This window comes from Eublepharis macularius, chromosome 15 (genome assembly GCF_028583425.1).
Source record: "Eublepharis macularius isolate TG4126 chromosome 15, MPM_Emac_v1.0, whole genome shotgun sequence".
Taxonomy (NCBI): Eukaryota; Metazoa; Chordata; class Lepidosauria; order Squamata; family Eublepharidae; genus Eublepharis; species Eublepharis macularius.
This window is the reverse complement of record NC_072804.1, coordinates 28013126-28155961: the sequence shown is the minus strand read 5'-3', so window position 1 is coordinate 28155961 and position 142836 is coordinate 28013126. Positions and strand designations below refer to the sequence as shown.

The following is a 142836-nucleotide window of genomic DNA, read 5'->3' as shown; positions in this document are numbered from 1 at the left end:
CATCTTTACCTTTCCTCCCTCACAGGCAGCCTTATCCCTATAGCCCAGTTGTGTTGTGCTGGCTGAGCTGCATCCATTTGAATGGTAGGGAACCTGCCCTGTATCCACTTCCCTGCACTATTTCCTCTTTCCCTCTTCCTGGCAGCCTCCATAAGCTCACCTTTCCCTGCATTCTTCTCTCCTTCAAACCTATGCAACAGCTTACCTGTTATCTGCCCCCCCCATCTTCATCTATATTTCTTAATTTACTTCATTTATATACTGCCTGTCTCCACAACGGGGACCCATAAAAGCTTACATCATTCTCCTTGCCCTTTATATTATCCTCACAACAACCCTGAGAGGTAGGTTAGGCTGAGAGTGTGTGACTGGATCAAAGTCACCCAGTGAACTTCCACAGCAGAGTGGTGATTCGAAGCTGGGTCTCCCACAACCTACTCTGAAACACTACACTCGTTTAGGGGGGGTTGCTGTTGAACAGCAGCATACAGCTAGACGTGGGTGAGTCATGTAAGTTATGTGGTATTAAGTTGCCCAGTGGTTGCTTCTGGGCCTGGCCACAGTGAGTCCTCCCTCAAAGGCCCAGACAGCACTGGAAAGGGCCCTCCTCCTTCCCCCGACTTTTCCTGACAGAACCGAAGCCTGGAATACTGGCTAATGGTTGCCTAGCAACGGCCACATCTGGTTAAAGCTATAGGCACTCCTTTTATCATTTTGGGTGGGTTTTTTTACCACCAATAATTTTTTTTTAGATTTCAGATTTTTCTGCAAACGTGGGTTGTTTTTCAGGTGTCTAGGAAGATCTGTCTTGTCCGTTCATGGCTCTAGTCTCTGGATTTAAGTATCCTCAAATCTGGGCCACTTGGCTATCAGAATATAAGATGGGAACAGCAAACCATTTAAGGCAAGGTATCGTATAAATAATACAGAAAGTGGATTGCAAGATACAGGCAATGCAATAAAAACAGGTGACACTGGCAATAATCAGTGCAGTAGAAACCGGATTACAGCCCGGTTCCAAAGAATGTAATTGATAAATAGGGTGAGTGTTATAGCAGTACTTTAGAACATGTTCACTGATACAATGGTTAGAATGTCAGACTGCAATCTGAAAGACCCAGGTTAAAATCTCCCTTCTGCCATGGAAGTTCAACAGGTGTCTTTGAGCCAGTCATTCGACCTAGTCTACCTCATAGGGTTGTTATTGCAAAAAAGTGGAGGGAAAAACAGTGCTATAAAACAACATTGTGGGAAAGATGGGACAGATGTTAGGTGCTTATCAGGGAGGAAAACAGGGTATAAATAAATGAAAATTAAATAGGATTAGTGAATTCAGACTTCAAGGAGGTACTTCAATTCAGTTCCTGTTTATCATGAGCAAAGACCAGCACTGACTACACACAAATACAAAATCTGTACAGGAGGTAGTTATCCATCAATTTGTCCAACCATGTGCAGTGGGCCAGGCTGTCTTTTCAGGCATGATTAGCTGTCTTCCCCACCCCACTCCCCCACTTTTCCAGCTTGCCAAGGAAAATATGAACTCTTCTTTCCACATCTCAGCAGAGATGCACAGCTTGGGCTCTTGCTTCGTTAGACTCTCTGTCCTCCTGCTGCCATTGTTCAGAAGAGAACAAGGCCCAAAAGTTGTGTGTTGCCTTATCAAGGGCTCTGACATTCCCTCTGGCCAGACAGGGAGGAGGTCACCGTGCCCTTCAAATCCCTTCAAAAAGGCATTTTGGCTACCGACTTGGCAGCTGTCTCACTTCCAGCAGAGATGACCCTTTGGGCAGTGATTTATAATCCGGTTAGAAAGTGCTCTTTTCAAAATGGCTCTTTAAAAACCAAATAAATACTTTTAAATTAGAAAATCCCATCCATCTTGAGGGCAACCCCCTTCCCCACTTTTCCAGGGACAGCAGGTCCCAAAGCCTCAGATGGGCAGCTGGGCCTGCTGCCCCTCCCCTTGTGTGCATCACATCACTTGATGGGCAAGGGATGATCAAAGCAAAAGGCAGAGCCCTCCATTGACATCTTGGTGAGTCTTACAGTGCAATCCTATGCAGAGTTACTCCAGTCTAAGCCCATTGAAGTCAGTGGCCTTAGACTGGAGTAACTCTCCATAGGATTGCACTGTTAAGAGTTTTCTCAGAAACACATTCATAACTAAGGAGACTCGATTGCTCACAGGAATGTAGGGTTACCAACTTCCAGGTGCAGCCTAGAGTTGTCCTGGAATTATAACTGATCTCTACTCCAGAATACAAAGATCAATTCCCCTGAAGGAAATGGCAGCTTTGGAGGGTGAACTCTATAGCTTCACATTAACGCTGACGGCCCTTCTGTCTCCTTGATCCTCCTTTCCTAGGCACTGACAGGGGGCCAGAAAAGAGGTTTATTGGATCTACACGTTAGAGAGTCTAAAACTGCAGGGTCTCAACAATGAGTTAAACTTGGCATGCTTTCTGTGAGAATGATTGGAGTGTTACCACTTATTTGTGAATACACAGGCTCTGTACCTTTAATTCAGATAGTGTAAGGGTCTGTGTATTGCTTAAATTGTTTATTTCCAGTTGGAGTTCTGCGCACAGCCAGAGTCTGAGGTGCGCTGAGGTTGGCACTTGAGAGATATTTCCCTTTGTATTTGGTGAATTATACAAGAATTTAATTGGAAACTGTATTGATTGATACTTTTATTGAGAACAACCTTTCCATTGCAGATAGAGTTATGGTGGACCGGGGACATGGCACCTGAAGAAGTTGACACATGAAACAAATGTGAAAATAGCAGATCTGCAGATGACCCACTAACTTGTCTTGTGAGTGGGAGCAGCAGCCTGGCTCAATGAAATCTGGTTTATTTTGGATCAGTGATGGCTTTAGGAAAATCACTGGCATCTCTCAACCATGGCTTATGTGAAACCTATAGGTTGTGGAATAACAGTAGCTTTCTTGAAAAGTCTCAGCAGGTGGCAGGGGTCCTCTTTAGATGTTGGATATTGTGCCTTTTTAATATACTTCCCCTCTTCTGGCCTAGGGCTTTGGTCCCCTGGCAATGATCTGTTTCTTCCTGAGTCCATGGGGGAGTGGGTGTCTTGTGTCCCATCTGTCCGGCTGTGTGTTTGTGTGGTTGCTTCTTTGCTCTGTATCCTTCACGTCATCTCTCCAATTGCTGCCTCTGCTCCACCCTGGGCAGAAACCCAGAGTGATGCTGCGGAAAGCAGGGGAGCAGTTTTTGTGTTTTTCTCCAGACCTCAATGAAGGAATTAAACCTTTTATTTAACCCCCCCCCCAAAAAAAATAGCTGGCCCCTTGTTGGGCGAGGGGCTTGTCCACTCCTTCTCCCTTTTTGTTTGTGGCTCCACGTGGAAAAGAGGATTAGACATTGTTCTCTTGCATTTAAGACTTACCAGAAGCAATGGAGTTCCCATTAGAGCATCCACCTTCTGCGCACCTACAAGAAAAGGACAGAGAAAGAGAAAGCATTATTCTCAATATATTTTGGACTAGGGTTGCCAGACTCCAGGTGGTGGCTGGAGATCTCCTGGAATTACAACTGACCACAGAGATCAGTTCACCTGCAGAAAATGGCTACTTTGGAGGGGTGGACTGTATGGAATTATGCCATGCCAAGGTCCTTTCCCTTCCCAAACCCCACTTTCTCCTGGTTTCTCCTGGTTTCATACCCCAGATCTCCAGGAATTTCCCAACCTGGAGCTGGCAACCCTATTTTGGACTGAGACTGAACGTACAATTACGGCCAACAATTAGGAGATGTGATTTTTGTATTCATAAATTGTGTATTTTTACTGTGATGTGATTGATTACTATTGGAATGTGGATTGACTTTTGTAAGAGTTTTAAAATATTTATTAGTATTTATACAAGCAAGTAGTCACTTTGCATACTAAAAAATTGTTATTGATAAATATATACTGATTCATAGATACCAGTGATTTTTCTATCCCTGTGGTTGTGGGTTTACCACCGTTTGTATTAGGGGGCCAAAAGCGGCTGACATCATTCCCCATTTTATCCTTGCAGCAACCCTGTGAGGTAGGCTAAGTTGAGAGTGTAGCCCTGTTCATAAACTACAGCGAATGTACATTCCATATGGATGCAGTGTAAGCTTCATTTATCTTTATGCATGCATCGAGCAGTTCTTAAAAACATTTTTTTACTTGATTTATACCCCACCTTTATCCCCAGTTGGAACCCAAAGTGGCTTACATCATTCTCCACTCCTCCATTATTTCCTCACAACAAACCCTGTGAAGTAGGCTAAGGCTGAGAGAGTGTGCCTGGCCCCAGGTCACCCGTCGAGCTTCCATGGCTGAGCAGGGACTGGGGTCACCCAGATCCTAATCCAGCATTCTAGCCACTACACTGCACTGGCAGTCATATTAAAATCAATGCACGTATACCTGAACATGTGACACAAAACCCCCACATTTATCTAGGTCCTGGTGAGGGACTCTGGTTTCATTTGTAAAGTGAATGCATGTCATCTCTTTCTTAGTAACTAATGAATGTACCTACATGCAGGATAAATGTGTGTTTACTGTAATGTGAACCCAGCATGTGTGACAGGCACAAGGTCACCCAGTGAGCTTTCATGGCAGAGCAGGGATTCAAACCTGGGTCTCCCTGATCATGCTCTGACACTCTAACCACTACACCACACTGGTGATTAAAGGGCTAGATTCAATCTGCAGAGACATGGATTCAAATTCTCACTTGCATACCACTACAGGACATACGGCATCTCCCCAAGGCCATCTCAGATCAACAAAAGGGCTATGAATCAGGCCTTTTTGCATCTGATTTTCAAGGGGAAATGCTACGAGTATTCATATAAAAGGGAATTGTTGAAGAGAGTGTTTTCATTAAAGGAATAATGCTGTATTGGGGACAGTGGCATAGTATAGTCTGATCGCATCAGATCTCAGAAGCTAAGTAGAGTTTGTACCTGGATGGGTGACTCTGCAGAGGAAGGCACTGGCAAATCACTTCTGCTTCTCACTTACCTTGAAGCCCCTTCCTGGAATCACCTTAAGTCGATTATTTATGACACTGTGTTGTATTTAACTGCACTGGTTATTGTATGTATTTTATTTGTCCCGAGTTGTCCTCTAGTTTTTGTAATCCGGTTGTTATATTATTTATGGTGTGTCTTATACTATTTTTCTTTATAGCATTTCCTTCCTAATTTGGTAATCTGCCTTGAATCTTAAGAGAGAAAGGTGGGCTGTAAGTGAGTATGGACCTTGATCTCATCAGATCTCTGAGCTAAGCAGGGTTGGCCTTGGTTAGTAACTGGATGGGAGACCTCCAGTGAAGACCAGAGTTGCAGAAGCAGGCATTGGCAAACCACTTCTGTTAGTCTCTAGCCATGAAAACCTGCCAGGGGTCACCGTAAGTTAGCTATGACTTTAGGGGTTTCCACCAAGTAAATAAATAAATACAAGGTTATTTATTATTGGAAACATTTTGACATTGCCTTTCTATCCAGCTTAGGGACCTGTAGGTAGTGAACAATCAAAAACATTAAAACAAGTTTTAAAAATATGTAATATAAAACCAATTAAAAACAACAATTAAAGAAAACACATACACTGTTAAAATACATAAACAAGGAGGGTCAGTGGGGTAACCCCCCCCCCAATAAATCATTACCAGCAGGCTTAAGACCATGATACAGTGGAACATATGGATCTCCCTGGGGAGGGAATTCTATAATTTGGCGCCATGACCAAGAAGCCCCTTCCAGTGTCACTTGTCTAGCTAGCATCAGATGACAGGCAGTCCCCTGAAGATAACTGCCGCGGTAAGCTAGGTTCATATGGCAATAGGCCTTGTGGTAGCTGTAATTTTGCGAACACAGAATGATTTTTTAAAAATGGCTCCTCCACAATAGTCAGTTGGGACTGGTTGGGACTGCAGCCAAGCAGGTATTAAAGGGTGGTGGCCCTGAAATCAGAAATGCCCTCTACCAGACTCTGAATTCTCCCTGCCTAGGATTGCACTACCTTTTTTAAAAAGTTTGAGAACCATGGAGCTGGGCAACCTTAGCATGCTAGACTGCCTGAAAGGGTAGGTCCATTGACTAAGATCATGATTCTGAACGGGGGGGGGGGGTGCTATTGTGACTTGCTTTTGTTGCAGTGATCTGGGGGAGCATAAGGGGCGGACCTGTCTGGTACTTGTTGCATTTAATGACCCTTCTTCTTCTACCCGGGAGAATCTGGGGAGGGGACTGGGTTCTGTCTTCCGGCTGTGTATGTGTCTTTAAGAAATCGGTGGGCTGGGAAAATTAGGCGACCCCCACCCCCCGGCAAATCCCGCCCCTCCAAGTTTTGCAGACTGTAGAAACGGAGCTAGTGCGGTTTGATCGGAAAAGTAGTTTGTGGAAGGGCAAAACGGTGAGTATCCTCTTCCTTCAGTGGAGGCGGAGGAAAAAATGGATCCGAGCGGAGAGAAGTGTGCGTTTGCTTGCAAATCCCCACCCCCACCCACCGGTTGGGAAAGAGGGCAGAGCCCTGCAGAAGCCTGCGTTTTGCCGCGCGGGGAAGGGGGGCTCTGGAAGGCTCGCAGATCCTGTCCTGATAAGGGGGGCGGGCGCGTGAAAAAAGAAGAGGCTCGCCCAAACTGGAATAGCGCATCTCGGGGTGGGGGGTCTTGCTTCGCCTTTTTGTGATCGCATTTTTCAGTATGGTTCTCCTCGGGACTTGTGCCGGGGGGCGGGGTGAGCTTGCAAAAATTTGGAAAGAATGCAGAACTGCATTTCCACGCTGCCTTTCAGCATTCGGGGCGCAGGGTGGGTGGGGGCTTCCCATCCAGGCAATTCGCCGGGCTCTGTCCGCCGAGAAAATGAATGGGGAGGCAGGCAGCGGTGCAGGAGAGGCCGGCTGGAGAGTGGGTGGGCAAGGCGGGCGATGGGAATCCCGGGGCTGCTCCTGGCATGCCGGCAGGTTCCTTCCAATGGGAGCAACTGCCTCTGCCATCCTAAGCAGCCTTGCAGCCTCCTGCGCCAGTTGATCTCACGTAGGCTTAGAAGGTGGCTTTGTCTTTGATGAAAAGGCGACACACGCCTTTGTATTAGCTTGTCTCGCAAGGGAGGGAAACCGGCCTTCCGGAATTCACCTGCCTCTGTGTCACAGGGACTCGGAAGAAGAAGAGTGCTCGGGTTTATATTTCATCTTTTTTAAAAACTCCAGTAAATCAAATTGGTTTCCGTGACTGGGGAGATGAAGCCATGCGTGGAGTAGCCAAAAGAGTTGAGGGGTGGGGGAGAGATTTATATGCTTGGTTGGTAATAGGGGTTTGGCCTCCAGCCAGCGATTAATTGTGAGGAAGCAGAGATGCTGCAGGGAGGGGCGGCAGTATAGTATGGCCGGATTTTGTTAGCTCTCCGAAGCTAAGCAGGGTCTAAGATGGGGGACCACTGAAGACTCTGCAGAGGAAGGCGCTGGCAAACCAAACCACCTCTGCTCCTCAATTGCCTTGAAGCCCCTTGCTGGCCTTACCATACGTCGGTTGCAACTTGAGGGCACATAAGCAACTCTGCTTCACATGGCACTGTTGGTTGAAGCTTCCGAGCTGCAATCTTGTGATAATCCAGCCAGTCTGCTTTAGTGATTAGAGGCTCCGATAGGGAGACTGGCCTGCTTTGTAACGCGCTGGGGGACTCTAAGGCAGGCATTCCTTGTTAGCATAACATACACCACAGGGTTGTCGGGAGGTTAAAATGGTGGAGGGGGGAGCCACGTCAGCTGCTGCTTTGTTCTCTTGGAGGAAGGACAGGGTGAAATGGAGAGGAATAGGCCCTGCTGCCCAATACTTGAACCCAAGTGCCATGCTGGTAATAGCACTGTACTATTTAGTAGTAAAGTAGGAGGCAGGCCCAGTAGAAAAACAGCGAAGGCAGGCGACTTCCTGAGAAGAGAGGGAGCCTTCTGCGTATGGGTGGTGGGCCCCCCAGGGATGCAAAACAACACTGCTTTGTAAATTAACCCAAAGACAAAAGAAGCTTTCAAAATGGCCTGAGGGGGTCCCAGAGGCTGCAGGAGGCATGATGCATTGAGTGAATGGAGGGCCATCTCAAAAAGGAAGGGGAAGGGCGGGAGGGAGGAAAGGCCTGCTCAAGACCTAGAGAGGATGTCGAACCCTGGAAGGAAGATTTGGGATTGGAGAGTCTGATGAATCGTCTTTCTTTCAGCCCAGATCCTTTGCAATTGGAGGTGACTTGGAAATGACCACCCGAGACCCTCCTGGTGCCGTTTTGGGCTCCTGGGGGCTCCTCTTCCTCCTCCTTGCCCCTCTGCCTTGCCGTCTGTGCCCCATCCCCTGCGAGTGCTCAGAACCGGCCCGCACTGTGAAGTGTGTCCAGAAGGAGCTGACCGCTGTCCCCTCTGGTATTCCAGGATATACCCGCAACCTCTTTATAACGGGCAACCGGATCACTCTCATTGGTAGCCAGGACTTCCAAGGGCTGCCCAACCTGGTTATTCTCTCGCTGGCAAACAACAGGTAAAACTTGCTGGGGAATGGGATGTGTATATGTACATGATGTTTCCATCTCAAAGGCAGAGGGATCCAAGTGAAATAGAATATTGATTGCATCCTATTAAGTCTTTGCTGCCTCCTAGCAAACCGATGTTTCTGCCTGCTTTTGAGAGCTCAAGCTAGTGTAGTGGTTATAGCACTGGACCAGGTTTTGGGAGAACCAAATTCAAATCCCCATTTTTCAATGGAAACTTGCTGGGCGATTTTGAGACAGTCATAATAATTTACCTCACAGGGTTGTGAAGATTAAAATGGCGAAGGGGAGAATGTTGTTGTAAGCTGCCAGGGAGCAAAGTATCTAGACAAATATAAAATAAAATTGGACACTGGCTCTTCCAGAAACAGGAAAAGCTGGCAGAGAGAGAGAGAGAGAGAGTGTTTATGCAGAGTTATGACAGAATGGCTGAACATGAAATTTGGTATAGTAAACTGGTTGTGAGTGTGGCACAACCTGTGCTTTGCCATGCCCTGCGACGTTCATCCATGCAAGTGTTGCATAGTCTGTGCTCTCTCACCTATCATGGGGAGATGTAGGCATTGCCATGGTAACAAGCTAGCCCGCAGTGGCAACGAAGGCTCAGGACTGAGGCCCTCTCAAATTCCTGCCAACGGAAGAGTTGCGAAGAGGTCTACAGCATATCCTATTTCTTGTGGCTAGCAGCATTGACCTCCAATGATCTTTTGAGTGTCCACCTCATTGCGTGGGGTAGCTGCAGTACTTGTGTTGGTTCAGGTCTGTCCGGATGACTTCCTGTGGTGCACGCAGAGGTATCTTTGAGAAAAAACAGCTGTTCTGGTACATGGCCTGTGTTTATTTCTATATTGTATTGATACTCTGATTTTAAAGAGTTTTCTCCAGAGTAGCTCACAGTAATCACCGAACACTGGCCCTGCTGACATGCTTATAAACTGAAAAAGGCAAGATAGGACACACATGAGAAGTGGAGTTTATTTTTTTAGATACTTTTACTCCACTTTTCTCCTGAGGGGTAGGGTGAGCAAAGTGGCTGATGGCATCATTCTCTGATCTTCCATTATCCTCACAGCCAGCACGCTGTGAGGTAAGTCAGGCAGAGAGACTGAGTGACTGGCCGAAGGTAATCCTGTGAACTTCCATGGTAGAGTGAGGATTCGAACATGGGTCTCCCAGATTCTCGTTGGCCACGCTACGCTCTACCTCATGCTAGAAACAAGGGAGGAAATTAGAATTTATTTCCAGTCAGGATGAGGCTGGTCTTGCCTGGGATGTCTGTACCCCTTTGGGAACTGTGTTCTCTAGACCAGTTGCTGCTCTCAGTCTCTCTCCTTACTGTAGCCATGGCTTGTATGTAAACTTTCTCAGTGGCAGCCTCTACATTACTTTTGAGGAGAAGCAAGGAAAAACTCCTCGCTTGCTGGTTTTCCAGAGAGGAAGCAAAGCTAAGCAAGACCTTTCGTAAGCACCCCAAGAGGTTTCTGGGAAGTGGGCACATTCCATGGATGCAATGCTGTTTAGGTGCACTGAGTTCCCCAAGATAATCCTGCGTTGTGTGAAGTGCATCTTTTCATCTGTTCTGAATCTACTTCTTGTTGGGTGCCCTTTAAAAGATCCACAATGAGGGGAGCAGGGCTGTGAGTGATACTTCTGCATTCCTTCAGTAGTGCTGTGGATTGCTTTCCAATACCACAAAGGGTAAAAGAATGTCCACAGGATTGATTTTGCCATGGGGATTATTCTAAGTTACTGAATCCTGCTCTGTTTTTTCTCCCCAGGATCAGCAGAGTGGAGTCACAGGCATTCTCTGCCCTCCAGAGGCTACGTTACCTTGATCTGAGTAACAACCTCCTGTTTACCATTCACCCCGAAGCTTTCGGTGCCACGAACAACTCCATTCAGGAGCTAAATCTTAGCCACTCGTTGTATAACGCTTCTGCTGTCCGCTCCTTGGCAACTGCACTTGCCCTCGGGGGCTTCCAGGACCTCTCCAGGCTACAGTTGACCAGCAATGAGATTGTCTACTTGCCCCCCGGCATGCTTTCTAGCCTCCCCAAGCTCAAGCACTTGGACCTGCGGAACAACTCGCTGGTGGACATTAAGAATTCCACTTTTTCTGGCCTTAACCTCCAGTTCCTGGATCTGACTTTAAATGCCTTCAAGACTCTGAGGAGAGAAACTTTGTCTGAGCTTGGGAGGCAGTCGCGCCTCCGTGTCTTCCTGAAGGACAATCCTTTTGTGTGCAATTGTGACATTGAAGATCTGGTGAACTGGTTGAACCGAAGCCAGCAGGTGGCAGATGCGGACAAACTAGCCTGTGCTTTCCCTCAAGAACTACAGAACATCTCCTTGGTGGAACGAGCTGGGACACAATTTGCATGTCACTCCAGTCAGCCTGGAGAAAAGTCTGCTCTTCAGACTTCATATGCCGCCTTGGGCACGGCCCTTGGAGTAATTGGTATCGTTTTCCTTGTTGTGCTTTATCTAAACCGTAAAGGCATCAAGACATGGGCAAACAGCATGCGGGATACTTGCCAGAACTTGATGGAAGAGTACCGCTATCGTTACGAGAGGGATTCTGATCACCATATCACACAAGTATCAGCACTGGACATATAATACTTCTCTTGGTCACCATTTTGCATTTTTTGGGGACTTGTTTGTGTCAGGGAATCTGGCACTGTCTGTCTCTCCTTACAATGAAGATTGCCTTTTCCACAGCAAAATGCCAATGCTTACAGGGTTCTGCAGATAAGGTCCTTGATGCAGAACCTCAAATAAATGTATGAAGCCACCCTACACCGAGTCAGACTGAGCATATCTAGCTCCATGTTTTTTTGCTATGACTGGCAGTAGTTCTCCAAGGCCTCTTTAGGAAAGATCTTTCTTTACCCATCTGGTTCTGAGATCTTTTAACAAGAGATGCTGAGAATTGAACCTGGAATCTTCTGCACACAGAGTCGATACTTTACTCCTGAGCCACAGACCTTCTTCAGTCTTAAGATGTATTTCTCATGCATAAATGTTCTGCAAACTTTGACATTTTAGGTTCCTCCAGTTCACAGTGCCATCACTAGATTTTTAGGCTTGTTGAAAACCAAGTGTCGTGGATTTTTTCTGATTGACTTTTGAGAACATGGAGAGTTTATTTTGTTATTGTTTCAGTGGACCAATGTTCTACCTTGCTGTCTGGAGATGGAGAGCCAGTTTGGTGTAGTGGTTAAGATCATGGGACTCTAATCTGGAGAGCTGGGTTTGATTCCCCACTCTTCCACTTGAAGCCAGCTGGGTGACCTTGGGCGAGTCACAGTTCTCTGGAGCTCTCTCAGCCCCCCCAGCTCCCCACACAGGGTGTTTTGTTGTGGGAATAATAATGGCATACTTTGTAAACTGCTCTGGGTGGGCATTACGTTGTCCTGAAGGGCGGTATATAAATCAAATATTATTATTATTATTCTTGGGGAAATCTGTTGCTTATGCTGGGAGTTGGTGATGATCATGAAAGTTTGTCATAGCCAAAGCAACCAAGTGTTTTATGTGACAGAGTGCTTTGTTTTTCTTAAGTTTATACCGTAGAAACCCTTTTGGTCTTTAAGGTGCCACTGAACTTGAATCTTGATCTCCAAGCATTTAATGGTATATTCAAGGCTAACAGATTGTGTGATAGTTGGTGTGCATTTCTTCTTCAGGTGAACGGGTCAGACATGACAAAATAAGTGGGGTTACTTTTGTAGAAGAGGATGAAACAAAACATAAACCAGCGTGGTTAGAGTGTTGAGCTAGGATGTGGGAGACTCAGGTTTGAGTCCCCGTTCTGCCATGGAAGTTTGCTGGGTGACCTTGGGCCAATCACTCTCAGTCTAACCTACCTCATGGGGCTGATATGAGGATAAAATGGCGGAAAGGAGAGCGTTGTAAGCTGTTTTACATCGCCATTGGGAAGGAAGTTAGAGTACAAACATAGTAAATAAAACAAACATAACAGCAAGCATGCTGGCTCAGACTAGTGGTGCTTGTAGTCCAGCATCCTGTTTTACACGTTGGCCCACAAGGAGCTCCAGAAAGTGGCTCAAGGGCCAAAGAATTCCCTTATTGTTGTCCCCCACCCCAGAAAAAAAGATCAGATAAAGGGCAGCACTAATTGTGAAGCTTCTGAATGACAGATCTAGTCATTCCATCAGGATCTCTTTGTTCTACAGCTGTCTCACTTCAGGATTCAAGTGTGGGAATCCCTTCAAGAAATGCTGCACTGTGTCAAAACCTCCCTGAATGCAGAAAACTAGCATGTTGGACAGAAGCTGTTCCCCCCACTTTGCTGGGATTCATCCTTTGCTTCTTTTTGCTTCTCCCCTTCTTTCATGCTTTAGTGTTTTAAGAGAAAAACAGGTGTCAGCACCATGTAACACTTTCGCACAGTGCTTTCTTTTTAAAAGCGGATCTCTTTGATTTGCCTTTAACACTGCGCTGGGCAGGGAAGGAGGGGAGCAGCTTCATGACTCTGTGAAGCCAGCCAATCATACTCTGAACACATGGCTTCAGAAATCAGTTGTTCTGGGGCTCAGTTCTCTGAGGAAGATGATACATTTTGGCAGAAGAGGATGCGTAATTAGTGCATGATCGTACAGTATGCCAAATTAAAGTGCCCAAATTTGTGTACTACAACAATCTTGTAGAGATCAGTGGCTGAAATATCCTTCCTTTAGATGTGGGGTCTAGGACAGATCTGAGACCTAAAAAGGTTGGCATCCTGTCTCTCTTTATTGAGTCAGAACCTTGATTTGACAGCATCCCTTACAAAGGAGGGAAGATTTCCCAGAAGCCTTTGAGGGGCTTGCTGTCATTACCTTTGTGCCTATAGCACCTGACACATTGCAACAGTACAGTAGGAACCCAACAGGCACCTTGCATGAAGGTGGAGTTACAATCAATCAATTCTTTATTGGCATGAAGAAGGAGGAGTGGCCCCAAAGGTGGCCTCTTATTGGTGATGACCGGACACTTAACAGTGAAATCCTAAGAGTTATTTCAGTCTAAGACCAGTTTTCATTGGGCTTAGACTGGAGTAACTCTGCTTAGGATTTCACTGTTAGTAAGTGGAACTCTCAGAATATTTGGGGTTGGGTGGGGCTCCAAAACTATGAGACAGCCATGTCATTTTTTAATATGCTTTCCTTACAAGTAGAACAGCCTCTTTGTTACTGACTTACCGCAGCACTGATGCCCTAATGTGGAACCTTAATCCAGCCTGCTTCCTGCCTGTTATAAATAATGGGGGGGTCCATTAATTCCAGGCTTTGTTTGATGGAAGATTGACACAAGGACAGCCTTCTCAAAAGACAGAAGGGGTGTGGGAAACATTTGCAATACTGTAATCCAGATCACCCCCTGTTGGGTTTCGGCAGTTTGTCTTGATGAGAGCCTGTGAAATTTTGCAGATCAAAGGCTGCCATATGGATGGCCAAGACTTTCTCATACCGAAAAGACTTGAGTGAGTTCATGTATATAGTTAAGATGCTTGAAGGATATGTACGGAGTTAAAAGGGGGATTTTAAACCCTTTTCCCAAAATGCTCAGTTGTGTACTATTGAGTAAAAAGAGGGAATGAAGCTGGAAGACATCCTTGCAGAACGAATGTGATGTCTGTCGATCAAGATGACAACTGTTTGTGGAAGACATGTTTGTGGAAAGAGATCTGTCACTGCCTCTGTCTCAATAATTGTGGAGACCACTTTTTCATGCCCATCTGTATTATGGATCACTAACATCTTGAAAGCTATTTCTGAATCTTATGGGGGTGGGGGGATCTTCATCACATATAGCAACTTCTTGTTGCATACAATATCAGTCTATAGCAAGGACTGGTTTTCCTACCCCATTAGTGGTGATATCCTTATTAGGAGAACTGATATATCTGTAGAGACAAAGATACGTGCATTACACATAAATATAACATCATAGATATGCAACAGCAGAAATAAGACTCAAATTAATTCAGCTTACTCTAAGATACATAATAAAACTCTTTACAAGCCACTTTGCAAACTCCTAAAAGAAAAAAACAGAATATATACCCCCCCTTCACAATTAAAAAAAAATCCTTACGTAATTTCTTCAAGAGCTTGTTCAACATTGCTACATTCTGCATTAATCTCAGACCAATATAGCTGCGGGCTCTTACTGTAGTTGATGTATGATGTTACGAGATTTGTACCCAATCTGAATTTTTTTATTCTTTTCACAGATGTGTTATTTTGCTTGATAAAGATATCAAATTGGCTGGGAACACCAGTCCTCACAGTGGAATCGTTTTGTATGCATTTCTTTGGAGGGTTTTTGCAACTGCTTTTGATCCTGTTTCCTTTGAAGATGCTGGATTCAGATCTCTTATGAATTGACTAGTTTGTATGTGCTTGATCCCCTCAAAAGAGCTTGGATAACGGCGGAGCAGGGCCAGTTCAGGGCACCACCCTGAGTGTTACACAAATGGGGGTGGGGGGGTTTTCCTTGTGAACTGAGGGAATTAGCATTCAAGGAGATGCAATGAGGGGGTAACTGGGATCTCCACCAATATTTACAAGGATCTTTCTCGTAGAGAAGTCTCGGGCAGATCAGGAAAGGGCTCTTTATTAACAGAGGAATAAGAGGCAAGCATACAGAAAAAAACAGCATACGCACACAGCTAACTAAGAAAACGGGAAAGCAGTTTGAGGAAGGGCCATAGTTAACCAATCTTGAAGGAGAAGAGGTCTGTGAAGGAGCAGCGTGAGTGACCAGCAATTTTCAGCAAGAAGGAGAAGGCTCAAACATGCATCTGAGGGTGTGCGTATGGATCCAAGGAACACATGCACAGCACATGTCTGGGGGCAGACCAGTTATAGTGCAAGTCATAACCTGGGGCAGAATTGTGTCTTCTCCCCCTCAAACAATAGCGTGATGGCCTGTGTGGAGGTAGAACAATAAAGTGGGAAAGGTGTGATTGTACATATCTGGGAAAAACTAGGTGAAAAGGGTGCTTGATGTCCTGCAGTTGCCGTATGGGAAGGGCTTATCAGGTCCCTGGATAGCCCTGATTAGAAGGTAGGTGAGAGAAGGTATGAAAAGGTGTTGATGAGATAAAGCAGGAACTCTTGGAAGAACTTAAGTGCTTCTCTGGTGCATGGAGGGGCAGTTAGTTAATCTGATGCACCTTCTGGTAATTTTCCAACTCCATCCAAGGTTGGCATCTGTTCTGCCTGGCCAGGCAGTGCTTTGTGCTTAAGGAACAGTTTGGTGTAGTGGTTATGAGTACGGGACTCTAATCTGGAGAGCCGGGTTTGATTCCCCACTCCACTTGAAGCCCGCTGGGTGACCTTGGCCTAGTCACAGTTCTCTGGAGCTCTCTCAGCCCCACTCCTCTCACAGGGTGTTTTGTTGTGGGGAAATGATAACATACATTGTAAACCGCTTTGAGTGGGCATTAAGTTGTCCTGAAGGGCGGTATACAAATCATCATTATTATTAACATGAGGAAAGGGGGTTTATGATATTCCATATTCATAAACTGCTCTTTCAGTAAGGATAAGGGGTATGATTGCTAACATGAGAGCGTGGCCATCCTATTGGGGTCAGCTTCCTGCTGGTGGAGGTGCAGGAAGCAGCAACAGACCTAGCTTCCTGCATATCCACCTAGCTGCTAATGCAAGGGTTTGAGGTGCTACTTGAGGCAACAAAATACCGTTAACCGGTCCTGTGGAAGAGCTTGCTGTGTCTCTCACACCCTATCCTTGTCACTGCAAAGTGAGCCTATTGAACATTACTGTCATTTAAAATCGGTAGCACTTGTAGGATTGCCAACTTTCAGGTAGGGCCCGTGGTTCTACTGGAATTATAACTCCTCTCCAGGCTACATAGAACACTCCTGGAGGAAATTGCCATTCTGAGGTTGGACTTTATGCTGTATCATAGAGTTTAGTAGAAATGGAAGTGTCCTAGAGCAACGTCACATCTCCCCAGTGCTCATTCTCCCACAAATTTTACCTTCCCTTACCTGGCAGCTCCCAAATCTTCAGGAATTTCCATGTGTTGAAGAGGTATTGAAGTGAGCGAGGAAGTTTTGGGATTTGGATCCTATCTAATCTACATGCTGATGCTAAACCATCAGAAACTATTGAAAGAGAGCAAGAAGGATATTCGTTTTTGACATATTCTATGACTACAGTCCGTCAGGCATGGTTGTAAATGGTTGTCACACTTGCAAATTCTCTCCCCTCTTCCTTGGTGCAAGGAGTGAGACTGACTTCCTGGTTTAGGAAACTTTGAATCAAACTCCAAATTTGCCACGAGATCTAAATGGGTAAACTGAAGTTTATTCTCCCATCCCTGGATTTTAATTCCAGATTCGTATAGGGATGTACTTTTTGTTTAATTAAGCTACAAAGCATTTAAACGATCAGAATGTTTGTTGTTTAAACATGCACAAGCTTACAATTGATCAAACCCACATGCATATTGTCAGTTCCACTATTTTATTTTTGGTTAAGTAAAATTAAGAGGGAAATGTGCTCTGGTGTCAGCCTTCTGTGCAGACCATGAACAACAAGGCCAGCATTGGAATATGCACATTCTGCAGACAGAGGTGGTGACCCTGAAATGCACTGATATCTCTTTGACAGTTTTCTAAGCCTTAGAAAACATTTAAGTGTTTACAGAAATACAGAAATGGTAAATGAATCCTTGTAACTGTTTAAATGTTTAATGTTTTACATCATCACGAAACCACAAACTGTAATGTGAACAAGCATCAAATTGCATGTTATTTTTCTCCTCCCCTTGCACGTGGAGCCAAGACTGAAGATTTTCAGCTTTGTGATTAGATTGAACCAGGGCTTTTTTTCCTGGGAAAAGAGGTGGTAGAACTCAGTGATGGAACTCAGGACCATACAATGATGTCACTTTGGGTCAGCTGGAACAAGAGGGGAGTTTTTTAAAGTTTAAATCGCCCTTGGCGAAAATGGATTGGCTGGTGGCCCCGCCCCCTGATCTCCAAACAGAAGGGAGTATGCGGCACAGAGGGCAATCTAAACTCCCCTCTTTCTGGAGATCAGGGGGTGGGACCACCGGCCATGTGACCATTTTCAAGAGGTGCCGGAACTCCGTTCTACTGTGTTCCTGCTGAAAAAAAGCCCTGGATTGAACATTTTGTAATTTCATCTGACGTCTGACTACAGATGTCGTAACAAACTGGGTTTTGTGTTTTTTGTCTACAAACCAAGGATTCTATACTGTGCTTAAGCCTAGTTTAATGTCTGAGTTTGCAGGCAAGAAACATTGAGATCTTTCACGCTTGTTCTCATATGGATCTGAACTTTCTGGATTCATGTGTCTGCTAATGCTATGACTCCTGTCAATCTGTCCATGGCTACTGCCCGGGCTGTTCAGAATCCTCTAAAAGCAGGAGTACAGAGGAAACATTTCGCCTCTTTTTGTTACTTTATTAGCATCTTTCCCAAGATATTAGTCACTGAGGATGTGGGGTCTGTAGTTGCAAAATAGTAAAAGAGTCCACTAGCACCTTTAAGATTAACCAACTTAATTGTAGCATAAGCTTTTGAGAACCACAGCTCTCTTCGTCAGATATTAGGCAACTATGAAAGAAACTGGCGTTGTTCTGAATCTGTCACTCTTGAAATTGGAAGTTCAGTTTTGGGAGACCCCCATGCCCCTGTTTCAGGAACTAAAGATATAACTGAGGAAGGAAAATGTGCAAGATTAAAAACTGGCAACAGCTGCAGAATGAAGTCCAAAATGCATGATTTATAATGCAATCTTATGCTGAGCTACTCCAGTCTAAGCCCCTTTGAGTCTGTTCCTGAGTTCAATTCAAGGTGCTGGTTATGACCTTTAAAGCCCTTCACAACCCAGGACTCAAAATATTTGAAAGACCATCTCCTTCCTGTGTGCCAGCTAGGGTTTCAAGCAGCCATCTGCTGGCAATCCCATCTCTCGGGGTGGCCCACCTGGCATGGCCCAGACCTTGGGCCTTTTCTATTGTGGCCCCTGCTGTACGGAAGGGGCTTCCTGAACAGGTGAGAGGAGCTTCCACTTTGGAGATCTTTAAAAGGTGCTGCAAGGCCTGTCTTTTCCAGGGTTTTTATTCATTTATATCATTTATAGTCCGCCTTTCTCACTGAAACTCAAGGCAGAGTACATAGTGTGAGATTAGTACAATCAATATCAAGGTCATTTCCATAAAAATGCCATAGGGTAAATAAATGCAAGTTTACAAAGACACAGCATTAGCAAGAATCCAATACAGAGGTGAAGAAACAGAGCATAACAATTCTAGGACTGACATTAGACAACATAGAACTACACAGTAGGATCATACTTGAAGCACAGGTAGCACATAGGAGCACATACTTAAAGCAACAGATAGGATGTGAGCCAATATAATGATGAAGGTCCCTAACTTGTTAGTGAAGCATCTGAGACCCCTTTGAATTAGAGGTATCTTTAACAACAACAACAACAACAACAACAACAACACATTTGATTTATATATCGCTCTTCAGGACAACTTAATGCCCACTCAGAGCGGTTTACAAAATATGTTATAATTATCCCCACAAAATCACCCTGTGAGGTGAGTGGAACTGAAAGAGCTCTGAGAGAGCTGTGACTGACCCAAGGTCACCCAGCTGGCTTCAAGTGGAGGAGTGGGGAATCAAACCCGGCTCTCCAGATTAAGAGTCCCACGCTCTTAACCACTACACTGAACTGGCTCTCCCCTTTTAAGGGGAGGAGGGAAGGATTTGGGGGTTGTTATTTTATTTTGGTTTTAACTGGAATTGTTTTTTTAAATTATTACTGAGAGCTGCCTTGAATCATATGAAAAAATGGGGCATAAATGTTCCAATAAAATAAGTGAAAATTAATCAATGAATTTAGGCCAGAGTAACTCTGCAGAGAATTGCACTGCAGGCGTGTTGGAAATTATGCAGTAAACATGATTAGTTTTATCTCTAGACACAAGTAGGTTTAGAGTCACCCACTGGTTTTTCCTCTTGGCAAGTTTTTGTATTACAGATCGATAACTAGTGGGTAACCGTTCTTCAAAGTTTTTCCTAGCAGAGAGAGACACTGATGAGAAAGAGGCCGGAAATCACAGTTGTGATGGCCGAGCAGGGCTATAGCCACTGTTCCACACTAGATGGGGCTGTTGTATTTCTAGTGGAGTGGGAAACAAGGAGATTCCCTCATAAATCATAAAAACTTCTATATGCTTGTCACCAAACTCAAGTGGCTCCCTGTGGGTGTTTTCTTTTTTAAATTTTGTGTCCATTGAGAATAAATAAAATATGTTGTTCTAAAATTCAGAGGCGTTTACTTCGAAAGAAAAAGCCAGTATCATGCAGTGCTCAGACATGCTGACCAGAATTGACAAGAAGTGAATCTAGATTCCCATGCAGGGCCTACCTGTATGCTACATCAAGAGTTTGGTGCAGAGAGCACCCAAGGTTTTTTAAACTGATTGGTTGCATGCGGGCCTGATTTGGATTGGGACCACCGTGTAAGGGGGGGCGGTCCTTTAAAATCTGTGATGTTCTTTCAATAAAAAATTGCTTAGGTGCCCCTGTGTGCCAGTGAGTTAAAAACAATAACCATACACTGAACCCCCAACATCTACGGGACCGTCTCTCCCCATATATTCCCCAGAGGACACTCTGATCAGGGGACAAAATGCTGTTGGTGGTCCCTGGCCCCAGGGAGGCCCGCCTAGCCTCAACTAGAGCCAGGGCCTTTCCAGTCCTGGCTTCCACCTGGTGGAACGCTCTGTCTGTTGAAATCAGAGCCCGGCAGGACCTACTATCTTTTCGCCGGGCCTGCAAGACAGAGTTGTTCCGCTAGGCATATGGCTGACGCTGGGCCTCTGCTGGCCTGGAAAAAGGGGTGTATAAATCTTAATCCTCCCTGTGAAGGCTGTCCACCATCCTGTTTTAAATGTGTTGTTTTTAATATATGTGAATTTTTAAATTGTATTTTTAATATGTTGTTATCCGCCCTGAGCTCACTTGCAGGGAGGGCAGAATACAAATCTTAAATAAATAAATAAATAAATAAAATAAAACATACTACATAGTTAGACCCAGAGACATGAAACTTTATGGGGGACCTTGAGCCTCTTGCTCTCTTTCAGCCTGATCTACCTAACAAGGGAGTTGTAAGGATAAAATGGAGGAAAGAACCATGCGTAAATGACTCCTTGTTGATTTCGATAACTTGCCTTTACCAAATCCCAGAATCGTAGTGAAAAGGTGTTTCCTCCCTTGAGGATAACGATGCTCATGAACAGATCACCCCAGGTCCCAGGGAATCTGGGCGGCTCAGAAAGGTGGGATTTGGAACACTATTGCTTTTGAAGCCACTGATGTTTTAAAATGTTATATTTTAAAATACAAGCCCTCATTTAAATGAAAGCTGCTAAATCATGGCAAACCTGGCTTTTGAAAACCTCTTAGGCAAGGCAAATCAGCTAGGATGAATATGCAGGAATCTTTTGGCACTTGAAAGACTAACAAGATTTCATTTCAATTTAAGCTTGCATGGCCTAGATTCAGATGCTATGAGTGGCTCCTCACCAGGCTGCACATTTTGTATAGCAGATCTGGAAAAAAATGGAACCAAACATTAGGGTCAAGGGACGATGAAATGGGGGCAGTACTGGACAGAATTCAAAGGTAATTGAGAGCAATACAAAGATGGTGCATTTACTGGTTCCCAGGGTTTTTTTTCTGGGAAAAGAGGTGGTGGAACTCAGTGGGTTGCCCTTGGAGAAAACGGTCACATGGCTGGTGGCCCCGCCCCCTGATCGCCAGACAGAGGGGAGTTTAGATTGCAGTGGCACAGAGGGCAATCTCAACTCCCCTCTGTCTGGAGATCAGGGGGCGGGGCCACCAGCCATATGACCATTTTCAAGAGGTTCTGGAACGCCATTCCCCTGCGTTCCAGCTGAAAAAAAGCCCTGCTGGTTCCAACCCTGGTGGGAAGTGGGATCTGAGGCAGTAAACCAGGTTTTGTGGGGGTGACTGGAACTCTTGCATTTTTTCTGGTCAGGAGAGGCTGAATGCAGGAATGGAATGCTCATCTAGGCACTGTGAAAACAGCCACCAGGATGCATAGCCAGCCTAGGCACAGCAGTGATTCACTGCTGGATTTTCCTGTGTGGACAAGACAACCCATTTGTGCAGCTTTGCTATTGGGCAACCATTCCACAATTTCAGACAATGCGTGGATGCAGTACTAGAGTTGCTGATTTCTCCAGCTTGGAGGTGGAGGGGTGGAGCTTGGGAGCTAAGGGGGAGGAGCCAAGGGCTGGTACTTACCTCAGAACAAAGAATGGTACCTGGCTGGTCAGGAGGAAAGCCTGCTTGTGCCAGAAATGAAGTGTGATATGTGGTGGTGGGGGGAGCAGAATAAATAGCAAAACCTTGTTAAACAGGGTAGATAATAACCTTTCCTTTCATTCTGACCCAAAGATTTGACTCCTCAGAAGGAGAAGGGGCGGGGGCAGCGTTGGAGGTTCAAACTCTGGAATTTCAGGTCATGAGATCTAGCAACATTCTTTCCTCTTTAATTCTTTGGGTGGAGGGCATAGAACAGTTCTGTTGACGAGAGCTACCAATCTCTAGAGCAGGGACCTGCAATCTATGGCTCTAGGACCAATGTGGCTCAACAGGGAAAGAAATATGGTGAGGCAAAAAAAATGAAATCTTTATTTTAAGGTGTATTCAAGAGGTAGGTGGGGATACTACAATAACCAAGATGCCAAGTGAATGGTTTTGATGGTCCTAAAGGGCTTCTGCTTTAAAGAAAAGGAAAAGGGAGAGGCAAATAGTTGCCAGGAACCCAAGTGTGAACCATGCACAGATTTAAGAGTTTCAGCTGCAGAAAGTTGAAGCAACAAGGCAATTCTCAGTAATGTTAAGTAGAATATTTTGAATTATGCCAATGGGCTTTCTGAGCCAGGCACTTTGTTGATCTTTTGCTCTGCACCTTGACATTTTTTGGCTCTTGAATTGTCAAAGGCTGCTGCCCACTGCTCCAGCGGCTACTAGTGCCTTCCACTCCAGCCAGCAGCTGTCACTCCAGGCCCTGGTTTGCCACCAGCTGTGTGGTTTTGGTGTTTCCTCCTCTCTGCGTTGACTCAGCCTTAGGTCTTCTTGCTCAGGCTGCGTGCAAGTCTGAGAACACAAAAGAGTCAGGAGGAGGGGAGACAAAAAAGAGAACCGCCTCTGCATCTCAAAGGCAAACACTCAGGCCCTGAGACCTGTACACAGCTCCCCCCCCCCCGCCCCAGTAAGGACCCCTCACCTGAGCAGGTAAGATACAGTTTCTTTTACTTAAAGTCGGAGGGCAGAGGCAGTGGAGAGAGGTTGCCTTTGCTGGCAGCATATGGGAAAGTTGGGGTCCTACCGAAAATACGGAACTGGCTTACTTTGCCAGGTCCTGTGAATCCCTAGCGGAGAGGTGCCCCGATGAAGGGTGTGTCTCCGTTGGCAGTTTATACAATTTACAGCACAATCCTAAGTAGAGCTACTCTAGGCTAAATTGTCCCCAACTATTAAACGTACAGGAGCCCTGATTTCTCCCTAACGTTATCTGGCATTTCTAAGAACCACACAAACAAAACCTAAATTTAAACCTGTTGTAACCTGGCACTGACTGATGGCCTCACCCGACACAGAAGCTACTAAAACCCTTCCCAGTTGAGGTCTCAAGCAGTTTGTCCAGGTGGACTCATGGGCCGGTGTTGTGTATTGGTTAGTGTGTCGGACTGGGATCTGGGAGACCTGGGTTCGAATGCTCACTCTGCCATGGAAGCTGGCTGGGTGACCTTGGCCAGTCACACACACTTGGCTTCACCTACCTCACAAGGTTGCTGTGAGGATAAAACAGAGAATGCCGTAAGTTGCTTTGAGGAGAAAGGTGGAGCAAGTAAATAAATAAATAAAGTTTGCAAACTCAACCCCTGAATTTTCTGTGGTGGTCCAGAGGCAGAGCTGCAGAGGAAGATCCAGTGAATTTCATCAGGCCTGTCAGCCAATAACAAACATTTCTGATCCAGAGGAGTTAGCCGTGTTAGTCTGTAGTAGCAAAATCAAAAAGAGTCCAGTAGCACCTTTAAGACTAACCAATTTTATTGTAGCATAAGCTTTCGAGAATCACAGTTCTCTTCATCAGATGCATGGAGGGCAAGAAGAAACTGGTCAGATATAGAGGAGGAGAGGGGAGGGCAGAGTAGATGCAAACAGCTCCTTCTGATATGGAGATGCAAACAGCTCCTTCTGATATGATCAGTTTGCTTCTGTAAAGGTTCAGAGGAGTTAGCCGTGTTAGTCTGTAGTAGCAAAATCAAAAAGAGTCCAGTAGCACCTCCATTTCTGAGTCCCTTGAATTTTCCTCCCCACCTGGCTGCTGTGGAGATCCTGAAATGTGTTTTGTTGACATAATAGGGCACTTCTCTGAAGAAATAGGCCAGTCTGAGCCCGCAGAAACCAGGGAGCTCAGGCGGGAGTAATTGGGCATAGGATTGCAATGTAAAGCGCTTTGCCGTGGAATGGCGTATTTGAAGTGTGAAGGATGTGAGTTCACATACCACTCAAAACAGTTGCCACACATCCTGACAATGACATTTTTTTCATTCTGTTGTAAAACACACTTGAACTTTGCCTTTTCTTGAATATTCGTATCAGCTTTTAGCTTATGAATCTGCTGATCAAATCAATTTGGCCAGTCTCTCAGCCTATCCTACCTCGCTGGGTTGTTGTTAGGACAGAGAGGACAGGGGGAGAACTATGTAAGCCACCTGAGCTCCTGGAGGTACAACAAGACCATGTGATAGACCACTGACACCTACTTGATGGCTGGAAGCAGTGCGGTGTACAGGTTAGTGTGTTGGGGAAGAAACCTCTGGGCAAGCCCCCCTCCGCTGTTAAGTTTAGTGGGGCATCTTGGGCCCATCTGTTGCTTCCTCTCTTCTACCTCACAGGGCTGTTGTTCTGAGCATCAAATGGAACAGGTAAGAATCGGGTACCCTGCTGTGAGTTCCTTGAAGGAAGAGCAGGACAAAAGTGCAACAGATGTTTGATTTAGTTTCTTTTTTAAAGACGTGTTGTATTGCTCTTTGACGCCAGTTTTTAAAGTGGTATACTCTAGGAAAAAACAGTGAATTTTAAAAACCCTCAGCAGAAGAAGAGTGAAAATAAAAAGGCAATCCTAGATGGCTGTGAGCTGAGTTCCAAGGGATGAGGCAGAGGGTGTTCTCTGTTTGTTCAAGGTGTGCCCAACAGCAGGCATTTGGAGGTGTTTAGAGTGTGTCTGAGAGCCAAGCTACAAGTGACGAATGACACTTGCCAGGCAAGTGTCATTCATCACTTGCAGCTTGGCTCAGAGAGCCACGGATGTCTCATCTCCCTTTCCACCCAGTTGTCTTCTTTCTGTTGTGCTCTAACGTGACCCACCCACCCACTCACCACCTTCCATCCCACCCACTACTGTGACTGAGCCACCTTTCAGTGTTTTCCAGAGGGGAAAGAGGCAGGACCGCAACTTCATCATCTCTAGGGTTGTGGTGAGACCTCAGTCCTACTTTGGTTCTGTTTGGGGGCTGAGGTGGGGAGGAGGGAAAGAGGTAAGGGCTGCTGGTAAACAGGATGTGGGCTTACAGAATCCTCGCCCATGAATCCACTTTACTCACTTTCCTCAAGGCTGTAGCGCTAGCTTTCCTGGACTCTCTCAGGGTGGACTCAAAGAGACCCTGATGTTTGTAACTAAAGATGCATTAATTGAACTGCAGCACCTGGTTGGAATTCTTAGGAGAGGGACTGTGGCTAAGTGGCAGAGCATCTGTTTTGCAACCAGATGGTTCCAGGTTCAATCCTCGGCATCTCCCACTAAAAGGACTGGGTAGTAGGGTGATGTGAAAGACCTCCACCCACAACCCTGGAGACCTGCTGCCAGTCAGAGAGGACAAGACTGACCTTGATGGACCCATGGGCTGACCCTATATAAGGCTCCTTCAAGTTTTAAAAAGTTGTGTACAATTATACGTAACCAGCAGTGTCTCTTTTTTCTGGTCTTACTACAGATTATATCAGTGAGAGGTTTGGATACCCTTTTACTTTCTACCCTTTTACAATTCTAGACAGTGGTCAGAATAGGCCTGGACCTGCCATTGACCAGAAACGCTGCTAAGCGCCTCCAACTTTATTTGGCCTTATATACAGGCTACAAGAGCCCCGTGGCGCAGAGTGGTAAGCTGCAGTGCTGCAGCCCAAGTTCTGCTCATGACCTGAGTTCGATCCTGGCGGAAGCCGGGTTCAGGTAGCCGGCTCAAGGTTGACTCAGCCTTCCATCCTTCCGAGGTCAGTAAAATGAGTACCCAGTTTCCTGGGGGTAAAGTGTAGATGACTGGGGAAGGCAATGGCAAACCACTTCGTAAAAAGTCTGCCAAGAAAATGTCCCCCCCCCCATGGGTCAGTAATGACTTGGTGCTTGCACAGGGGACTACCTTACCTACAGGCTTTAAGGGGTAGCCAGCTCCCAAAGCCGATCCCCTGCCTTTACATTCTGATGGGTGTGCTGAAAGGGGGTGGGGAGGAGTGAGCATATACTTCACCTGTCCAAGGCACCATCCTTATTTCTGTCCTTTGTTCCTTGAAAACAAGTATCTCTATTTTGTCCTGATTTTTGCCTTTGGAGGAGAGCTTGGGGGTGTTATGGGGGGGGGGAGGAAACAAAAGGCACCGTGCCAGATATGCACAAGAGTTGCTACGACTAAGAATTTAGTCCCCCCCCCCCCTTAGTCTTTGGAAGTTAAATCTCTGCACAGAGGACAGATACAACATAGCTCTGAGCATTCATTTACATGTAAGCACATGAGCACCAAGGCACTGCCTTATAGTTCATTTCTGGAATGTTAAGCATATCATAGGACAATGCCTTTTTTTAGTATAACACCTTTTTTTACTTAAGAAGAATATAAAGTAGTGTTGATGCTCCATCGAGCTTAGCATCCTGCTTCCCACAGTGGCCAACTTGACGCCTGCATGCGGGGTACAGAGGCCCAAACCTTTCTCTGTTGTTTCCCTGCCCCCAGAAACTGCTTGGCATTCAGATAAACTGCCCCTGCACATGGAGTTTCCATTCATCCACGGTGACCAGTAGCCATTGATAGCTTTATCCACCGTGATCACTTTTTGTGTTGTACAATGATATCCAGGCTGTGGCCAAACCAATTCTTTTGGGGGCTGTCCAAACACCAGATGCCTTTGTGCGGCTTCCCTCTTTATCTCGGGTATAACCACTTATCAAGATATTAAATGTTGCTTAATGTGTTTGAATTGCAGCCGTTCTATAATAAATGCGGCCATATCTCTCGTGTGATTAAATATTGTATTGAACATTCTTGACTAAAGAGGAAACAGCAGGGGGGGGTGTCAGTTTAATAGCTTGCCACTTTAGAAGCACAACAAGTGCTCTTGCAGAGGAAACAGTAAAGAGAAGCAATTGCCTGTGTGTTTGTGCCCGTGTGTGTCTGCCGGTGTAAGAATAGGGGTGTCATTTGTATAGAAAGATGGCCCTGAGCTGGTATGGTGTAGTGGTTAGTGTCAGACTAGGATCTAGGAGACCCAGGTTTGAATCCTCACTCTGTCACAGAAGCTTGCTGGGTAACCTTAGGCCAGTCAAACACACTCAGCCTAACCTACCTTACAGGGTTGTTGTTGTGAGAGAATGGAGATGGGGAGAATGAGGTTTTAAGCCATTTTTGGATCCCCCAATAGGGGAAAAAGTGGGCTATAAAGATAGAAATACAATGCCTGCCTGTTTTGAACTGTGAAATTGTTGGGGGGGGGGAATGAGCCCCTCAGCCCAGCTATGTAGTAACTCCTGCCAGCACCAAGTCCCACAAACCACCTGCCACAACTGTGGCTCCCTCCAGTTGCTGAATCTCAAGGTTCAAGGTTCTGATTCTGACCTTTAAAGCCCTTTGTGGACTGGGACCAGCATATTTATGGGACCACCTTTCACCCTATATTCCTCAGAGGGCACGTTGCTCAGCAGGGCAACATCTACTGGTGGTCCCCAGCCCCAAGGAGGTCCATCTTGCCTTGACCAAGGCCCAGGCCTTTTTGGCCCTGGCCCCAACCTGGTGGAACCCTCTGTCTGAGACAACTCGGGCCCAGTGGGATTTATCATCATTCCCCCGGGGCCTGCAAGACAGAGATGTTCCGCCAGACTTTCAGTGGTTGAGGCAGACAGGCCGCCATCTCTCCTCTATTGAGGGTGGGGGAGTCCCCCTTCCAGCTTCTGTTCTATTTGCTGTTCGTCATCCACCACCATGGGCCCAGAGATTACGTGGGTGGTGCAATGCACTGCATGTTATGAATTTTTTACTACCAGTCTGTTTTAAACTTGCACTGTTTATTTAACTGTTATATTATATTTTGTATCGTATTTTAACTTGGATGTGATCTGCTCTGAGCCTGTGTGCAGGGAGAGCGGTTTATAAACAAACAAATAAATAAATAAATAAGTGGAGATGGAGGAAGCATCAGCAGAAGAACCAATCCAGCCCGTCCAGTCTGTGCGCATGGGTGGGCAGAGCAGATTACTTGCAAAAACTTGGGAGCCAGTCTGGGCAGCTTCTTTATTGATCTCTCCTCCCTCCTGGCTTTTCTATTGTTTGCATCTTTTAGTATAAATGCATCTGCCTAATTAATGGCTGTCCTCTCCTGTGCATCTGATGAAGTGAGCTCTGACTCATGAGAGGAGATGCTGGCGTATGTGTGGTCAGTCTTTAAGTTGCCACTCCTGTTATTGATCCTTGATGCTGTTTTCCTCAGCAAACAAAGCAGCAAAGGGCCACGTGGCTGAGGCCAGTGTGGCTCTTCTTTAATGCTCGCTCCTTGACACTTTCTGCAGGAACTTGGAAGTTTCTTGGCAGTAACTGTGAGGTTTATTGCCGACCACGGTTCTGGCTGCTCAGTTGCAGAATCCAGGTGGAAGAGGATTGGAAAGGGTTCAGAATTCAGATTCTGCAACAGGACAAACTGCCCTACTTGGGAGAATAGAGCCTCTCTCATGCATTTCTGAACAAGTGTGCTAGGGTTGCCAGTCTCCAGGTAGTGGCTGGAGATCTCCTGGAATTACAACTGGTCTCCAGACCACAGAGATCAGTTCACCTGGAGAAAATGGCTACTTTTGGGGGTGAACTCTATGGAATTATGCCATGCCAAGCCCCCCCCCCCCAACCACACTTTCTCCAGGTTTCTCCAGGTTTCACCCCCCAAATCTCCAGGAATTTCCCAACTTGGAGCTGGCAACCCTAAAGTGTGCATACACGGCAGCAACTGAGTGCTGTTAATGAGTGAGCGCACAGAAGTGCATGGAGTGACAGGGATCCAGAACTTGCCAGCCAGGTGTGGGGAGGACAGGCTAAGACCTGCCCTTTTGCAGCAAGCTGTTCCAGCCATCCACACCTCTGGGAGGGGTAAGGCCTGAACCCATTTACTAGGTGGGTGGAGACAAAGCCCGTGAAACAGCTTGGTTGCTAATCCAGGAAGGGGGGAGGGCATTCCTTTTCTCTGCTTATCCCAGGTGAATGAGCTCCACGGGGTAGAAGGCCTGGCTTGGCTCTGGTTCAAAGCTTGTGTGTTGCTTTCTTGGGAGAGTGCTGGGAGAACCTGGACTGGATTTCTGGACTGGACACTGGACCTGTTCTTCTCTTGCAAGTAGCCTCTCTTTGAATACACTAAGCCCTGTGCAACTTATTATGTTCTTTGACATTGGTGCAGGATACTGGCACAGCCCCTCGCATGACAATCTGAAGAGAGAGGAACTGTGTCCTACCATCGGGTGTCTGGCGTGTGCTTTTCTTAGGGGTGGGGCAACCCAAGTTGTTTGCTTGCCAAAGACCTATGCAAACTCATATAAGGGCACCAGCATCATCCTGTTTTGTGCAAACATTTGGGTGCTTCGTTGCAGGCTGAGTTGTTGCAAACTTGGGATGTGTTTCACAGGGATATGATGGGGGTTTGTAACAGTAGGAATATGGGCAGATTCACATGTTACGTAGTCTTTGTGCTCCCCCTCCCATGTGATCTCCTTTCGTTCACACAGGCTTTGGGAATTCGTAAGTGACACTTGATTCTTAGATGAATGGGGGCCTAATTTGGGTGAGGATCCTGGCACACGGGGAGCAGGGGCAGAATCCTTCCTGTGTGTCCTAACCTGAAAACTCCCGTGGGGGTGGCGCTATTTGCCCTATTGGGGAAACTACGATATAGCTGACAGTAGATGAAAGTTCTCCTAGCAGGGCAGGTAGTGGCTCCTCCAAACAAGGTCATTTCAAGTTTGGAAAATATTGTAGGGAAGGAAAACAAGCACCATATCCCCATGCACTTTGGTCCTGATGATCTGAATTGGGCCTGAGTGCTTTTGGGAAGTGCAGAGTTCTCCAAATGTGTCTTAAGGAAAATCCTTATGGCTCCCACAAAGACTTTGTATCATGCAAATTGACATTACGTAACAGTTAGGGATAATGAAGACAAATTGGCTGGTGAAAAGAGGCGTGGGTGAATGTTTGGATGCACAGAGTTGAAGAGGAAGGTGGAAGACAAGTTTGTAAGATTAACTCTCCCTTGACATCTGGGCTGTGCTTCGTTTGCTTAGTGAGGAGTTCTCAAGCGCTGGCACCTGCAGCCTTCCTGCATACAGAAAACTATTGTCCAGGTCTCCAGTGGTCCCACTGCAACATAGCGAAAGTTGTGTCAGCCCATATCTTAGCTGAATAATTTCAAGTTGCTACAAGCAGAGGCTCATGTGACTGAAGGCAGCAACAAAATAACCCCCGCTTGTAGAAAGCGAGTACATCAGGGAGAAGGCTTGGCTAGAACTCTTTTCCCTGGCTACCATTATCTCTTGGCCTCATGAGGAGGGACCAAGCAGGTTAAAGTAAAGGAAGGAGAGAAGGGGCTTGGAAATTCCTCAAAGACAGTCCCTAGGGAAGCCAAAGAACTGTCAAAATGCAATCATTTTTCTTTGTCTCTCCTCTCTCCCATCCCAGTGAACCACAGGTGGGGCCCCCTTAAAGATGAACCAAATTTATTCCAGCATCAGCTTTTGTGAGTCAAAGTTCCCGCAGAGGCCCGAGTGTTCATTCATTAGGCTGCTCCTTATCTGCTTCAGGTATCTGCCTAAAGGCTGTACACGACATTCCTCTGCGTAAGGGAGCTGATGATGGAACAAATGTGGTTTGTCTTTAAGATTCCTCTGGCCTCAGGTTTTATTTTGCTACCACAGACGAACATGGCTACTCCTCTGGAATTTTCCCTTATCCCAGACCAGGATAATCCCTGTGGCTACCTGCTCCATATGATCTCGAGTCCCAAGATATGCTTTCACATTCTACCGTGTTCAATGAAAAATCCATAAATGTGCTATAAATGCCTATGCCCCGCCCATATCCCACTAGGCTCCACCCCAGATCAAAGTCACAGCCTCCCGAGTCAGAGACTTAGGAGTCTTATAATGCAATCCTGTTCAGAGTGACAACAATCAAAATGCTATGATTTGAGTGAGCTTTGCACGCCCTTGCCATCCTCTGAGCCTCTCTGAAAGGAAGGTCTGGCTGCCTTGTAAGTCTTTTGCTTCCTCCCTTTGCATGCTGTTGTCTCATCTTGGAGATAATGGCTTTTTGGGTTTCTTCTGATGAAACCTTCCTCTATCCACTTGCAGAAGCCTTTCCCAATACTTGTGTCTGACTTTCTGGGTAAGGGGGAGGGGGAGAGAAAAACAAGCATACAGCCCGGAAAATCTACAACAACTAAAAGCATAGTTGAGTTAAAGCTGTTTGATTAACTTTTATAATGAAATACAATTGCTGGCTTAATCAGCACAGCAATTTTGTAAAGAGCTAGTCCAGAAGCAAATATCACACCAGATTCCTTGGAGCGTCTTCCAAGAACTTGGTGATCTGGATTTCCTCGTAGTTTAGCATTTTTGACAGAGGTGTTAAAATTAGACGGCTTGGGAAAGGAGGGAGGCTTTCTCTCCTACTCCTTAATGAGAAACTTGTTTCCATAATTATTTTGCCATTTTCTGCCTAATCACACTCATCTGTTTCTGAAGAGCTGGCTGCTTGTGGATAGACAAGTCTGCGCAGTGGGGCCAGCCAGACCTGTTACATCAGGGTCGATTCCACACGGCTCACCTGAAGCCGGGACGTTGCACAACGCGCAATGTCCCGGCTTCAGGTAAGCCGTGTGGAATTGGCCCAGGTTCTGCAAACTTGAGGGGAGCACTTTCAAATTTGGTTTCTGAAAACAATTGGGGAGAGGAACCCAAATTACCTGCAATACCTGCACATGGACAGATGTTGTGCACCCCCAAAAGCCAGAGTTTGAATATCATATAGCAACTGGTGCAGGTAGGAAGCCAAAGACTGAGATGGTGGAAGTGGAGTGAAAGGAAAGGCAAAGCCAGCAGGGGAAAGAGAAGAAAAAAGGTTTTCTCCCACATGCCTTTCCCCCAGTTTCCCTTTTCCCCATATGTCTTAAGACCCTGTAAGGGAAAAAGACAGGTTCAATCAGTGTGCCTGTCTTCTTTCCGATGGGTGCTAAATGCAACTGAGAGGCCATTTTGATTTGGGGAAATGGTCTAATCACAGAAGAGTTTGGCCCAAAGCCTACGTATGTGTAACAGAACCCATTTCTTTCCCTCGTGCTCAAGGAGCTGTTAAAGTGCCAACCATCTCAAAGCACAATTTTATAGCCAAGAACAAATACCGTGTGATACCGTTTATTCAGACCGACTGAGATAAGACAAAACAACATTTTGAGTTCGAGTTCTCTAGAATTGTTCTGGAGAAACTGAAAAGCTCGCAGAATGCTTTATGATATTTTGGTTACTTTTAATACAAAGTATGTACGTGAGTTTTGCTTAGGACTGAAGTGTCTACCTGCAATCTCTAATCGTGTTACTTTGTAACTCTCTTTAAGATCTTTGGAGGGGTACATTTGCAATTTCCTTCCTTAGAGAGCTTAGGCTTTCTGGTCTATGGTACAGCACACATTTACAGTTTACACACCTTACACAGACCTGCTGGATCTGCCTGTGGGACCCCTTCTACACTTACTATGGACTTGTATTTTCCTGGGAGCTAAGTTGGACTGGATGTATAAGCCTGCATGAGAACTGGGAGAGGTTTTGTTTGTGTAGGGTGTAGGTCTCACAGTCAGATCTAGCAGGACTAATCTTGTAAAAATTTCCATTGTAGTTCCAGCAGGCTATGTTTGCAAAGAGAAAGAGGAGAGCATCTGTCTCCTCCACGGGACATGGCTCAGTGGCAGAGCATCTGCTTTGCATGCAGAAAGGCACTGGTATCTCCACTTCAAATGATCTGGTAGGAGGTGATGTGAAAGACGTTGACCTGAAACCTGGACAGTGGCTGCCTATCACAGACTGACCTTAGTAAACGAAAGGTGTGACTCCCTAAAAGGCGGCTTCATGTGTTCATGGTGGAGGTCAGGCTGGTACTGAAGAGGATTTAGCAGTAGAGGAGGAGCAGTCACAGGGTGTCTGAGATTCACCAGCTGTCTCTGTTTTTCTCTTGAAATGGACCCATCTCAGTTGACAAAAGGTGTTGACTAATTGTCCAGACTGGTGTTTCTTCATCCATTCTGCTGAAGAGAATTTCACAAACCACAGTTTGCGTCCGAAGTTGGTTTTGCTTCACCCTTCTCAGCTGTCTTGGGCTGGCAGTGGGTGTGGAGGAGTCCTTCCTTTTTTGTGTGCTAAAGCGTGCACCCCATTAAAGAGATGCAACCTTCTGTATGACAGCAACAGAGCATCTGCTTTGCTTGCTCATGGTCCCGGGTTCAATCCCCCATGTCTACAGTTAGGGAGCATGTAGGAGGTGATGGGAAAGACTTGCACCTGAGATCCTGGAGAGTTTTTGCCAGTCAGAGTAGGCAGAGCTGACCTTGACAGACCAAGGGTCAGACTGGGTGTAAAGCAGCACCCTGAGTTCATGCATGTATGCATCTCTACAGTATATGGGGCCATAGCTTGGTATGAAAGCACCTGCTTGGCATGAAGCAGGTGCCAGGTTTGATCAGCTGCATTTCTAGTTAAAAGGGTCAGGTTGGAAGTGATATGAAAAATCTCTACCCAGAGAGCTGCTACCAGCCACGGGTTTTCCACATGGGGTTATTTTGTTAGTTCTAACCAGGTTTATCCCCTTATTTCTGGTGTTGCTTGTGTCTTTAATTTTTGTCTCACCCCCCCCCCCATTTTTTCTGCTTGTTTTGGGACCACATTTACCCTGTTCTTTTTTAAAAAAGAGATTCTGAATTGCCTTTGTTCCTCGTGTGTAATGTTTCCTTCAATTTTGTTTGTTCCACCTACCTCCAACCCACTTTTTGATGACTGGACTTAAGTCATCAAACTACACCCTCCACTTTCCACCCTCCCTCTCTGCCATGAAAAATATACGGTTTCATTTTCAATCTTTAATTTAAAAAACCCTAAGCTCTACAACAATATATTGCTGTACTGATGTATCACTATTAAAGGATGTGTGTTTATTGCAATTCCTGGTGCTTCGCCACAGCCCCTGTGGACAGAATTTTGATTTTTAATCAGTAGTTATTTTTTTGCTCTTTTACTGAACACACACCTGACAGTAGTATATGGATCAGGGATGTTCCGGAGAGCTCCCTCCTTTCTTGAAATCTCTGTGCTTGCCATTATGGTTATTACGGTTTATTTGGGATTTGATATTATTTTCTGTGTTGTGTGGTCAAATGGTGATTCTCACACATGTGCACTCCCCATTTTCTACCATTTTGTATTGCTTTCTGATTTCTGTGAGTGCAAATGGTGATCTTGACATATGCACATTTATTGGTACTATAGCTGATCTGAGAATCACCATTGCGGCAAGCCTTCAGTTTGGTGTAGTGGTTAAGAGCGGCAGAACTTTAATTTGGAGAACCGGGTTTGATTCCCCACTCCTCCACTTGAAGCCAGCTGGGTGACCGTGGGTCAGTCACAGCTCTCTTGGAGCGCTCTCAGGCCCACTCACCTCACAGGGTGATCGTTGCGAGGATAATCATAACACACTTTGTAACCTGCTCCTAGTGTGCGTTAAGTTGTCCTGAAGGGCGGTAGATAAATTGAATGTTGTTGTTCAACTAATCACTGGCAGTCGTGAACTGTACTAGTCAACAAAGAGGGCAGGGCATAGGGTGTAACCCTCCTCTAGCAATATATTAATGTAATTCATGTGCAAAAATTTAAAAAGACGTTGATGCTCAACCTAAGCGCGTGCAACTGGACTGAATGCATATCCTTCCCTATTTATCACTACCTCACTTCCTTTTGTTATGTCAGATTTTAGATTATATGTTTGTTGGGGAAGAGATCTTTCAGCTTCTCTTCCCATGAAGTGCCGTATGCAGTCGTGGCACCCAATAAAATAAATAACTTTGTGCCTCCGGCGAGCTGGGCTTTGGCTCGTGAAAGCTTAAGCAGCAATAAATGTTGCAGACCAAACAAACTCGCAGTACCTGAAAGACTCTTCTTTAAGGCACTGTGAGCTGTTTGGTCTGCAACTGGAGAATGTGCCTAACTCTTAGACTCTTGCCAATACGGATATGGAAAGCTCATCAGACGCTCTTCAAATGCTCCAGTAGTTGCTGAATATTCACAATCCACTCTCTCTTTTTGGTGTACCCTTCTGCGCAAGGGTGATTCCCTATTTTGGCCTCAGTACTGCTTGAACCGAAAGGCATTTGTAGCAGCAATGAGGCTATAGCTTTCCCATGGGGCAATTCCTCCATTTTTTCCTCTCATGCTCACCATTCTCCCCATTGGCTTTTTAACCAGTTTTTTAAAAAATGGGTACTTTGTATACCAGGGTTCCCCAATGTGGGTGAAAGTGGAGGGGCATTGCAAGAGGGGGCCCTGATTCAAATGAAAAGGATTTCCATTGGAGAACACAGACGACTGGTAAGCACCAGGCCTTTCCTTAGTCTGTCTGTCGTTCCATAACCTCTTCAGGCTTTCCTTCTTTCCATGAAATGTGAGGAGGGAATTACTGCGTTTGGTTCCATCTCCTGAGACAACCATTTTAGGTTTGGCTCCACCTCCCATGGCAGCCATTTTTAAGTAACGCTCACCACCCTCAAAATTCCAAAGGTGCCTGCAGGCTCATAAAGGTTGGGGATCCCTGTGGTATACAGTGTGTTAACACAATAACAAGATACCTACTATTGAAAATTTAAAAACCAGCTGACTAAAAGCCTGACTGTGGTGTAGGGAAAATAGCAGGCACAAGGGGGGATGGTACCAGATGCGTATGAGCAGGGTTTTTTTTTCTGGGAAAAGAGGTGGCGGAATTCTCAAGAGGGAAATGAGGAAGAAACACACAGGATTCTTTGAAATCATATTATTTTCAAGCACTATTGCTGAGTATTTTCAAGAGGTGCCAGAACTCCGTTCCCCCGCGTTCCCCCTGAAAAAAAGCCTTGCGTACAGAAATACCTGTACCTTTCCCTCCATACATCCCCCAAATCTACCCTGGGTATGCTTTTTTAAGAAAGATCATACCAAAGCAAGTTTGGGGGACAGCAAGAGAGGAGCCAGAGAAATTCTGAAAGGGGGATGAGCAGGTGGCAATGTTTTGCAGATTTTCTCACGAGAATGACTTCAATGGGGCGGGGGACAGGGGACATGAAGGATAATTGCTGTGTGGAAGCAAGCTTAGTGTTCAACCATAGTTGATGGTTCCTGTTGGAAGCCTGTTAAAGCTGGAGCAAAGAGATCCCACCAAGGCTAAATTTTCTGAAGTCTGAGTTAAAATTTCGTATACCAAACCTTAAAATTCCAGATTTCCTATCTAAAATTTTGCAGAGCATCCTGCTGTGACTGGCAAGAGCTTTCCAGCGTTCTGGATTAAGTTTCAGGCGGGTAACCATGTTGGTCTGCAGTAGAACAGCAAGATTTAAATCCAGTAGCTCCCTATAGGCCAACAAGCTATTCAGGGTGTAAGCTTTCAAGAATCAAAGCTCTCTTCATCAGGAATCGGTTTCTGGTCTCAAATCTTGCAGGTGAAGTTATTTCTCATCATTGGTCCTTTTAAATGGAGGTACTGGGGATTGAACCTGGGGCCTTTGGCAGGTGAAGCAGATGTTTTACCCCTGAGCCAACATGGCCATCCCACCACAGCTAATGATAGGACCAATCTTCCAAGGATTTGTGTAATTCCTGCTGAAAGCCATTTAAGCCAGCATGAAGCTGCCTTCTACTGAGCCAGGCTCTGACTGGCAGTACCTCTTCAGTGTCTCAGGTGGAGGTCTTTCTTATCACCTGACCCTTCTAGCTGGAGATGCCGGGGACTGAACCTAGAACCTTCTCCATGTAGAACAGAGCAGGTGCTCTGCCATGGCTCCATCTGTCAAGCTCAGCCTTTTCTACTCTGTTGGCAGCAGCTCACCAAGGTCTTCTGTGGTATAGTGAGATCTGTGGGGCATAGTGGTTAGACTAGGAGCTGGGAGACCCGGGTTCAAATCCCCACTTTGCCATGGAAGCTCTCCAGGTGACCTTGGGCCTTTCACACACACACAGCCTAACCTAACCCCACAGGGTTGTGAGGATAAAACAGAGGAGTGGGCAATGATGTCAGCTGCTTTGGATCCTCAATAAAGAGCAGGATGTGGTATAAATGAAATAAATAAATAAATATAGTGCCTGTCAGAAGAGGCCATGTAAGATCATCCTTCCCAATTCAGTCATTCCCAGTGCAACGGTGGGGGTGTTAATGTGAAAAGGCTTCCACTCAATTGTGATTCGAGCTTTTTCGGCCACTGTTTCATCAGACAGAGGAAGTGAATTGAGAAAAGGGGCAGGACAACAAAAAACAAGTTGATAAGGTAGGCAACAGGAATACAAAACCCACATCCTGGTTTCTTGGGCTTCCTTTTTTATCTGTTGCTGCACAGTCTCTGAATTGCGCTTTTCTGGTGCATTTTTTGCTGCTGCAGACTGATCTGGGAGCACCTCTGGGATCTATGCAGCTGGCCAAAACATTTGGGGGCTGGAGTTAAAAATAAAAATCAGCTTCCCAAATCCGCCTCCCTTGCACACTGGAACGTTCTCTTACAGAATTTTCATTGAAACAAAACTCTGGTTTATTTCAATGAAATTTGCACAAAACTCTTTCCTGGTGGATTGCACCTTGTGAGTCCCATTGATTCTGTTGCTGCCTTCTTGTAGGGGCACCCTCCGAGAACCAGTGTGGCATAGTTAGTGTGTCAAACTAGGATCTGGGAAACCCAGGTTCGAATCCCTGTTCTGCCCTGGAAACTTCAGAAGGGGAATTTTATGAGGGACTAGAATGCTAACAGGTTGGAACAGTTCAGGAGGTCTCCCCTGTAACGGAAGAGGGTTGTGGTCTACTGCAATGAGTGTTCGTGGTATTAACTTGCATTCTCTTCTACCCTTGTTCTACTTACTACACTGTTTATAGTATACCTTGCTGTAGGCTCTTTGTTGTTTGCACTGCCTTGTTAATTCTGTACTACTGCTTTGTTCATTGGATATAGGGTTTCCAGGTCCCGTTACCCTTTCCAGTGGGAGGGTAGGGTGACCCGGCACTCACCTTTGGAATGACCATGCGTACTTTCGGAATGTCCGGGAGTGACAATCATTGCACAGGCTGCGGGAGTGCACCTGCACTTTGCACCAGGCCAATTCTTAAAGAATCAAGCTTTTGGGGGCCCAAATTTGCCCGGCATGAAACATGGGAGCACTCATTCCCGGAAGTGACATCATTCCCGGAAGTGACATCATTGCACCATGCTGGGAGAGTGCCTCAAGAGGCCTGTTCCCGCCCTCCTGGCCAAGTGATTGGGGGTAGGGGGAGGAGACTGGGAGCAGGGCATCCCCCGCCCCCACTGGGGGACTGGCAACCCCAACTGGATGACTTATGCTGCAGGTGTACATGGCCTAAGGTGGGCTACAAACGAACAAATAAAGTTTGCTGGCTCACCTTGGGCCAGTCACACACACTCAATGTAACCTATCTTGTCGTGTAGTTGTGAGAATAAAATGGAGGAGAGAAGAAGGATGTAAGCTGCTTTGGGTCCTCATTGGGAAGAAAGGTGGGGTATAAATAAATAAATAAATAGCAGAGTGTCAGACCATGGCCGATTCCAGATGACTAACCTTAAGGCGTTTCATGCCGCCCTCTTCCGGATCGCGACGGGGAAAATGCGAAATATCACGTTTCCTCGCGCGAGTTTTGCGCGACGACACGCAAAACTCGCGCAAGGAAACGCGATATTTCGCATTTTCCCCGTCGCGATCCGGAAGAGGGCGGCATGAAACGCCTTAAGGTTAGTCATCTGGAATCGGCCCAGGACTTGAAAGATCTGTGTTCAAATCCTCACTCAGCCTTAAAGCATTCTGGGTGATAGGGCTACTAGCCTCCAGGTAGGGCTAAGGTTACACTCCCAGCAAGAGGAGGGCACCTGCCATTTACCTCAAGTTATAAACCAGACCGGCCACTATTTGGTGGATCTTTGCGTGAAATTTAATTTATGCATAACGAATAGGTCCTCGCAATATGCTACGTTCCTCTACACTCAGCAGGAGGAGGGGACCTGCCACTTACCTCAAGTAATCTTCTAGTGCACATGTGCTCCTAGTAGGCTCCATTACATTATTTCTGGAAGTGACATCATTGTGCCCGGCAGCAGGCATGTTCCCGTGCTTCACAGGGGCCAAATCCGGCCCCTGTGAAGTGCAGGAGCAAGCCTGCCCCTTGAGGAAGTGACATTGCGCCTGGTGTGAGCATGCCTGCTGAGTGCTGGCCCAGGAGGTTGTTTTGTTCCCAGGCCCATTCCCCAGGAACCCCCCCCCCGCTGGCCAGGTGAGTGGCAGCTGGGGGCAGAGGCTGGGATTGGGGGATCCCCTGCTCCCACTGGGGGATTGGCAGCCCTAGGTGGGGCCTGGAGATCTCCCAGAATTACAACTGATCTCCAGATGACAGAGATCAGTTTCCTTGGAGAAAATGGCTGCTTTGGAAGATGGACTCTCTAACAGTATACCCTGTTGAGGTCCCTCCCTTCCCCAAACCCCACCACCCCCAGGCTCTACCCCCAAAGCTCCAGGAATTTCCCAACCTGGAGTTGACAATCTCCTGGGTGACTCTGGACAAGTCTGTCTGTTTTCTCTTTCAACCTAGCACTACCGGACTGGGTTGTTTTGAGGCCAAAATGAGAAGAGCCATCTATGTCACCCTGAGCTCCTTGGAGGAAGGGGGTGGGATAACAGTGTCTAGGCAGACATGAACCTTTACAGCTCCATTGCATGAGCTGGTTAAACGGGTTTCTTTACTGAGCTGTACAGTTTCCTGGGTTGGCCTGGCTGCTGCCTTGCTAGAGCCAAGGGGGAGGGTTGAAGCCAAGCTGTTGTGTTGTGCTGGAAGGGGACCACTCTCAGTGAACCGTGCATGAATATATATACCACGTCTCTGCCAGCCAGGTCCAAGATCCAGTGTGGTGGCTGATGATTCTACTCACCCTTCCACCGAGCTGTATATCCTAGTCCTTCCATTTGCATTCTGAGTGAAGAAATTGCTTATCCTTTCACTCAGCGTAGCTAGAGGATCAGAGTCCTTGTTTAGAGTCTGCTCTTCTGGCTTTACCATGAGCTGGTATAGGGACACCAACAGTCATGGATTTCCTAGCATGGGTTTCTGGGAGTTTATGGCTGTGAACATGTGTGTATTTTCTGTGCATGGCTTAGGATGCTGCATAGTATCCATTCTACCTGCTCTCCATATCCACAAATGGAATATCTTACAGTACTAGCACGAGAGGGTTTTTGTCTTTCCTTTCCAGGGCTGAATCCACACTTATTGGCATAGCGCTGAACAGTCGGAACGATAGCATCTTCCTGGGGCTTTTTCAGACGTCATCGCACCATGAGAGTGGCATCGTGGCGCGATGACATCATAAAACATGCCAGGAAGACGCTATCATTCCAACTGTTTAGCACTATGCCGGTAAGTGTGGATTTGGCCCAGTGATCCACTTCTGTTACATCTTTGATCTGTGCTGTGACTTGGAGCTACCAAAGTGATTCCTTTGTTCAAGTGATATACTAGAGTCTGATTCATGGAGAAATGAGGTACTTGATTTTTTGGGGGTGCATTCTGGAAGTTTAATAAACCAACCTTTTCCCGTGCCTTTGTTAAGATGGGTTTTGGGCACAGCTATGCCTGTCCTAGAAAGCCAGTTTGGTTTAGTGGTTAAGATCAGCAGGACTGTAATCTGGAGAGTCGGGTTTGATTCCTCACTCCTTTGCTTGAAGCCAGCTGGGTGACCTTGGGTCCGTCACAGCTTCTCAGCACTCTCTCAGCCCCACCCACCTCACAGGGTGATTGTTGCGAGGATAATAACATACTTTGTAAACCACTCTGATTGTGGCATTAAGTTGTCCTGAAGGCGGTATATAAATTGAATGTTGTTGTTATTGTTTTTCCACCTGTTGTTTATTGCGGCTAGTTACAATGTGGCTTCAGATTCACTGACAGCCTCCATGTCTGCCCACTGAGCATATTGTATGTTCTTTGCTTGCCTGTCATTGCTCTGGCACAAGGTTTTATTGCACATTTATTTGTTCAGTACACTTCTCTCCCAACCCCTTCCTCCAAGGAAATTGTGGTGGCACAAACCGTTCTTCTCCCCTCCGTTTCTTGCTCGCCACAGGCCTGTGAGGTGAGTTAGGCTGAGAGAATGTGACTGGCCCAAGGTCACCCAGCGAGTTTCCCTGCCCCAGTGGGGATTTGGATCTGGGTGATCCAACACTGCTACACCAAACTGGCTCTCACTTCATGGGAGGGAAGAGATTCCCTTCTAAGGGAGAGTTGCTTCTCCCATCCTTTTCCTGGTACCTGATGCAGCTGGATCAAGTCTATGTCTAGATAGGACACCTGCCAGGAACCTCTCTTGGTAAGGTTGCCAACTTCCAGATGTGGCCTGGAGATCTCCTGGAATTCCAGCTGATCTCGAGACTACAAAGTTCACTTCCCTCCTGCTGAGGCCTCTCCCCTTCCCTCCCCAGGCTTCTCCTCCATATCTTCTTACCTGCATTGAGCCACACGCTAAAGGGTCCTTTATTTTGTCAGCCATGCTGTTAAGAGTTGGGCTGAATTTATATATTTTTAAAATGATGCTGTTTTGAATGAGGAGGGCTGCTCTGTGGGCTGATGGCTCTATTTTTATTTGTAACATTATCAGCTGTGTCTTTTAAATATTTTGCTCCAGAGACGGGGCTCTTTTGGGAGGGGGGAGGAATAGAAAAGTACGTTATATATGTTGTATAGCAAATGTCTTCCTTTAGCACAGTGTTCTGAATCTAAAGTGCGCATCTGCAGCAAGCCTGCAATGTTTGTGCTGTGGCTGTGCATTTTTCTTTGAATGCAGTCCGTGTGGGCTGCCTTGTAACTCTACCTCTGTCTCTTTGTTGTGTCGGAATCACACTTTCGCTGTCTGGCGAGAACTTTCGCTTCTTCTGTGGAAATCTCAAGTGATCCAGGTATTTTCGTTGCCTTTTTAAAAAAGTATTATTTGCTCATTTATTTACTTCACGTATGCTCCACCAACCCTCCCACGGGGACCCAAAGCAGCTTACATTGTTCTCTGCAGCTCCATTTTATCCTCACAATGACCCTCTTGGCTTCCATGGCAGAATGGAGAATTTGAACTTGGGTCTGCCAGGTCCTAGAACACTCTAACCGCCACACCACGCTGGATCTCTAAATGCATCTTCTGCAAGCAGTTTTCTCTGAAGATTCTTACCTCCAAGCATGTTATATGTTTAAAAAACAATCACATGATTTACTTTTTAGAAAAACTTTTGAAATTGGTAACATGTTTTTCTTCATTTGACAAACCGAATGGGGAGCAGGGGTGGAAATTCACTTGTAATGGTTTCATTGGTTACAGTTATATTTAATTTAGGCTGTGGTTTGGCCTAGAAACTTACAGGGCTACCTTCAACATTTATCTGTGACATTTCAAGTTTCTGGTGCAATAATAAGGGAAAGAGAAAGGTAGTCCCCTGTGCACGCTCTCAGCCTTCCATCCTTCTGAGGTCGGTAAAATGAGTACCCAGTTTCCTGGGGGTAAAGTCTAGATGACTGGGGAAGGCAATGGCAAACTACCCTGTAACAAACAGTCCGCCCAGAAAACGTCATGATGTGATGTTCCTCCGTGGGTCAGTAATGATTCAGTGCTTGCACACCTTTACCTTAATAAGGGAAAGGACCTCTGGGCATGTGCATGGTGTATTTTCCTTCCCACTGAATGACCGTGGCTAGGCATAGCCTTCTGGGATTAGATTCTTCCAGGCATACTGGAGACCCAGATCTTCTAATGTCAGAATCAGTCCACAGCAGATCCCATAATGGAGGGAGATGCTCAAGAAGCGGAGCTGGGTCTAGTTTAATAGTCCTTTCCTCTTTCCCAGAGAACCATGGAAGTTGTAGTTCTGTGGGATGGGTGGACAGTTCCCTGCAACCTTTCCCCAAGATTCCTTGGGAGAATCCATGGTGGTTATAAACTGGGTACTGGGAGGAAAAGTCTGTTGTGTCGGGTCTCATGTTAAAATAGTTGACTTCCTGCCATATACAATGGTTTGTGATCTTGTCTCTCAGCAGGGGGTCAGGATGGAGAAGACCTGAAGCATCACCTAAAGGTGCTCTCTTCCCTCTAGAGAGATTTGTCATTATCTACGGCAAGGAATGAAATGACGGTCCTGGATTTTTGGCTGGACCCCTCCCCACCAGTGGCATTCAGAACAATGAGATGCTGATGGGCTGTGCCTGAGAGGCCTTTGAGCAATCCTGCTGTGTTTGGACGTGAATGGTGTTGACTTGATGGAGTCGCATCGAGTCATTGACACGGATCCAGACTCTGATATGGACTCCTTGCTTGATCTCAGCTTCCTGACCGAGGAGGAGCAGAATACCATCGCAGAAGTGCTGCGGAGAGACTCGCAACTTCGGTCGTTGGAGGAGGGACGGATCAGGTAAGCCAGTCGCCCTGGCAAACTAGCTAAGATGACTGACTGGCGGTGCAGTTCCCAAGCAGAGTTGCACCCTTTGAACTTCATTGATGGACTTAGAATGGTGCAACCTTGCTTAGGGGAGTACTGCTTGTTTCGTTAAAAAAAGGGCCCGTAGCTCAGGTGGGAGAGTATCTGCTAGGATCTTCGAGACTTGGTTTCAAATTCTCCACTCGGCTGTGGAATCTCACTGGGTGGCTTTGGGCCAGTCACACTTGCTTAGCCTAATCTACCTCACAGGGTTGTTGTGGGGATAAAGTGGAGCAGAGGAGAATGATGTAAGCTGCTTTGGGACCCAGCTGAGGAGAAAAGGGTATAATGAAGCAAATAAGTAAATAAATTTACATACATGCCCTGGAATCTCCAACTGAAGGACCTCTGGTGTTGGGGCAAGACCTTTCTTTGATGGAGGCCACGAAGAGCTGATGCCTCAAAAGACAATAATGAACGACGTGAGCCAGTGTTCTGTGTCAATGCTTACGTCTGTTCGTTTGTATGTTTTACACATACAAAAAAACCCTCAAGAGAACTTTGAAAGTAGCTTGTGATAGAGCATGAGAATTTCCTGGTTTTCTTTCTTTTTAAAAATAAAAAAAGGCTGCCAGACGGTGAAATTCCCTCCAGGGGTTCCAGTGTAGCGTAGGGTCAGCCGAGCATCTGGTGACTCCGTGTCAAATCCCCGCCCTGCCATGGAAACTCCCTGGGAGACCTTGGACTAGTCACCTTCACGCAGGGATGTCATTTTAAGGATAACATGGAGGAGGGGAGAATGATGCAAGAGAACCATGCCTGGGTTCCTGCGGGGGAAAAAAGCAGGGTATAAATATCTAAATAAATGAAGCCTTGCGACTAGTCTCGAGTAGACTGTGGAATCCTTGCCGATTTCTTCCATTTCATTTTACCCGTGCATAGAGCCTTTCCCAGTTTTCATGATGATCCTGTCTTTCCCAAACATTCTGGGAAAAGATGCTTGATCTCGAAAGTAAAATATCTGGTAACTGGGTGGAGCTCTCTCTTTGGGGCTTGAATGGGTCCAGGAATGGAGCCCTGAATGTGTCTGGTTAGTCAGGGGCTCAGTCCCGTCTGTTTTGTACGGCGGGGCGGTAGGCTCTACTCTGGGTTGGGAAATTCCTGGAGGTTGGGGTGGAGCCTGAGGGGAGAGGGGTTTGAGGAGGGAGGGGTCGCAGTGGGGTATAATACCCTAGGGTCCGACCTCCGAAGCAGCCATTTCCTCCAGTGGAACTGATTTCTGTAGTTTAGAAATCAGTTGTAATTCTGAGAGATCTTCAGTCTCCGTCTAAAGATTGGCAACCATATTTGCATTTGAGGTATACAGTTATTGGGGAAGTAATAAACCCTGCCTTCTGCTTATCTGACCAAAAAACACAAAACAAGCAGAAAACCTAGCCAGGTCAGTTCCCCTCACCCCTATTGTAAAATTCATTAAGAAATATACTTTCTTGAGATGGAATTTTGCAAACATCCTTAAACTGCATACATATAATCAGGGGTCATTTCGTAGCAAAAGAGATGGAGGAATGCATTAGCACAACTCATTAGCATAGCTATTAGCATATGCCACGCCCCTTACCATCACTGGAAGTGTGTCATTGGCATAACTGATTTGCGTATGCCACACCCCCTGACATCACCTATCCTGGCTGTTTTAGACACAATCCTAGCCATTCAGGGCCGAAATTGGGCCCAAAATGGCAAAAAGGGACTGAAAATGGCCGAAAAGGGGTCCAAAATGGTCAGGATCGGGCCACTGCTGAGTGGGAGAGTGATCCACCACCCGTCAAGAGGCCCAATCTGGGACATTTCGGCCCCAATCTGGGCTGAAACGGGCCCAAAATGGCCGAGAGTCAGGTAAGCGGGGCCACCTGACATGCGACCTCTTTGGGGAACTGCCGGAACTGCATTCCTGCGCGTTCCCCTTTGAAATGAGCCTATAATTATGGAATATAATATGCATATAATTATGGAATATGCATATAATTATGGAATAAAAGTTTCTGCGTGGACTTTCTTGGAGCCTTTGCTTGTTTTATGGAATAGGCTTTCTGAGTACGTGAGGAAGGCCCTAAGTTTGCAGAGATTTTGGAGGCTTTAAATGGCAACACTTTTCTGACATGTTTTGTGGCCTTTGAACAGAGGCCACCGATGCCCCTCTTGCTACTGGGATTGTATTTTTGTGAAATGAAATATTTTAGCTGGTGCAAGCCAGCTTGACTTCTGTTAGGTTGGGAGAAAAGTAGGATATTAATATTTTAATATAATTGTAAATAAATTAACAGTTTGTACAACAATGAAGGCAGTATTTGGCAACACTCAAAACATTTTAGTCACTGAATCTGGATTCTTTTTTGTGGGCATTGGTGCTGATTAGAAACGCAGCTTTGGAAAGATTCCTACCTCTTGTGCTAAAGAAAGAAGTCTGACATGCCCAGCAGTCTCTGAAACATTTCTATAATGCATCAAGGTAGTGAGAATCTAATCCTCTGAAAACATCCCAAACCATCTCTGTCTCTTTGTTTTCCTTCCCTCAAGCAAATTGCGCCAGTCAGTCTCTGATCCTAGCTGGCTGAAAATCTTCTCTGGGGACTGGTTCTGTGATGTCCGTTCGAAGCGGCACAATCATTTCGGCTCGGACCTTGTCCGGGCTTCTATCCGCAGAAAGAAGAAACCCAAAGGTAAGAGACAGAGCTGGTAACTGTAAAGGGGGAGTGGTTTTCACAAATCCCCCCTTTCCACTGCAGAATTCCACCTTATGATTTCAAGGAGCACTCAGGCTGCTGCAGGACAGGAAGGTGAAAGTCCCATTGCACTGATGGAAATACCTTCCGCCAGCAGAAACTACTGTTGGATCCAACCCACTGACATTCTGGGAAATTTGGAATTTGGGGGGAGAAATGCGTGATGCACCTCTGTGCATGCCGAATGATGTTGATGTTGATGATGATGTGGACATGGTCTTCAAAACAATGCATTTCCTGCATGTAGCAATGGAAGTCAGGGGGTTCCTGGAGGAAGCGTGTCTTACATTGTCCTTTAAATAAGGAGCCCAGAGATTTCTTTCTGGCCCTCTTATTAGAGCAGAACCACAAGCGGCAAAAGGCACAGGTTGGACACTTGTCAGCTTCCCTCAAGTTTTGATGGGAAATGTAGGCAGCTTGGCGGAATGTTGGACAAGTGACAGTTGGAAAGTCCATTGGACAGCAGTCGGAGAGCGAAGCTGCGAGACCAGGATGCCTACATTTCCCATCAAAACTTGAGGGAAGCAGACAAGTGTCCAATCTGTGCCTTTTGTCACTTGTGGTTCTGCTCAGAGATGCTCTAATGCTCTGTATTGCTGTCATCTTGGCAGCATAATTCCTTCCATCAAGGCTGCTAAGGATCCAGTTTCTCCCTACAGAAAAAGGACACATTTGAAAGACTATAAAAATTGCTTTGCTGGATTTGACCCAAAGGCCTATGACTAGTATTATTATCAACTGTAGATGCCTCAGGAAACTTGGATAGCAATAGAGAACAATAATCGTGACAACCTAATGAAATAAACACTTATAACAATTGCAAACATATTCTTATTGTTATTGCATAGTTCAATTTGCCATTCAATATGTATCAATCCACACAGTCTTCATATACAGACCTATACATAAAGTGCTAGTGCAAAGCAATGGTAACACTACCTATAAACTGTTGATACTTTTAAAGTCCATTAGTATTCCTTAGGATCACTCAAAAAGTTCATAGCAACCAACTTCAAGTATATGCCCTAAAATGCTGTGCTACAAACTCACTAAGGGACCTGAGGCAAGCCATTCTCCCTCCTTCCCACTCATTTCTACAATATGGGGCCAATAATAATAGCCTATCTTACAGAATCGTTGTAACAGTTATATGTGAAGCACTTTGAACACTAAAAGAATGACATAAATGTTAGTGTGAGGGAAGTGAAGGCTATCTCGTGTTGTTTATGCTCAGCATGCAATATTCAAAGGTATACTGTCTCTGTACGTGGAGGTTTTATGTAGCTGTGGTGACTAATGGTGAATTTTGTGAAGTTGTGGACTTTTTTTAAATCATGAAATTATATAATCTGAAAGGGATCTTCTTTGTACCAAAGCAGGTGAATGGGGACCAAAGAAACAGGGAAGCATGGGAGATCTGGAGCCGATCAGGGAACCTTCTGCAGAGGAAGAGAAAGAGAACACTTTTAACATGCAGGATACTGTAGACAGGTGAGATACTTTGATGTTGGGTAGGAAGGGAAGCTCTGTTTTGTTGTTGTTATTGCTGTTGGAAAAGTCAGTAGCTGAAACGGGCTGCATATTTCCTGTTATAACTCCAAAATGAAAAGGACTAGAGATTTACTTTTGAAAAATAAAAATCAAGAACTAGTAGGTAATAGCAGTAGATTTACAAGTTATAACAACAGTCTAGTAATTCCCTCTAGGGAAAAAGGCATCCAGTGAAGGGGAAGGAAATGGCTGCAGGGAGCTGTGCCAAGGAGAGTGTGGGCAAAACTAGGGTGTGGACACTCCATTGCCCATGCAAATGCCCCAAAGAATTGTCTTTGTGTGGGAACACATTATAAGACCAGAGCCTCAACAAACCTGCATTGGGTGCTGGAGAAATTGGCACTGCTGGCTTCTATGGAATAATCACTGAAGTGTTTTGAACACCTTTTTTGTCTTAGGAATCCTTACAATTCTGTAAGGGAGGCCATTCAGTCGGGCTAAATGAAAAACAACTGGACAGATTGAATTTTGTTTTTAAAAACATAATTGTTGGACAAGTGACTGGGTTCTTATGTGTTGCAGACAGATCACGACAGCAGAGGGGTTGTTTTCTATTGTATGGATCTGCCTCTTTGTTTTCACTGTTGTCAGATTCCTGTCCCATGAGTTGAAGCTTTCTGGAGGGCCTTTTTGGTGGTGGTGCTGTGTCTTTGGAACTAGGGTTGCCCACTTCCAGGTGGGGCCTGGAGCTCTCCCAGAACTATAGCTGATCTTCAGACTACAGAGATCAGTTCCCCAGGAGAAAACGACAGCTTCAGAGGGTGGACTCTGTATAGGGTTGCCTGTCCATCATTGGGGGTGGAGGATCCCCAGCTCCTATTTTTCTGGGGATCCTAGAAAAATAAAATAAAATAATGGCCGTGGGCCTTTGGCATGATGTCACTTTCAGGGAAAACCCAGAAGTGATGTCAGTCCTCTCCAGGAATCTCTGGAAAGTCTATGCTATGGCAAAACCATAGCATTTCTGGCTATTGCTAGAGAAGTGTAATGTCACTTATGGGTTTCCCCTGGAAGTGATGTCAGGTCATCACAGATGGCCGTCCCCCATTTCCCACTCCCAGCCTCTTGCTGGTTGCCAAACCTAGCAACCCTAACTCTATGGCATCACATCCCTGCTGAAGTCCCTCCCTTCCCCAGACTTTGCCCTCACCAGACTGCACCCCCAGAAATTTCCCAGCCTAGAGTTGGCAGCTCTATTTGGAACTCCCTCCCTGGTGGTAGGGTTTCCAGGTGTTCAGTTTTCGCCCAGACAGTCTGACATTTGGGAGGACTGTCTAGGGAAAACATCCCCCAGATACCGGACACCTGGCCCCTACGCCCCAGTGGCAGCTCCATAGCCCAGCCCGGGCACCCAGCCGGCCTTCTGTGGCTCTGTGGTGCTGCCAGGAGCGGCCAGCCAGCCCGGGCACCCAGAAGTCGGGTTTGGTGCAATGACACTACTTCTGGTAGTGAATGCTAAAAGAAAGATGAGTGCTGCCACTCCCAGGGGTCTGGTATTATCGTGGACCCCGTCTGGTAACCCTACCTGGCAGCAATGTTGGCTTGGTTGCAGATGCTGCTGTCAATAGACTTTCTGACTCTGGCTTGGGAAATTTATGGAGATTTTGAGCAAGGGACCCTGGGGAGGATGAGGTTTGGGGATGGGAGGAACATCTGTAGGTTATAATGCCATAGATTCTACCCTCCAAAGCAGCCATTTTCTACAGGGGAACTGATCTCTGTCATTTGGAGATCAGTTGTAATTTGAGGAAATCTCCAGGACCTACCTGGAGGCTGTCAACCTTATGGCATTTAGTACAGAGAGGTTGTTCTATAGGCTTTCGTATGTTTTTTGCTTCTTGCTGGGCTTTTCTTTTTTTCCACCTTGGATATCTGGTGCTAAATTGTTTCTAGGAAGAGAAACGTGCCCCTCCCTTGACTGCCTTGCCGTGGAAGAGTAACCATGTTTCCGTTGTCTTGTAGGCTGCCCAGCAGCGAGGGAACTCCTCCAGTCTCTCAGTCCAAAGATCCGCAAGTAGGTTTGCAGGGCATCACCACTGGTGTATGTTGTGTGTGTGTATGTGGTTTTGATTTGGATCTGAATTGCCCTTGAGCGGGTCTGTTCGGTTCTCAGTAACCTTCAACCCCAAACTTGTAAAGGTTGGAAAGATGCCAGCTTGAATTTGCCTGCCTTGCCCAGCTGTTCCAGCCCACCTGGTGGCTGCTGCCCATTATGTGGGGTGGTGGTGGTGTTAAATGGAGTATGGTGCAGGCAACAGTGGGCACAACATTGCCAGCCTTACTCCTGAAATTGTCTCCCTGTAAATTGCAACCTTAAGATGCTAGTCCTTTAAAATTCTTCCCAACCCCTCCTCTTGAGAGCAGAGCTTCCTAACTCTATAGTGGTGGGGTGGGATGCTGGGCTTCATTTGCACGACTGTCAAGTTCAAAGTAGGAGCTTTGGAATGGTTTTCAAGGTGCAAATGTTCTTGGAGGTTTAGAACCCCAAGTGTTTTTGGCTGCAGAGTCCACGCAACATTGACAAACTGCTTTGGTTGTGCAGCTCTGTGTTCTGAAGGGATTGGCGATGAGGGGTGATAATGGGTGTGAGCTGCATATGCCAATACAAATTGGACTGTTTTGACTCTGCAGGATGCGATCCAGTCCCTTGAACAGGTGGCGGAGACTCTGCCAGGTAAACAGAAACACACAGATGACTGCAGTGTTTGCCTTCTTTTGTACATCAACTCTAAACAGAACGGTGGTACATGGCTTATTTTCCTGGCAAAAAGCCAGGATCTTAGCCTGGCCACATTTTTGGCTTTATATGTTCCCCCACAATGGCTAACCATGGCCTTTTCACCCCCTGGAGCCAAAATGCTAAACTGGCCACACTTCTAAGATTGTGTAGTGTTTGCTCTCCGGTGGCACCAGGGCTTTTTTTCTGGGAAAAGAGGTGGTGGAACTCAGTGGGTTGCCCTCGGATAAAATGGTCACATGGCTGGTGGCCCCGCCCCCTGATCTCCAGGCAGAGGGGAGTTTAGATTGCCCTCCGCGCCGCTGAGAGGCACAGAGGGCAATCTCAACTCCCCTCTGTCTGGAGATCAGGGGGCGGGGCCACCAGCCATGTGACCATTTTCAAGAGATTCCGGAACTCCGTTCCTCCGCGTTCCCCCTGAAAAAAAGCCCTGGGTGGCACTATCTTTTACAGGGGCCAGTGGCTGCCCGTGAGGGCAAGATGCCCCATATTGTCCAGCTGCTATGGGCATATAACTGGAAAGATTACCCTAGAAACTTAGCAAGCTGTATGCTGTGGAAAAAAACTCAAATGTTGTGACTTGAATAGATTGTGCAGATTTCCCCTTCTTGAATATGACTGCTTATTTTATTTTAATGAGTGATTCTGTATCTACTAACCCTGGAATGGGACAAAGGCACTATGCAGGGTGCCGGAGGCTCTGCCCCTGGAAATCCGGTCCCCACATTTTTTTTTAACCAGGCGTTTCCCACATACATCCGAACTTCAGTTACAAGGAAAGTGAAACCAGATATTCTCAAGCTACTGAATTCTGTACATAATATTGAATTTTAAGGTTGTGTAGAACTGCTGTGTGTGTTTGTCTGTGTCTAAACTGGCTTTGAAGACACAGAATTCACTGGAATAAATGAACACATTTACTAGTAAAGCAGCAAATAAATGCAACCTCCCAAATGAACTATAATCGAAAACTTGCAAGAATTAAAAAAGCACTTTTCATCTGTGTATACAAGACAGCCATGTAGGTGCATTGTACAGACAACCCCGCTCGTAAACTGTGGATGAGTAATAAATTCCAGCACATGGCACATGTTTTGGTGAAGTCTCTGCATTCTATACCCCAACTGCATTTTTTCTTTCAATGCCGCCATCTTTACAGCAGAGAGAAGTGATTCCTTCAGTAGCCTGAGTTCAGAGACAGAGGAGGAGGAAGGAGAGGGGAGACAGCAGACCAACCCAAGCCCAGGCATCTTGGTTTCAGTGCAGGTAGGAAAGTTGCCAGGCAACCTAATAAAGTTTAACTACCGTCAAAATCAAGAGTTCTAGTGTGGTACATTATTTAGTGTCAGACTGCACCTGGGAAGACCTGTGTTCCTGCTCAACCATGAAACTCACGGAGTGACCTTGGGCTAGTCACGCACTCTCCACCTAACCCACATCACAGGGTTGTTGTGTGCATATAATGGGGGAGGGAGAACAATGTAAGCAATCTCATGCTTCTTGGAGGGATAAAAAATGTGATAGAATAACTGTGAATATAGATAACAAACTGAATGGCTGTTTGAGTCTCGGCTTCCAATCTGAAAAATGGGAATAAGAATGGCCCCTCTCGTAGAGCGGTTTGGGAGGAGAGATGATACAAAAAGTTGTCAACAGCAGAAAACTTATAGACAGATATTCCTGGGTATGTAACACATCAATCATCCCCGATTTTGTCCCTGCAAAAACATAGAATGGACGGTGAAAATTAATGTCTTTATATAAAATGACTGATGCAGCGAATCTCATGGTTTGGATCTGCCGGTAATTTTTGTGGATGGAAGGGATTTCCATCCATGCAGCATGACTTTCCCAGCTTCCCCCCTCCTCTTGCAGAACCCCACCCCCCCTCCCCAAATGCTGATCCTGGGGACGAGGGGAAGAGTAAGGGGAAATCAGAGGTCTGCAGAAGCTGTGGCAAAAGTCACCCTCCTTCCGTGCAGAAATGCTCTAGTAGATTCCATCATGGGAAGTCAACACAAATGGGCTCAAGTCCACAGGTTCTCCGCTGTAGAAAATCTGCTCTTTTGTTTGATGGTTTTCTCTTTTGTGCTCTCAGAGTAATGGAAACCTGGAAAATGGCAAAGCAGATGCTTCGGGTTTATCCCCTCCGAAGACCAACATGACGAACCTCCAGAACAAACTGCTCAGCACCAGCTCCTCCATCTCCAGCCTCAGCTCATCCACAGTATGTGCAGTAGGGGCAGTGCTTGGGGGAGGCTTTTGGTGTGCTGAAATCCTCTTAATTTTCCTTCCTCCCTCTGTCACATATAACCCCCCCCCCCACCCCCAAAGGGGTTGCAGCCACCTGAATTGAGGACTCTCTCTGCAAAAGAACAGTTACCTTAAGCGTATCTACTAAATCCCACAGCTAGGAGATCTGACACGAATGCTTGCTTGGAGATAGATAAAACGGGGAAGAATCTTGGAGGGAGTTTGCAAACCTCGGTGTGTATCTTCCAAGGATCTTCCACTTTCTTTTCCTGCATAGTTACGTTGGTTCCTGTCTCGACCAGTGCAATCAAATCACCAGTGTTGCACCAGGAGCCGGAGATGAGAGCTCAACCCCTACTCAGTAATTTGGAACTAGTCAAGCTCTTTTAGTCATACCGACCTCTCAGGCTTGTTGTTAGCAAAAATGAGAGGAAAGGAGAACCCAGGATGCCATCCTGAGTTTTTTTGGAGGAAGGGCAGAGTAGAAGGGTAACGGGTTTTGTCGCTTCCCCTTCCTGCTTGCTTGCAGATGAGCGGCAGCCTCATGAGTGTGTTCAGCGATAACGAAGGGGGGAGCGTGGATGTCCGGGGCTGCATCCAGTTCTCCTTATATTACGACCCCAAGAAGAAGGAGCTGCACATTCAAATCATCCAGTGCCGAGACCTCGCAGAAGCCAGGAAGCAGCGGACAGACCCGTGAGTTGGGATCGGGGCCGCTTGTTGCAGTCACGCTTTGCACTGATGAAGGCAGTGCCCCGAGTGTCATGGGCTAAGTTGTTTTTAAAGGGGGAGGAGACCAAGTTCTACCAGGGACTCAAGGGACCCCTGCCAACCTCAAATACCGCTATTTTGTGCAAATATATGTTTATGCAATATATGCAACAGTGCCCCCCCGCCAATCTTTCCATACCTGCCTGCAACATGGGAGACCCTTCTAATATTCAGCTTCTGTAAGATTTCTTTGGGCCTTCTCTGTCCCATGAACCTGTGAAGCTGCCTTATCCTGAGTTATCAAGATCTTCTCTGGTCTTTCACGTCAACTCCAACCTGATCCTTTTAACTGGAGATGCTAGGAATTGAACTGGCGACCTTTTGCAAATAAAGCAGATGCTCTGTCACTGAGCCACAGCCCCATCCAATCTATCCTTCCCTCACTTTCTCTACTGATTATTTTATGTTTCTCATTGTTTCCGTCCTCCCCTGTCTTTCTCCTTTGCTTGTGCAACAGTTCCCTTTTAAATAAAGTGGAGCCCTAGTTATGGGTCAAAGCTCAGTAGCGATGGCACTCAGCCCTGGCAGAGTCCCTCAGGATGTGACCTGTGTTCCTTTGTCCCGCATCCCTCTCATTCTCAGGTATGTCAAAACCTACCTCCTCCCTGACAAATCCAACCACAGCAAGAGGAAGACAGCTGTCAAGAAGCGGAGCCTGGACCCCATATTCAATGAGACGCTGAAGGTGAGAACCAGTATCAGCAGCTCCTCTAGGCAATGGTCTCTGTGTTCTTTTTGTCACCTGAGCAACAGCTGCATAGTCAGCTGTGCCCTGGCTTCTGAGAGATAAACCCACGGTCAAGTGAAGGGAGACACAATGAGACACCTCTCTACAGAGGATTTGTTAATTTCCTCTTTGCCTTCCCAAAGGCTCTGCCAATTATTAACAAACCCTCTGAGGAGCAATCTTTGCCGGCTCTGTAGAGAGGGGTGAAATTAACAAACCCTCTGAGGAGCAATCTTTGCCGGCTCTGTAGAGAGGGGTGAAATTAACAAACCCTCTGAGGAGCAATCTTTGCCGGCTCTGTAGAGAGGGGTGAAATTCAAATTACGTTTCCTGGCTAACATTGTGTTTTCCTTCGCTTGAGCATCCTCGTGTAATTTGTCTTGTGTGGTTTAGCTCTGAAGCTCCCCTGAGACAGGCAGAGGAAGCCAGAGGGAACCTCTGGCAAATATCCTGCTGGGCAGAAACCCCTGGTTGCCTTTCTCTGCCTCTCTGCTTACCCTTTCCATTTGCAGTGAGTCGTCCCTGCTTGTCTTCTTTGAAGGGACAGTTCTCCACTTTAAAAGAGAGAGAAGATAAGCAGAGAGAAATAGCTGAGAAGGGGGAAAGCAGCCAGTCTTAACAATATATCTAATCATCAATGCTGCCAAATCTATGTATATTTAAATCAGGAGATTGGAGCCATGAACAGACAAGACAGATGTTTCTACATCCTGGAAAAAAAGCACAGGTTTGCAGAAAAATCTGAAATCTGAAAAAAAAAATACATTGGGGAATTAACCTCACTCCCAACAAAGAAGCAGCACTTGTAGTTTTAATAAATGAATGCCCTCTCATTTGTCATTGTGGGGATTGCTAGGCAATCACAGCAGTATTGCCAGCCTTCAAGCCCTGGTTTCTGTCAGTTAAAGGCATGGGGGAGGTTAGGGCCCTTTATAGGGCTGTTTTGGCCTTTGCCAGGAGGTATTATTAAGGCCAGGCCCAGCAGCAACCATTGGGTGACTTTTACTGTATGACTTCCATGACTCACCCAGGCCTGGCTGCTCACTGCTGATCAAAAGCAACCACCCCCACGAAAGCCATTATTGTATAGTGATTAGAGTTTCAGACTAGGATCTGGGAGACCCAGGTTCAAATCCCCATTCTGCCATGGAAATGCACTAGGTGACCTTGGGCCACCTATAATAGATAAAGCAATAATAAATGTAGCTGATGAAACAGCAGGATTTGAGTCCAGTCACACCTTAGCGACCAACAAGATTTTCAGGATATGAGCCTTTGAGAATCAAACTTCCCTTCTGCAGAAGGGCGCTTTGGAAGGAAGCTTTGACTCTCCAAAGCTTGTACCCTGAAAATCTCTTTGCTCTGTAACAGGGGTGGCCAAACTTGCTTAATGTAAGAGCCACACAGAACAGACGTCAGATGTTTGAGAGCCGCAAGACGTGCATTGAAGTGACTTCAGATGAGGAGGTGGGTTTGGGGGAGTGTCCTGAAAGTGACATCACAGAAAGGGGTGGGGTTTGGTGCAGTATGCTGGAAGAGACATAATCGGAAGGGGTGGAGCTTGGAAAGAGCCATCACGTGACCTTTGACGTGGAAGTGACATCACCTCCTTGCTAGACTTCACCCCCAAAGGTCACAGATATTTTCTGAGTCAGACCCAGCAACCCCAACATTTTTATTGAAAATATGAAAGACATGGAACGAAAGAAGGAAGGAAAAGAAATGGGAGGGAAAGACATGGAAAGAAAGGAGGAAAGGAAGGGAAAGACATGGAACGAAAGGAGGAAAGGGAGGGAGAGAAATAAACTAGACTAAAATAAGATGTATGGCCACGGCGATATTCAGCGACCTCCGGGAGCTGCACAATATGTCTAGAAGAGCCACATGTGGCTCCCGAGCCACAGTTTGGCCACCCCTGCTCTATAAAGTGCTACTGGACTCAAATCCTGCTGTCTTACTGCAGACTAACACGGCCGAAACATAGGTGATGAAAGGTAAGTTGGTGGGTAGGTGGGAAGAAGAGAAGGAAGCAAGAAAAGGGAAGAGGATATGGGGGCTATCAGAAGGAGGAAAAGAGCAAACAGTATGGGGAAGGGGATATGGGGCCCCTCCACAGTCCTTGGGGGTTCCCCACCACACAACTGAGGCTGATCTGAATGTTGGCACTGTGCAGCTGGAACAAGTAGATTGGACGGGGGGGGGCGGGGGGGAGGAAAGGAGGGAAAGTGGAAAACAAGCAAGTAGATAAAGTTAGCTTGTTTGGTAGGTGGGAAGGAGAGAAAGAAGCAGAAAAATGGGAGAGGCTGTGTGGGCTTTCAGGGAAGGGAATGAGGAAATAGTGGGTGAGGGGGAAATGCCCCTTGCAGGTCTTTGCGAGTACCCTACTTGTAGTGGTCAAGCCCCCTATACAGAATCAGACCACTGGCCTATCTAGCTCGGCCTCATCTACCCAGACAGGGAGTGGCTCTCTGGTTCTTTACCTCCGATAGCTCTCTGAGATCCTTTGATCAGTGATGCCAAGATTGTACTTGGTACTTCCTGCATGCAAAGCCAGTGTACTGCTACAGTCCCGCTCTTGGATCATGAACCTCTCTTAAACAGAGAGATCTGTCCCATTACCCATTTCTTTTAAAAAGCCCTCTGGTGGTACGGTGGGAAATGGCAGCTGTGGTAGGCAGAGGATAGTGCCCCGAAAACCAGCATAAAGATGTGCCCTTCCTACTGCAAATGCAGAGATCTCCGCAGAAAATCATGGCCAGATGGAAGCAACTGTAATTTCTGAACTGTTCATAATAGATGTGCATTCTCCTCTACTGTGCATAAAGTTGTGCATGTTTTGTGGATCTCTGCATCACACAGAGCAAGATCTGGGTCCAGTAGCGCCTTTAAAGACCAACTAGATTTCCAAGGTATGAGCTTTCAAGAGACAAAGCTCCCTTTGTCAGATACAAAGAGTGGAAAAAGGAAGGAGTGTTTATAATCTAGGCAGGGTCGTCCTTCCAGGACATAGCCTTAATGCTCCTGCCCGGGCCTCTCGCAGCGCTGGGCATTTAACATAACAGTGCAGATTGTTGAAGGAGCCCCATATGGGTTGGCACACCTGATTGGCACTGTCTGCAGAGGGATGTGTGCTTTTGAGAGCAGGGAATTGGGAGAGGTGTACACAACGCTGAGTGAATCTTTTTCAGAAGAGATAAATATTTCCATTGCATCTTCAGTCATACGCCACGATAAAAGTGGGTCGATGGGCATCCCACAAATTACGAGTTTTGCTGATTATATCCTTGTTGTGCAAGTGCATTGTTGAAATAGTCAAGGCTAGGGAGGTGGTATGTTGCAATTTTGTTAAGAGTGCAAGGAAAGTACCAAACGTGGCCCTGGGGCTTTGAGTTGTTTTCCTGAGACTCTCAGTGTGTTCCTAGTTCATAAGGCTGCAAAGCATATGCTTAAAAGCACGCGAGTACCGTCTGCTGACATGTCAGAAATCAAAATGGAGATGGAATGAGATGGCCAGATGGAGGTTTCATGCACAGCTCGACTTTCCTCGTAACTAGGAAAGCTGCAATAAATTCTACAAAATAAAAATATGCTCCCCCCTAAAAGTATGAATTTGACTATATGTCGTGTTTTATATATGCTGTATTTTAATCTGCCTTGAATCTTAACAGCAAGGCTTGATACACATGCTTTGCATGAATAAATAATACATTTGAACAGGTAAAATTTGCAAAGCGGATTTATTCACATGTGCTTAAGATAATTTCAGTGAAACCATTGAGGTGTGTTGCAGAATCTGACTCTTCACAATGCTTTTAAAAATACATCTTTTTACCTCTTTATAATGGAACAGGATGGGGCAATTTCAGATTGCGAAACTGAGTGGAGGCTGAAGCATTATAACCCCATTCTCCCTTCCCTGAGGCAAATTGAGGCTGGAGGAGCCTGAAGAGGCAAGGCCTTTGAGCCCTAAGACTGATATTTTGAGGTTTGGGAAACTGCAGTTTGGGTGGGGTAGAGGGAGGAGGACGAAAGGAGGGTCTCTCATGTTCAGTGGGCAGGTCTCTAGACCTTTGGATCCACCTGGCTGTAGCCTGGACTGTCAATGCATAACCACATGTGTTTCTTCTGCCTTCCCTTCCTTCCCTCCTCTCTGCCCTCAACACACCACTTCTCACCCCTTCTCCTGGGTTGCAGTACAAGATCGACAAGGCTGAGCTCCAGGGTCGCATCTTGAACCTCTCCGTCTGGCATCATGACTCCTTAAGCCGAAACCTCTTCTTGGGAGAAGTGGAGACAGAGCTGCAGGCCTGGGACTGGAGCAACACTGGCCCCCAATGGTTCAACCTCCAGCCCAGGGTAAGTATCTTCGGCTTACAACCAATGGGTTGGGTTGTCCACCAATGGAAAGGGAAGTATAATTTCCACCAACTCCCCCTTCCTGCTGCAATTTGCCCCTTATGCTATTCTTGAGGATCCTCTCACCCAGAAGCAGCCTTCTGGAGACTGGCCTTCCAAGGGGGACAGGAAAGTTCTAGGCTGTTAGCGGAAAATTTGGCCTGGATGAAACCGATAGGTATGTCTCCGCTTTGCCTTCTCAACTGCAACGTTTTTGTTTGCGGAATGGTCCTCTGATGTCACACCCGAATTGTTCCCCTTTTCAGTTCCCTTTCCCCGAAGCTGCTTTTGGGAGGAGAATCAAACACAGCCTTGCCTCTTCCTCTCACTTCTAAAGATTGCTGTGATGTGAATTGCACCCAAAGGGCATTTTTTCCCCACCGTGAGAGTTTGTAGGGAGCCTGGATTGAGCACTGCTGAACCTTCCAAGGTCCAAAACAGCTGTCGCTTCCCCCAGGAGCCCAGAGGGTGTGCTGTAGCCGCTGTTGAAATCAACCTGGGAGCCACATTGTACAACGCTCCCCTGCCCTCACGTGGTGTTTCCTTGTGACTGTTTCAAAATCTGCTTTGTCCAGAAGAATGGCAGGGAGAGATCTGGCCTCAGACACTGCCCACTTCTGGGCAATCCCACCATTGTAGGTCGGAGGTCAGTGGGTGAATCGGATTCCACTATAGTGACACCCAGAAGTGTGGGATACACTCTCTCCAGAGCTTTAAGCTCCTTCTTTATCATTTTACTATTGTTTTTTAAGACATATCTGCAAACCTTTATTTTACTAAATGCTTTCAGGGTTTTGCTTTAATAGGGATCAACAGCTGGAATCCTTGAGCTCAAATCCAGCCCCTTGAGGGGTTAACACCTAGCCTTGCAGTTGCCAACACAGTGGGAGGCAAAAAGATGGGGTGGAGCAAATTTATGGAGAAAGGACTTGTGGCCAAGCCACTGCAGCCTTTACTTTAATGATAAAGAAAAAGGTTTTCTTTAAAAGAAAAAGTCTTTTAATATATAATCTGTGTAGTATTAAAAAAATTAATGTTTTTTCCGTAACTGATTGGGAGAGGAACTTGGCTACTGCTAAAGTGGTATTAGACTCCACCCCTGCTAAAAGGAGCCTCAAATTGTCCTCTGTACTTCCTGGGTCCTGGATAGAGGGCTTAATCCATCGGTCTCTTGCAAGCCACTGCAGCAAGATTGGGAAGGGGGCACCAGTGTGCTGGCCCCTCTGTCCATGACTTTGTCTTCCACACACTCCTCCAAGAAGCTTAGCTGCTAACAAGAGCATTATTGATTTCTTCCAGGAATTTTCCTGTTTGTTTTGAAAATGCATGCTTAATGGTTTTATGTGGCTTTATTACTTCCTGTTTGTAGAGTACTCTAAATGCCAGCTGGTGGGTGAGTTATATATAGATTACTCCTGTAAAGTGCCAAAAATCAACAGTGAAGGCACCTCTCAGTTGCTGTTCTCACCTGCTAATGCTCACCTTCCATTCCACCTTGACAAGATATTCCTGTTGTTCATCCAGCCATGTTTTCCCTCTTGAGACCCATCTTTCTCTCTTTCCCCTCCCCTCTCTTTCTCAGACACCAGTCACTCCTGACTCTCTGGCCAGCCGCGGCAAACTGAATCTGGCACTGAAGTTCATCTCAGCTGGCTCGGAAGGTGAATGTTGCTACTGCAATTTCTTCTAGGGCGCCCCCCTCCAATGATTTGGGTTCCAGATCCAATAGGGTTTTGAGCCACACTTCCATTGGCTAAATCTGTCTAGGAAGCAAAATCCCACCTGTACCCACCCCCATGCAAGTCCAGCACAAGCAGCCAATCCCCAAATGGGCACAACATGTTTTCCAAAGTGTTTCTCTCCCCCCCCTCCCCAGGTGGGAAATCTGCTTATTTCATTCCATCCCAAATTGGTCGGTGGTCACATATGTTGGGGCGAAGGGCCCTCAGAGCCAGCATAGTATAGTGGTTCAAGTATCAAACCCAGACTCTACCACAGCTCACTGGCTGACGTTGCCTAGTCGCTGTCGGCCCAACCTACCTCACAGGGTTGCTGTGAATATAAAAATGGAGAGAATGATGCTGTAAGCCATTCTGGGTCCCTATTAGGGCAAAAAATGGGGTAGAAATATATTAAGAATTAGAGTAGGGGTAGGGAGCAGTTTCCCCATCCTGTGGTGACAGCCTGGTGCCTCTGAGGGCAGGAGGGGGGAAGGCAATACTGACTGGTGTGTGGAAGATGGAAGCGTCCAAGTTCAGTCAGTATTGGATTAGGGCAGAACGTGAGGCCTCCTCATTCACTTGGGTTTGCATGGCTTTACTTTAGGGGGAGGGCTTCCTCCCACCGGAGAGCTGCACATCTGGGTGAAGAATGCCCAGAACCTCATTCCCTTCCGGGGCAGTGCTGTGGACTCCTTTGTTCAATGGTGAGTACCTTTCAGCACTGGGCCCTGTTCGGGGGATGAGAGGCAGGGGTGCTTGAACTGTGAGACAGGGAGGGACCACAAACGGAGCCTTTCAGTGGCGACGTCTCACTATGGAATGCTGTCCCCTTGAGGCTTGCCTGGCACCTGCTTTACTGTCATTGAGGCAACAGGCCAAAGCATTTTTAACTGAAGGATTATGCATCATTCTTAGTAGTTAGGATAAATATGCAGGTATGCTTTGCTGCTGTTTCTCAGGTGCTTCGGTCTTGGGTAGCAGACTTGGGAATGACTTTCACCTGAAACCGCTTTCCTTGGGCTGAGACAGGTAGATCAGTGGCCTAACTCAATAATGAAGTGGCTGCCTGCCATGTTTGCACTGTAAGAAGGGTCAGCTTAGTACTCTTGGACCACTCTTCTACTACAGGCCTACTCCTGTAATCCCTGGGATCTGTTGGGGGTGACAGGGGGAAGCGTCATTGACCCCATGACATTCTAGGAATTCTCCCAAACTCTATGGTAAATAACATAGAAATTGGATTCATTTTTAGAGCATTGGGTGGTATGTAACTTCTCTCTGGGCGATTGTTTAGACGTGACGGCCACAATGTCATGTTCATTCCATGCATGTCCAAAACCTAGATGTGTGAACTGGATTAATTACGGCCCCTGAGAAAGCTTGGAATAAGCGAAACAATTCATGCTGGTGTTTTGTTGGGCTAATTAAATGTCTTGGATAAGATATAAAGTAGGATATTTTCCACACCGACCTTATACAGCACCGTTGAATTGAGGATTACATTCTTTGTGACTTGGAAAACATATCACTCATCTTACTGTGACCACCACGGACCTTGGAAAGGGACTTGCATTCTGCAGAGACTCACACAGCCTTATCCTGCCGGGCGTGTTACGATTAGATGATACTGGTTAGGTGCAATTCTTTACTCTAACAGCCGATGGGAGTATGTGTATATATTAATGCTTTGTATTATTTGAATGTAATTTGAGAAAATATATTTATTGCTACTTAGAATGTTAGCGCTTTGCATGAAATTGATTTTCAGCTCAATATATCTACTTGCTGAATTGTTGACTGTTGTTCATGTTTTGAGAAGAGGGACCTTTGTATTTAGTACCTGTGCCAGTCCTTCCTGTCGCCTTTTTGTTGTTGTTAAGCCCAACTCCTCCCCAACTGAGCACCGTTTCCCCATTGTTTCCAGCTACATCCTCCCTGATGACAGCAAAACAAGCCGCCAGAAGACCCGCACTGTAAAGAAGAGCCTCAGCCCGGTCTTCAACCATACCATGGTCTATGATGGGTTCCAAGCCAAGGACTTAGCCGAGGCCTGTGCTGAGTTCACTGTCTGGGACCAAGACACTTTCTCCAAGCAGCAACTTGGAGGTGTCCGTCTGAGTCTTGCCACAGGTATGGCTTTGGTGGACTCCTGGGGAGGGCTCAGTACTGTGGTTAAAGGTGATTAGTCTGTCTCGCCCACTTTTGAAGTCATCTGTACTTATGACAATCATTATGTCTATGATCAGGGCTTTTTTTCAGCAGGAACGTGGTGGAACGGAGTTCTGGCGCCTCTTGAAAATAGTCACATGGCCAGTGGCCCCGCCCCCTGATCTCCAGACAGCAGGGAGTTTAGATCGCCCTCCATGCAGCAGCGCAATCTAAACTCCCCTCTGTCTGGAGATCAGGGGGCGGGGCCACTGGCCATGTGACCATTTTCGCCGAGGGTGATTTAAACTTTAAAAAACTCCCCCCTTGTTCCAGCTGACCCAAAGTGACGTCATTGTGCAGTTCTGAGTTCCACCACCTTTTCCCAGAAAAAAATCCGTCTATATTTACTTGTTCCATAAAGTAGTACTTCCTGTCATCCATCCTGAATCTACCAGCTTCAGAGTAACCCTGATAACAAGAGTTCTCTTTATCCATTCTCCACCCAGTATGGTTTTATAGACCTCTACCATGCACTTCCTTTGTCTTCTAAACTGAACCCCCCCGCACACACACCGATTTTTGAAGGCACTCCAACCCTTTAATCATCTCGGTTGCCATCTTTGGCACTTAGCCCAACTCTGCAATCTCTTTTTAGAGAGACAGTAGCGAGGACTGTACTCAGTATTGCAATTAAGGCTGCACTAGAAGATCTACAAGGCCCTGGTGCTGATTGTACTTCCTCTGCCCGTCCCAAGTTGCAAATCAAACTGTCCTAGGGAATCTTTGCGGCTTTTTTTTTTTTTAAATATCTTTTTATTCGGGTTTTTAGCATCTGTTGCATATGCAACTTACATTGTTCGTATATCATTTCACATTACCTTCCCCCCCCTTCCCCTTATAGTCTCTAGTCTTTTATCCCCAGCCACGGGCACAGAGCCTGAATCTAATCTCTGCGGCTTTGCAAGGGTCTCTGAACAATCTCTCGTTTCCACCTGGGGAAAACTTGTGTGTTCAGAAGGGACTTGAAGGAGGCTGAGACGGAGAGATCATGAAGGTTGTTGTCATTCCTGTGTAGGTGTATGTGCATGAGAAGGGGACCTCTCTTTAAAACAAGCAGGGGATGGGCTGGGAGAGAACCTTTTCTCCCAGTGTGCCATTTTTTTTAACTCATGGAGAGTATTCACATGGGTGAGTGAAGCGTTCAGTGTTCATCCATTTGCGCATCTCATTTAGCACCCTGCGTAGGCCAGGCCTGGCTCCTAGTTGCTCCTTGCGTGAAAAGGAGCCGCATACAAACCAGATTCTGCCTTCTGAATTCAGAAGGCTTCTGGGGAGATAAGCGCCCAAAGCTGGAGAGGACGGTAGAGCTGCTTGCCACTGTATTATCGCTGCTCAACTTTTTTCTTATGAGCTGATCATTATTCCTACTACACCACCCCCACCCCATCTCCTGGGAACAATTATGTGGTAAGACAAACAGAGATTCAACAACAGAGGGAGACAGGTAGCCGCTGACTTCTGCTCCCCTAAGTGTATGCATCCCCTCTGGGCTTTTTCACCCAGCTCTGGGGAGAGTCTTCAAGATCCTCAGCAGTCAAGCGGCTTTGGCATGGCCAAAAGCCAAGCTACTGGAAAAGACTGTACCGCTTCTGCTTGCAGGTGGGCAATCCCATGTCTAAGTGTTCCCCTACATTATAAACTCCTTGCAATCATAAAAATAGCACAGCGTGCAAAGATGGGCTAGAACCCCTTTTCTCCCTGTGCTACTCACTTTTCTTCTTGCAACGAATTGTTGCTGTACAGGAGCACTTGAGCCTTTATTTTTGTCATTTATAGTCAGCCTTTCTGAGACTCAAGGCGGATTACACAGCGTGAGATTAGTACAATCAGTATCAAGGACATTTCCATAAACAATGCCATGGTGTCTGCAGTCTGAAAGGGCACAGCCCATTCTGCTGGTATTTATCATGCTTTCTTCCCCTCTTCCATTTCATCCTCACAATAACAACCTTGTAAGGTAGGTTAGGTTGAGCGAGAGGAAGGTCACCCTGTGAGCTCCCATGGCTGAGTGGGGATTCAAACCCAGGTCTCCCAGATCCTAGTCTGATGCTCTAACCACTCCACCACCCTGGGACTCGCACCTCATTTTCCTACAGGAGCAGGCCAAAGACAAGTCTCCCCTTGACACAAGTAAGACTCTCAGCTCTGTTGAGAGTCAAAGTATTCCTTGCATCCATTAGCCACCACTGATCCCAAATTACGAAGAAGAACCCTCCGGGATCAGCCCAGAGGCCCAGGTGGTCCAGCACCCTCTTTCACACAGTGGCCAACAAACCGTGTGTAGAGGCCCAAGGCCTTCCCCTGATGTAGTCTCGCTGCACTGGTATTCAGAGGTTGATTGCTTCTGAATACAGAGGTCTCCATTACTCACTCTGGCTGGTAGCTGTTGATGGACTTCTCCTCTGTGAATCTGCCTTGATTGATCAAATGACGATCTGACATATTCCCCCCACCCCCCAATATTTTAACCACAGGCAAGAGCTATGGACTACCCGTGCCTTGGATGGATTCAACCGAGGAGGAGCGATACATCTGGGAGACGGTATTCAAGCAGCCTGGGCAGTGGGTGGAAGCTGGACTTCTTCTGCGGACCAATTTGAGCCACAGGACTTAATCCTCCCCCTCCCCTGGTCAGTCTGCAATGGAACCCTTGCGTTGTGTGTGCGCGATGGATACACTCCCTAAGATCTCTAGCAGCTCACTGCAGCACAGAGCCCTCCCAGGGTACCCAGCTGCATACAGCAGTGCTGCTCCCCCATGTTTAAAGGCCCCTGCTCTTCCAGACTCTGACGGAGGCTGTTCCTGTCGGCCTGATGTTGGGATAAGTTGAAAAACAAACACACGTTCCCTCTTACGTTAGCCACAGGATGCTAGGGCTGCCTTCGGTTTCTTTTCCCTCCCTGATTTGTCAACCCAGACAAATATCACTTCCTCTTTTTTATTAACTTCCTCGTTCCTGCACACCTCCGTCCGTGGTGGCGGCCTGTTGAGAAACCAAACCCTCTGCTTGTTTGGTCATCTGTCCTTGCTTCCTTTCTGCTAGTCAGGTTAGGCCCCCAAACAGGTCCTCTCTTTCTACGGTTGTATTTTTTCTTCTTTCTACTGCTGTACTGCTGCTGCTGAGCAAGGTCCCTAAGCCAAGGCTTGTAGGCAGCGAGGAGCATTTGCTGCTTAGCCTGGGGCTGCCTGCTTGTAATACTGCAGCCTGGTTCAGAATCCCTTTGCCTTCTTGAAAATCCAGGCCTGTGGAAGAAACACCCTCTGCCCTCTTTCTCTCATCTGAGTCCAAGAAAGAGCTGCGGAAGTTGGCAGAGATGCTTCCATGGAAACAGGCTCCATACGCGGTTTTCTTTAGGCCTTATTTGCAGGAGGGGGCCTGGAGGAGGCGCTGCCACTTTTCCTGACCAAAGGGCAGGTGAGATTTAAGCAGCTAGCTCTCATTGAAGCAAGGTGGGAGTTGAGGAATCTGCCATCGAGCTTTCTTACGGTTTCACAAGAATATAGTCTACCGATGATGGGGTCCGTACAGCTGAAGGCATTCTGTCAGCCGTGCCCTCTCACTCTGCTCCGGACTGCTGGCCAAGTGCTTGCCGATATTCTGTGATGGCTCTCCAGATACAGCACACCATTCCGCCTCTGCCAGAAGAAGAGAAAAATCAGGAGAAAAATCAGGCGCATGAAACCTCTTGCTGGTTAGGCTGATGTGACTTGCAATGCCTTGGAATCTGGCACAGACACAGTTAAGGGAGTGACGGGCACAGAAGCTCTCTGGACCTGTCTTCCAAAATGTGACCAGAACCAGGTGGATGGCCCTGGAAACAATACAGCTGCCCCAAAGAAGAGCTGCTGTCACCAATGAAGTGTCCTCATCTATCAAGTGCTACCTCTTAAGCAACTTCCATGATTTGGTTTTTTTCCTCCCAAATTCAAGAGGCAGCACCTGGCTTCTGTAGGATGGGGAGACTTGAGTCACAGGCTACGAGCCTACCTTCTAAGGGAACTGCACCTCTGTTTCACAACTAAAATAAACTGTAGGTTGCTTATCGTGCTCCCTGAGGTCTGGATGCTTTGTCATGATGCAAAGGGGCAGAAAAGGTTTAGTGGGAGGGGGGCAACATTTTGAACAGGTGGGCACTCTTGGAATTTTGAGAACAGGTCATGGGATGCCCCAACAAAATGGCTGCCGAGGGTGGGTGGGGCCACTCATAAAAGGGCTGCTGTGATGGTGGGCAGGGGCAATTAAAAGGGCTGCCAGCAGGGCTGGGTGCAAAACGATAGTACTGTTCATAAGCCCAGGTCTTATGACAGAGGCAGCCGTTTCCAAATTTGGGCTCTTTGGATTCATAAAGGTCTCTTCTGAAACGCCTCCTGCTCCACTGAGGTGGAAAGAAGTCAGGATTGACTGGCTCTTTGGGAGGCGAAGGAAGTGCATGCCAGAAAAAACATCAGCACTGTGGCACCCACAGAGATCATATAAAGGATCAACACTTTAGACGCTCCTAATGGGGAACCTTTTAATAATTGCCCTACTGGGTTAGGCAACGTCCCTTCTAAAGCCAGCCATCTGGTTTTGGCGGCAGCCCTGTTTGTTATCGCCCCCACCCCTTCCCTTCTTGCCAGTTTCTCCTATTGGGCATTCTCAGACATGCTGCCTCTGACCACAGAGATTTCATTTTGCTTTAGGACTGAGCACCGCAGTTACCCACAATATTGGATTGGTTCCTCCAGTGTGTAAGTTACAGTGCAATCTTTAGCCATAGTTACACCCTTCAAAGTCCACTGAAATCAATGCTCTTACAAGGGTGTGACTCTGCTTAGGGTGGCACAATTAGCTGCAAAAAGTGGAGGGAAGGAGGCAAGAATATGAATTGGAACTGTGCTGCTGGTTAACTTTATGCTGTTCGGTTAGTTGAAAAACCCTACCCCTTCACCCAGGGCTGCTTTAACCCTGGTAGAGGTTTTTTTTAAAGACCGATTTAATTTGGGTACCAGCTCTTTCCCCCACCTACCAGGTGCTTAAAAGAGGGAGGGGAAGTTTTTTGATAGGTGGAAGAGCCTGCAGGGGAGTAGAGATCCCTTTCCCATGGCTGCAGCTCCGAGCCACATCGGGCTGCTAGGTGCCTGCTGTACGCCACTACATGCCGTGTCCAAAGAGTAGCCCTTCCGGAGCAGACCGAAGGCCCATCTAGTCCAGGTCTAGTTTCATGCAGGGCTGGCAGGCCACACCCCTCCCCTGCAGACGGCTCCTCAGCTTCTAACGATGAGAGGAATTCCGCTGCTGTACACCGATCCCATTTGGCTCTCTTTCAAACACCCTTTTGGGGAGGAAAGAACGTTTCTATCCACTTTCTTCACACCATGTTGGGGGAAAGCCTCTGATGAGCAACCCTTTGATGTATTTACTTAATCTTTGATTATAAGCAAGATACACCCAGGAGGAAGATTAGGGCCCTTAGCTGGGGGAAGAGTTAAGTCTTAGCAAGGTCTGCATCCCTACCTGATGCAGATATACCGGAGGTCGTCTTGGGTAGCACAGTTCAGCAAGATGGGCAGGGTGAAGCCGTGGTCCATGAGCTGAGAAGAAGGGGAAAGAAGCATTGGTGGCAGTTGGCCAGAGTGAGGGTGGCAACAGAATCTCTCTAGTGGGGGGGGGGCAAGTCCCCCAGGAGTTTCTCTGGTTCCTAGTTGGGCACTCGTCCCCAGCCTGAGTTACAGAAAGTGCCTCTAGAGCTAAAAGTGGTTGTGTGTGTGTTGCATGTCCTTTTGAAGTCGATGGCGACAACCTTGGGCAGTTAAGCACAGCCCAATCAAGACAGAAAAATTCGTGGAGGCTGAACCAGAGTCACCAAGACACCTGAAATTGCCTTCGGTAGGGGCTGCATTTTGAAGGTTGTGCCTCCTGATCAGGAATGCCAAGAGGCTGCAAAGGGCCTGGCTGTGCTCCGCTGCGTGCATCTACAAAGACCATTTCCCCACACTATTCACAAGTTACAGAGAGTGCATGTGCAATCTGTGTACAGTTCACACTTGATTGTTCTTAATGTGTGTGTTAATTTTCATGTTACCTTCAATGCATGTACAGCTGATTACATGATTTAAACTTCCCATTTATCCATGTACTGGTCCCTGGTTCCATTTGTAAAGTGAACACACCTTGGCTCATCCTTACAAACAGATGTAAGATGTACAAACATGCGGGTTGTACATGAGCTGGGTTCAAGTGAGGCCATGTTCTCCCAGAATTCCACCTGATCTCCAGCCTACAAAGATCCATCTTCGGCATCACATCTCCACTGAGCATCCTGCCCTTCCCAAATACTACCCCAAAATCTCTCAGAATTTCCCAAGCTGGAGTCAGCAACCTTATACATGTATTCACTGTAACAGGCAAACAGAGCTACTGTCACAGGGGAGGGGCCGCGGCTCCATGGCAGAGCATGTGCTTTGTGCAGAAGATCCCAGCTGCAATCCTTGGCGTCTTCAGTTAGAACGACTGGGCTGCTGGTGATGTGGGAGACTCTGCCTGAGACTCTGGACAGCTGCAGGCAGTCAGAGAAGACCATGAGGGCTTGATGGTCTGACAAAGTGCATTTGCACGCTTTCAGGCCTGCCTCTGCAACAGCAACAAAGATCAGCAGGGCCTTATCGTTTGGGAAAGGGGTTTGCCTTGGAAGTGATGGTTCTGCAAACAGGGGGTTCCCTTCTAAGAGGTCAGGGGCTAAGCCGGCTAGCACCAAGATGTCTCCACGTTCCCATTTAACATGGAACAGAGACAAGGCAGATGTCCTGCAGCCAGGAGCTGGTACATCCCCAGGGGATAATAAAGGCAACTTACCTTCGCGATGGTGTCTCTGTCAACCTCATGCTGCTCCAACCATTCCACCAGGAGGGGGTCTACAGACTCTTCTTCCCTTTTCCACAGATGAAGCAGGGGAGAGCTAGAGATGCCTGTGGGGGGAGGGGAGCGGAAGGGGAGGTGCAAGGAAAGGTGTGGTGGATCAGGCTTTCTCGTTGCTCCACAGAGAACAGCTGAATGATTCTGGGAAGCTAATATTCAGATATACAGCCTCTGAGCCTGGAGGCTTCATTTAGCTATCATAGTTTCTGCTATGATGCTGAGATGTTCCCATCTAAATTCTTTCCAACAACTCCTTACATTGTGCAGCAATTTGGTTCCCAGTGGCAGCTGGCCTCCCATCCCTGTAATGGAGAATTGGCCCTGCAATTGTCAATGACCCAGACTTGGGGAGGAGAATGACTGAGGGGTTGGCTGTGCACGGATGAACATGGCATTAAGATCTACTCCTTGTGCTCTGTATGCCAGAGGTGTGTGCATAGGATTCCACAGAATGTAGCATGTTAAAGATAGCTGCTTTCATTTACAGAACAAGTTTCTAGCCGTCATGGCTACAAATGTGTTCAAAAGGAAGTGGCAGTGCCTGATGAAACCTTCTCAGCCACCGCAATGGCTGAATGAGGATTTCCGAGAGTTGGAGGTTGGGCTTCATAACCCTGGCCCCACTCCCCATTCTGATCAGCCAACCCAAAATTAGGCGAAGTAAGATAGCCGGTATCTGCATCAGGGCAGCAGGTGGCAGAATTAAGCTTTTTTGCATTACCTGCTCAGTTCCCACTTGTTCAGCATAATCAATGCACAGCCCTGAGGACAATTGCCCCGTTATGCAACAAGCTGGGGGACAATTTCCAGCCTGAGCTTTCCATCTCCAATGACCTCACCTAGCGGCTTGGCCCTTCTTAGAACCCAGGTGTCCTGTTCCACCCTCTGCAGTGCCTCATGCAGGAGTCTCTGGCATTCACGCTCCTTCTTCAACAGTTCCCACTGCAACCTGGCAAGAGAGTAAAGATCAGAGAATAGCCCCTGCCCCCACTTTGCATGTCCGTAACGGTTGGCCTGCTGGGGGATGTGTCCTTTTTAGACATTGAACCAAAAAAGACGACCGCCGTTCTCCTAACCAGAACATCCATAGTTTTGGGGTTGGTTGTCATCAGTGTGCTAAAGACATCCAACTCTGTCTATATCCTTATCCAAATCCTCTTGATGATGCTTTAGGGGACCTGAATTGCTGCTTAGTTAATTGGCTGAGAGTGAACAAATTGAAACTAAACCCTGAAAAGAAAGAGTTAATGCTGGCTGGGAAGGTGGAGATCTTCAAGGACATTGTCCTCCCCACTTCCGATGGGGTTCAGTTGACCCTGGCTGACTCAGTTGAGAGCCTTGGGGTTATTACTGATGGAGAAGCAAGTTAATACAGGTGCAGAAACTTCAAACTGAGTCATAGATCCAGAGGAGTTAGCCGTGTTAGTCCGCAGTTGCAAAATAATCGAGTCCAGTAGCACCTTTAAGATGAACCAACTTTATTGTTGCATAAGCTTTTGAGAACCACAGCTGTCTTCACATCTGACAAAGACAGCTGGGGTTCTCGAAAGCTTATGCTACAATAAAGTTGGTTCGTCTTAAAGGTGCTACTGGAGTCTTTACCATTTTTCAAACTGAGTGTGGCCCAGAAGATTGCTCCCTATTTTGTCACAACTAATCTGAACACCTGGATGTGTTCATCCAGTAACACTGAGACCAGACCACTGTAAATGCATTACTGATTGCCCTCAAAATCCACCTGGAAACTGCAGTTGGTGCAGAATTCTGTGGCTCGACTATTATCAGGAGATAGACGGAGCGTGCATACTACTCCCATTCGGCCGTCACTCCATTAGTTACCAGGCTCAATTTAAGGTACTGTCACATACAAGGCCCTTCATGGCCTTGGTCTCTCATATTGTGCGGAACTCCCACAACAGCTTTGCTCATCTTCTGCAGGTGCCAATGAGCAAAATCAACAACTGCCATGTACACATGCACTCTCTTTTGTGGCCCCCACCTTGTGGAATGAGGTCAGAACAGCTCCCGCTCTCCCGGCTTTCTACAAACTATGCAAAACTAAATTATTCAAGAGAGCTTTTCTGCCCAGGTAACAGGGTTCTACAGTACAAAATGGTTTAGGGACTGTGGTCTATACTACTGTGTATAGCTTGAACTGCCTGTTGCTGTAAGCAGGATCCTATTATGTAATTTTTGCATCATTTAAATCGTATGCTAAAACTCATGCTTTGCTTCAGTTCTGTTTTCAGATTTCTGGCTGATTCCAGATTTCTGCAATCCAAACCACTATCGTTCTGTTTGCTGGATGTGCCATTCCTGTTGATTTAAATTGTCCTGTGCTTTGTAATCTGCCTTGAGTCCTAGTGAGAAAGGTGGACTATAAATGACATAAATAAAAGTAAAAAATTGGGTAGTGGGCAGGTTCTTGCCCTTGCTGATCATTTTGTAAAAAAAAGTTTCCAACAAGGAAAGTCTGCTATGGCCCTGCCAGTGACCAACACTGTTGCCCAAATCACCCCAAAGGGGAAAAGGATCCACTTCCCCCATCCTGCGCACCTTCTCCTACTCGAATCTATCAAAAGGCTTACCTTTGTGTCTCCGCCTGCAGGTGGCTCAGCTGGGCAAGGAGGGGCCCGCGGCCCTTCAGGGGATGCCGGGAGTCCAGCCAGCTCCCGTTGCTGCCAGTGTCAATTCCAGAACTTGGCGTGTCTAAACTGCCCTTAGCCGTGCCGCTGCCATGGTTTTTATGTGTGCATGGCTCTTCCTCCGTCAAAAGCGCCCCTTCCTCCTCTTCTTCTTCATTGACTGGGAGTTCACAGCCTTCCCCCTGCGAGAGCCACGGCTTCACTTTGAGCTCTGCCAGAGACAAGATAAGATGACGAGGGGCTGTGGCGCTGTAGACAGGGCTAAGCTTCCAATGGCTCACTTGGAAGTCCAATCCTCACATATGGCATGCCTGTCTTAGAGTAGAGCCCAGGCACCCCGATTCCCCAGTTATGGAAGCTGTGTTTTTTTTAAAGTTAAAAAATTGCAGGATTCTAGGGTACACCCCAAGACACACATACACACACACAAATTCAAGCCTAGAACTGAACTATTTCATCTTTTACACTCGTCTCTCCACAGGAGTCCAGCTCTCCCGGGACAGACCCCCCCCCCCCCATCAAACTTTCTTGCTCCCATCCTACCTGTTAAGAGGACAGTGAAAACTGCCTGGACTGCTTGCCCCATGAGGTTATCCAGTGCAAACACCCAATGTGGCTTGATCTGGAGCCTCCTCAGCGCCTGCTTTACCTGTAGGAGGTAGGAAAGGACATGCACAAGGTGGGCTGAGCATCCCTCTTCCCAATGGCGTCAGGTGGACACTCTTTCTGCCACCCTGGCTGCAGCCAACTGCAGTACACTGAACCACACATAAGCAACCCCTCAAAGCCCCACTACCAACACGCTGGAAGAACTATCAAAGCTAAACGAAGCCTTTTTTGAATGCAGGAATATTCCAGGTCCATAAGTGGCTATCCTGCAATGTGGAAGCTGAAGGGTATACCACATGCAGGTGATCATAGGGGTATCACTGCAGAACATCAATACAGGCAGCTCGGCATTTAAAGGTGCACCAGTATATTAAACACAACCTTAAAAAATCAGTACTTGGAACTCGTTTCTTAATTTATTTACAGTGCCTGCTAATCCATTTTAATTTGGATTTAGATATTTCTAACCTTCTTTTCTCCCCAATGGGGATCCAAAGGGCCTTATAATAACAACAATAACAACAATGTTCTATTTATATACTGCCCTTCAGGACAACTTAAGGCCCACTCAGAGTGGTTTACAAAGTGTGTTGCTATCCTTATGACAAGCACCCTGTGAGGTGGGTGGGGCTGAGAGAGCTCTGAGAGAGCTGTGACTGACCCAAGGTCACCCAGCTGGCTTCAAGTGGAGGAGTGGGGAATCAAACTTGGTTGTCCAGATTAGACTTCCGTCGCTCTTAACTACTACACCAAACTGACTCTCTTGTAACATTGTGCTCCTGTCTTCTATTTTATCCTCACAACCGCCACCCTGTGAGGTATGTTGCGCTGCAAGTGTGTGACTGGCACAAGGTCACCCAGTGAGCTTCCACAGCAGAATGGGGATTCGAACATGAGTCTTGCAGATCCTAGCCCAACACTCTAACCACAACACCACACTAGCCCTATGTCCCCATTGGCCAGAATGCTGGGAGGCAGGGGACGGTTTACTTCTTCGTAAGCAATTGGGTGGAATATTTTTCTTATGTTCCCACTAGAGAAAGGAATAAGATACTTGCTTTTCAAAAGGAAAATTGAGTGGGGTAGCCAAGGCATCCTCATCACTTTAGGCAGGGCTGCTGAGAGCCCCTGGACAGGGAGCCCCCAGCAATATCACCCAAGAACCACAAAAAAACAAGTCCTACGATTGGCTCCGTGGGCCCCCAGGGACCCTGACATCCTGTCCCCTCTTGGCGGCCCCAATTTCCAGATGCTCCCCGTGGTGAATGTCTGAGACTCTCTTGTTAGGGATGCCTGGCTCATCTACCCAGCACACTCACCGTGTCTTGGAAGGTGAAGAGCGGAGCCTGCAGGTGATAAAGGCTCAGCTGATCTGCTTGCAAGTGGGCTTGGAGCCGAAGAAGGTCCTGGGTGAGCTGCTTGCGGTTGGGAGAGCGAATGTAGCTCTTGAGGGTGGACACCAGCTGGGAGATATGTTCCAACGACAACGGGCTCTGAAGGCGGAGAAAAAAAGGCGCCCAGTCAGGAATACAAAAGGCCTTGAAATGTGTTGATAGCCAAGGCTTCAGGAAGAGGAACGTGAGAGGAGCGCTGCAGGAGACCCCTGACCCATCTAGTCCAGTATTCTGTCTCACCTAGCAACCAACAAGCAGGGTCAAGGCCAAGGCCCCCCCTGCCGACTAGCGCTGAGATTCAGAGGCCTGCTTTGGCCACCACGCCTAGTAGCGAGAGAGAAACTTCTTCTCCAAGCACCTTTCTAGTCCCCTTTAAAAGCCACCTGCGCTGGTGGCCATCACTACGTCTACAGGCAGCCAATTCCACAATTTAATCGCTCCTCGAGCAAAGAAGAATTGTGTTTCTCCTGAATCGATTGCCCATCAACTTGATGAGAACTTCCTTCAAGTGATGGCCATGTCCCAATCCCCCAGTATCTCCAGCTTCCCTCAGCTAGGCCAAATCAGCAATATAAACAGGTTTCCTGCCCAAACTGACCCCTCCTACTCTAGGTTTGGATTTGATAGTTACATGGTTACCCATGTGCTGTCCAAAAAGCCACAGAATGCACTGGAGTTGTATTCCCCACAAAATGCCTTTTGGGAAAGACTGTGTGGGGTTGTGCACCTCCAGAAAGAGCCAGGTTCAAGCCCTGGCATCTCCTGCTAAAGGCTCTCGGGCACCGGGAATGTGCCATCTCTGCTCGAAACCTGCTACCTCGATGAGTGAAATGGTCCGTCCAGACTCAGGCTGTTGGCTTTTGCACACACTTGACGTCAAATGGATGGCTGCGTCCGGGGCCAGGAGTCAGGATCTGCCTGCCCAATAAGCCCACGGCAAGGACGGGCAGGGCTTACCTGGTCCTGGGCCTTGTGTATGGTGGACGCGATACTGGGCAGCTCCTCTGTCAAGACTTTGTGGAGTGTGGCTCTCCGCTCACTATCTTTCTTCAGCAAGAACAAGCAGCCACTCTCCTCGTGGGAGGAAGAGGAGAGGTTGAGGTCACCGTTGAACAGTTCCTCTGGGGTCCTGTGCAGATACAGCGGTAAGGCCGGGGTCGAGGGCAGGGCTTGGACCCCCATCAAGGGACAGAACAAAAATGCTTGGAGTCTCTGTTCCTGCCAATGCCAGAGGGATAGTAGAAAGTCTCCCCCTTCACTCTGGGAGAGGTGGCGGTAGGGGGGTCACCTCTTTTGCTTGCCGGTGGGGCTCAGGAGAAGGGGGAAAGGATCGCCTTCACCTTTTGGCTGTTTCGGGACTAATTTTTGTTTTGTATGATGCTTTAATGTTTGTTGTGCGTTTGTGTTTTTAATGCTTTGGTCATTTAATTTGGAGGGGCTGGGTAGAGTTAAAGTCTGAAATTTTTCCTGGAACGTGGTAAAGACAATGAGAGCAGGACCACAAGTGACGCCTGACACAGGTTGGACACTAGTCAGCTTCCCTCAAGTTTTGATGGGAAATGTAGGCGTCCTGGTCTTGCAGCTTGGCTCTCCGACTGCTGTCCAATGGACTTTTCAACTGTCACTTGTCCAACATTCCGCCAAGCTGCCTACATTTCCCATCAAAACTTGAGGGAAGCTGACAAGTGTCCAATCTGTGTCAGATGTCACTTGTAGTTCCGCTCTGAGTTTTTAAAAGCAGTAAAATGTGGAAAGTGGGAATCTTTGGCAGCTCCAAGTTACAAAACCTGGATTTACCCCATTGTGTACTATAAATTAATCATGAATAGAAAGTCACCTTCCAGGATGGTTATCATATCACCTCCTGTACTATAGATAACAAACCGGAATGAATTTATGCTTCAATAAAATTTGTTAGTCTTTAAGGTATCACTAGATGCCTGTTTTATGTTTTCTGTGTGATTTTAAAAAATATCAGGGGTGGCAGTGACAAGAAATAGCCACCAGATGGTGCTCAAACTCTTCCTTTGCTTCTCTGACATCAATGTGGGACCCCTTGTGTGATGGTTCATGCGTGGAAGAGAATGAGATGCGAGTAACATGGCAGAATGAACTGTACTACTTCAGACAGCAGATGAAGGATTTCAGTTCTGAATGGTTGTTGTGGGTTTTCCGGGCTGTATTGCCGTGGTCTTGGCATTGTAGTTCCTGATGTTTCGCCAGCAGCTGTGGCGGTTCATGCGTGGAAGAGAATGAGATGCGAGTAACATGGCAGAATGAACTGTACTACTTCAGACAGCAGATGAAGGATTTCAGTTCTGAATGGTTGTTGTGGGTTTTCCGGGCTGTATTGCCGTGGTCTTGGCATTGTAGTTCTTGATGTTTCGCCAGCAGCTGTGGCTGGCATCTTCAGAGGTGTAGCACCAAAAGACAGAGATCTCTCAGTGTCACAGTGTGGAAAAGATGTTGGCAGGTCATTTATATCTACTCAGGAGGGGTGGGGTTGAGCTGAGTCATCCTGTAAGAGTTTCCCAGGGTGTGGAATGCTAATGGCGGGAGGCTTCACTGTATCCTGAGGAGGTTCTTTTGCATATGGATTGGTACTTGATGTGCTAATCTTCTCTGCAGGGCTATTGTCGGGTGTAGAGTGTTTTGTTGGCCTGGTGTTTTTCAGAACTGGAAACCATGCTCTGTTCATTCTTAAGGTTTCTTCTTTCCTGTTGAAGTTTTGCTTATGCTTGTGAATTTCAATGGCTTCCCTGTGCAGTCTGACAAAGTAGTTGGAAGTGTTGTCCAGTATTTTGGTGTCCTGGAATAAGATACTGTGCCCTGTTTGAGTTAGGCTATGTTCAGCCACTGCTGATTTTTCAGGTTGTCCAAGTCTGCAGTGTCTTTCATGTTCTTTTATTCTTGTCTGGATGCTATGCTTTGTGGTCCCGATGTAAACTTGTCCACAGCTGCAGGGTATACGGTATACTCCTGCAGAGGTGAGGGGGTCTCTACTGTCTTTTGCTGATCGTAGCATCCGTTGTATTTTTCGGGTGGGTCTGAATACTGCTTGAAGGTTATGCTTTTTCATAAGCTTTCCCATCTGATCAGTAATTCCTTTGATATATGGCAAAAACACTTTTCCTGTAGGAGACTCCCTCCATTAGCATTCCACACCCTGGGAAACTCTTACAGGATGACTCAGCTCAACCCCACCCCTCCTGCCACCCCACTGCCAACATCTTTTCCACACTGTGACACTGAGAGATCTCTGTCTTTTGGTGCTACACCTCTGAAGATGCCAGCCACAGCTGCTGGCGAAACGTCAGGAACTACAATGCCAAGACCACGGCAATACAGCCCAGAAAACCCACAACAACCATCGTTCTCCAGCCGTGAAAGCCTTCGACAATACATCAGTTCTGAATGTTGTTTTGCATTTCTTAAAAACTTCATGCAAATAGTAAGTTAGCAACGACATGACACAAGGTTTACATTTCTGTGCTTGTTTTCTACTTTCAGGGAGTTTTAAAGCATAAGGCGGCATTCCAAAATGTGACCATCTACCTGACAGTCTGGAATGGGTCAGTCCATTCTACCTTTTCAGTACTGAACCCATAACCATTGCATTGGTCTGTCAAGGTCAATCTCCTCTGACTGGGTCTCAGGTGGAGGTTTTACACATTATCTCCTACTTTATTATATTTTACTGGAGATGCTGAGGATTCAACCTGGGACCTTCTGCATGCAAACCCACTGAACCATGGCCCCACCCCCCTATCCAACCATCTCCTCTGCATGTATGAACCAGGCCCCATTCTGCACAGGCAGCAGAAGTAGTGTCATTTTGGTTAATCCTTCTGTACTGTTTCGCTTGGCTACTTTGCCAGATCAGACAGTTGGAAGGCTGTCCCCCTCCACCCACAGTCCAAGTAACATACTGGTTTTATTTAAAAACATTTCCCCCTTTTCCTGCATAGTCCAAGCATTCCTGGACAGCGGGGAGGCTGGGCCAGGTGGCAGAGCTGTTTGACTGTGTCTGCAAATTTAACATGGTAACATGGACTGCCATGTTCTGGTTGCTTCCAAGGACTGTACTGGAGGCAGCACAGATGGGAGGGGTGGGAAGGTTTAAGGAGCAAGAGGCGCATGCGCAGACGGGCAGTGAGCAGCCCACGCAAGGTATGTGGCAGTGCCAGGGCAACTGTGGCGGAGCATCTCCAGGACCCACAGACAGGTCAACCAACCAACTCCACCTTCTTGAGATGAGCCCCTGGCCATTCTAGTCCTCTCACCCATCCACAAATCCACCATCTGTGGGAAATAAGATGATCCAAATTGCACAGTAAAGCATCTCTGCTACGTTTGTTTCAGGTGGGTAGCCATGTTGGTCTATAGTGGAAGGGCAAGATTTAGGTCTAGTGCCACCTAAGGTGCTACTGCCCAACCTCTGCCTGGATTATAAGGACTTCTTTTTTCCATTCCTTGTATCTGACAAAGGGAGCTCTGACTTTGGAAACCTCATACCCTGGAAATCTAGTTGGTGTGTAAGGAATTACTGGACCCATATATTGCTCTTGTTATATTTGTGTGTGTGTGTAAATACAAGAGTAAATACAAGAGAGCGCACAGGTCTGCCTTAACTCCTTGACCATGTAAACTTGTAATCCAGTGTGGTGTAGCAGTTAGAGTGTCAGACGAGAATCTGGAGAAACCAGGTTCAAATCCCCACTCTGCCATGGAAGAATTGTAAGTGGCCATACTTGCCCTAACGATATTAAGGCTTATGAATATGGCAATATCATAAGCCCCTCTGCTCATATGTTTAAAACACAGACAAGTTGCCTGGCTAGGCAGGAGAGTGAAAAGTACTGGAATATGAGAATAGAATTAAGACTAACTTAGCCCCCCACCCCAGAGTTTGTGCATAACCATAGAACAATGGAGGTCTCCAGAGGTACTTGGATGAATCCATTCACACACCCTGCCAATTCTACCCTTTACACACTCTCCTATTGTAGCCTCACCCATCCAGCCATCGTGGGTCATCAAATAATCTTTTTACACCTATAGTTCCTCCCAGGAAGACCTAATCAAACCTTCCTTGTTCATTGTCCCACCTTGGAGACAGTCCACCAGCCTTATTGTCTCACCCTCGAGACAGTTTCCCAGTCCTTTGTCTCACCCTGGGAAGAACCATTAAGGCATTGTTTTAGGGCAGAGACTCTCAATCCTGCCTCAGAGCATGTTACACAGTATGTATGACTGTCCTGCCATGTGCTCAGTGTGTGTGTGTTCTGGACCCTCCACACGCCCTCAGATGGCATGTCTGAGCCCTTCTCCCTCTTGCCATGAAGTGCTGGTCACTGAAGCTGCTCTCCCTTGGACACCCTCAATCTTCTGGACCTGGTAACTATAAAACCAACTCTGCAACTCTCTCCAACTTTCCTCCCTGTTTTTTTTTCCTAGTTAGCTCTGTGTGTGTGTGCTGTGTGTTTTGTATGCAATTGATCTGTAATATTTTAAATAAAAACCCCTTTTTGATTGAATATCTGCCTGCTTATTGAAAGGGTTCTCTAGAGGAAAGGATCCTCGTAGACACTGGCGCACAAGATCCCATAGTTACCGGCCTCTCGCATAGCTGTCTTCCTTGCTTGCTAATTCCCCCACAAATTCTCTTACTCACAAGGACACTAATTCTGGTACCAGCCTGCTGGGCGACCTTGGGCCAGTCACACTCATTCAGCCTGACTGAGGGCCAAACTACACATGACGAATGAAACTTGAACGGCAAGTGGATTGAGTGGAGGGCAAGTGAACAGGGAGAAATACACTTGCTGTTCAAGTGTCATTCGTCATGTGTAGCTTGGCCCTGAGCTCACGGGGTGGTTGTGAAAATAAAATAGGTGACAGGAGAATGATGTTGTAAGCCATTTTGGGTCCCCATTGTGAAGAAAAGCAGAGTATAGATAAATCCATGCATACAGTTTGTCCTGTGGTCACTGGCTTGGCTCGCTTTCTTGGAGTTATCTACTCTGCAGGGGTTTTTTTTGTGTTCTTTGTGTTTGTCAATTGTTGATTGGATGGCCTTCAAATTGATCTGCTGTGGCCCCATCTCATGTGTGTATGATCATCCATCAAAGCAGGGGGGGGGGGGTCACACACCTCCAGCAAACCTTAGAAGAACATAGTTCTCTCCGCCCCACCTGTTATTTTTATTTCCAAAATTGGCAACCATATGATGCAGGAGGGAAACGTAAAGTAAACACAAAACCTCTGCAAACTTTTTGGGAGGCCCAAGAGTCTGTGCAAATGGCCAAGCTTCAAACAGTTGCTTGGACAAGACGCAGAATGTTGCATCTGAGCATTTCTCTTGTGTCACGATGGTGGATCTAGCAATTGTGTACCACAAACATCCAAGACAGCCCTGCCTGAATTAGAGCTAGAAGGGCAGAGAGGGAAGAATCTCAAACGCATTTTCAGCATCGAACGCAGAAGGCCCCTGTTTCAATCTCCAGCACGCCCAAGTATCAGGCAGGAGGTGATGTGCAAGACCTCTTCCTAAGATCACGGAGACCTGCTGCCAGAATAGACTATGTGCAGGCAGAAGGTCAATTTCCAAGCCATTAAAAGAAGTTGCTCTGTGGAGGCGGAGTCAGGGATCAGAGAGTCCAGACGTCCTCATAGGGAAATAAGAGTGCAAAGTTTGAAGAAATGACAGTGTGTTCCATGACGAGAATGAGACACTTAATCAAATAGTGGAAACTGAATGACTGAGTAGCCAGCCAGCATCCCCTAATTTTAACATCATCTCCTGGAATATTGCTGGCTGGAAGAATAAGTCTACTGATCCCTCCCTTAAAAACTTCCTTACAAGGTTTGATGTGATTCTACTCCAATTAAAAGTAGTTCTCCAGCCTCCCTCCAGTGCTGCTGTAATCAATTTCTTATCCTTCCCTTTCCTCTTGAACAAGGAAGCTGCCTACGTATATTTGCACCTTTGCTTTGGATGCTGAAACAAAACCCTTTCCCATCTGCCTCCCCCCCCCCTTCCTCCTTGATGCACCCTTGCTCTGGATGGGAAAGGAGAGTGATACGGACTCTTTCCTCCTCCATCAAAACTGCTTTTTACCTCTTCCAGGGAAAATATCATAGAGTAACTGTATATTTTCCCCCTGCAAGGCAAGCTACAATTTGGAGTGATGGTTTGCTTGGGGAAAACAGCAGAGGAAAGGTTTCCCCATCGAAGCATGGCAGATCTGCTCGGAAACATTGTAATTCTTGTACAAGCCACCATTTTGTTACTGGTTCCACCCTCCAAGCCACCATTTTGTGACTGCAAGCTCCCTCAGCACTTAAAAAATATTAAATAGCTCCTCTAAGCATAAAGTCTACCCTCCCCTGGAGCTGACAATACTCCCTTTGAGAGACCAAAAGTCTGAATCCGTAGAAGGCAGTTTCCCGTGTACAAATAACAATATAAATCTGAATTTCTGAATGATATCTTGACCAAATTTGACTGTTTTTTTTTGTTTAAACAAGAGTTGCAGTAATGAAGCTCCTCAAAACAGAAGGAAAACAAGTTCCTTTTCCATTCCTGTCTGCCCCAGATCTTACCGCAAGTAAGTGGATCTCTGGATCACCTCACTGGAACTTGGAGATAAAAAAATATTCTCAGTCTGTGGCGTTAAGGCCTGTAAGGACGGTGAGCAGTTCCTGAACTCAGCAATGCCCTCTGCTGAAGCTGACCTTTCCGGTGCGGCAGGAACAGCCAATTCATCTGTGCAGATAAAAGAAGACCGTAAGACTGGTAGCAAAGGAAGGGAGAGAAGCCACCTTCTAAACTATCAGGATTCAAAGCCTGGCTTTGTTCACTGGCGAGTTTTCTCAGGCCTCTTCACCTGTCACTGCAGGGCTCCTGGTTTTCTTCCTATTGGACGTCTTCAAGAAAGTCTCCTGAAGTAACGCAGCAGCCGTCGCACGCTTGTCTGGATCGGCTTCGAAACAGCTGACGATAAACGTCTTGGCTTCACCTGACATCGAGTCGGGTACTTCAGGGTGTATCTTGAACATGCCTACCTACAACAAGACACATCACTGGAGATGGTGTGTGCCCATCCACATTGCATGGGTCGGCATGCCTGTCCTTGGGGAAACGACACAGATTCAACGACGGGGCCTCAATGGGTTGGAGAGAGTGCTGCCTGTCAAGTGAGACTCATGTCAATCACAAAAGGGACAGCCCTCTTCCAAATTCTCATCCATGATCGGTTGTCAGTTTGGTATTCCATGGGCCTGGAATGGCCTGCCCTTCACCCAGCTGTTACCTCTTCCTCCATGAAGATCATGTTCAAGACCATCTGCATCACACAGGGCTTTCCAGCATTATCCTCACTTAATCTGGCCAACTCCTACAGCGCCAACAGAACCTTCACTGATCAGTAGCCAATTTATGGCTTCTTTCCCATAACTTCCATATTCTGTATTTATACTGTTAGGTGCCCACATTACGTTTCGGTAAAAATATTTAAGATCACCTGAACTGGAAGAACTTAATGGCTGCGTTCAGAGGTCATGAAAAAACTGGAAGTTCCCTCTCACACAAAGGAACCACCCTCTTCAGGATTTTATCACCTCCCGAGTATACCAATCTCTCCATCTCTCTCTGTATTTTCCCCCATTAACTGACTCTCAGCTGTTCTCAATGTTGGTGCCTCCTGAAGCACGCTCAGACCACAGCAAGCCATTTTCTTGTTTCCTGCATACCTAGACAGTATGGATTGGCTTCCACGATTGGCACAAACCATCATTTTTACTCTTTAATACAGCAATATTATGAGGTGATGATTTGTTGAAATAAAAAGCGCAAGACAGAGGCAAGGCAATCAGCTGTCACACTTGGTTAAGCATTTTGCAAGACTAGTCAGACGCTCCCCCCAGCCCCAGAAGGACCCAGTTTCTGCCTGACCTTGAACATGGCGGCCTGTGGGCTGCCCAGCTCGAAGAAAGGGGGCTTCCCTGTCGCCATTTCTATGATGGTGCACCCCAAGGACCAGATATCCGCTGGCTTGCCATAACCTCGAGGACCCTGATCAATGACTTCTGGAGCCATGTACTGCAAGGTACCTGGGAAAGGAAGGGACGGGTCAGAATGAGGAAAGGAAGCCATGCCCCAACAACAACTAAAATGTTTTAATGTTATAAGCAAGAAGCAGGGCTTAGTAACCCCAAGAAAGGCGGAAAAGCAGGAACCTGAACTGTGTAATGACTCCTCTATAGAAAGTAGCATGTCAAATACTAGAAGGGGGGGGTGTTCTTTGCTGGTTCACGTGGCAATTGATACTTAGTGTAGGATGTTTGATGAACACGGGACGTTTCCACACGGCTTACCTTCTTCTGAAAACTTCCGAAAAGGAGCATCTTTGCACGCGAAATCGCGCCAGGAAGACGCTCTTTATCGCGGAAGACAGTGTCTTCTCGTGCAATTTCGCACAGTAACAGCATGAGAAGATGCTGTTTTTCAGAAGTTTTCGGAAGAAGGTAAGCTGTGTGGAAACAGCCATGCTGTTTTAGTTCAGATGGGAGCAGGTAGATATGGTGGAGGGAATTTTCAAAGACAGCCAGTGCTTGCTGCTTATCTAATCTCCAGAAGATCCCAAGGGCCTCTATTTCTTCTCCTTCCTTTTTAATGCTGTGCAATATCACATCAGTGAGGCACAAAACTGCACCTCTGCTTAGGTTGTTACAGAAAGAGAAAGGGGACTTGGTTTGCTTAAAAGAGACATGGCTGGAAGATAATGACGTGGTGTAATGTTTTGCCATGTAAAACACATTTTTGTGTGTTTTATTTCAACGAATTATTGTGAGGTTTTGAATGTATGTTTACTCTGGTTTAAAATGCATGCCTCTAAAGCAAGAAGGAGGGGGATGGATGAGTGAATGAAGCATACTATGATTGAATGGTATTTGCACCCTAAGGGGGCAGAGTGAGCTGCAAGTTTTATTGAGTGGACTGGAGGGAAAGTGATCAGTGTGTTGTTCTAGTGTTGATCAGAGCTGTTCTAGGGAAAGAAAGAAGGGTGATCTGAGGGAAGTCTCTGTGTTCTTTTTTGTGTGCATGTTATTAGCCTAAGTGGCAACTGGGGGAAAATAAGTCTTTTTGACTGTGTCCATTTACAGATGTTTGAAGATCTGTACCCATCTTGAAATCATTACACTTATGAATTACTCTGAAACCAATATGCTTAGATAGGGCTTTTTTTCAGCTGGAACACGGCGGAAAGGAGTTCCGGCACCTCTTGAAAATGGTCACATGGCTGGTGGCCCCGCTCCCTGATCTCCAGAGGGGAGTTTAGATTGCTCTCTGTGCTGCTGGAGCGGGATGGAAAGCAATCTAAATTCCCCTCTGTCTGGAGATCAGGGGGTGGGGCCACCAGCCATGTGACCATTTTCGCCGAGGGCAATTTAAACTTTAAAAAACTCCCCCCTTGTTCCAGCTGACATCATTGTGTGGTCCTGGGAGCACGCACACACTTTGTGCATGCGGTACCAGGGGCACTACCTCCCACCAAGAGTTGCCCCCTGTGCTGGCAATCCACTGAGTTCCACCACCTCTTTTCCCAGAAAAAAACCCTGTGCTTATGAGCTACTCTGAAATAATTAATCAGATGTAAACTCTATTTCTGTTCAAGTAAAGCATCTGTTTTATCTAGACTAAAGGATCTCCTTTTACCTCACAGCCACCCAGACTCACTGATCTTTCTGTCATTCTACCATCTATAACTAAGCCTTTCTATTCTGTGGGTCAAACTTAGAGAGAACCAATGAGAGAGCCTTTGGTGGCAGCAAAAATCTATGGGAACACTAAAAAATGCAGGGAGGCACTATAAGACAAGGCTCATAAAGGGAGCAAAATGTCACACATGGTGTGTTTGTCCTAATTAATTCCCTTTTTCTCCTTTTTAATAAAAGCATAAAACATTTTCTTTTAAATAAAAGCATAAAACGCAATAAAACATTTTTCTTTTTAATAAAAGCCTTTTAATTAAACATTTGTTACTGTTCTCTGTTCCACATAGACATCCATGGGAAGGGGATGATGGTGGTGGAGAATGCCCTTAAGTCGTAGCTGACTTATGGCTACCCCGGGTGGAGTTTTCATAGCAAGAAACTAACAGAGATGGTTTGCCGTTGCCTGCCTCTGCAACCCTGGTCTTCGCTGGAGGTCTCCCATCCAATTACTAACCAAGGCCAACCCTGCTTAGCTTCTGATGAGGTCAGGGCGGGAAGGGTTGAGCTGTTGGCAAATTGCTAATACTCCAGTGGTGCACAAGTGCAGTCAGCAGTCTCTGCGGTAACTGGACCGTTTAGCATTTTATCAATATGGATGCTGTGCCATCATATCTTCATGATCATATCCTCATATCTGCAGGAGTATTTCTTCCCCTAGGCTCTGCCATGACCACTTTGTTCATCTGAATAGGGTCTTCTGCAGATAAAGGTAAACGCAGTCCCCTGTGCAAGCACTGAGTCATTACTGACCCATGGGGGGACGTCACATCATGATGTTTTCTTGGCAGACTTTTTTCGGGGTGGTTTGCCATTGCCTTCCCCAGTCATCTACACTTTACCCCCAGGAAACTGGGTACTCATTTTACTGGCCTCAGAAGGATGGAAGGCTGAGTCAACCTTGAGCCGGCTACCTGAACCCGGCTTCCGCCAGGATCGAACTCAGGTCACGAGCAGAGCTTGGGCTGCAGTGCTGCAGCTTACCACTCTGTGCCACGGGGCTCTGCAGATACCACCCTGCAAACTGGCAAGATCAACCGTTCTCTGTAGTTGCCCCCACCTTGTGGAATGCCCTGCCCAAGGAGGTAAGGAAGGGTCCTCCTATGCATCTAGCATTCCTCAAACTATGTAGAACAGAATTGTTCAGGAGGGTATTTTTATAAAGGTGATAGGGATATGTTACAAGGACATAGTTCAGGGGGAGATTGAAAGAAGAGGATCAGGTCTGTGTAAGTTACGTGTTATCTGTTGCTGTGTGCACTACCTTGTTCTCAGTGCAACGTATTTCTACTTATGTAATACCATTTACTGCTTTCTTAATGTGTCATACTCAATATTTATGTTTATTCAGATTTCTGCTTGTTTCAGATTTCTAGGATCCCAGTCCTATCCCACTGTGTTAGTTGTCTCATTTTACAGATTAAATTGATTAAATTGTAATCCGCCTTGAGTCTCAGTGACAAAGGCAGAGCATAGCATAAATAATAAATAGAAAGGTTGAGGGGAAAATGCAGTTAAAGGAAGAACAAATCTACTGTTTTAGAAACCAATACACTGAAAAGATCAAAACAAAACAAATAATTAACAGACAAAAATGTCCCCAAATAGACATAACATATAAACCATTTCTCGTTCATAGAACAAGAAACCAAAAGTGTTCCAATCTCACTGCCTTCATCAGCGGCCCAACCAACAAAAACCATGTTCAAAATTCAACTACTGAATACTTATTAAGGCTGTATTGATGCAAGGTAGCCCCATTTATTCAGTTCCTCCAATCCCTCCTAACAACGTCTCTTACCTGTGAAGGTGTCTGCCTTGGGGCTGATGCCTGCCAACCTCTTGGAGGTGCCAAAGTCCGAAATTTTTAACACTCCGCTGTATGTGTTGATCAAGACGTTATCTCCCTGTCAACCCCAGAAAGCAAAGTCCAGCTTTGGAGAAGAAAGTGGTGGAGAAAAGAGACGTTCCCACACCCCTGGCCATTCTGACACGATGCTCAGAACTGCACCAGCCTCCATCGGCGCAGGCAACCCCGATCCAAGGCAGTGCTCACCTTAATGTCCCTGTGGACAATCTGGTTGTCATGGAGGTATCGCAGCCCCTCCAGGATCTGTTTGGTGTAATAAATGATGGTTGGTTCGTTGTCCTTCAGGGGGCCCCACATGGAACGCAAGAGAGAGGAAAGACTCCCTATAAAAGGGGGGGAAAGAGAGAGGAGTGTGCCTCGGGGTCCAGATGTGGCCTCTCAAGACAGTTGTCCAGATCCTGACAGCATTCCCAAATTGCAGAGCTTAAGAATACGCCTCATAGCCTCATGCATCTGACGAAGAGAGCTGTGGTTCTCGAAAGCTTATGCTACAATAAAGTCGGTTAGTCTTTAAGGTGCTACTGGACTCTTTACTATTTTGCCTCATAGCTTTTTTTGTCAAGAAAAAGAAACAGCTTCACGTTTGCAAGAAGCTGAGATAGTCTTTAACTATCATGTTTGTCTCGGGCTTGCATATGTGTTTGAGCACATCTCCTGTAACTGCTCAGCTACAGGGTGTCTCAGTCTAGAAGACTGGTTTGGGTAGCACAGATATTTACAAAAAGAACTGGCAAAAAAGGGCAAAAGCGTTTAAAGGATTTTAAAAACAACAGGTAAACAGTAAAATCAGAGGGCAAAAATCCTCTGTAAAGAATATCTTAGAATTCTTAACAAGCATGTCTAGCAGAATCAACAGTGACTGATTCTGCACACATTGGATAATGCACTTCCAATCCTCTTTAGAGATCATTTGGAACTGAATTTTTCATGTGTGAAACAAAAAATCCACTTCCAAACTACTGCTAAAGTGCATTGAAAGCGCATTATCCAATGTGTGCGGAATCAGCCAATAACAGAAACACACTCACATGAATACACAAATATGCATGAGCACATGCGCACACAAGCACACAGAAACTGCCAATTAAAATATGTGGAAAAAAACAGAAGATAGAAGGTGGTCTGTTATAGATTACTTTCCATTGATCTTTGCTTATCCTGCTCCTGCTGATCCGAGCTCTAGAGATATATCCTGGTTGACTTATCATATGACTATCATCTGTTGGTGCCCTGCTCTGGATGTCCCCAGACTGATTCTAGGGACTGGGCCTTCTCTGTGTTAGCACCCTGCCTGACAAATATGCTTCCTAAAGGGATCAAACTATCGTATTTACTAAAGACTTTGGCAGCCTTTAATGATGGGTAGTTTTGGTTGCTGGTGTTCCTGAATTCTGTATGCGTTCTGTATTTTAAATGGTTCTCTCACTCTCACACATTATCATCCTCATCTTTCGTCAAAGGAGCTATGGATGGCATACATAGTTCTCCTTCCCTCCATTTTCCCATCGCAACGACCCTGTGAAGTAGGTTGGGCTGAGCCATACATATAATTCTGATGAGGGAAAAAGTTCTATTTTATTTCTGAAAATGACGCCAATAGATTACATTGTAGGCTTAACAGCCTGGGCCAGCAATGTTTGGGCCCTGCTGAAGTATACCCATTTCCCTTCCTCCTACGTAATAGGGTAATATTTGCTTCTATCTATTCCTAATCCAGCGGAGGACAGCCAATAATTCCACTTCTCATTCCTCCTCTGCTCTTTTTCTCCCTAAGGGGTAACAGGCACTCTTTGTCCTCACCCCAACTGCCCACCTGGATTCACCATGTCAAGACCATATCTTTAGCCACTCACCTCCAGGCACCTCTTCCATGAAGATCTTGAGGAAGCCACCTTGGCTCACAGAGCCCAGATAGCGGACAATGTTCTTGTGCTTCAGACGCTTGTGGAGCGCAATCTCTTCATGCAGGGGCTGTGAGTACCTGAGAAGCAACGAACGAAAGAGGGCTGTGGCAAATATGGACACTGGATGCCCTTTCAAGGCCTGGCAGGGTTTGCATGAGTAACCCCTGGCTCCTCATAGTCCATGTGAGGCAGCCTCGATTCCCGTGTCCCCTGCCTCAGCCAGATCACTCCCTCATTCACCTGCCAGGTTTCCCTACCTGCTGTCCCTTTCCGGAATCTCCTTGATGGCGATGCGCACTTGATTGCTGAGGTCTCGCCCAGCATAGACCACCCCATAGGTGCCCTTGCCCAGAATCACCCTGTCACCTGCTTCCGTGTATTCATAACTGTACTGCAGAAGCCAAAAATACAGGATTAGGGAGACACACCTGGAAAACCTTCCTGTAACGTCCACCTCAGGCCTGCCCTCCAGTTGGACTGGACAATCCTTTTTTCAATTGCTAGGTCCTAAGAAAGCCAGGGCCCAATTAACACTCCTGAAATGAAGCACACACTGGGGCTGCTGAGAGATGTGGGTCCCTCAGCAGCCCAGGGGGCCACAAAGCCAGACAAGAGAAGATTTTTAGTCCCCGAGAAGAGGACTGCAGGTTATTTTTAGTTGGGGATTCAAGATGGCTCTAGGTGATCCCGATGCCCCCTCCCCTTTTGCCTCAACACACCTCGAGCTCCTCCGGGGAGCTGCAGCTGTTTGCTTCCTCGCCTGCTTCTGCCATGAAAGAACGGACCAGTTCACAAAACCTAAGAAGGGAGGAGGAAGAAAAGGCCTAAGAGAACAGACACAATTCCCTCATCACACTTTTGTCCCATTCCGTTCATTTGTTCCATGCTGTACCTAATTTGCAATCAGTTCGCTTTTTTTCAACATGGGTCTACATTACTGAGTACCGTAATGTAAGAACCAGCATCTGGATCTGTCCTACAAAAGCCTCTCCCTTTTCCCAGGAGGGAAAACGAAACTTTGATGGCTTCTGTAGATGCTTTTCTCCGCCTCGGCTTCCAAACTGCAGCGGTGGTTGATTCTGGGGGAGAGGATCCACATGACTTGTGTTTTATGTGTCTATTTTTCAGGTTCCCCCTGCCCTCATTACTCACTCTCTCTCTCCCTCTGAAGCTTGGTTTTACAACGATATTTTCGGAAAGAACACAATGCCATTGGGACAGAAAGGGGTGCATTTCCAAAGGTCCCACTAATACTGGCAGCGCTTTCTTCCCATCAGCCCTTTGCAGATGCAATTTCCATCAGGATGCCAACGGAGGGTTTTTTGGAAGGCTTAAAAGAACCCAGTATAATGCTATTACAATTTTTTAAAAAGCCCTCCAGTGGTGCAACAGGGTGAAAAAGCAGGGGAAAGGAAAACTGACAGAGGAAAGTGCACAGAAAACTCCTGCATGGGTGCTCTAGTCAATGCACATGCTTTCATTTTTATGTAGGCTTTTTTCAGCAGGAATGCAGTGGAACGGAGTTCCGGATCCTCTTGAAAATGGTCACATGGCTGGTGGCCCCGCCCCCTGATCTCCAGACAGAGGAGAGTTTATTTATTTATTTATTTTTAATAAAATTTTATTGGTGAGTGGAAAAAAGAAAAGAATTTTCAAATTTAACACATATAATCCCATTTCCCCCCCTCTATCCCCCACCCTTTTCCTCCCCCCTCCCTATTGACTTCCAACAGCTTTCCAACCCTTAACCCTTCTTATTGCTTAAATCTATTTCATTTACATTTTCCTACCCTCTATAAATCATAATAACTCTTACTCTAAGCACGTTCTGATTCTTTTACATAGACTCTATCAAGCATACTATCCATATAATATATATCGTGTCAATAAAGCATAACCATATAGCTTAGTACATAGCAAGGATCACAGTGTCTCTTACTTTAAACATGTTCTATTTCTTTTAAACATATACTCCGTCAAATATACTATCAATATAGTATATAAAACATATATTGAATGCTATGCTACCAATGTAACACAGCACACAACATAGTATAACACAGCAACCTGATATTGTATTAAATCTGATCCATTAACCCATCGTTTTATATTGTATATAACATACCTATGATATATAGTAGTAATAATATACATATACAGTAATAATATATCTATTTAACCATTCTCATTATCCCATATATTCTATGTAAAGTTCCCCTAAATATTATACTAGCTTAGATTGTAATTACATTCCCCCTAAATGGTAAGATCCCTTCTCTCTCCCCTTTCCAACATTGTTCTTTAAAAATTCTCAAACTGCCACAGTTCTCCTTTTACATCCCATTTTTTTTCCAAAAATTGTTTCAATTTCTCCCAATCAACAATATATTGCCCTAGGTCAAGATCTTTGAGTTTCCTTGTCATTTTGTCCCAGACAGAGGAGAGTTTAGATTGCCTTCCGTGCCACTGAGCAATCTAAACTCCCCTCTATCTGGAGATCAGGGGGCGGGGCCACCAGCCGTGTGACCATTTTCTCCGAGGGCAACCCACTGAGTTCCACCACCTCTTTTCCCAGGAAAAAAGCCCTGTATGTATGTATGTATGTATGTATGTATGTATGTATGTATGTATGTATGTATGTATGTATGTATGTATGTATGTATGTATGTATGTATGTATGTATGTCATTTATGGTGTGACAGTAGCACAGTTAGTATTAAGGACAATTTCATAAACAATGCCGTAGGATAAATAAACACAAGGTTACAAAGACATGTTAGCAAGGATCCAATACTGTGAGTTGAAGACATGCTGAAACAGAACATAAGCAATTCTAGGGCTGACACAGAAGCACATATTTAAAGCCACAGGTAGTATGTAAGGCAACATAGTGGTGAAGTCTATGTTCCCTAACTCATTAGCGGAGCATCTGAGACCCCTCCCTACAATGTCAATAATGACTGCAAAAATGAGAACTATCGGCCTTACCAGATTTGAGGTCTCATACATTCCACTCTCATCTCTGAATGGCTCATATTGCTCTCTGTTCCCCATATTATCCTCATAGTGAATATGTGACTAGCTCAAGACCACCCCAGCCAGCTTATCTGTAGGTATTTGAACCTGGTTCTCCCAGATCACAGTCTGACACTTAACACACCATCATACTGGCACGCTCTGTTTCCTCACAGGTACTCCTACTCACCAGCGGCAGTGATACTGCGTGGGGAAATACAACTGGAAGTCCTCAGCTGTGTGCAATACATAGAGGAAGCAACATCTCTCGTCACATTTGGAGATGCTGGTGAGGAAAAAAAAGAGAAACGGAGGCCGAACATCAGTGTTTTGAGGAAGCAGCCCCTCTTCCTCCTCATTATTTTAGAGCAGCTTGCCTCATTGGTTTGCTGCCTATAAAGCTCCTCATGGCTTGGGATGAGGCAAGCTCATGTGAGGGTCAGCAAGATGCTTCTCATCCCACAGGTTTATGGCATCTTGAGAAGCACTGCACTGTGTCCCCTCCCACTCCCCGCCACTGTTTCACAGGCAGGTGAGCGAGTCCCAGGGACAGGGCCTTCTCGGTGGTGGCACCCTCCCTGCAGCAGCTCACCTAGTGCCACAGTTACAAGATTTTAGACACTGGGCCTTTGAGTTCCCCTGCTTTATTGGAGTTTTATTAGTGGTAGCAGCTTTTTATTTTCACTGTTGTCTTAAAGGCTCTTCCTGTGTTTATGTGGCCTCATTTTAAATTCTTCCCATCTTTAATTTGACGCCATTTCTAAATTGCTTTTGCTGCACATTTTGTTTTTAAAAATGTTTTATCATGATTTAGGATTACTTATTGCTGCAAGCTGCTGCGTAGATATTTATACGGTGAGGCGGAACACAAATATTTTAAATTAAAGAAATAAAATGTAAAGCCTCTCTGCAAAATCTCCCCACCCCACTGTTCCTGTCCCAGCCTTTTGGGACTCCGGGTTTAAGAAAGGAAAGCAAGAAGACTCAACTGCTGATCTAATGAGCTCAGCAGGGGTGCAAGGGGGGGCAGTTTTTCCAGCTCAGTAATTCCCTACAGCAGAGGACTTGGATTCTCTCCTGCTACCAGAATCCATTGATCCTTCTCGGTTTCCTTAGGAGGGGCACATCATTCTTTCAATGATGGGGCCCAGAGGCATCATTTATTAGATGGGCATCGTCCTCGATTCATGGACAGCATTCTATTAAAGTGTATATATTTTTAATACCAGGTTTCCCCCCCCCCTTTTACCGAGCTGCGGATGTCACCTATTCCAAATTCTTAGCTAGGAGCAAGCTACAGAGTTAGGAATATCCATCATTTTCAGTACTAGATTCACAGTGAAATCCTAAGCAGAGTTACTCCAGTCTAAGCCCATCAATTTCAATGGGCTTAGACTGGAGTAACTCTGCTTAGGATTTCACTGTTAGTCATCCTTTAGAAGATTTAACACCTATTTCAGATTTCCTGCATGTGAAGCTGCCTTATACCGGGTTAAACCCTTGGTCTACCAAGGTCAGTCGTCTACTCTGACTAGCAGTGCTCTCTGGGGAGTGGAAGAGGTCCTTCCCATCACCTCCTACTTGGTTCTTTTAATTGGAGACGCTGGGGATTGAACTGGGGACATTCTGGATACAGAGCAGATGCTCTGCCACTGAGCCACAGCCCCTCCTTTTAGGAGCAGAAGCAGCCAATAGGGAATGGGCTTAATCAACATGAGAAGCTCATGCACAAAACTGCTGTGGCATTGACAGGTGCATGCTCGTGTGCACAAGGGAGAAGACCTGTAGTTTAATGGCAGTGCACATGCTTTGAATTATGCACAAGGCCCAGTTCCAATTCCTGGAACTGCTAGTTAATGGATCTCAGATTACTAAGGGTCAAGTCAGAGGTGGAACTCTGCTAGTTCATACAGGGAGGGTGGAGGGGATTTAACTCTTCCATCCCCACACACTGCTAACCAAAACTGGAACCCCTGTGCTATTATATCCTTCCACGGTTGGTAAAATGAGTACCCAGTTTCCTGGGGGTAAAGTGTAGATGACTGGGGAAGGCAATGGCAAAGCACCCCGTAAAAATTCTGCCAAGAAAACGTCGTGATGCGACGTCCCCCCATGGGTCAGTAACGACTCGGTGCTTGCACAGAGACTACCTTTACCTTTACCTACCTATCTGTTCACCTACCTCTCTTTTTAAAGCACTGTAAAAGTGCGGAGAGCCCAGCTTTGATTCATGAAAGTGGGCAAAGGGGAAAGGGTTACTGTCCCTCAGCCCTTTCTGCACAGCTTTCATCCAGGTCAAGGCTCCACACAGCTGTAACTGAATGTAAAATAGCTGGGAAGACTGTGGATCACTCAGGGTCTTGATCATTTTGATCCTAAGGCTCGCAAAGATCCTAAGAGGAAGCTATTTTTCTCCCTGAGGTGCTCATTTTCTACATGCAGGATTTTTTAAAAAAAACGAGGAGCATCCAATCTCAACATGAGCTGTTTTAAACAATGTTTAAAAGTTATCACCTGACTCCCCGGATGGAAGAAGCTGGAAACGTCCAGGTCGAAATTCCTTCCTGCAGGAATTCCAATCACAATTTGAAATGAAATGAAACCCTACAAAAATAATCCAGACAAAAGCAACCCTCCCCAGCCACATGAGCCCTGGGTAACCATCACCACCACTGGGGAAGAGACCCCCCCCGCACACACACACAACATCAGGGGCAGGCCATTTTTTTGGCTACAAGGACAAAAAAACCCCAAACACCCTGGTTGATTTGTGACGGCTGTGTGATTCTCAGGGTTGTGTGGGCAGAACTCTGTGGCGAACAAAATGGCTACCCTTGCCCGAAGCTATTTTGGACATACCTCTTCCGGGGAGCAGATGTGGCTCAGCGTTATGGACCTCTTGCCCTCCGTATTGCAGGTGCTAAGTTGGGAGGGCTGCAAGACTTTCGCCAGCTCTAGGATCAGCACCTGCCAAGGAATGCACCAGAAGCACGAAGATCAAACTCAGCAGTCCTGCTCCACTGACAAAAAGCATCTCGGGTCCTTCAGTAAAGAATCCACAAGCCTTTAGACCTCCTGGATTGCCCCATAATGGGAAATGCACTGTCCCCCCCTCCTCCTCTTTAGCCTCACAAAACCCTGCAAAGTAGGCCAGTTGGAGAGAGTGTGGCTGGCCCAGGGTGGCCCAGCAAGCTTCGTGACAGAGTGGGGGGTTTGAACCCAGAAGGTCAGCTGGGTGACCGCTTTTCTAGTTTGAAGTATCTTCAGGGACGGATTTACAAGTGGAGAAAAAGAGAGGGGAGTGGGTGCTCTCCCCATCTGCACTGGGATTTCGGGCAATGAGAGGGCTTGCAGGCCACGTCATAAAAAATGGTGTGTGTGTGCCTGTGTCTCTGTGTGTGCGTGCCTTTCCCCTCTCTGAAAAACTGTCCAGGCAGAGGACTGAAAACTTCCAGAACCTGAGCCTAGATACAGCATCCCCTTGTATGGTTGTAATCCATTAGGTGCAGAAGACTGTGGACTTAAAAGCTTGAAATTCTGCAAGACCTTCAACATATCCACCTGCAGGGTCTCCTGCAGGTGCCAGCCTGCACATGGGTGAAATCAACAGCAGTCCGTAGATGGGCTTTCTCTGTGGTGGCCCCTGCCCTGTGGAACGGCCTGCCTGTGGAGGCCATGAGAGCCCTCACTCTCCTGGCTTTTTGCAAACAATGCAAAACTGAATTATTCAGAAAGGCTTTTTACTCAGATAGGAGGGCTGTATTGTCAGGATGGGGTCTCAGATGCTTCACTCATGAGTTAGGGACCATGTTGCCTTACATATTACCTGCTGCTTTAAATATGTACTCCTATGTACTACCATGCTTCATGTTGTCTAATGTCAGTCTTAAATTGATTATGTTCTGTTTCAGCATTGTATTGGATTCTTGCTAATACTATGTCTTTGTGAACTTGCATAAATTTACTCTATGGCATTGTTTGTGGAAATGTCCTTGACACTGTACGGAAATGTCCTTGATACTGATTGTACTAATCTCATACTGTGTAATCTGCCTTGACTCTCAGTGAGAAAAGCGGACTACAAATAAATAAATAAATAAATAAATAAATAAATAAATAAATAAATAAATAAATAAATAAATAAATAAATAAATAAATAAATAAATAAATCCAGCAAGTTGGGAAACCAGAAATCACAAGGGTTCACCTCCCAAACTGGAAAACAAACTCCGCTCTGTAAGAGCATCCAGGTGGGGAGATGTTTTGCAGGAACGGCCAGAAACCACAGCATAGGTCCCACCTCAAAAGTCCGCAATTGGTACTGCCCATGCAAATTAGCTTATATTTCCTTATGTTAGACTCTTCCTTTACTCTGCTTTTTCTAGTACCGGGGAGGCAGAAAGAACTATAAAAGGCGCTGATAGCCTAACTAAGCTCCAGAAATCATAATAGTCTCCTTAGGCTAAATAGAATCAGTTTATATTTGCAGGCTTCGGGAATAGGAACTTGATTTGAAACAGTCAGCCATATAGAAATATACCTTGTAATTTTTCAGTCTTACTGTGTGTTTTGGCTTTGTCTGCCTTGATCAGCAGCAGTTTGCACATGTGTGTTTTTGCACAGTGCAATGGGGGTTGTAGTTTTTTACACATACCCTGGCATCATTTAGTTGCGTGACCCAGCCTTCCATGACTCTGGGAGAAACAGAAGCCCAGGTGTAAATCTGGCTGCAAGGCAGACAGGCATGAAATTGCACCACCATAGTAACACACCGCCGCAAAGCTGCTTGGTGCAGTGCTCGAGTCGGGGGCTGAATAGTAAAGGCGAGCCAAGCCAATCTGAGGCTCTGTCCGTGAGTGATCACGGCTGATGAGAAAGTTCACCTGCAGAACACATTGGTAGCCAAGGTGTCGGTATCCCAACGTACCGGGCATTGCTCTGTGGAGACAAAGGCCTGGCATGACTCCATCAAGAATCCCAGCCAGAAATCTACCAGCTCCTGTTTGGGTGACCATATGTCTGAAGCAGTCTTGAAATGACTATATATAGTATAGGTCTCCTTGATGGAATTCAGGTACCTGGGGTAAAACAGAGTGGAGAAAAAAAGAGAGATGAACTCTTCAACAGCAGTACAGGCTTCCATCTCTCTAAGGCAAAACTGCACATTTGCAATGCAATCCTAAGAACACTTTCCAGGGAGTAAGCCTAACTGAACAGACTTGAGTAAGATACTGAGTAGACCTGCTTAGGATGGCTCCCTTAGTGTCTTTTTAAAAAGAGCTTCACTTCCAGTCGAAAATCTGCCGCCACCATCTTCATTTCATCACGTGCGTTCTCATTGATCAGAATACAGCAAACCATTGCCATTTTTTTTTGGAATTCCAACCATATGGTACAATCTCCAGATGGTTCCACGACATCATGGGAATGATTACCTTGTTAATCCCAGCATTCGTATATTTTGCCGATCACAGTGACCTTGGGAATGGATACCCATAAATGGCAAGGGTATTCTGTAAGTAACCATAGAATGATTACCGCCATTTCTAGTCTTTGGTGACATTTTCTAGCAATTTCTATGCAGACACACAGGATCATCCGTTAATATGAAAGGAGGCTTTGACCTGATGGTGGAGAGCGCCGTCAAGTCATAGTTGACGTATGGTGACCCCTGGTGGGGTTTTCGTGGCAAGAGATTAACAGAAGTGGTTTGCCACTGCCTGCCTCTGCGATTCTGATCTTCCTTGGAGGTCTCTTCTCCAATTTGTAGGCCAACCCGCAAACGTTCAGAGATCTGACGAGATCAGGCTTGCCTGGGCTATCCAGGTCAAGGCAGTTTTGACCTATTATATGTTAAATCCAGGAGCCCCGTGGCGCAGAGTGGTAAGCGGCAGTACTGCAGTCCAAGCTCTGCTCACGACCTGAGTTCAATCCCGGCGGAAGCTGGGTTCAGGTAGCCGGCTCAAGGCTGACTCAGCCTTCCATCTTTCTGAGGTCGGTAAAATGAGTACCCAGTTTCCTGGGGGTAAAGTGTAGATGACTGGGGAAGGCAATGGCAAACCACCCCATACAAAGAGTCTGCCAAGAAAACGTCGTGGTGCGACGTTCCCCCACGGGTCTGTAATGACTTGGTGCTTGCACAGGGGGCTACCTTTACCTTTTACCTATGTTAAATCTAGAGCACAATAAAGAAATTAGGCACCCTTCCAATATCTGCAGCCATTGACATTTTTCACATCCCCGTTGACTTCTGCTTTTTTCAAATCTTAGCATCCAGTTAAAAAGCCCTTGACTTAGGACCTGGAGGAGTCAAAGTTCCAAACAACATACCAAACAGGAGCATTGAGCTTGTAAAGTTTCTCCGAGGCCTGAATGATTTTTTCCATGTCGGCAGCCAGAATACTTGCGCCCAGGTAAAAACCAACATCCCAGTAATGCTCCATCTTCACTAAGCACCCTTTGCGGCCCAGGACACAGCTCAGCTTCATACCTGGGAAAGAAAGGCAGAGATATTTCTATAGGTGAAACAAATTTTGCTGGGAAGGGGAAGAGAAAGTAGAATTCTCAAGCAAATTCCCAAATATGTTATGGCTTTCCAGCTCAAAAAGCAATTATTCCCAACAGAGTGGCATGGCTCCTGCCAGAGCTTCCTGATACCCAATAGCTTCTTAAGTCTTGGGGATAAAATCCAAAGAATCCTGAATGGAACAGAAAAAGAAGGAGCACTTCAGGCTGCTCCATATCAGCTGACTGAGCCCATCCCAGAAGGCATGTCTTTGCCTGTTGGCCAAGGAATTGTTTAGTTTAGCTTAGTTTATTTGGTGTTTAACCCGTCCTCCCCACAAGTGGGCTCAGGATGGGGTACAACAGTCATAAAATACAATTGCATAACAAATTTTACAATAAAATTCAGCAATTAAAATCATATATATATATACAAAAACCTCCAATGGTTGGCTACACATTCCTGCCCCCAGCATACAAAGAGGAGACAGACAGACACACGAGCTGTACTTGAATACCGGAGACCGGTGGGAGGCTCAATGGTGGTCCTGACGCTGGCCTCAACCGTAAGCCTGGTGGAACATCTCTGTCTTGCAGGCCCGCCGAAATGATACAAGATCCTTGCGGGCCCGACTGTCCTCAGACAGAGAGTTCCATCAGGTTGGGGCCAGGACTGAAAAGGCCCTGGCCCTGGATGAGGCCAAACAAGGCTCCCTAGGGCTAGGGATCACCACCAGTAAGTTCTTAGCCGCTGAACGAAGCGCTCTCGGGGCACATACTGGGAGAGACGGTCCCTCCATCAATTGGTCACAGATACAGATATTTTAACTAAGTGTGTTTGGAAACCTCTATCGCCCCACGTATTTGGAAGTGGTAAGCAAACATCTCCCCCCCACCAACAAAAAGCAGATCCCTTGGTACAGGAAATGTTTCAGAAGAGGCTGGAAGGCACCACATTTGTATCGACAGGGAGCACCTGTTCAGAAGCAGCTGCCTCCATCGTGAAAGGAGAGTGGGCTTGAAGTCCCCCAACAGCGTGTGATTGGTCTTGCCCTTCTGGTAGCCATTTTGGTCTTGCCCTTCTGGTAGCCATTTTGGTCTTGCCCTTCTGGTAGCCATTTTGTGGCAGTTTCCACTACCCTTTCTCAAAATTCCAAAAGGGCCCACAGGCTTAGAAAGGGCCCCTAAATTACTTGAACTGCACGCCAAAACTCATGCACAAAAACCTCAGATTTATATTTTGCTTAATTTGAGTGTCTCCCAATATTTCCAATCATGATGTTGCTGAATTGGAGATAAAAAGACAGAATTTGGCAAGTTGATACTGGGTTATCTGCTCAAAAGCAGTCAAAAAGAGTTATATGCTTAAATGCAAGAAGAGTTAAATGCTTTCAAACCTACCTGCCAAAGACTGTTTAAATAATTAACCAACACCTCCCACCTGACATGTATCTATCAAACCTATCACACATATCTGGCACAGCTTTCCTGGAGTCCTTTTATAGAGAGAAATAAAAGGAAAATCCCATACCTATCTGCCGGAGTTGCACGGAGGTTTCGAACTTGTGCCCAGCAGCCATGAGGAAGACCACAGAGTTAATTCCGGCATGCAGGCTGGGTTCCGATAAGAAGGCCTTGTGGTACCTGGGAAGTGAGAAGTCTAAAGAAGCACTTACACGGCCATTTGTTCACAGTGGGCCATTTGTTCACACATGAAAAGCAGTTACGCAGCATCCCCAGCCAAATGCCATTAAGAATCACCTTCATACCCCCAGCCATGCTGAGACAGATATCCAGAAAACGTGCCCCCTAGAAATGCAGGCCCCAAAGAAACTTTCCATTTCTGAGGGGCCCTGACTCCTTCCATATCAACCCCAACAGAGGTCCAGTCAATAGGTGTTGCAGGGTTACCCTCCCTCGTCTTGTTAAATTTGGTCTGCTGAGCTTTGTAAAAGGGCCTTTTCTGGGGTGACCCCCACTCTCTGGACCATCTTAACAGAAGAGGTTATAAAGGCATTCTCCAATTTAGGAGAGGTACTCAAACATTTCTTTTTTGAGTAGCCTCCAGATAATTCCATTTACTGTATAGATAGCTAATGTGGCATAGCGATTAATGTGTTAGGCTAAGATCGCAGAGATCCAGGTTCAAATCCCTTCTTGGTCATGAAGCTTCCTGGGTAACCTTTGCCCACCATTCCTACTCTTTCTACATCAACTCCTTCCTCTTCCCCTTACATTGAAATTTAAACTTCGAAAGGCTCAGAGCATAATTCACACCAAGCCTTGAATCCTCCCCTCCACAGCCTGTCCCATAAAAAATTCTCAGTACGATTTTCCATCAAATATTGATCTGACAAAGTGGGCTGTGATCCACAATAGCTCATATAAATGTTGTTAGTCTTTTAAAGTGTCACTGGATTTTTGCTACTGCTATGACCTCAGCAGTTGGGCATAGAATCATAGGGCTGGAAGGGATCTCCAGGGTCATCTAATCCAACCCCCTGCACAATGCAGATATTTCGCAACTACCTCCCCTTCCCCCACACACCCAGTGACCCCTGCTCCATGCCCAGAAGGTGGCAAAACACTGTCAGGATCCCTAACCGAACTGGCCTGAGGAAAATTGCTTCCTGACCCCAAGGTGGCGATTGGCATTTCCCTGAGCATGTAAGAAGGGGCGACAAGAACCAAGCACCGATGTAACCCTTCCTGCTCTCCCTCTCATGATCTGCCTAGGTTCACAGAATCAGCATTGCTGTCAGATAGCCATCTAGCCTCTGCTTAAAAACCCCCAAAGAAGGAGAGGCCACCACCTCCCGAGGAAGCCTGTTCCACTGAGGGACCGCTCTAACTGTCTGGAAGTTCTTCCTAATGTTTAGCCGAAAACTCTTTTTGATTTAATTTCAACCCGGTGGTTCTGGTCCTACCTTCTGGGGCAACAGAAAACTCATCTCCTCTCCAGGCTAAACGTACCAAGCTGCTTCAACCTTTCCTCATAGGACTTGGTCTCCAGACCTCTCACCCAAGCGGCCTTGGGTAAGCCACTCCTTTCAGCCCCAGCCCCTCAGCTGTATTGTGGGGATAATAACAACACTGACTTTGTTCACTGCCAAGTGGAGCACTAAACTGTCTAGAAGAGCAGTATACAGGCACAGTTATTATTTGATGGATGCTTTTGCCCAGTCACTCTCTTGTAGCCTAATTTACCTTACTGTAAGGATAAAATGGACAAAGGGAGAACCAGGTATGCTGCTGTGAGCTCCTTGATGGAAGGCAGGATTAAACCTCAGGCCCAGGTTCTCCCAACAGTTGACCTAGGGCCAAGCTACAAGTGACGAATGACACTTGAACAGCAATTGAACACTCGCATGTAGTCCTCCCTGTTCACTTGCACACCACTTGCCCTCCACTTGATCACGTGATCAAGTGGAGCGCAAATGAACAGGGAGGAATACATGTGAGGCCCAAGCTACAAGTGACAAATGACACTTGAACGGCAAGTGGATTGAGCGGAGGGCAAGTGAACAGGGAGAAATACACTTGCCGTTCAAGTGTTATTCATCACTTGTAGCTTGGCCCTAAGTGTTCACTTGCCATTCAAGTGTCATTCGTCACTTGTAGCTTGGTCTCTAGTTGGGGGGATTTCCTATTTGATGATCATTACAAGTTTGGTTGTGTTGGATTACAATCCATACACTTTGTTTTACATAACCCTGCCCTGAGTGAGCAAGATAGATAGCCTAACAAAATGCTTTCAGTCCCTCAGCACATTGGTTGAAGAACCGTGGCTCAGTGGGAGAACATCTGCTTGGCAGGTCGAAGGTCCCCGGTTCAATTCCTGGCATCTCCAGACAAAAAGGTCAGTTAGATGATGTGAAAGTCCTTCATCAGTGATCCTGGAGAGCCGCTGCAGAGCAGACAACACTGACTTTGAAATGGTCTGACATTCCTCACCAGTAAAAGGCCTGGTCTCGCTTCTCAGCATCTGTGAAGCCAGAATCGATGAACATGTCCTTGTAGATGCGGCCGCACATGCAGTACAGGTCAGGTGCTGCCCCTTCAGGCCTTTCCACCACCGGAAGAAGAACAGAGAGAGCTTTCTCACGGTCACCAGGCTGGTTCCGCCTGCAAACACAATACACAAATGCTCGGCATCTAAGGGTCTTCAAGAGCCGTCTGGTGCCAGCTTCAGGTTTTGAGGGATCTTTGAGCTCTTGACACTCTCAATGGGTGAGAAAAGCAGGCCTCCTACTTTGCTGCTAACACTCATTTCCTCTCTGCCTCTGGGCTCAGTCCTCACTGTGGCACCCTAAAGGAGAGGCAGAAGCTGGAAGCTGCTTCTTCTCATGGCGCCTTTCCTTCCTTGCTCCCTCAAAGAGGGCAAGCAACGCACAGAAATGGCAAACAAGGAAAGTTGAGGGGCTCCAGGGGTTGCTAAATTGTTCCCTCTGGGTGTCTGGGTCTTTGGCTGGTGCCCCAGACGGGGCCACGACATGGCAACAGAGAGGGTGATTCCAACACTAAGTTCTTCTTCAGAAGGACAGCTGTCCTTATACCCTCATCTAGAACGACTCAGGCTTGAGGCCTGGGGCAGCCACGGAGACATCCTGCCCTCCTTTCAGAGGCCCAACAAGCTGGGGACAGAGCAGGGCTGGTTCTCTGGCCAAGCTGCCCAAGCTCAAAGGCCCCTCAGAACCTGAAGCTGACACAGGGACCTCGCAGGGACTCTGGTCATGGCTGACGAATGCCGGCACAGACCTTGCCTGAAGGAAAAGAAACCTTCCACCTGCCCAGCTCAGCAACATTCCTCACCTGTCAAGAGCAAAGGCGTAGTGGAAGCAGATGTTGTGCTGCTCAGCAACTTCACAAGTGGGCAGGGCCTGTAAGGTCTCCACCAGAGTGATGATAGCACCAAAATCCTGCAGAGGATATAAAGAGGCGCCATATTACAGGAAGCACGCAGACATGTTCTAGACCAGGAATGTTACTGAATTTTGTGAACACTCTGCCCCTTTTCATAAATTACAGTTATGCATACTAGGAGCCCACAAACCACATGTAATGGGATCATACACTGCCCATGACTCTACCCATGCACACATTTTCTGTGGTGTGGTATTTATGTGCGTACAATCTTGCTACGCAAGAATGCAAGCCCTGGAAAATCCAGAGATCGGTTTGCACACACCAAGGCTGTACATACATAGTAAACACATATGTGTCTTCCCCGCCCGCCTCCTTCACATCACTGGGTAATGGCACAAATTGGTAGGATTGAGGGTAGCACTCGTGCGTGGCATGCGCAAGTCAGTAGGTTCTATGCAGGGCTGTAAAATCTGAATGAGTGACGGTGATCCAGATGAGATCTCTGAATATGGCTTGAAAACTTCAACCAGCTGTAAATGCAGCAGCCGCACTGATGTCAGCAGCTAGATACAGGGACTGGATCACCCCTGTGCTGAAAGATCTGCTATGGCTGCCCATTTGTTTCCAGGCTCAAGACCTTTAAATGGCTTAGGACCAGGGGAACTGAAGGACCGTTTTCTCCCACACCGTCCATCTCACCAGTTAAAGTCAACGTGTGCCTCAGCACCACTGCTACAGAGCGGACAGCACCAGTAAACTCCGCTCACCTGAGCATCACGGTAGGCTAAAAGGAAGTTCATGACGATATCCAGGCTGAGGCACTCGACGCTGTCCAGGCGTTGCTGGATGCTGGTCAGCTCACGGCTCAACTGTTCCCCGCTGTATCGTTCTCGAGCCCTCCGGATGTCGCTCCGGATCATCTCTCGGAAGTAGCCGCTGGAGAAACAACAAAGCTCTGAATGTGAACATGACCTTGGCTTACACAGGAGAGGCAGTGCCAGCAGACAAATTATTGCCTGGGCACCTGGGATCTCCCACCTAGTTGAACCTGTGGACTTTGGGGGGAAGGTTGACAGAGGGTAGTGGGTGCCGCCACAAAGGGTTGCCGTGGGAGGGGGGGCCCAGGGCTTACGTCAGCACATGGTGAGGTGGGGCAGTTGCTAGGGCTTGTGGCTTCTGATGGAGCCCGCTGCTGCTGACTCCGTACTCACCCATCTCCTTACACCCTTCCATAGCCTGCTTGTCAGTGCTTTGCCCCCTCTGCTCCCAGCTGTATATGCCGCCTAGCACGGCTGAAGAAGGGCATGTGGGTACTGCACAAAGCATCAACATTCCTGGCAGCCATGGTGGTGGCATTCCTAGCTGTACCCGCCACCCAGCACCATTGAGGAAAGGGCGTGCAGGCAGTGTGGGCAGCTGTGACTGTAGGCGGTGGGAGAGCTTGCGAGTGGGCAAAGGAAGGACACACCAGTGAGTGGGGGCACATGGGTGGAAGGGCAAGAAAGGGAGGGTAGTAGAAGGCATGGAGCCCCCTGAATACTCTCTGCCCAGGGCCCCCCAAAACCTGGAGCTGGCCCTGGGAGGGCCACTCACAAAATATCAGGAGGCCCCAAGCTAAGTGTCCTACAAAAGAAGAGGCAAAGGAGGTCGATGCGGGTAAAAGGAGGAGAAATTTGAAGTCCATGTGTCAGTGGAAGTATAAACTGGAGGCCAAAAAGTGTAAAGTGCTCTGCTCCAATATTACTTTAAGAACACAAGAGGAGCCCTGCCAGATTGGACCAAGGATCCATCCGTTTCCTATTTCATACAGAGGATAGCCTCGGTAGGCCCACCAGCAGGGCATGGAGGCCACGGCCCTGTTGTTGTCTCCCAGCATTCAGAGGTACACTGCCACTGAATAGGGAGGCTCCATATAGTCATCAGGACTAAGAGCCACTAATGGCTTTCTGTTCCACAGATTTCTCTAATCCTCCTCCTGAAGTCATTGTGTGAACATCACCACATCCTGGGGTGGTTCATAAAGTCCTGATGCTCTGGGTACAGAAGTACCTTCTTCAGGCTCTCCTGAATCTACTGCCCATTTACTTCTGTAAATTTTAGTATTGTAGGAAAGGGAGAAAAGTTCTCTGCTTTCTCCACACCAAACATTGCATTATAGACCTCTGTCATGGTCCCCCCACATTAGCCTTCTAAACTGAAACCCCCAAACTCTTTAGCTGTTCCTCCTAAGGAAGGCGCACCAATCCCTTCATCACTTTGGTTTCTGCATCTCGGATATGTTTTTTGAGACCGGAGGTTCAGAACTGTACTCAGCCCCCCAAGTGCTGCTGCCCCAGAGAACCTACACAACATTTTTCATGCCTTCTGGGCAAGAAGCACCGTTTCAGAACAAGAGCCCTGATAACAATGCTGTGGCAACACTGCGAGGCCTACCACAACTTCCTGCTTCAGTTCTGGAGAAAGCAAAAAGGATGTGAACAGCAGGCTTCCTTCTGCTTTTTGGCTTAGTGGGAAGCCCGCTGCCAGTAGCGGAGCGCTTGATGTGTTAATACTTTTCTTTGGAAGAAATCTTGGAGCAATAACTGATATACCTAAGGTGTGGTTTAAATATCTCAAACTGGAGGTGCCACATAGTTTTCTTAGAGTTGCCAACAGGCCTAGAGAATAATGTCCTGTCCCTTTAATAAAGGTAGGGTTGTAACATGCCTTCTGAGGATGGGAAATCTCCTGCGCCCACTAGCTGGCAGGAGGGGGGGAGGGGGAAGCTGCATCAGCAATGGTGTAACAGCCACTTCTGCGATTTCCCTAGAAGTAATGTCACACCTTTCTGGGAATCGCTGGAAACTATGGTAAAGCCATAGAGGTTTCAGCCATTCCAAGACAGGATTGAGAGATTCCTAGAAAGGCATTTCCCAGAAAATGACATTACATTATCATTGATGGCTGACACACACACACACACACCTCAAGTCTCCAGTGGTTGCCAAATCCTTTAACAGGGCTTAATGGGTAGAAGGGGCATGACATTTTTTTCTCCAGAGAGTTTGCAACCCTAGGTACTCTGATGCATGGAGGCGAGTGTGGTGCAATGGTTGAAGTGTTAAGCTAAGACTGGAGAAACCAAGTTCAGATCCCCAATATGCCATGAAGTTGATCTTGGGCCAATCACACATGCTCTCAGCCTCACCTACCTCACAGGGGTGTTGTAAAGATTAAAAGGAAACCCATGTATGCCACCCTGAATGGCAAAGAAGCGTGCAATAAAAACACACAAGTAGATTTATAGAGAAGTGGTTTGTCTGTACCATTTGTTGCATCTGTGAAATGTTTTCTTGGCATGGGACCTTGGCAAAGTGGTGAAGGACAGGTGCAATCCCCAGGTGCCTCTAGTTCAAGGACCTTGGACAGCGGCTTTGCACCTGGATTCCCATGAGAGCCGCTGGACCAACTGGCCAGCATAGTATGAGCCAGCTTCATACATTCCAAGCCCTTTCAGCCAGCTCAGTCTGACATGTGGCTTAAGGACACAGGTATGTGGAGTGATCTGTCCTTTCTGAAGACCGGCAGCCAACAGTGCTAAACTGGTACCCTATTCTTGAACCTTAAACCAGTGTGTTGTAGTGGTTAGTGTCAAACTAGAATCTGGGAAACCCAGGTTTGAACCCCCATTCTGCCATGGAAGCTCACTGGGTGACCTTGGGCCATTCACACATCTTCAGGATGATGTAAACCATTTCCAGTGCCCACTGGAGACCATGGCAGGCTATAAATATGCAGTAGCACAGTGGTTCGGCTGTGAATCAGCACTCTACTGGTTTGAATCCCGCTATGAACTCAGTAGGTGGGCTTGGGTAAGCCACTCCTCTCAGCCTCAGGTCCCCAGTTTTATTGTGGGGATAATAACAACACTAACTTGTTCACCGCTCTGGGTGGGGCACTAATCTGTCTAGAAGAGTGGTATATAAGCATAGTTGTTGTTGTTATCATAATCATTATTTAAATATGCAAGTAAATAAGCCTCCTCCAGGAGAAGCCTGAAGAAGCCCAGTATGGAGGGAAGACAACTTCTTCCTGGCACTTACAAGCTTGCCAACTAGGATGTTTCCAGTGCTTTCAAATAAGTGATTCTCTTGGAAAAGGAGGGTTGTGTTTGTTTTGCTGTTGTATCATCTAGAGGAGTTCCATCTGGCCTGACTTTGTTTCCTCTTCTGCCAGAAGGCTCTTAGGTCTAGGTGTGGCCAGACGCATGAGCCAAAGGGCCTTTGGATCTTTGCCTGATGACAGCTGGCCCTGCAAACGCGGAATACCCCAGGATGTGAGCACTTATCTTCTTTCAAGTATATTGTTTAATCTGATTTGTTTTGGAAATTTTGGTAAGCCGCTTAGGGGAGAAAAGCAGCATAAAAGAGCCACAGCGACTGCAGCCAAACTGAAAACTCCCCATTGATTCTACGTGGACAATAAAATAGTATTCACAATAACAAGTTAATATGAAAGCATATTTTCTTAAAAGAATTTGAACAACCCTGTGTGCTAAGGCAAGGAGTTAACAATACCCATTCCAACTTGCACTTCCCTTCTAGGAAATCCCAGGTGACCAGTGTAGGGTTGCCAATGGACCCGAAAAATAAAATACAAGTAGGCCTGCTTGTGTGCCCCAAACAGCAGCGGGATCTGCCAAAATCTGCCGGTGAAGCTTGTCATGGTGCAGAGATCTACATGACCCCCTTCCAACATGCAGAACCAAGGGGAAGTAGCCCTGTGAGGACCATGTTCTCTTACAGGCTGGAAGAAGAGGGTGCTGGCTAACTTGTGCCAGTGCACAAGTTAGCACAGTTCACAGGTGCCCTTAAGATCAACCTGTTTTCAGAACGCTTCACTGAATGAGGCCTGTTTTTTAGTCCTTGAATAAGGTTGGCCTCGACTGACCCCAGAACTAACACCTGTTCCTTCAAAATGTCCAGTGCAGGGAGGCATCTGCAGACGCCGAACCCGCCCCCCCACTTCCAGCAGAAACAGACCTGCTCCCCACACCACACACACCTCTGACTCATGCAAGGTCTTGCATAATATGGCTGTGCTCTCCTGGATTGCATCCCAGGCACTACATTCTGCACAAACAGCACAGCACGGCTTGCAGAACTCCACATTAGCAAGTCTCTCTCCACCCCATGGCGTAGTGGTTAGCGTCTCAAGATGCCATTCTGGGAAACCCTGGCTGATTCCGCACACGTTGGATAATGCACTTTCAATGCACATTATCAATCGTTTGAGGTGGATTTTTTGTTCCGCACACAAAAAAATCTGTTCCAAATGATCTATAAAGAGGATTGGAAGTGCATTATCCAACGTGTGCGGAATCACTGCCAGTTTCAAATTCCCACTCTGCCATGGAAGCATACTGGGTGCCCATGGGCCAGGCACTCTCTCTCTGCCTCACCCACCTCACAGAGTTGCTGTTATAAGAATAAGATGGAGGAAGGGGGAAGGATATTGTATGCTGCATTGGGGAGAAAAGTGGGGTATAAATAAATAAGCAAGTTTTGCTTGTTAACATTCTATTTGCCAGCAAAACTTTCTAGACATTGTCATGAAGATAGCCTGTATTTCTGTCTGTTAGAACATTCTATGCCACCCATCTTCCAAGGAGTGCAGGGCAGCATATATTACTCTGCCTTATTTAATTAAATTTAAGTATCTATATCCCACTTTATCTCTTTAGATTCAACCACTCTGTTAGAGGGGGGGGGGAGGACTGGTCCAAAGTCACTCAGCCAGCTTACATGGCAGAGTGTGGATATGAATTTGGGTCTCCTAGATCTGAGACCAACACTCTGACCACTACACTACACTGTTTTTCTGCTGTGATTTTTGTTTTGGCCAAGGTGCAGCTGACTTATTGCAACCACTGCTGGGTTTTTCAAGGCAAGAGACTAACAGGGAGGGTTTGCCATTGCCTCTGTGTAGCAACCCAGGACTTCTGTGGTGGTCTCTCATCCAAGTGCTAACCAGGGCTGAACCTGCTTATCTTCTGAGATCTGAGGGTATCGGGCTCATCTAGGAAGGTCAGGACAGGTGATAACTTGTCTTGTATGCTATTTGCCACTTCCTAAACTGACTGGAAAATCACATTCAGTCTGATAGCGAAGTGGTCTGCATTCAGTCACACTAACCATAATTAGTTTAATTAAACCATGATTTCATGTGATGTCTGAAGTGAGTCCATATTATTTTAGTTGCTCTGCAATATATTCATTTATTTAAGAGTCAACACAGATTGCCTGTTTATGGTCTACCTTCCAGAACAGTTCCAATGCTGAACAAGAGAATGATTGGTGAAATGTACCTAACATTGACAGGCTCATCCTAAGCGAAGTTGTGCAATTCTATGGAAGCCAATGAACTCTGTTTAGGATTGAAAAAGTTCTAGCATAGTGGTTAAGTGGTTGGGCTCCGAATCAGCACCCATGCTGACCCTGATTCGGAAATGCCAAATCAAAGCTTACCGAAGCGATTCGGGTCTCTTCGGAGAGCTTTGGGGGCTTTCAAGCCCCAGCTGGCTCCAGCTGACCAGTGAAGAGAAGATACCCCTCTGCGGGCCAGCTGGCATTTAAAGGGCCGTTTCCCTGCTGCTTGTGCTTCAGGGAAACAGTCCTTTCTGGGATCCCTCCTCTGCGGGCCAGCTGAAGCCTGGAAAGGGGCCTTTCCCTGCTACGCAAGCAGCTTGGAAAGGACCCTTTAAATTCCAGCTGGCTCACAGAGGGGGATCCCCCTCTCACAAGCCAGCTGAAACACAGGAAGTCCTGCCGCCGCTTATTTCACCCAATGGGAGGGGGAGGAGGGAATCCCGTCCTCCCCCTCCCATCAGGTGAAATAAGTGGTGGGTCAGGAAGTTTCAGTGTGCTCTGAATCTTCACGGAGCATACTGAAGAAGGGCAATGAGAGGTTTCCAAAGTAGCTTGCTGCTTCAGAAATCGCTTATTTCCGATTCTTTTTTCAGCTTCGGAAATTCTGAAGCGGGAAAACCGATTCTTTCCATCCCTGCACACCTCTAATTACTATTATTAATTTGGGGTCCTAAGACAAGCTGAATACAGATAGTTCCGAAGAGGCCAGGAGAATGAACACATGCCCCAAGGAATCAAAAACATGGATTTCTATGTGATGTTACAGACACAGGTGTTTGACTAGGCAGACCTGGATTCAAATCCTCACTCAACTGCGAAGGTCTTTGAAGTGACCTTTGGCAAGTAACATGCTTCAAAAGGATTCTTGTCTTAGCTCTCTGGAGGCAGGGTGGGATCTAACGTGCTAAAACAGATAATAAATTCCAGCAGCAACCATGGAAACAGAGTTCAAAGGCCTCATACCCTTTGCTTAGATTAAGCCACAAGCTTACTTCCTGAAGGACAGTGGCGGAGTGGAACGGAGCCAGACTCTTTCAACAGCCTAGTCGGAAGAGATTTCATGTGCTCCAAACACCCCTATTGATTCATTTCTTAAAACACTTTTACTCCACCTTCTCTTGTCTAAGAGGGTCCAAGGGGACAACAGAGACCAACCCCATTTTTTGAATCAGTGTCTCGATTATGTCCTTCTGGGGATATCTTGCATTAGTGTGACATCTTTAAAACTCAGTTCTCTGCATCTTTAGGGGTGTTGAGAAAGGGAGGCTGCTTCTCACCAATGTTTATTTATTTCTACACTGCCTTTCTCTGAACCTAAAACAGCTTATAGTATTCTCCTCTATATTAGTCTCACAACAATCCTGTGAGGTTAGGCTGTGTGTGTGACTGGCTCAAGGTCACCTAGCAAGCTTCCGCTGCTGCGTGGGGATTCAAACGTGGGATCCCCAGATCCTAGTCCAAAGCTCTAACTAGTTCAACAACACTGGCTGTCTTCGTCTATATGTAATGGATATGCACTAAATGCTATTCCGTCCTTCCCCCAAACAGCCCAGGACGGCATCCATTGGACCAATCCAGCGAGGTAGGTCAGGATGTCCTAGAGTAGCGAGCGTCTTGGCAGAGTGGGGCTTTGAACCCACATCTCCTCAGGGTTAGTCTTGACACGGCAACCATGGACATGCCCTTGGCTCTCCAATGAGATGACATGTAAATACCAGGCAATGAACCAACTGCCATTCACACTCCATCGAGGCTCCTTTTGACTACCATAATATGGGGCAAGTATATCATTGCTTGTCAGGTCTCAGAAGCTAAGCAGGGTCGGCCTTGGTTAGTAACTGATGGGAGACTTCCAGCGAAGACCAGGGATGCCGAGGCAGGTAATGGCAAACCACCTCCGTTAGTCTCTTGCCACGAAAACCCCACCAGGAGTCGCCATAAGTCAGCTTTGACTTGAGGGCACTCCCCACCACACCATTCTTGAAAGGGCAGCCACTTTCTTGGCCTTTCAGATCTGGCTTTTGCTACAATGAAGAGTCTTTGGAATGTGTCACAGCGTATGCGTTAGGTGTGTGGGGCTAGGGGGCGGGAACAATCCTGGCTATAACTGAGGTATTACAAGCACATCGTTATTTTTATCTGTGAAACCTTAGAAGGTGTGCATTTTCCATGAGCATCTTGGCTGAGGACTTTTCCCATCAACCACTAGAAGACGCTGAGAGGTTATCAAGCACATGCTTTGGATGCAGAAAGCCCCAGGCCTGATCTCTGCATTTCCAGTTATCTCAGTTAGCCATTATTAGGGGAAGACCTTTCTTGGCCTGAGACCCCGCAGAGCTCCTGCCAGAGTCAACAATACCAAACTCGATGAACCAAGGGTTCCTGACTCAAGAGGAGGCAGCATCATGTTACATTCTACAGAGAACTCAGAAGGGGTCAAAGAGCATTCCTGCCCTCCCACCTACAGGTATTTTTGTACAAATTGCTGTCTTCAGTGATAAACTCAACTGTCACCAGAATTCTAAGAATCTTCCTGGCTAGGATTGCATCACTTTTAAACAAAGAGACTTGGGTATCTTCGACAGCATCTTAAAAGCCTCCGCCTTCCAGTTTAAAAGGGCGGGAGGATCGTATAATTGTCTAACTGATGATTCATAACAGCTCTGCTGTTTGTATTTTAAGAATTTTGTCTGTATTCGTTTTATGTTATTATAAATAAAACTCAAGGGAAAAAAATAAAAGGGAGGTGGAAGAGAGAACAAAACCTCCTTGTTAAAAGGAAAACCATAAACAAACGTCTGGAGAAAATAGTAAAAAGTACAGTACGACTAACCAACTTTACTGTAGCATAAGCTTTCGAGGACCACAGTTCTCTTCGACAGATGCATCTTTTTTTTTATTTTTTTTATTTTTTTTATTTTTTTTTTATTTTTTTTTATTTTTATTTTTTATTCGACAGATGCATCTGATGAAGAGAGCTGTGGTTCTCGAAAGCTTATGCTACAGTAAAGTTGGTTAGTCTTAAAGGTGCTACTGGATGTTTTACTATTTTGCTACTACAGACTAACCTGGCTAACTCCTCTGGAACTATGAGCCAAAACACACGAGAAGAAATACCTAGGTTCAGCACGTGTTCTCTTACCTCAAGGTTTGCCGGGATCTGTAGGCGTCCTGGAAGCTTAAAGTTTAGCATTTACAGAGCAGCAGGAAGGGAAATACAGGCGCCTGTATTTCCCTTCCCCTTTCTGCTGCTCTGTAACTGCTAAACTTTAAGCTTCCAAGACACCTACACTTCACAACAAACCTTGAGGTAAGAGAACAAGTTTAGCATTTACAGAGCAGCAGGAAGGGGAAGGGAAATACAGGCGCCTTTATTTCCCTTCCTGCTGCTCTGTAAATGCTTTAAGCTTCCAGGACGCCTACAGATCCCGGCAAACCTTGAGGTAAGAGAACACGTGCTGAACCTAGGTATTTCTTCTCGTGTGTTTTGGCTCTATGTCTGCAGAAGAATCCTCGAGAGGTCTCCAAGGAAGCTTCTAGCATGCAAGACAGAGGAGCACCTCTGCACTAAGGACAGCTGACTGGCAGACACTTATCAACTGGCATTATCCAAATGGCTGTTGTGAGCACAACAGTTTCCGTCTCAGGAGTCTTGGTATGACCCGCTGTAGTGCAGTGGTCACAGTGTTAGACTAGGATCTGAGAGATCCCGTTTTACATCCTCACTCTGCCATGGAAGCTGACTGGGTGACCCTGGGCCAGTCCTATGAGGTAGCCTAGCCTACCTCACAGGACTGTTGGGAAGCTAAAATGGAGAAGGGGACAACGTTGTAAGCTGTTTGGGGTCTCCACTGGGGAGAAAGACAGGGTATAAAGGAAGTTAAATCCCCAAGACTAATTCTTGGCCTCTTCTGAGTTTTTTTTTCTAGAACCTTCTGTAAAAGTCTTTCTGGGAACACAACGGCTTCAAATTCAGGGGGAGACGGGGAAGTAAAGATGACCCAAAGTGCAATGGTGCAACAGCTGCAGAAGCCGCTCAATTTTGATCCAGCCAACAGCACCAAGGATAGGCGAGGCTCTCCCATCCTTTCCTCACAGCGCAAGAGATAATGGCTGAGCTGATGCAGGCCCCTGCTGCCACAGAAGGGTCTGAATCACATGACCCATTTGCTGCTAGAGTCTGGGGTTTGGCTCCGCCTGTTGCTGTCCACCACTGGTCCTCCAGGACAACAGCCCACCAGCATCTTTCCTACTAAGTTATATGGCAAGTATGGCAGCCACGCTCCATGTGGGGCTGGAGATCTCTCAGAATGACAACTGGTCTCCAGACTAGGTCTCTGGACTACAGAAATCAGTCCCCTGGGGGGGAAGAGCAGCTTTGGAGGGTGGGCTCTATGGCATCACATCTCTGCTGAGTTCCCTCCCCTCTTCAAAGTCTCCTTTCCCTTGGCACCACCCCATAATCTACAGGAATTTCCAAGCCAGTGTTGACAACCCCAACGGTCAGTTTGCCCTTCTTTCCATTGCTTCCTTTTATACCACCAGTGAACATGACCACCACCCAATCATCAAAACCTTGCTTCATTTCTGTATGTCTTACAAGACATTGCACAACCGTGTAGCAGAGACCAAATCACATCCGTTTTTTGAACACGTGCTTGCTATTTTAAGTACAGTCAAAAGCCATTTGTGACTCACAATTTCATTCATTTGGGGCTGACCACGCAGTATGGTCTCCAGCCTGTTTTCACTCCCACTGTGCCATCACGGCAATCATTACATTTTGTGGGGAATGCCGGTTGTGCTACTGGGATCTAGACTCCTTGCTTCCCAGTATTCACAGATTTCTCCCTTCATAGTAATCCTGAGAAAGGATCTCTGCATATGGCAAGGGTGTACTGTATAGCTCCCCAATGTGGTACCCCCACGAGTGCCATGGGGCCTGCAGGTACTTCCCTAGCAGCCTGCCATGTGCTTCGGGAAAGTGTGCACAGCTGTTGTGAAGGCAGAACAAGTGAAAGACTGTCTCCATACAAATAAAGGGCTTTTCACTTGGATCCTCCATTGTGGGTCCAAGATTCTGTAAACAGGACCTGCAGATCAGCTGTGATGCAGAGGGAGCTAGAGAGCACCAGAGCCCCTTTCCCCCCTTGGTTGTCTTTTCTTTCTCTGTTTTATCCTCTCTTTCCCTCATTGGTTGTTCTTTGGTGTGCGCAGGGCTTTTTTCCTGGGAAAAGAGGTGGTGGAACTCAGGACCGCACAATGACATCAGTTTGTCACCTGGAACAAGGAGGGAGTTTTTTTAAAGTTTAAATCACCCTCGGCGAAAATGGTCACATGGCTGGTGGCCCCGCCCCCTGATCTCCAGACAGAGGGGAGTTCGGATTGCTCAGCGGTGTGAAGGGCAATCTAAACTCCCCTCTGTCTGGACATCAGGGGGCGGAGCCATCAGCCATGTGACCATTTTCAGGAGGTGCTGGAACTCTGTTCCACCGCGTTCCTGCTGAAAAAAAGCACTGGGTGTGCGTATTCTCCCTCCCCCCCATCACAGAAAGCTCATTCTGCCCCAAACTTTTCACTCTCTGGGGGAAATGGATCGACACTTAAACAATGGAGGCCACCTTATGCACATCACATGCATGCACCCCCCACTGCCCATCTAGTTGAGTGTCTGTGTGGAAGGAGGAGGGGAAACCTTACCAGGAGTTGGCAGAGGTGCCCTCAAGCAATTTGGCAAGCTGCTCTGTTAGCGGGGTGAAGAAGGCTTCCATATTGAAGTTGGGCTGGTAAAGTTCACTCAGGCACATCATGACGCCAGAGTCGCAGCAGAAAACCTTGTTCTGAACCGTCACCACATAAGGGATGAAAGTGTAGCTGCAGTTGCAATCCTAAAAGGATAAGCAGATGAATTGGCCCCATAGAACCCTTTCCATCTCCCTCTTTTGAAATGCGCACAGGACAAACATTTTAAGACAACTGCACTGTGTTGGACCCAAAAGTGCCCTTCTGCCCACCTTTAGATTCGACCCATTATGACAGCATTATTTGGGTTTCTTCTTCTCCATCTTCCCCCTTGTTACTTATGATCTAGATAACAGCCCTTCTTCATGTCAGAGGTGGTGGTGGAGACAATACTAGGCGTCACTTACAGAAGTGACATCATTGCACCAGCGCTGGGAGCATGTGTGTGCTAAGAGTGCATGCAAAAGTCATAATTAAGGTGAATGCTAGTGCCCCCCTCTCCCCAGGATCCAGTATTTTTCTGGGACCCATCTGGCGACCCTGCTTATCAGTCCTCCCAATAAATAAATCAAATGCCATAAAAGAAGCTAGACTTACAGAGTTCTTCTGGAAAATCTCCTCCTAGAAAGAAAAAAAAATGCAAGGAGTATTATTCAATATATTGCATTTATATTTTAAGAAATTGATTCAGTATAATTTTTCCCCTAAGGCAGCCAATAGTTTGTTTTGTTCTGGACATCCAGGGACACCTGCTCACAGTGTGCCCAGTCATTCCACTTGCACCTCTGGAAAACAGGTTATGCAGGATTTTGTAATTGTTCTAAAACCTTTCCAGCCTGTTTGACCAGAGACAACACTGAGACAACAGAAATATGTATGCATACCATGGGAAGGCCTCCTTGTCCCAAACTAGCTCTCAGAAGCTACTGGCTGTCTCCAACATACAGGTCATACATACATACAGCTAGCCCCCCCCCTTCTCATTACCTGCATTTGCAAGTTAAAGTCCCTTGTCAAAATCCACACACCCCAATCTCTCTATCTTCTCTCCATTTCCCCAGTAAATATCTTTTCCCACACTTTACCATCATTTTAAAATGGCAAATCAGCAGAAAAAATAAGACAAAAATGCCAAGGAAATATCATTATGACTACTACTACTCCCAATATTATTAATAAACACACATTAAAAACTACCTGAGTAACAATTTACCAGAAAGAATTTGCTAGAAAGAATAATCTAATATCAACATTTTCCTAAATACAGGAAAATGAAAACTGATGTAATCGACCCAATATTATGAAGTGGTGACTGATAAATACTGAGAGAGAGAGAGAGAGAGAGCTTTGCAGGGTGTGGATTTGATTCCTCTAGAAACTGGAACCAAATTCACGCTAGTAATACGTCTGGCATGCATTTACCTAAACACACAAATCTTCCAGGGATCCATTTTTCCATAAATATACAACATTTTAGCTAGCTTCTGAAGGGACTCGGTTAGATGAATGCAACTTGCTTTCCAGACAATTAACAAATTAATAGCAGGCTCTTTGCAGACAAGTGAACGTTTTCAAAACTCAGCTAACAAAAATATCACAGGGTCCTCTGGGATATGACAATCCCCCGTTTACAGACAAAGCATTCTAGGAAAGGCTTGAACACTAATTGGCTGCAAACAGCCCACTGTACACAAAGGCCTATGTGTAGCCCTGTTGCTTCATGGAGGCCAAGGGTTTTAAAGGGAAGGCCAATGCGATTTAAAAAAACAAAGAGGTTTGAGAGCAGCAAAACAAAATCTTTAGACTGCTGCAGTAGAGCATTAGAGCCTATTTGGCTATTACAAAACGTGCAGAATATACGTGACTGCTGAAGCCATTTGATTTAGGAACTGTAATGTAATCAGTGCGAAGAGTCAGAGCTATAATCAGGAAGACGGGCTTTTAAATTGTGCCTCTGCCATGAACTTTTAAAGTCACAGCCTCAGCTCCCCCGCCCCCATACAATATGGGGACTGCCAAGGTAACATATGTGAACTATATGTGACAAAGCTGTTGTAAGGATTACCTAGACAATTTGTAATCTACTTTTCTACTCCAAGGAGAAAGGCATTTTGCAACATTCCTGGCTCAGGGAAGCCCTTGTTTACTATTCTCCACGTATGTCTCTGGCTATATATATAATATATATAGGCAGTGAGCACATATCAGTTACACCTTAACATCTTTGGCAGTGCTGTCCTATGCAGAGATTACATTATTCCAATGTAAGTTTAAACAGAATTATGTCATTCTAAATCCATTGAATTCAACAGGCCTAGAAGGGTGTAACTCTGTTTAGGACTGGACCATTAGACATCAAGCATCAGGAATTCCTTCAAATCTCATCTCTGCCATAAATTGACTAGGTTGCCTAAGGCAAGCCATAGACTTGCAACCTCAGTTCCTCTCCCTCACAAGCTACAATATGAGGATAACAAGACTGGCCAATTTTACACGGTGGTTGTAAAGATTAGTTTGTGAAGTGCATTGAACTGCTAGGTAAACACAGCGCCTCCCCTTACAGTCTGTGTTTCTTTTACAAAATACGACTGCACAGGTTGTACTTCTTCACTGCAAGCCATAATTAACCGGAGGAACTCTTTGCCCCAGGATGTTGTGATGGGGTGCCTAAAGAACAGCAAACGGGAGGATTGCCATCTGGTCTGTAATGGTTTCCAAAAACACTCATATGAAACCGAAGAATTCTAATTTGCATTTGCATTTCTAAGGAATGAAACCTGGAGGTGGTACTTATTTCTGATAAACTAAAGCAGAGTAGGAGGGTATGATCCGTCTGTGTATACGCAAAGAGGAGATGCGTTATCTGCTGAAGTAAAGGCAACCGCATCCTTCTCTGTAGATGAGTGACATTTCTTTATCGCACAAAAGATTTGATCATGTATGCAGTGACCACAACCACATCGGAGCTGGTTACTACCACTCAGTGCCACAAGGGAATCCCCAGCCATTCGAAATAGCTATCGTCACGCTTGGGTCATGAAGCTTTTACGGGTTCATAGGGAGCAGGGCCGTGGCTCAGCGGCAGAGCGCCTGCTTTGCATGCCGAAGGTCCCGAGTCCAGTACCTGGCCCCTCCCGTTACAAGGATCAGGTGGCGGGTGACGTGAAAGACCTTCCTCGGAAATTCCGGAGCGCCATTGCCAGTCAAGAGTAGAGAGGACTGATCTTGATGGACTGACGGTCTGATTCACCATACGGCAGCTACTTTGCATGCACATAACCCAAGTTTCTACCCCAGGCACCTCCAGTTAAAAGATCATGCAGCAGGTGATATAAAAAACCTCCACCTGAGACCCCAGGGAGCCGCTGCTGGTCACAGCAGAATACATTGACCTTGGTAGACCAAGGCTGTGGTTCAGTATAAGGCTATTTCATGCATTCATGTTATACATGCAAAAATATTTATTTAGTTTTTCAAATATAACAGTAACAAACAAAACATTAACAGTGAAACTTGGTTTCCAACATTCATTTGTACCTTTTTATACATCAACGTCAGTTATGCTGTTAAGGTTAAGTTTCTGAGTTGGTTGCCTTATTCTAGATGGTGAGCAGTACATGAAAATAGTCTTTAGGTCTAAGTAGCTGTTTTGCACATTCATCTTTAGTTAAAAGATCTAGGATTGGGTACCAAAGCTCAATAAATTTCGACCTATAGTCAGGCATTTCAGATTGTTTAATATAGACAGTACGCTTAGCCAAAATAAACTGTTACCAAACTCTCAATGACCAATTTGAACTGGTAGGACTCCTTTGGTTTTTCCATGCTGCAGAGATTGCTGATTTAGCTGCAGCTAGCAAATGGGCTATCGAGATCTTTCTTATGTTCGGGATTGGAGTATCTCTGGCATACGACCGTGACTTATTTATTTACAGCTAGCTTTTCTTACTTATTTACAACTTGTTTTTCTTGCACAAACTGCAGGCAGGTTACAGAATAAAGATAATGTACTCCTACAGCATAAGACATCCAACAAACAACGTAATAATACAGAATTAAAAGGCCATGAGAACAACAAACAGCTTAAGGCAAGGTATATGATAAACAATGTAGTAAGCAGAATTACAAAAGTAGAAGAGAATGCAAATTAATACCTACAACGCTCATTGCAGTAGACCACAACTGTCTTCCATTATAGGGGAGACGGTTGCAGTTCTAACCCCTTCATTTAAATACCATTGTGAACAGGATTGTTTTACAAGACTGACCTTAAAAGATTAATAATAATTAAGTGACCTCAGGGTGCAGCCCAGTTATGGCGACCCTAGGACCATCAAGTTTTCAGGGAAAGATATAAGCAGAAGTGGCTTGCCGTTGCCTGCCTCTGCATCACAACCCCTGCCTTCCTTGGGGGGCTCCAATGTAAGTACTAACCAGTGCTCACTCTGCTTAGCTTCTGAGCTCTGACTGACTAATAGTCTGTTTGTACAGCACCTAAGGACCTCTGGCCATGCAGCACAAGACAATGAACATTTACAGAGCTGTCACATTCAGAGAGCAGAACTCCAAGGGGTCCACAGTCAGTGTTCCTTTCCTAAATTGCAAATGCATAGGTTGCAATTACCCGTGTCTTCTAACTGGGCTCCCAGTTACCCAACTGGAATTCAGAATTACCTGCCCCCAGCACCAATTTCCCACCCCCGAGGGATTGAGGAATGGAAATAAAAATGGCCTCTACATAGTGATGGTCTAGGAATTTCTCCTAGTTTCTAGGGTAAAGATCATAAAGACTAGGGGAGGCAGCCTAGGGTTTCACCTAGAAGTGACATCAACATCCTCCTCCTTAGGCACCGCCACCCAAATCTCCTGCTATTTGCCAAAGTGGTGTTGGAAACTCTACTTCTAACAATAAAAAGGATGGGGCTTCGGTCATGTGCACAGCTCTTCCTACCATCCTACAGCTATGAGAAGAAGAAAGTCATGGAAAAGAACCAAACCCATGCACATCGATTTGATCAGCAAATTTGATTAGGTTTTCATTTTACTCAGCAGCAAACCTGGTTTTTTTCCTTAGCCAAGAGAGTATCCATCCACCCACCCACTCACCCATCCAGCCATTTTTGCTTCACCCTCCTTCCAAGGAGCCCCAGATAGCATGCACAGCCCTCCCCCAACCCATTTAGTCTCTGTATGGTATGTCACATCCTCTGAGGCATGGTGGGTAAGGAGTGTGTTTACCTATCCTGCTTCCCAGGGCTTTTTTCCCGGGAAAAGAGGTGGAGGAACTCAGTGGGTTTCCCTCAGTGAAAATGGTCACATGGCTGGTGGCCCCGCCCCTTGATCTCCAGACAGAGGAGAGTTTAGATTGCCCTCTGTGCCGCAGCAATCTAAACTCCCCTCTGTCTGGAGATCAGGGGGCGGGGCCACCAGCCATGTGACCATTTTCAAGAGGTGCCGGAACTCCGTTCCACTGCGTTCCTGCTGAAAAAAAACCCTGCTGCTTCCAATTCACCCGTCTATCCTGCTCCGTAACCAACTCACAGGGGACTCTGGTAGCTTGCACAAAGGTCGTTTGACTGTGCTAACACACAGTGAGACAACAGCCTCAACACCAAAAGAAAAGACGCAAGTGAGGCTGCTCCTATGCAAACCTTGAGGGGTAAACAACATTGTTATTGAGGGCTCCCAGCTATACACTCATGTATATATCACATGGGAGGTTGAGGCTGAGAGAATTTAACTGACTCAAGGACACACAGTGAGCTACACGACTGAGATATCTGACCCCCCACCCCAGGTCTTAGTCCAGTGCTGACTACTATATCACACTGGCAGAAAGCCTTATCCACCCAGCCTGGCAACCATCTCTTAGGATTAAGAACACCACCCACCCCACTTCGACTTGGACTTCCTCAGTGGCTCACAACCTGATCCACTGCCAATCACGCACTCACACTCACCCGGAGGGCCTGCAGCTCTGGCAGGTCAGTGTAACAGCACAGAAGGATGTTGTTCGTCATGCTGAAGCTTTCGCGGACCCCCAGGTGATAGAACAGCGAGGGCTGGCACAGCCTGTTGCTCATCTCCACCACGACCACGTCTGCAAGGAAGCAGCAGAGAGAGCCTCAGATACAGTCCTCCTGGGAATTTCCCAAGATATCATCACTACAGTGCTTCAGTAAAACTCAGGAGACCCGGCCAGGTGGAGATCCCATTTCTGGGGAGATCATCCACAAGGAGATCCCAGCCAAGATCATCTTCGAGGATGATCAGTGCCTTGCGTTCCATGATGTTTCTCCACAAGCTCCAACCCATTTCCTAGTGATTTCCAAGAAGCCTATTGCTCAGATACCTCACGTGCAAGATTCTGATGAAGCACTTCTTGGGCACTTAATCATTGTGGGTAAGAAATGTGCTGCTGAATTGGGCCTGACCAAGGGATACCGAATGGTGGTCAAAGCAGGGCCAGACGATGGTCAGTCTGTCTACCATGTACACCTACATGTCCTTGGTGGTCGCCAAATGGGTTGGCCTCCTGGTTAAGATGTAGCTGGATAAAGAATTGTGCTGAATCCATCTCTTGAATATAGTCAACAAATGTTTGAAACGCCAACCACTACCAATGAGTTCATCCGTTTAACTTGTCTTAGGAAATACACAACTTTGGGTAAGCATAGTTCATTAAAGTCACGAGCATGTTGTTGGATCACGACTGTGCAAATTAACAAGGGATGTGCAAGTACCTTCTCTACCAGGAAAGGATTCAACACCGGAAGCTTTTGGGTGAAGAAAAAAAAGATAGCAAAAGAGGGTTATGACAAAACAGTTACAAAAATTATGCATGATTTGGAGAAGATGGACGGAGAGGCCTTTTTTCCTTTCTCTCTTGTAATGCAAGAAATTGGCAGTCGGTTAATGAAACTAATGGGGAGGAAATTCATGAGAAATGAAAGGATGAAATCCAGGCAACGTATGCTTCTTTGATGGAAATCAATGGACACACGAGATAGTGAAACCGTGAAAAATATATGAAAAAAAATATTTTCATGAAAAAAATATCCCCCGCCCCCCCGCCTGCAATAATCCAAGAAAATTGGAGGGAAATAATTACATTTCTTTATTTATAGTCATTGGACCAATCAAGTAACACAATTGCACTAAAAAGAAAATTCGAAGCATAGAATAGAACAAAATCTAAATGTATGCACTACTTCTTTCTTACTAAGCCTGAATTTAATTTACTGCTTTAACATAATTTGAGTCATTTGGAACTTAGCATATAAAATGGTACTGTTTGGCATATTTATGAAATGTAAAGTAAGAGTTACGCCACTCTAAGCCCACTGAAATCAATAGACTTAGTTTGCTGTAATTTTATACAGCTTTCTACATGCAAAATTGTAACTACATCCATTATTAGAGAGCAGGGACTGCAAACTGCCGTAACCTATGCTAATCTTAGCACACATATCTTAGTTTTGTGCATCTGGGAGCTAAGGGGGAAAAAAAGCTGAAAAGAAAAAACCCTGATTTTGTAGTTTTAAAATGTATTATTCGTACAGGAGCAGTTTCATACAGTCATGGTATGGCTAGCAGCATATTTGGATATTGCATTAAACTTTATAACAATGAAAATACTGATATCTTTAACAGTGTATTAGTATATATTTATAAGCAAATTAACAGTGAACAATGCACATACTTTTGAAAATATGTTGCATAGTCTATAACATTCAAAGGAACGATCATTCTCTAATGCTGTTTTTCTGACATAAAAACCTTCATACTATGCAACCCAAGAGTAATATCTTGTATTAAAAAGCATTTTGCTCAATCCAAAGAAGAAATATTTTTCCTGTGCTTCCCTCGCTCCCCATTCACACACACATCTAATTTTTAATTTTTCCCCCTGCAGGCCTTCTATAATGATGGCTACTAGCTGGGAAGTCTTTCAAAGGAGATTAGACTGAGAAATGAAGGAGATATCCATCAAAGGCTATTAGGGCAGGTCTAACCAAATCTTCTACATTTATGGACAGTACACCTTAATACATCTAGCTGGCCAGATGTGGAAATAGGCTGTTGGGTCAGATGAACATTTGTAGTAGGGTTGCCAGTCCCCCCGCTAGGGGCAGGGGATCCCTCGCTTCCACCCTCTACCCCTGCCCCCGCTAACCTGGCCGGCGGTGGAGGCATGGGTCTCCTGGGCGTGCTCCCGGGCACGTAGCACGCTCTCGGGTGGCAGGGCGCGCTCCTGCGGGCCCGAATCGTCCCGGATCAGGCCGCTGCCAAGCGGGGGAGTGTTCTCCTGCTCAGCAGCGGCCCATTCCAGGCCATTTCGGGCTCAATACGGGCCATTTCGGGCCTGAATTGGCCTGGATTAGGGTGCTGCGCTCCACAGCAGCCGTTCCAGGCCTGAATTGGCCTGGATTGGGCCACTGCAGAGCGGGGGAGTGGCCTAATCCAGCAGGTCTCCTTCACTGTTATGGTACAACAGAGATGGTGAATCTCTCTGCATTTCTACAGCTCCTCCGATCTTCTAGTGTTTTTAAAAATTCTTCGTTGGGCAACCTATAATCAAGTTGCCAAGCAGTGCTCCGCAAGATGCAGTTTTATAAAAGCCAGAGAAATGCACCATTTAAATGTGGAATATCTCCATCTTCTACAGCTCCTGGAATCAAAGCGTTGCTTACAAATGAAACTTTGGTGGAACACTTTTGTCGCATTTTAATTTTTAAAAACTGGGCACATAAAATCTACCCAACTTCCCGCCTGTCATCTAGTTTGTTGGGATCATCTCATACTGACAAGGCAATTGTACCAAACTGGCTCAGTAGGTGCAAAACTACGGTTTAATTTAAGTAACCGTAATTAATGTGATTTCCTGAATGCAATGCTCTTCATTTTTATAATATGGATTTATTGTATGCATTATTCATTCTTAATAGTGCATTCTCCAATTTTGTAGTTTTTATTACATTGTTGTGTACTCGTTATTGCACTGTTCATATTCATTCTGGTTTTTATTATTGCTTGTATGAACGTTCTGTTGCATTGTTTTTAAATCATGTAATCCTAAACGGCTTTAAATCCCCAAATGCAGATTATAAATAAAGTAAACCAATAAACCCGTAACAATGGTTAGTGTCTATCAAGACAGAATCTGAAGCTTGGATCTGAAAATGTTTTATCAATCAGTTAGTCTTAATTATGATTTCACAAGAAGTATTAACTTATTTCATTTATACATCACTTTTCTCGCCAAAGGAGACCAAAACGACTTTCAACATTCTCTTATCTTCCATTTTATCCTCACAACAATCCTGCAAGGTAGGTTACGCTGAGAGGGTATGACTGGACCAAGGGTGCCTACCTAGCAACCTTCCACGGCACAGTGAGGATTCAAACTTGGGACTCCCAGATCCTAGTTTGACACTCTAACCACTACATCACACTGACAGGGTGGGTGCCCTGACTTAATCTTCGTTTGTTCTCCGGGGATACTCCCCTTACAAAGAGATGATAATGAAACCAGCATTTGTCAAGATAAACCAGGCTATGAGTAAACATCTGTGAGATGTTGTGCAAACTAGTCAGGATTAAAACAATTCAGATTTTTGTATGCCTGAACTGACTCTCTATTTCTCCTCATCTTGCAGTAAGAAAGCAGATTGTGTGTTGCTTGGGATTTAGCACTTAAGGTAGTAAATATGCCCTGGCCGTGCCCACTTTCTCTGTGCAATGCGATTCCACAAGTCAGTTCCTGATTTAGTGCAAGATGTACTTTTCCTTGATATCTGAATAGGCAATTGATGGTGTGCACTTCCCCCTTCCAAACCAGAACGGCAAGCCAGCTTCAAATGTTGGCAAGTAAATGAGCACAGCGCTACATATCTGCAGCAACAGAGACATTTGCAAGCCACCCAGTGCTTGGAGCAAGCTGGGTAACCTTTGCAGAGAGGGAAATTCCAGGCATTTAAACCATAGCAAAAGCCCATGCTTGCCTGATTCTCTTCCTTCCCTGAAAACTATTTATCATCCTGGTTAATCCAGCTGACTTCGCCTAGTTGATTCCAAAGGCAAGGTTTGGGATTTTCCCATTACAGCATTTCCTCTGCTCCTTTTCTTAAAATATACAAATAGCATATGCAACCTAATTGGTCCGAGCACCCTTAGTGCTTCTATCTTGTTCAAAAAGTGAACTTTTATTGCATTTCCTGAGAGTCCTTGCACAAAACTTTCAATTAAACATGAACGATCTTGTTGGAAAAACCATCTCCAAAACTGATTAAGCATGGACAGGACAAGTATCAAGGAAGGGTGTGGGTGAACGCGACAAACATGGTCCAGTGGTTACAGCAGCACTCCCCCCGGCCCGCCCCGTTCAGACATCTGGATTTTCTGATCTCTCAGAGTTTGCCATTTAATTTGTGCCCATCCCACTCCTGAAATAAACCCACTTGGTACTCCAGGAGTCTAGATAAAGAGCACTCGGAATGTGCTAGGTTCTGCACTAAGAATTATTATTATTTTCCAGTTACCACTAAGCCTCTTCAACACTGCACTTGCAGACACAATGAAATCTCTCCCGGTGCCTCCTGCCTATCATGGCCATTAGGCCTTTCTGTTTTTATCTTCATAACCTCAAATATAAATATCTGCCTATCAACTACATGCATCTGACAAAGCAGACCTCATGCATAAATGCCTACGTTGGAATAAAAAAGATTATAAAGCCCTAAGACTCCTACTAATTCCTGTAGCAACGGACTCACACAGCTACAGCAACAGATCCAGAAGAGTTAGCTGTGTTAGTTTGTAGTTGCAAAATACTAAAGAGTCCAGTAGCACCTTTAAGACTAATCAACTTTATTGTAGCATAAGCTTTTGAGAACCACAGCTCTCTTCATAAGATGTATCTGACGAAGAGAGCTGTGGTTCTCAAAAGCTTATGCTACAATACAGTTGGTTAGTCTGAAAGGTGCTACTGGACCCTTTACTATTTTGCAGCTACAGCAATGGAACTGCGTACACTAAAAAAAAATCTCTTCTTTATTTGTTGTTTATGGTATTATTTTATGCTACAACAGCCTGGCCTGTATGGCTTTTAAAATACACACACACACATACATATACATGTATATGTGTGTGTGTATGTATATGTATGTATATATACAAGAACAAGAGTGGGCAACCTTTTTGGCCTTAGTGAGCACATGCACATGCACACACACATACAAATCACATCTACTTGCGAAGATGCTGATGTGCCAGCATAAAGGGGAGGGCACCTGGTGGCCGTGTTTACTCTGACACACTGAGAGCAAGGTGAGCCACAGTGCTGCTGCCAGCTCCTCAGGGGCTCACCACAATTCTGGAAGAGAACCAGCCCTGCTGCCAAGTAAAATGCTCTGGTATGCAGCTGTAGGAGCCTCGTGGCGCAGAGTGGTAAGCGGCAATACTGCAGCCCAAGCTCTGCTCACGACCTGAGTTCGATCCTGGCATCAGCTGGGTTCAGGTAGCTGGCTCAAGGTTGACTCAACCTTCCATTCTTCCGAGGTCGGTAAAACGAGTACCCAGTTTCCTGGGGGAAAAGTGTAGATGACTGGGGAAGGCAATGGCAAACCACCCCGTAACAAAAGTCTGCCAAAAAAACGATGTGATGCGACGTCCCCCCATGGGTCAGTAATGACTCAGTGCTTGCAGAGGGGACTACCTTTACCTTTATGCAGCTGTAGGGCACACATGCCAAGCGCTCCTACTCCCCGCAATGAATATCTTCATTGGCCTATACTGCCATATTTTTTGCTTATTTCCTTCATTTATACCCTAACTTCCCCCCCCCACCCCATGGGGACCCACAATGGCTTGTGCCATTCTCCCCTTTGTTCTCACAACCATCCCATGAGTGTGTGATGCTGAGAGTGTGTGACTGGCCCAAGGTTACCCAGAGAGCTTCCACAGCAGAGTGGGGATTCGAACTTGAGTCTTGCAGATCCTAGACACACTCACCACTACACCAGAAGCTGCTGCAGGTGAAACATCAGGTTATGTATCGACTGACTTTACAGCAGTAAAAGAGTCGTTCCCCTCCCACCTCCTGCCTTCTCACTGTCCTTGCCCAAAGGGGGAATCTGCATGTATGTGTGAGAGACAGAGTTGGCCCCACTTGCTGTACAGGACAACATGCCACCGCTCAAGCTCTGCCTTCCTTTTTCCTGCCTGTGGGTGGAGGCAGAAATAGGAGCTGTGTGTGTTTGCGGTGTGTGTGTGTATTGTCTCACACACCCCTCCTCCTGGCCAGCTAACACTCTGTAGCCCAGGAGTTTCTGGTCTATGTGTGGAATAAGAAGGCAGGGGCATTGGCTAGATTTTTTACCACAGTCTAAAAAGGGAAAGACCTTTATTCACTAAAGTACACTCTCAGTTCACTACTCAAGTCCAGTAGCACCTTAAAGACCAACAAGATTCCCAGGGTCAAATCTTTCTTCATCAGATACAAAGCGAGCTTTGACCTTTGAAAGCTTCTACCCTGGAAAATCCTGTTGGTCTTGAAGGAGCCAGCTTCAGCTGGCAGCAGCACTGTGGCTCACCTTGCTCTCAGTGTGTCAGAGTAAAGTCAGTGTGTCAGGCCACCAGGTGCCCTACTGGACTCGAACCTTGCTCTTCTACTGCAGACGAACACAGCAACCCACTGAAACTCTTACTTTACTAGAGTACAAGCCATTGGGAAACTATACCAAAACACTACAGTGTATTACAGAACTAAGAAAGAAAATAAAACATACGAGACTATCTAAGCTGTATAGTCACTGGTGTTATCTTGGCATTGCCTTACCTGGAATGAATGTAAACCTGCTAGAACCTTGACAACGAGAGGCTGGCAGGTCAAGAGAGACTTCACCCCATTTGCTCCTCTGTTCCCAGACCTTGACTTGCATGCTCAGATCCTTTGCCCCTTCCAGTACTAGCTGGGAAGGTTAAACTAATAAGAGCCAAGCTACAAGTGACGCCTGACACAGGTTGGACGCTTGTCAGCTTCCCTCAAGTTTTGATGGGAAATGTAGGCATCCTGGTTTTACAGCTTGGCTCTCCATTACAGCTGCAAGACCAGGATGCCTACATTTCCCATCAAAACTTGAGGGAAGCTGACAGGTGTCTAACCTGTGTCAGGCGTCACTTATAGCTTAGCTCTACTCAAATCATGTAACCTATCATGTAACTGCAAGTGTCTCCTCACTTGTACCATTTCTCCAGTCAACTTAAGGCACACCTTCCAAAACTTTTATGACTCCACTCACAACATCCAAATAGCCATCTGTCATGCCTCTTCCTGGTAGGTGGGCAGGCGATCACCCCACCGTGCCCATTTAACTCCATAAAGGAGTCCACTCCTCTCAGCCGGCAAACTGAGATAGAATAGTTCCATTCCCAGAGGAAAAAAAATGTTTTATCTAAGATCAGGTCTTTCCTCCGTATTAATTAAGGGATCCTGAATCTCTCGATCACGATTGCCTCAACATGTAGTGACAGGCACGCGCTTAGATGGTTTTATTTATTTATGTACCAGTTTGGTGCAGCGGTTAGAGGGTTCGACTAGGACAGGTATCGCCACCTTGTTGACTCTGTGGGCACTGTTGGAGTTTTGAGAATGAGATGTGGGTGTCACCACAAAATGGTTGCCATGGGGCAGGAATGGGGCCAATTGTAAAATATTGGAAGGTTCTACAAAATGTTGGGAGATTCCAAGTCAAACATCCTCCTACACTGAAGACAGCCATTTCTGAATGGGTGCTGCCTGCATATACCGGAGATGCCTTCTGGGCTGATGAACCACACCCCAGCTCCAGCGAGGTGGAGAAAAGCCAGGGCTGGCTCTTTGCTTTGGGGAAGAAGGGAGAGCCAGAAAACACACTGGCAGACACAATGGTGCCCTTGGGCACCATGTTGGAGTCACTATACTAGGATCTGGGAGACCCAGGTTCGAACTTCCCACTCTATCGTGAAAGCTCACTGGGTGACTTTGGGCCATTCACTTTCTCGCAACCTGATCTACCTCACAAGGTTGTTGTTGAGAGGATAAAATGGTGGAGGGGAGAACAATCTTGTAAGCTGCTTCGGGTCTTCACTGGGGAGAAAAAGGTTATAAATAAAATAAATATATTTCTATTCTGCTTTCCCTTGTTGCTCACAGCAGTTTCCAATAAAACAAGCAAATTATATCCTGCCCCCATTTTTGTAAGTGGATGTTTTAGCTCCTTTTCCTAGGACAAGAGGTCTTTGTCCCGAGAACATTTAAAAAGTGTAGGTTGAAATAAGTTTAGGTAAGACAGGTTTAGAAATGGCTAAATGGAACCTGCATTTCAGTAGCAATGTACCTCTAAATATCCAATGCTAAGGGACAACAACATGGAAGACTCGGGTCTCTGTGTCCTTACTTCTGGGCTTTCCAGCGCCATCTGGCGGGCTACTGTGGGGAAAAAACAGTGTTGGACTAGATCGACTAGTGGTCTGATCCTTAGATGGTGCATTAGGATGCATGCGTGTGCATTTATATATGCATGTGCATTAGGGTCAGGCTGTATTTGTCCCCTCCCTAGTTAATTTCTACAGCAAAGAGACTGAAACCGGCAAAAATGACAAATATTGTACATTAACTGAATTTTTGAAGTGCGTCTCACCCCCCCCTCCCAAAAAAAAAACAGGCGGGGAGAGGGAAATGCAACAAACTGGGATTGACCCAGGTAAACAGGAACTTTGGGAGTCTATGAAGTGGCACAGAGCAGCTTGGCAAATTGTTCACCAATTTCTGACCTGCCCTACTTGTCAGACAAGCAACTAATTAGAAGGATGTTTGCTCACTCCTTGTAATCACCATAGTAATTACTCTGTTCATTTTTTAGCCACAGTGCAAATTCTTTCTTCTCTTTTCCTGCAAAGAATGGTAACCCATACTTATCTGGCAGCAGATGCATTGTGATCTGTGATATGGATGCCCTGTACAGCTAATCTACTTGGGTGGTGTGGAAGGAGTCCGAAAACATCCCTTTTCTAGTCAATTTCAAAGGATGCTCTGAATAGCCCCTAGATCAGGCATCTGCCACTCAGCGTGGAACCAAATAGGGCTCTTTTTAAAAAATGAAATCTGTAAGTTAATGTCTCGGGGTGGGGGGAGAGGTAGGTCAGATGCTAGAAGAAGCAGCAGTCCACACTGATTTCACCCGAGTGCAGGGTGGCACCTGCAAGAAACCCTGTTCAGATGAGTGAAACCTCCTATATTCATGAGGCAAGGAATTTCACAGGACAGCAGCCATCATCAAAATGGCTTCATTCCTAGGAGATGACAGTCTGGGTGATCATGGCTGTGGAATGCAAAAAAGCATTTCTCCAGAAGATCTTAATTTCTCAGAATCTGGAGGGAAGTATCTCAGATACTATTTAGGACAATGAGTGTCATCCTGTGCAGAATTACAGGGTCTGCCTATCATAGTCAACAGGCTCGGAAGCATGCAATTCATCTTAAGATAGGGCTGTAAAAGTCAGAACTGAATTCAGCCCCCAAACCAATTGACAAGACCATAAAGAATGTTTTCAAACTAGCTCATCTTCGATATTTTTCGCATCCCCAGTCATCTACCAACAACCCCCGAACTTCAGCAAGCAGATTGCAGAGGACTGTAGGGCACATCTTTGTGCATGTGAGGCATGTGTGAACCTGGAACACATTCTCAAGTGCCCTTCAGTGGCTGCACACTGCAAGGGAGCATGGAGTAAAAGTAAGCCATCTCTGCACACAAGGATAAACTAACATAAATCTCATGTTCAAAATGGAAACACTCAGAAACAAGCAGGGGAGCAATTTAAATTCCTGGGATATTCAAAAGTTGCAGCAGAAACGTTTCAGAAGCTGCCAGGTTGGATTTCATAGAAAGATTTGCTACTGCCATACTTGGTCTCAACAGGGATTTGGGGTGGTTGTTTCACAACAAAAGGAAATTGTTCCTCCTTACAGGTTTACATGCGCTCTTCAAATTCAGCCTCCTTTGTCAATTCATCAGCCTTCGGGAGTATTCCACACCCACTCTGAGTGGAGGGCTGTGACTGGATTTTGTTTTCAGCTCTGTTCTGCAATGTAATGTGACTCAACACACTGTGTCCTGAGAATCTGGGCCTTTTGGCTTTTCTTTGTAATGATTTCCCACCCCTTCTGCTGTTAATAACTTTTGGGTATAAACATCTCTGTTAAATGATTCTAACACTTGGCAATGCTTAGGCCACAATAAACCTGGTTCCCAGGGCTTTTTTTCTGGGAAAAGAGATGGTGGAACTCAGTGGCAAAATCAAAAAGAGTCCAGTAGCACCTTTAAGACTAACCAATTTTATTGTAGCATAAGCTTTCGAGAATCATATTCTCTTCGTCAGGGGGAGTCCAGTGGCACCTGGCGTGGGCTTTCGAGGACCACGGTCCTCTTTGTCAGATGCATCTGGCGGGGAGGACTGTGGTTATCGAGGGCTTGTGCTGCAGGGCTGCTGAACTCTTTTTGATTTTGCTACTACAGACTAACACGGCAAACTCCTTTGAATCTTTACACAAGCAAACTGATCCCCACACCAAAAGGAGCTGTCTGCATCTCCGTATCAAAGGAGTTGTTTACATCCCCCTTCTCCTCCTTCCCCCCTTCCCCCCCCCCTCTCCTCCTCTATATTTGGCCAGTTTCCTTCTGCCCTCCATGCATCTGACGAAGAGAACGTGATTCTCGAAAGCTTATGCTACAATAAAATTGGTTAGTCTTAAAGGTGCTACTGGACTCTTTTTGATTTTGCTACTACAGACTAACACGGCTAACTCCTCTGGAACTCAGTGGGTTGCCCTTGGAGAAAATGGTCACATGGCTGATGGCCCCACCCCCCTGGTCTCCAGACAGAGGGGAGTTTAGATTGCCCTCTGCGCCGCTCAGCGGCACAGAGGGCAATCTCAACTCCCCTCTGTCTGAAGATCAGGGGGCGGGGCCACCAGCCATGTGACCATTTTCAAGAGGTTCCGGAACTCCGTTCCACTGCATTCCTGCTGGAAAAAAGCCCTGCTGGTCACACATCAAAAGATTCTGTGGTTTCAGCTAATACAAATACCCCCCTGGAATGTGTCTTCTTGTAGAGGCACTCTGGTAAGGTTCTGACTTCTGAGTAACTCCAGGTATCCCTAAAACACAGTCTGCAAAACATTGAAACAGGTAGTGTTCACACACCTGATTTCTCCCCTACAGGCTCTGTAGTAAAGAAATGATGAAAAAATGAAGCTATTTTTATCCCTTTCTTCCTTCAAGGACCTCAGAGCAGCGTGCACAGTTCTTCCTTCCTCATTCGATCCTCACAACAACCCTGTGAGGTTGGTTAGGCTTTATTGCAAAGTGGAGATTTGAACTCAGGACTCCAGGATCCCAGGCCAACACTTTAACCACTAGGAAGCACTACATTTCTTATCATTGAAAAAGTGTTTATTGCAAAGCACAAGTAGGAGCACAAATAAATTTTACCATTAAGGAAGCTTTTCAGTGGTGGGACCACCAAGATACATTCCTCTGTCTATATGATACAGTCGGATTTCCCAACATGAGGACTAGCACTTTATAACATCAGCCTAAAGCACAGTTCAAATCACCAGACAAAGAGCTCTGTGTTTCTCAGAAGTGTGCACAATGTTGCATCAACGGAACGTGGGCCAATAAAAATAAGCATGCATTTTGCAATCATTTAGTCACCACAGCCCAAGTGCCATTTGTAGCTAGAAGCAACAACATTGTTGGAACTTGCCAGGAAACACCTGGCCATAAGGAAAGAACATCAAGGCAAAACTCTGAGTGGGCTGCTGTGTTTCCTTCTAGCTTTTTAAATAGCCACACAACAGGTACAAAGTCATCAGGGGATGCTCGCCACCAGCGGCAGACCGGCCAATTAGCTTACAGGGAAAGTTTCTGGTGGGCCGCTACTCTGCATGGCCACTGGAGGATAGGAACAAGCCAAGCCCCAGTAGCTCCATCCGTGCTGCTGCAGCAGCAATGGCAACCACCATCATTTCAGCAGTTGCCCCCCAACCTGGTTGATGGCAAAGCAGGAGACAGCAGGGGCTTGCCCATCAGTGCAGCTTACTGGCCCCTGCAGTGCTGGCCTGTCTTGCTCTCCGCTCATTTTAACTGCCCTGCTTTTCACCTGACAGAGTCACAGCACAGGGGGCTGTCTGTCGTCTTGGCACAGGAGCCTCGTTGAACCCCAAACCTGACAACCTGGAATGGCACCAAACACGCTGGGCAGCAGTGGACAAAAGTCACAGTGTGGAGCCATTTCAGAGAAAAATCAGAAGCGGAGTCCAGTGTCATCTTAGAGACCAAAAACAAATTCTGGGTATAAGCTTTCGAGAGTCAAACTTCCATTCTCCAGATACCAACATTTTATGCCAGAATGTTTTCGGTAATCCGAGCTCACTTCAACAAGTGCACAGGAGCAAGCGTCCGTACGAGATGTTTTTAGGCTTAAAGTTACAAGCAGCAGAGGTCTGCTTAATTTTTACACAGAATCATAGCGTTGGTGTCTCTAGGGTCATCTAGTCCAACCCCCTCTATGTCTACAGCATTCCCCTGATCCAGCAAGGTAGTAACTTTCTCAAAAAAAGAGATAAGGTTAGTCTGACATGACTTATTCTTGAGAAATCACAGCACTGGCTGATGATTTGTTCTAAAACTTTTGCAGGTATCCCCCCCCCCCCGCCGCTCCCGTCTTTCTGTTGCTTGGAACTTTTCAGTATCAATAGACGTCCTATGGAGGTACGCTCCCGGGCGTCTGCTGAAGTGAGCTGCAATTCACGAGAACTGGCGCCGGAGAAAAGCGCTCCGTCTCCGCGGCGCCACCACCGGGCTCCTGTCCTGCTCGGCGGCTTCCCACCCAGCCCGCTGCGGCGGGGACTCACCTGCATTATAAAAACTGTCCAGGGCGCCCATGTCGCCCAGGCCCACGGTGCCGAAGGGCAGCACCGTCAGCTGGGCGGCCGGGATCTCCCTGCAGGCTTCTTCCAAGCACCGGAGCGGGAGCGGCTCGGCCTGATCCTCGGTGAAGACGAAGACGACGCTCAAGGCGCGGCTCCGGCCGCTGCCCCCGCGGCTGCCGGGGCTGCCTGCCGAGAAGGGCTTGCTGGGCGTGAGGGCAATGGCCAAGGGGTCCTGCCAGAGGCTGCCCGCGCCGCCCGGCTTGCAGCCGCCCCCTTCCATGCTCCCCAGCGTAGTTCAGGACGCGCCTTCGCAAAAGCCGCCCATTGCAAAAGCGAGGAGCCGGGCGATGCCAGAGCTTGGGTCGGCGGTGCGCTTTTTGACTCTCTTTCCGAACCCGGATTATTTGTTGCAACTCCTAAATTTGGTCAATTTCCAGTCCCACGTGGGCTTCCCAAGCGCCGCCCCGCAAAAAGTTCCTCGGCGAGTTCCAGTGTTGCAAAGCTCTCTTCCGGTGCCCTTTTCTACGAAAAACCCCGGCGAAGGCGCCGCAGCAACGCCCACGGCCTGGAGCGGTCCTGGGAGAGGCTCCAGCTGGAGTGGCAAGCGCGCCTCCTCTGCCCTCTTTCCTGTTGGCGACGGCTTCGGCATTGTGCAAGAGGCTGGCCCTCGTGACGTCCGCTGCTCGCACGCCCTTGCACGCTGCAGGATGAACACAACACATGCCGCGAACTCGGGCAGTCCTTTCTCTAGCGACTACGCGGCTCCACGGGCGGAGAGAGGAGCGCACAACTTTCCGTGCTTGCTCCAGGAGACGACCCCGTGCACGTATTAAACACACACGCAAATTACGGAGGAAAGCTACGCTGCAGCCGTTCTCGCTGATGAGCTAGCTTTCTACATGAAAGGAGATTGGTTTAGAGTTTTTTTATTTCATACTGTGCCGCAGACCAGGAAAACTCTTGTTTCTGCAGGATGTTTGAACTGGTTAAAAAGCAAGAAGAGAAGTTGTGGGTCTCATGTGCTTGCTGTCCAATGCAAGAGACTGCTTTCCTGTCCCCAGTGGGTGGGAACTTTTTTGCAACTGGTTGGTGAGGGCCACCTTCTCCCATACGAAACCCCCTTCTGTTACAGTCTTCTGATTCACACACGTAAGGTAGGAATGCATTGGCAAAATGGACTGCACTACTGGACGGGGGGGGGGGGGGAGATGATATTTTGGAATGCGCTTGCTATGATACAGTTCCCTTCAAATAGAAAACCAGCACAGCAGGCCAAGAGGGGGGGGGAGACCTTTTCTCCCTTCTCTACTAGTTTTCTATTTACAAAGACGCTTTTAAAAATGCTTTTAAAAAAGAACTCCAGTTAAAAGTATCAAATAGACTGTGATGGGAAATCTCTGATACTCTGGAGAGCTTCTGCCTGCAAGAAAAGGCAGTACTTACCTTTTTATAGATCAGTAGTCTAATAGGCCTTCGGTGGTAGAAAGTGCTGTCAAGTCCTGGCTAATTTATGGTAATCCGCTGCTGGGGTTTTCAAGGCAAGAGACTAATGGGGTGGTTTGCCATTACCTGCCTCTGCAACCCTGGTCTTTGGAGGTCTCCCAATTATTAACGAATGCTGACCCTGCTTTGCTTCCAAGATCTGACAATGGCCACTTCTATATGTTACCAATTTTTCTGGTTTTCCCTGTCCCAAAGCTGCATCTTCCCAATCCACTTTGAGAACTCACCTTTCACATGCATCGGCCTCATGCATGTTTTGTGGGTGTCGCAAAAAGAAAAGATTCCAAAACAGAAAACGCATTCTTTATCTGCGCCTCGTCACAAATGACGTTGGCGCGTTCCCACCCAACTTTCTTTTTTTCACTTTTAGCGCATGTGGGATTGCGCTATACCATTGCCCTGTCTTTCAGCTTCTGTAGAAACTGCCCATGCGTAGTACTCTGTTCTCTACTGTTGATTTCCCACTCAAAGTTTTAAATGTAAAAGTGTTTAATATGCAAACAGTAGAGTAATGGGATCGTGCGATTCCATATTTAAAATAAATTCAGAAATGGCATTCCGTTCTCAGTGTTGTTCCCAAACTGATAATCCAGTTGCTGAGTGATCCAATGTAGCAAGCTCTGCAGGATGATTCCCTTAGTATATCGTAATAGCACAAGGCCAGTTAAAAAAAGTTTAAAGGGGGGGGGGATTATATGATCGTGCATGGGAGCTAGACACATGTGTAATGTTTAAAGGAGGGGTAATGGCGAGAGGAGGGGTTGGAGATTTATGGGAGGGCTCTTCTGAAGCACAAAAAAGCATCCGCGTGCTTTAGAACGGTAAGATAATCGCACGGAAAATCCGCATCAAAAATAAACACAGACCAAAACAGGTCTCACAAAAACCCTTAACAACCAGGATCATCATGACCTGCTCGCGCATGGGAAACGATGACATGTGTAATGAGTGAGATAACCTGCCAGAGTTCTGTTGGCATGGCAAGCTGTCCCATTAAGGATGTGTGGAAGCAGCCAATACCAGGCTCATCTTGGGTCAGGCCTTTGATGATTTATAAATATTGGGCCTTTGATATGCTGACCTCTCTTGCATCTCTTCCTATCTACAATATGAGAGTCATTATATTGGCCTATCTTACAAGATTGCTGTACGGCCTTCTACGAATGTATAAAAAGCACTGTGAACTGCTTTTGTTGCCAAAGGACATCTGTTTCCAGGAGACTAGCCTGAGATTGCCAAGAGACTTTTTGCAAGTGATCTAGTTTGGTTTTGTTCAGGCATTTCTTGTTTTGGTGCATAATTGTTGAGCTAGGAAGAAAGCTTCAAAAGTAGGGAATAACTTCACCCCTTACATGCCTCCCTGGGTTTTTTGGGCATTGGTTTGGGCCGCAACATCAAGTACTGTCATTATTGGATAAGAAGTGAAAGGCGCTGACCAATTAGTCTGAGAATGACTGAACCCATTGATGTTCAAGGTTGTGTTGGGGTGGGGATTTGAATGAGGGGGTCTCTAGCCTGAATCTGAGACTCTGACCTCTGCTCCATAGTTGGGTAGTTTTGGGTTTAGGATCACAGTCTAGCAAGGTGTATGAGTGTGTCAGTTCCTCAGCAAAGATTTAATTCAGGGTTCCCCAACGTGGCGCCTCTGGGCACCACAGTGCCTGCCAGTACTTCCCCTGGCACCTGCTCAGTTTTTCAGAAACTGGTTGGAGCCATAGTAAGTTAGGGCTTGTTCTGTCAGCCCTCATTCAAACAAAAGGGTTTTCCATGGCAGCAATGGTGAGTGCCAGGGCACCGGGCTATATTAAGACCCTAGGTTTTAGGCATTATTACTTTTGGAGGTCCTACTGCACATCATATCAAACATAGTAAAATGATCCCACATCCCACATTAGATAACCATCGTTTGTCAAAAAAAATTGAAAGGATTTTTATCGTTTTGCTTTTGAAGTTAACATAATTTGATTTTTAATGTTTTTTTTTAATTTTGAGTTTCATTAAGAATAAGTTATTCATTTTATATTCTTGTGATGTAAAGTTTATTCTACTTATATGTAACTGTAAGAGTGGAGTTGAATTGCAGTTGACTTGACATAACGTTATGTTTTGTAGACATTTAATTAAACATTAATTTTGATTTTGCAGTGTTCTTTGAATATTTTGGAGCCAATATGTTTTCAGGTCTCAAAGATTTGTAAAGCTCATAGGCCCTGCGTACAGTACCTATAGTGTCTAATGGATAAAACGGGCTAGCTTGGGCACTGAGGCACTAGTCTCTGTGTGGTTCCCCCTTCAGGCTTCCCTTCTTTTTATTTCTCCTTCTCTTTCTCCCTCCTCCTGGGCTTACATTCTTTCTTTTATCCCCCAATCTTTTTTCCTCCCCCCCCCCAGGCCTTCAGTTCTGTTTATTCCATGTTTGTGATTCTTTTCAAAGTGAGGAGGAAGGTATTGAATTTGGCTCTGCCTCCTATGGCCACCATTTTGAGATGCTGCTCACCACCTCTTAAAATTCCAGAGGTGCCCTCAGGCTCATAAAGTTTGGGGAACCCTGATATAACTCGAGGATAGCCAGTAAGTGATCTCAGTAAATGTGCCAGTCTAGCTCAGGTGCTTATTTACTGCAGGCTTATGTTCAAATAGTTGAAACTCCCCACAAGCACTGTAAGAGAATCTACTCCTTTAGAACCTTGCATCCCCTTGCTCTTCAAGTTGGGTTGCCAATCTTTAGGTGAGGCCTGGAGATCTGCTGGAATTACATCTGAAATCCAGATGACCAAAATTAGTTCCTCTACAGAAAATGGGTGCTTTGGAGGGTGGACTCTGTGGCATCCCATTCCCTCTGAGCCAGGGTGGATTTGATTTAAATCAAACTGATTTAAATCACTAGTCATTAAGGCTTGATTTAAATCATAATTTTCTACATAAAGACTAATTCTTGCTGGTATAACTTTAATATGCAAGTAGATGCCTGCCTTACCGATAGGTAAAGGAACTTCATTAAAGTATTCCCAAACTGAGTCTCTTTTACGGCCTGCTGCCATTATAGGTTTTTTCCTCCAAGGAAAGAATGTGATAAACCTCAGGTCATACACACAAAAGATCCAAAGACTTGTGCAGTATTGTGCTCAAAAAGTTTCACTTTCATTTTGTACTGCTTGCCCCTCCCTCCTCACACAGTCTCTTCTTGTGCAGATCTATTCCACTCCAAACAATCAGAAAAATATGGTTTCTATTCACTGAACTTCTTGAAACTTAGCACTGGAGGGGTTGATTCTGTCTTCATAGGTTTGTAGAACAATAGGATTAAGGTCTTTTTCTCAACTCTGTTCATGTTATAACATTTTTGCTGTGAAGAAGAGGCATGTGATCTCTGCTGAGCTGACACAAATATATTTTCCTCAAAAAGCATTTTATTTTAAAAAATCCGATTTAAATAAAAAAAAATCCGATTTAAATAAAAAAAATCCGATTTTTTTAATTTTTTTAAAAAAAAATCATTGATTTTTATCCACCCTGCTCTGAGCTCTCTCCTCTCCCCAGACTCCACCCTCCCTAAGGTTGCCTGGTCTCCTAGGCAACCAGTGTGTGTTGGGGGGTGGTACTCACCATAGCTCCCCCTGCCTCTGTGCACTGATGTTACTTCTGGCACTCCTGTGGCCAGTGTGATGATGTCATTTCAGGAAGTGATGTCGTTGAGTCTGCGCCACACATGTGCCTGGGTTGCCAGCCAATGGCGAGCAATCACCAGGTGGCTTGCCTGCACAGGGGCAAACCACTGGAAGCTTGCCTGCTACTGGTAGGCACTGGGGAACCCTAGCTTCACCCCCAAATCTCCAGGAAGATGGTGATGGAGATGGTGATCCTACCTTCAAGGCTGGGTTGATGGCACAGTGCATAGTATCATGAGAGGCCACAACAAGGATAATAGGTGCAACTCACTTTCTCCGGCTCGAGATCTGCGTCAAGTTATGTGTGAGCCAAAAGGGAGTCAGAGCGGGATAAAGATCACAGTATTGGACTAGCAGTGGATACCCAGACCCCGGCTGCTGTGACATTCATTGAGTGACCCTGTTGCCTCTCTCTCTCTCTCTCTCAACCTACCCTACCTCACAGGGTTGTTATAGAGGAGGTGAGAACTATACGTGGTGCCCTGAGCCTCTTGAAGGAATGGCAGGATAACGGGTTGCCTCCCCCTGTTATTTGGTGCTTTCAGAAATCATTAAGGAGAGGATAGCTGGTGGGTCTAAAGGGGCATCAGGCACATTTGTGTGGGGTAAATACCCCAGCAGCCTTGATTGCTAAATGGAACCTTCTCAGAGCACCAGGAACAGTACATGGCAGAACCTTTGCACTGCCAAGCTGCCAGCACACCTGGCTAGCTCCACCTACCACAACGTGCCACCTTGTTACACTGTAGGGAGAAGGAGGGTTGTCTCCACCCAATAAGCAGACCAGGGACAGATCAGTGGATTTCCCAGATCAAAACGGGGGCTGTGTGTTCTCTGTCTCTGTGTGTTCCTGCACTCTGTACCCACCTAACCTTGAACCACTGGGGGCAAAAAGGTCAGCAGACAAGGACACCAATACACATCTCCCTCTTCCCCTCGTGCGTTGCTCACTGTCACGTTTTAGACGGAACGGCATGAAGGAGCTGTCGTCTTTGGGCCCTGTCTGGGGGCTTCCCAGAGGACGGCCACTGGGGGAATAGGATGCTCGACTAGGTGGCTCTTTGTTACGATCCGGGCAGGCACTTCTGATATTTACTAGTTTAAAAAAACATTTGGCAAGAGGTCCTCCGCTGCAGTCAAAATAAGGAAGTGTCTCCCGGCCGCTTACAGACAACCACATTTTTGCGGCAGAAGCTTTTGTGACCCATTTGGTCAGAGGCATGAAGACACGCCCTGGAAACATGGTGTGACTGCAGTCCTGAAATGCTCGTGGAAATTAAGATCCTCGTAATTATTATAAAGGAAGACCCTTGCAGTCCTGGGTTAGGCACTTGGAATGGAGACTGTTTTTTCTGCCAGAGGATTTGGTTGGTTGTTTTTGGATTCATCAGCCGTCTGAAATCCAAGGCTAACGGAAGGGAGGAGAGCGTTGGCATACTGAGCTTGTGTACCTCTGCTGTGCCAAGAGCTCTCTAAGCCCCAGGGCTTTTTTTCAGCAGGAACACGGTGGAATGGAGTTCCGGAACCTCTTGAAAATGGTCACATGGCTGGTGGCCCCGCCCCCTGATCTCCAGGCAGAGGGGAGTTTAGATTGCCCTCTGTGCCGCTGGAGCGGCACGGAGGGCAATCTCAACTCCTCTCTGTCCGGAGATCGGGGGCGGGGCCACCAGCCATGTGACCATTTTCTCGGAGGGCAACCCACTGAATTCCACCACCTCTTTTCCCAGAAAAAAAGCCTTGCTAAGCCCCATTCCAAGTCTTGGATCCAGGCTTCCCTTCTAATTTTCTCAAGAAGACCTGAGAACATTAAAAAAAAATGTGCATGGCATTTCAAACAACGACTTTGTGAGGCAGGCCTATCAGCGGATCCATCTCTCTTTCAAGAGGTGTCTGATTGAGTATTTCCACTTCATTACTGGTAGCTGATGAGATCAAGCAACCAAATTAATGCATTTTTAGAAGAGGTCAGACTGGAATACTCTACATTTCAAATATTTCAGGAGTCCTCTGTGGAAGAACCAGTTTCAATATTTACAAATGCCTAATTACTTTCACTTATTGCATGTAAATGTGGGGTAGGGTTGCCAACTCCATGTTGTGAAATTCCTGGAGATTTGGGGGTGGAGCTTAGGGAAGTTGGAGTTTGGGGAAGGGGGATGGGATGCCAGAGAGTTCACCCTCCAAAGCAGCCATTTTCTTCAAGGTAAATAATTTGGAGATCAGTTGTAATTCCAGATCTCCAGGCCCCACTTGGATGTTATGAACCCATGGAGAAAAATGGATTTGGGTTTTTTTTCGACAGGTTTAAGCTGATTTGCCTCTTTTCCCTTCTTCCTTATGAACCCTGGGAACTGTTTTGTGAAGAACTGTTGGTTTGAGAGTCTTTGGTGATAAATTCGCAGTACTCATAGATTACCATTGCATTTCTAGGCAAGATGCTCAAGTATGTAGTGGCGATGCAACTTGAGGCTGTCTAGAATGAGACAAATTACCTGAAGCAGACCCATTTCAATTCAGACTTAGGCCCAGTTTTGGGAGCTTGGGGCCAAGCTAGAAGTGATGAATTACACTTGAATGGCAGGTGAACAGGCTCACGTGTATTCCTCCCTGTTCACTTGCTCTCCACTTGCACTCCACTCGATCACGTGATCAAGTGGAGTGCAAGTGAAGCGCACGTGAACAGGGAGGAATACACGTGAGTCTGTTCACTTGCCATTCAAGTGTAATTCATCACTTCTAGCTTGGCCCTTAGTTTCCTGATTGATGATCTTCATCAAGACACATCCCTGTCAATCTTGTTGTGTCTCTCAGTGACTTTTTGTGCCACTGACCATGGACAGGATGCGTTGGGGGCACTGTGCTTTGGTGGTTCTGTTCCTAGTTGGCCAGTCATTTTCAGAAGGTGGTGCAGGGGGACACTGCTCGGTAAGGTTGCCAGCTCCAAACCCCGCCCTCCGCTGGCTCCACCCTCAAATTTCCAGGAATTTCCCAGCCTGGAGTTTGCAGTTCTGTTTGTAGCATAGGCAGAACCTGGCATCTGTGGATATCAAGAGAAAAGCCAAAACGATTTCAACAGGAACTGACAGAGGCTTAGTTTGACGAAGGCTTTCCATAGCTCTCTGGGCAAGGCCCGCTGTTTACAGTCTCAAAGTTGCCTACAGCAAAAACTGCCTTGCTGAGCGCAGCAATGTCCCTACATAACCTTCCATCAAGGAACTACAAA

At 46.4% G+C, this 142836-nt stretch overlaps 3 protein-coding genes across 5 annotated transcripts; 2 read left to right on the top strand and 1 right to left on the bottom strand.

Annotated features, from left to right (window-relative positions):
- Positions 1-8251: 8251 nt before the first annotated feature.
- On the top strand, positions 8252-11980 carry LOC129343321 (trophoblast glycoprotein-like). Its single transcript, XM_054999480.1, has 2 exons — positions 8252-8529; positions 10318-11980. The coding sequence occupies exons 1-2, from the start codon at positions 8252-8254 to the stop codon at positions 11156-11158; spliced, it is 1119 nt and encodes a 372-aa protein (XP_054855455.1). The 3' UTR covers positions 11159-11980.
- A 10771-nt stretch (positions 11981-22751) lies between these two features.
- SYTL1 (synaptotagmin like 1) lies at positions 22752-66881 on the top strand. 3 transcript variants are annotated; one of them, XM_054998832.1, is made up of 15 exons: positions 22752-22896; positions 43308-43678; positions 46265-46407; positions 47847-47961; positions 49984-50035; positions 50653-50695; positions 51918-52024; positions 52857-52985; positions 53541-53707; positions 54365-54467; positions 58704-58865; positions 60487-60565; positions 61230-61329; positions 62550-62755; positions 65308-66881. In XM_054998832.1, exons 2-15 carry the CDS (start codon positions 43527-43529, stop codon positions 65445-65447), a joined length of 1698 nt encoding a protein of 565 aa, XP_054854807.1. In that variant the 5' UTR covers positions 22752-22896; positions 43308-43526; the 3' UTR covers positions 65448-66881. The 3 variants fall into 3 exon arrangements, with proteins under 3 accessions (XP_054854807.1, XP_054854806.1, XP_054854808.1); XM_054998831.1 differs by having other exon boundaries at positions 43305-43678; XM_054998833.1 differs by lacking the exon at positions 22752-22896 and adding an exon at positions 31197-31215.
- On the bottom strand, positions 66342-135056 carry MAP3K6 (mitogen-activated protein kinase kinase kinase 6). The gene is made up of 29 exons (XM_054998829.1): positions 134425-135056; positions 121424-121563; positions 116061-116084; positions 115422-115609; positions 104082-104250; positions 103261-103367; positions 102403-102573; positions 99980-100092; positions 98275-98434; positions 96872-97022; positions 94804-94911; positions 94459-94508; positions 92135-92230; positions 89649-89727; positions 89187-89320; positions 88879-89006; positions 87212-87348; positions 86957-87062; positions 83336-83493; positions 82269-82446; positions 81985-82147; positions 75337-75508; positions 74305-74478; positions 72920-73025; positions 72320-72587; positions 70571-70680; positions 69669-69781; positions 68331-68407; positions 66342-66469 (listed from the first exon to the last, which is right to left on the bottom strand). The coding sequence occupies exons 1-29, from the start codon at positions 134720-134722 to the stop codon at positions 66391-66393; spliced, it is 3957 nt and encodes a 1318-aa protein (XP_054854804.1). The 5' UTR covers positions 134723-135056; the 3' UTR covers positions 66342-66390.
- Positions 135057-142836: the final 7780 nt, after the last annotated feature.

Excerpts from the sequence above, each read along its gene's own strand:
- LOC129343321 (XM_054999480.1), top strand. The coding sequence starts at position 8,252 with ATGACCACCCGAGACCCTCCTGGTGCCGTTTTGGGCTCCTGGGGGCTC. Across the intron at positions 8,530-10,317 it reads CTCTCGCTGGCAAACAACAG|GATCAGCAGAGTGGAGTCAC; the intron begins GTAAAACTTGCT and ends TTTTCTCCCCAG.
- SYTL1 (XM_054998832.1), top strand. The coding sequence starts at position 43,527 with ATGGAGTCGCATCGAGTCATTGACACGGATCCAGACTCTGATATGGAC. Across the intron at positions 50,036-50,652 it reads CTCAGTCCAAAGATCCGCAA|GATGCGATCCAGTCCCTTGA; the intron begins GTAGGTTTGCAG and ends TTGACTCTGCAG. Across the intron at positions 53,708-54,364 it reads AGGAAGCAGCGGACAGACCC|GTATGTCAAAACCTACCTCC; the intron begins GTGAGTTGGGAT and ends TCTCATTCTCAG.
- MAP3K6 (XM_054998829.1), bottom strand. The coding sequence starts at position 134,722 with ATGGAAGGGGGCGGCTGCAAGCCGGGCGGCGCGGGCAGCCTCTGGCAG. Across the intron at positions 100,093-102,402 it reads CGAGACCAGGCCTTTTACTG|GTACCACAAGGCCTTCTTAT; the intron begins GTGAGGAATGTC and ends CTCACTTCCCAG. Across the intron at positions 70,681-72,319 it reads CTGCAGGCGGAGACACAAAG|GTTGCAGTGGGAACTGTTGA; the intron begins GTAAGCCTTTTG and ends CTCTCTTGCCAG.